We start from the raw sequence: 106,735 nt of genomic DNA, 5'->3' as shown, positions 1-106,735 counted from the left end.
GCCCTTGGCGCCTGATTAAAATATCTAATTCCAGCTGTTGGGGATTTTTCCCCCCCCGCATCCTACTAGTATTTTAACTTTTATTTATGATAAATATCAATACATTTTTATTAATTTCTGAGAGTCCTCTCAGACTCATTTCAATTGGGCATGCATTCGTCCTGAGTTGCCTTTTGTCCCCAGCTCATTGTAAGCCCTCCATAAAGTTTGCTGCTTAGAATGATGATGTAACTTTCGCTAAAAACAACCCCCCGCACCCCAAACCAAATCGTACCACCTCACAGGGGGCTTGGCGGGGAAGGAACTGAGGGTTTTGTTTTTGTTTTCGTTTTTCTCAGGCATTTCGGTAGCTGCCTATTATCCTGGGGGCGGTGCCGCGTGTAGACCCGATGGACCCTGGCGAGGCGGCCATCTTGGAGTCTTCCCGAAGGAGCTTCAACCTCTTCGCGCTGGTGCCGCGGCGGCCTTGTTGGGCAGAATGAATGTGATAGACCACTTGCGAGACATGGCGGCAGCGGGGCTGCACTCCAACGTGCGGCTCCTCAGCAGCTTGTTACTTACAATGAGTAATAACAACCCGTGAGTTGAGGCGGGGAGCGGCCTGGGGCTGAGGAGAAAGCGGCGCCGGTTTGGGAACGTGGGCTGAGGGGACCTGGGGATTGGCGGGAAGGAGCGGCTGCGGGCCCCAGCTGAGGTTCCGAGGTCAGCGAGGGCCTCGTCGGGCGGAGCCGACTTAGGAACGAAGTTGAGTTCTCTGGGTCCCCGCGTTGTGCCGGGCGCTGGGATGCGCTCCCTGCGGGGGATGCGGCGAGCGGCTGCTTCGAGAAACGGAAGGCGGGGGCTCTGAGGACCACCCTGGCTAGGGTTTCCCGAAAGTTGGGAGCAGAGGTTTTCCTAAGGAACTTGTCGCCCGGCATAGCGACTGTCACATCGCTGGGCTGACTCATCCCTTCCCAGCTCCTTCCCGAAGAACGTTTTCTCGCTCAACGAGGCTCAAAGAAGCCCAGTCGCCTGGTTTTAGACCCTTGTCCTGCATTTGAGATTGATTTTTTTCCCTGGGTGTGTCAGTAGGGTTTATTTACTTTCTCGTCCCTGCAAACACCTGAAAACGGGAGACTTCCTTGATGGGTGAGAGTGGCACCTTTTGAAGGACTCGCATTGCCCTTTTCACGTTTCCAAAGCTGCCGCTTATGGAGTCTTATTGCGGATGAAGCACAGGGCTATTTCCAGCCTTGAGTGCATGTCGCCCCTGTGCTTAAATTTCTCCCTTTTGGTTAAATTAAAATTCCTTCCCACGGTCTACAAGACCAAACATCTCTCTCTCACTCTGTCTGTGCTCCAGCTTCCCTGGCTATTCTTTCTGTTAACTTGAACACACCAAGCTCGTTCTCAACTCAGGGGTTTTGCATTTGCGGGTCTGCTTAGAGTCCTCGCCTCAGAGCTGCCTCCTCATTTAGGTTTCAGCTCAGATATCCCTCCTAGAGAACTCTTTTTTAAAAACATTTAATTTCAGTTTTTATACAGCAGATTCTTATTAGTTATCTATATCATACATATTGGTGTATATATGTCAATCCCAATCTCCCAATTCATCCTACACCCCGTCACTTTCCCCCCTTGGCGTCCATACGTTTGTTCTCTACTTCTGTGTCTCACTTTCTGCCCTGCAAACCGGTTCATCTGTACCATTTTTCTAGGTTCCACCTATATGCGTTAATATACGATATTTATCTCTTTCTGACTTACTTCACTCTGTATGACAGTCTCCCTCCTAGAGAACTCTTGTCTGGCCACCAGAATTGTCCCTTACCCTCACCATTCTATCCCTTTGCCCTGTTTTATATTCTACATCACTTTTTTTTTTTTTTAACCAAGATATAATTGACATACTAGTCTCAGGTGTACAACTTAATGATTCGATATTTGTCTGTATTGTGAAATGATCATCATAGTAAGTTTGGCTAACATCTGTCACCTCACATAGTTACAGAAAAATGTTTTTCCTGTGATGGGAACTTTTAAGATCTATGTTCTTCATCACTTAACACCTAATGAAATCAGCACAGTGCCTGTGTGCAGTACGCACTCAAACGTTTATTGAAGGTGCTAAGGAAATACGTGCAACCTCAGGAAGGTGAAATACCGTGTTCAAGTTCACACATCTAGTAAGTGGAAGAGCTGCAGTGTCTGAATTTTGGTCCTTCTGACTCTAAAGTCTCCATTCTGACCCACCACAGTCTACTGCGTCTAAATGGCATTGTAATCTTCTACTGAGGGTGGACCCATTTGCATTTGGCCTGCTCTGGAAGCTGTCTGGGCCACTTAAGGGCGTTGCAGCTGTTCCTACCTATTTCATTTCCATTAGTGCTTTTGGACCTCACTACGGGAGACCCATCATTTTACCACCATCCACTTAGTGTTGACAGTGAGGAGCCCTGGTCTCTGTCGGCCTTCTTTGTTTATTCTGGAGCCTTTCACCTGGTTCTGAGTGATTTGTCAAAGCATACAGTGTCTACCATTGGGAATTTATGCACCAGTTAGTCATTATTCTTGGTTCTTGAAGATGTTACAGGATAGTTAGAAGGAGTTTGGTCCTTTGATTAGACTTGGCCCGTTCTTTATTTTAGGCTAAACTGGCAGTTTCCTTCCTAGCTTCAGGAGGTGTTTAAATTCTGACCTTTATCATTTATATTTTAATATTTCTTAATTGCCAATACACACCATAAAAAAAAATCAAACAGTACTGAAGGGGTATGCAGATAAGTGTCTGACCCTGAGTCTTGACCCTCACTCCACTATTTCCCTTCTCCACAGGCAACAACTTAACAGTTTTTCATGTATCATTTCAGAGATAACTTAGGCATGCATAAGTAGGCATGTATGTTACAATATATAAACATCTGAATCCTTTCTCTGAGTGTAGTATTTCTATCAAATCAACTATTTTCTTTCACATCTTATTTCTCACTAAATATATAGAATCTCAGAGTTGGAAGAGATCTCAGCTATCTGGACTGTACCTTTCAGTCCTTGACTTTCCTTTGTAACTTTATATCCAGTGTTTAGCCTACCTATCCTTTTTTTAAAATTATTTTTTCACTAAGATAAAATTTACATACCATCAGATTCACCCTTTTAAAGAATACATTTCTGTGTTTTTTGTTTTGTTTGGTTTTTTTTGTTTTTGCGGTATGTGGGCCTCTCACTGTTGTGGCCTCTCCCATTGCAGAGCGCAGGCTCAGCGGCCATGGCTCACGGGCCTAGCCGCTCCGCGGCATGTGGGATCTTCCCGGACCGGGGCATGAACCCGTGTCTCCTGCATCGGCAGGCAGACTCTCAACCACTGCACCACCAGGGAAGCCCCCATTTCTGTGGTTTTAAGTACATTCACAGAGTTGTACAACTGTCACCACTGTCTGTTCCAAAGCATTTGCATTACCTCCAAAAGAAACCCCAAATGTATTAGTAGTCACTCACCAATTCCACTTGCCCCAGCCCCTGGCACCTACTAATCTATGGTACCTATTCTTGAGTATCCTTCATTTGCTGAGCAGTTAACTGTCTCCAGAGTTCTTTGACTCTGACTGTTCTTTCATTTTAAGTGGCTGTAGGTTTTCCCTGTCAATGAAAAAATGTAAACTCTAACTGGGGGAAGGATGGGATTGGAGATTAAAAATACGAGTTTCCCATTAAGATTGGTGGCCAGTCCTAGGCACTTATAACACTTGTGAGCAATATTCAAGGTTAAAGAAAAGGTTCTGAAATGTATTGATTCTGTTACGCTGTCCTTAAACCCCTGAGACTCAAGGAAGTAAAAATTCTTGTTAGTGAAGTTTACTTCTGTATGTAAAAAAAAAAAAACCTTTCATCAAATAAGGCTAGTCCTCTCTCATTCTGTTCCACTCTGTCCCACTGGCTTATCCTAGTCTATTCCCATACTTCGGTATTTTAGTATTCCCATTTTCTTCAGTATTTGAAGAGTTTTAAGTACCCTCCGAACCTCTTTTTGTTCAGCACTTAGCTAAAAATGATTCAGAGTGGTGAGTTTCTCTTTTCCAGGTTCTTTAACCCTTCTTTGGTAATATTCAGTAATATTAGTTAAGTCATGATTGCTCTCTTTTGTCTGTATTACCCTAAAAATTGATGTTAATATGAGAGTTATGGATATATATCAGACTCTTCAATTAAGAGGGCTTGGGTTAAAGAAGGGGAGGAAAAGATACACAGTTGACCCTTGAACAACTTTCAGGGGAGGGGAGGGGGTGCCAACCTTCCCCACAGTCAAAAATCCACGTATAAGTTATAGTTGGCCCTTTATATATGCATTTCCTCCATATCTGCAGTTCTGCATACATGGATTCAACCAAGAGTGGTGTAGTACTGTAGTGTGTGCTATTGGAAAAAATCTATACATATAGGTGGACCCTTGTAATTCAAACCTGGTTTGTTCAGGGGTCAACTGTATTACATTTCTCTTTGTATATCTCTGTATTACTGAATTTGATTTAGATGTAATGATTGTTTTTATACTAAAGAGAACAATTTAAGGCAATTTTCTACATGTGTTGACCATATTGACATGAAGTATGACTCTTGCCTCTTTTTGGGGGGAGTAGCACTTAAGGTAAATTTACTTTTTTGTAAACTGTCAACATAAGGTGTATTAGGCTTATGTAGACACTAAGGAGAGCGTTCTTTCTTACATTTCAAAACAACCCATGTAGGGGGTATACTTTCTTTGTTTTCTAGTGAGTTATTCTCCCCATCTCAGAAGTACCAGCTTTTGGTGTATCATGCAGATTCTCTCTTTCACGATAAGGAATATCGGAATGCTGTGAGTAAGTATACTATGGCTTTACAGCAGAAGAAAGCCTTAAGTAAAACTTCAAAAGTGAGACCTTCAACTGGAAATTCTGCATCCACTCCACAAAGTCAGGTAATTGGAAGTAGATGTGTGATGTGGTTTTGGTTGGTTGGGTTGTTTTGAGAGCAAGAGACGCTGAAGGAGTTTGAAAGATTGCTGATTAGATGTAGAAGAAGTAAAATAAAAAGTAATTTTAAAGGGGAGGTGACTGGAGAAACAAAGATGAAAAACCACTTAGATGCAAGAATGCATCCAACCAAGCACTAAGGGCTAGAAGCAAAGTTGACTCTATGGATGAATCTAAAAATAGAATTAAATTTTAAATTAATTAGTTTAAAAATTAAATGGAATTATCTAGGCTCTAACCAAAGCCTTTCATTGTTCCTTCCTTTTATTTTATTATTTATTTATTTTTTGGCTTAGTTTCCCAACCAGGGATTGAACCTGCGCCCCCTGTGTTAGAAGCGCGGAGTCTTAACCACTGGACCGCCAGGGAAGTCCCTGTTCCTCCCTTTTATACAAACAGAACTCAAAATCTAAAGTGTTTTTAATAATTTTAATGAAAGTACACTCTTAAACTGTAACTCAGTTTTTAGGATAGTGAGCACCTGGGGAAATTTATATAAAATAATCTTATGAATTCCTACTAGTTTTGGTTGCTTGATAATTAGTTAAATAAATGAAGGGTAAAAAATTATAATTTCACCATTCGACAGTCATCCCATTGCTAGAAATTAATCCTAATAGTAGATTCACAAAAGGTTTACAAGGGTATATAACTAAGGCTGCTTATTGTAGTATTGTTTATAATGGTAAGAAACTGGAAGCAAAAGTGTTTATCAGTAGGATCTAGTTAAATTATAATATAGCCCTAGGATGGAATATGATGGAAATATTGAAGAAATGAAATATAGAGGTGTATGTGCTGATGTGGAAAATACTGTGTATATTAGTAAAGAAAATAAGGTTTGAAGCAGTGTGTTCACTACTCTTTTTGTTTAAAGGGGATAGTTTATTTATTTTATTTTTATTTTTTGGCCACACCGCACGGCTTGCGGGACCAGGGATTGAACCCGGGCCCTCCCTGGCCCTGGGCAGTGAAAACACGTTGTTCTAACCACTGAACCTCCAGGGAATTCCCTAAAGGGGATAGTTTATAGTTATATAAGTATATCTTGGTGTATGCCTAAAATATATATGGTTAATATACATGAAAAATTTTCTGTGTGCGTGAAGGAAATACATTTAATGGGAAGCTTTAGGGAGAGGGGAACTTTGACTTTTCAGTTTGAATCTGTCTTTAAATTTAAATTACACATGCAACTTATTTAAGAGGAGTGTCAGTAGAATGAACTGGAAGTGAAATTATGAGTTGTGTTCTGTATTTTTCCACATTAAAAAAAGATACAAAGTAACATCATTGCTTTTTTTTTAAAGCCTGTACATCTTCCTCTTGTTTCTTTTTATGTAGAACCTTTGTTTTTGTTTTAAAACGAAGCTTTTTTTTTTTTAAATTTATTTAATTTTTATTTATTTTTGGCAGCGTTGGGTCTTCGTTGCTGTGCGCGGTCTTTCTCTAGTTGCAGTGAGCAGGGGCTACTCTTTGTTGCGGTGCGCGGGCTTCTCCTCGGGCTCCAGGTGCACAGGCTTCAGAAGTTGTGGCTCGCGGGCTCCAGAGCAAAGGCTCAGTAGTTGTGGCGCATGGGCTTAGTTGCTCCACGGCATGTGGGATCTTCCCGGATCAGGGTTCGAATCCGTGTCCCCTGCATTGGCAGGCGGATTCTTAACCACTGGGGCACCAGGGAAGCCCAGAACCTTTGTTTTTGTTATTAAAGAGCTGATTGCCAGGAATTCTGTTTTCTGACACTGAATGGAAGTCATGTGTATTATCCACACAGACTCATTCATAGAAGTAGTTAACTCCTTTTTTAAAATTTATTTATTTATGGCTTTGTTGGGTCTTAGTTGCTGTGCGCAGGCTTTCTCTAGTTGCAGTGAGTGGGGGCTATTCTTTGTTACGGTGAGCAGGCTTCTCATTGTGGTGGCTTCTCTTGTTGCAGAGCACGGGCTCTAGGCACGCGGGCTTCAGTAGTTGTGGCTCGCAGGCTCAGTAGTTGTGGCTCGCGGGCTTAGTTGCTCTGCAGCATGTGGAATCTTCCTGGTCCAGGGCTCGAACCCGTGTCCCCTGTATTGGCAGGCAGATTCTTAACCACCACGCCACCAGGGAAGGCCAGTAGTTAACTGTTTTTGAGCGCTCTGTATGCTTAGCACCATGCTGAACCTTCCATGTGAATCAAATACATTTAATCTTTAAAGAGTCTTTTAAAAAATTGACATACAATTCACAACATAAAATTCATAATTCAGTGGGTTTTAGTGTATTCACAGAATTGTACAACCATCAGTACTGTCTTAATTCCAGAATATTTTCATCACCCTAGAGAAACCTTCTGCCCTTTATCTCCCCAGTCCCTGGGAATCACTGACCTTTCTGCCTCTGTGGGTTTACCTGTTCTGGACATTTTATATGAATGGAATTGTGCAATATGTGGCCTTTTGTGGCTGGCTTCCTTTACTTAGCATAATGGTTTCAAGGGTGATCCATGTTACAGCATGGAATAAAGAATCAGTTCTTTATTCCTTTTTATTGCAGAATAATATTCCATTGTATGGATATGCCATATTTTAACTGTTCATTAGTTGATGGGCATTTGAGTTGCTTCCGCTTTTTAAAATAATTAATTAATTAATTTTTATTTGGCTGTGTTGGGTCTTCCTTGCCGCACGTGGGCTTTCTCTAGTTGCGGTGAGCGGGGGCTACTCTTCGTTGTGGTGTGTGGGCGTCTTGTTGCCGTGGCTTCTCTTCTTGCAGAGCCTGGGCTCTAGGCGCATGGGCTCAGTACTTGTGGCTCGTGGACTCGAGTGCAGGCTCAGTAGTTGTGGCGCACAGGCTTAGTTGCTCTGCAGCATGTGGAATCTTCCTGGTCCAGGGCTCGAACCCCTGTCCCCAGCATTGACAGGTGGATTCTTAACCACTGCGCCACCAGGGAAGCCTTGTTTCCACTTTTTGTCTATTATTAATGCTGCTATGAACACTTGTATACAGGTTTTGTGTGGACATGTTTTCAGTTCTCTTGGCTGTATACATAAAAGCAGAATTGCTAGGTCATATGGTACTTATGTTTAACAATTTGAAGAACTGCTGTACTGTTGAAGTAATATTTTGAAGAGATGTTTTCATTTCCTCTTAAGTGTCTTCCATCTGAAATTGAAGTAAAGTACAAAATGGCTGAATGTTATACAATGCTAAAACAAGATAAAGATGCCATTGCTATTCTTGATGGGATCCCTTCAAGACAAAGAACTCCCAAAGTAAGTTGAATTAACAACTTGTTACATATTTTTCTCTTCCCCAGTCCTTCCAACCCTCTTCTGCCATGTTTTCAGGGATTCCATCTGAACATTTTATCCTTGTCTCTAATTGCCACTTTGTTCACCTGTTCTCCCTGTTTAGAGAGATGGAGGAGTGACTTTCTTATGAGACCGTGAAAATTCAGCTAATGAAAGTGGTAGCTGGAGAATAATATTACATATGTTTATTTTTTGGTGTTTCTTATTGTAGGAAATATGATTTGCAGTATACTTCCAGGTAGCAATAATACTTTTTAGAACCTCATTTTTTGCATTCTATAGGTATACGCATTTGATAGTGTGTGTTCCTTTCATTTTCAGAATTAAGACTACAAGATCCTTTTGTACGTTTGATTTGTCAACATATTATAATGTATAGGACACCTTCAACTGAAATCAAAAGTTCTGGTGTCTTGTCTGAGTTTAGGGCATTCAAGCTGTGTGCAGTGTGAACTTGGCACAAGTTAAAAATCTGGCTTTCCTTTTTTTTTCCTTACTGAGGATAATGGTACTTTCTCTGGTATAAGTTAAGTTCATGTATGTGAGAATACTTTTTAAAAGTACTATTCCATAAGGAGTATTATATTGGGCATCTCTGATTACAGGTTTTTTGAAGTCCAGTTTAGAAAAACAATGAAAATCTTAGCTCTTAGGAGTAAATTCACATCAGTATTTAATATTCTTCATACTCTCATGTCACCTACCGTCCTCATTTCATTGAAAAACTGTTCTGTGCAGTGTGTGCTTAACAATAAGGAATTTTATAGGTATGATGTCTATGTACATCTTCCTGCCCTTAAAAGAAAAGGAATCATAACCAGTAGGGACCTGGTGTATTTAGTTAGTGTTTTTTCACCCAGGTGTTACTGAGTTTTAAAAGTAAATAATCAAACTTTATGAGAACATGTTGAAGCATCTCCTCATGTTGAGGATTTATTTAATATTTTCTGAATTTTCAAAAGTAAGCTATTTCCTCAGTATATTTTATGGTGATAGCTGTTATTAAAAACATTTGTAAGTATATTATAGATTAACTTGTCTAATAGTAAGCTGGGCGCTCTATACTAAATTATGTTCTGGTACGCTATGAAAGTGTTACTCCAAGAATAATTTTTTTGTATATGTAAAGAGTGTCTTCTTTTGGAAAATGCTGTTTTGATTATAAACTTTGCATGGTACCTGTTCCTTATCTTATTGGAAATGTACCGTAATTTCTTCCTTGATGACTTGAGGGAGTTCAGGGACATTTTTTAAAATGAGTAATGGCAAAGAAGCTGAGCTTTGTATCCAGCACTTTGGTGTTTACAGCCGTCATTTCAGGAGAGACCAGAGGAGTCCACATATGTTAGGAGTACATATCTTTCGTTCTTCATTCTGTAGAGCTGTTGTAGCCAGGAGCAAGCAAAGATGTGTGCCTCACACATAAACCTAGAATATTTACAGTTTTTCTTTCTTGTCCGTTAGGGAGTTAACTGGCTTCTCAGTCTGTGTAAAGAACAAGGAAGTGAGTCAAAATAAATGTTTGTTAATGTATGGTAAATACCACCACACATTCTTTCACAATTTTAAAGGAAAATTCCAGTGTGAAATTATTATATCTTGGAAAATCTTCAACTTTTAAGAGAAACATACCAACAAACAATTTCTCACTCAGTTTTTAGAACACGATGACTGCTTGTGTTTATTACTGGTAGAATGTGGCTTTAATGATGCCCACAAGTAAGGATCTGTTTTAAAAAGAATTGACTTTCCTACTAGGTAGTACTCAAAACTCACTCTTTCAAAGTGTCAGGTAGTTTAAAGGGAATTTTAATATTTGTTGAGACAGATGGTCCGTTCGTCGTAGTTTGCTAATAATAAGCAGTCAAGAAAGGATATTAAATTTAATTCTTTTATTTTTTTCAAGTATTGACACCAGTACTGGAGTTTTCCTTTAAGTACCTTTTTTTGCATTTCAACATAGCCTAAAATGGAAAATCTGAGGCCAAATAAAAAATAGTTTTGAGTCACTTTGCACGTTAGTAGCTCGGGCCGTTGTGCCGTGCCATCTTCCCGCCTGTGCCAGGGACCTGCCCGACTCATTGGCCGCCATGGCATCACATGAAGGCAAGCTTTTCGTCGGAGGGCTGAGTTTTGACACCAACGAGCAGTCTCTGGAGCAGGTCTTCTCAAAATATGGACAGATCTCAGAAGTGGTGGTCGTGAAAGACAGGGAGACCCAGCGATTGAGGGGCTTTGGGTTTGTCACCTTTGAGAACATCAACGATGCCAAGGACGCCATGATGGCCATGAACGGGAAGTCTGTGGATGGGGGGCAGATCTGGGTCTACCAGGCTGGCAAGTCGTCTGGTAACCAATCCCGCGGGTACCGAGTTGGCTCTGCTGGGGGCCAGGGCTTTTTCCGCGGGGGCCGAGGCCGGGGCCGTGGGTTCTCCAGAGGAGGAGGGGACCACGGCTACAGGGGGAGCTGGTTCGAGTCCAGGAGTGGGGGCTATGGAGGCTCCAGAGACTACTACAGCAGCTGGAGTCAGGGTGGCAGCTGCGGTGACCGGAGCTCGGGCGGGTCCTACAGAGACAGCTGCAACAGTTATGCTACACACAACGAGTAAAAATCCTTCCTGCTCGAGATCGTCCTTCCAGTGGCCGTATATTTAAAGATTTTGGGAGCTCCGCTGAATCGTTAATGTGTAGTGATCACACGTCCTTGTACCCACTTTTGTAGTCTTACTGGTTCTGATCTTGTCAAACACAGCCTGACTGCTTCTGGCCCCCAGATGGCCTTGTTACTACACTTTGCTTTTTAAGGAAGCGCTTTCCATTTTTAAGAGTCTTAACGTTTTGAAGAGCACTTCCAGTTTTACTTTTACCATTTTACTGTGAGCCAAGAGGTTTTTTTCAGAAAATCACCAGGGGTTGTGAGAGTTTTGTTTTTTGTTTTCGGTTGTGTTGCTTTTTTTCTTTTTCTTTTCATTGGGGTCGGCCCCGTAAAGTTGGGTGCCCCGAGTCACTTCTCTTTGAGATTGAACAGACTCTGAATCTGCTCTTTGTCCGAAGCTGAGCAAGTTGTAGCTTTTTTCCAACTCGGTGTCATGTTTCTGAGTGTAGCGTGGTAGAACCGTGCAGGTGGCAGCAGAGCACCCGGGCTGCCCTGGCCTGGGCGTCCACCTGTCCTGTGGGACCCACAGTAGATTTGCAGACATCCCCGAGAGGTTCTTGAAAATGTGTATTTATATTGTCCTTTTTTGCCGGAAGACGTACACATGTCCCGTCAATGTTGTGTCTGAAGGGGTGAAGGAATTCTTACAAGCAGTTTTCTTTGGCTTCATGAAGCCGATTAAAAGACCATCTGAATGAAAAAAAAAAGTTTTATTTCCAGTATCCATTATTGCATTGTTTGATTCAGTATGGATTAATGGCGTACTAGATTTTTATATACTATGAGTTCATAATTGGAACAGATGTTGATGTTCTTTATCTTCATAGTAATTTTTAGTAAGTGTCTGGCATACCAAGCTACAGATAATTGAGGAGATTGGGGATTGGCTTTTTTTTTCTTTTGTGCCCTCATGTTGACTGCTTCCTTAGGGTAATGATCTGGCAAACAATGTGTTGTATTTAATACCTATTAATTTTAAATTGGAAAATTGTGTTTTTGTCTTTGTACTATTAAGAATATTTATCCCTTCCCTGTAACTTCTATATTCTTTGGAACTTTTAGGTATTCTCAAATTTTCCCTGTTGCATTTTTAGGAAGGGTTTTTCTTTTTCTTTTTCTTTTTCTTTTTTTTTTCCTTAACTAGAGCTTTTCTGAGTTACATATTTGAATTGTGCTAAAAATGCATTCACTAGATTTAAATAGTGTAGCTGATCTCAGGATCATCATCACCTCTAGAGGTCAGTTAGAGTTTGATTTTTGTAGCATTACTTTGATCAATCAGACAGTACCTGTGGGTCAAAGCTTTAAGCATTAGAAAGGCTAGAGTCTAGCTGCTAGACCAATTGTCAGAGAGAAGCGAAGTGTTTTATTCTGTATCTGTCATTTCCTTTTTGGGGAAAATTCATCTGATCTTTTTTAATTAGCTGTGTTAAGAATTCCTCACTTTCTCATGCTGTGATATTAATTGCATTTAGAATATATAAACTTAAAAAATAAAATACGTAAACAAGCATTTTTAGGGTAGTTCATCTTCTGTCTTAAAAATCAAGGTAATTAGAATTCTGTAACATTTCTCAAATGAAGGTTACTTCCATTTCCAGAGGCAGCATCTTTGGTCCAGTATTTTTGGACCTTTTGGCTGGGTAAGTGAGAAGAATTTGGGGGAAAATGGGAGGACATAGGAAAAACAAAGTAGTAGTTTCCTCTTTGGTTTGAAGAATGGGGTTGGGCTTTATTTCCACACAGCTTTGGGTAGATTTTCCAGTAAAAAGTAGAATAGCTGATAATAAAAATCAGGACTTATTGATGGTGAGATTTTGTTTTTAAATATATACTTACCTTATTGTCCTTTCTTTTCATTACAGATAAACATGATGCTGGCAAACCTGTACAAGAAGGCTGGTCAGGAGCGACCTTCAGTCACCAGCTATAAGGAAGTGCTGAGGCAGTGCCCATTAGCCCTTGATGCCATTCTAGGTACAGGTCATTCTCCCTGTTTTCATGGAGTGTTTACTCTCTAAGATAATCTTGGCTGTACATTAGAATAAGTTTATTTTTTTTAAAGTTGACCATGCTTCACCTCCAGAGAGTGAGTCAATAGGTTACTATTGCCGTGTATTCTTTCACTGATCAAGAAATACTGTAGTTGTTCTGTCATGTCCATCTTGCTTAGAATAGGGAAAGGGTTGCCTTATAACCTAGTGAAAGGGTAGCCTATTGCTTTTTGCATTGTAGAAGAAGGATGCTATGCCTCACCTTCTTTCTCCTACTTTTTGTTGGATTAGGTTTGCTGTCCCTTTCTGTAAAAGGTGCAGAGGTGGCATCAATGACGATGAACGTGATCCAGACCTTGCCTAACTTAGATTGGCTTTCTGTGTGGATCAAAGCGTATGCTTTTGTGCACGTTGGTGACAACTCGAGAGCAATCAATACCATCTGGTGAGAGCCACAAAGTTGATTCAGTATTCTTGGGGCCCTTATATGGGGGTTTTATGTATATAAATTAGCAAAACAGAAAAATGGATGCTTATCTGTTGGTATTACAGCCAATTGTCCCTAGGCTTTGCTAGTCTGTTAATGTACTGAATGGTCCCAGATGTAATAGTCTCTGTTAAATGTAAACTTGGACCAAGTTTAGCTCTGTACTTGCAAAAGTAGTAACCCTTGCAAAACAGACGGCCTTAGTGTGTCATACTTGAACCTGGAAGAACATCTTTTCGGATGCCCCAGAAGCATAGATTATTGCAGCATCTGACCTGGGTTGCCTCAGGACTGGGATTTTTCTTTCTAGTCAGGTAAAGTCCAAGGACAAGAGTGGGGTTTGTGTTAGGCAAAGTCATTTGGTTGAATAATAAGTAGCTGTCACTTTGAATGACATTACATTTAACACCGTATAGTATATGTTATCTTCTGAAAAACTGCAACCAGAAAGTTTCTAGGTAATGAGAGAGATTTCTGCTTTATTCTGTGTATTTACTATCCAGTCTTGTATAACTTTAAGTTAAAAGCTCAGAATAAGAAAATCTAGTTACACTTTTTTTTTAGTCTTTCCTTGTGAAAAATCTTGTACATACATAAAAGAAAATAGTGCCCATATACCCATCACCCAGATTCAACAACTAAGAGGATTTACAATAGACTTTAAGGTTCATTGTTTAATATCTTAAAGTTCACTAGAGAAAAAGTCCTTATTGAGAGATAACGTGGACCTACTGGGAAGCTTGGCAGATCTGTACTTCAGAGCTGGAGACAATAAAAACTCTGTCCTCAAGTTTGAACAGGCACAGATGTTGGATCCTTATCTGATAAAAGGTAAGTAATTCTTGGGGCAGGATGGAGGTCTGTAGAGGGGCAAATCAGAAGATAGGGAGAAGATGTAACATGATCTTCTGATACAGTTTTTTGTAAAAAAATATTTTATAAAATTGATTAGAGTAGCCTTTTACCTTTTTTTTTTTTTTTTTTTTTAGGCCTTGACAGTGTCTCTGACACTTGGGTAATTCCATTTTGAGCAGTTGTTTTTGCTTGAATTTAAGTGTCATCACCCCACAGATCATTATTTAGCTTTCTTTGTTTGGGGAGGGATCATAGCCCTTCCTTATGATTTACAGATTTATGATGTGCCTGACTGAGAATTTGGATGGCATCCCCAGGACCGTATATCCTTTTAGGGAATTTAGCTTTACTGTGTCCTTAAATGTAGTTAAAAAGGAGTAAGTGAACAGATGCTAAGAAAGTGATCAGGTGGTTAAAGGAAGTAATTAGAAGTGAACAACAAAAAAATCATTGATTTAAAAGAAGATTGCTGCTGAAGGAGGTAAGCCACAGGGACTTCCAAAGGATGGCTGTTGGGTGAGTGGCAGTGAGTGAAGGGTAATGTGCGCAGGAATAGTAGGAAATAAGGTTGGATAGATAGGCTGAAGTCTGCTTGTAAAGGCCCCAAAAAGGTCATCAGAAAAACATGGCCTTGTGACAATAAACAGTTTTGTAGACTCTTTTTTTTTCTTTTAATAAATTTATTTATTGATTTATTTTTGGTCGCATTGAGTCTTCGTTGCTGTTCACAGGCTTTCTCTAGTTGTGGCGAGCAGGGGCTACTGTTCGTTGTGGTGCACAGGCTTCTCATTGCGGTGGCTTCTCTTTGTGGAGCACGGGCTCTAGGCACGCAGGCTTCAGTAGCTGTGGCACACAGGCTCAGTAGTTGCGGCACATGGGCTTAGTTGCTCCACGGCATGTGGCATCTTCCCGGACCAGGGCTCGAACCTGTGTCCCCTGCATTGGCAGGCGGATTCTTAACCACTGTGCCACCAGGGAAATCCCAGTTTTGTAGAGTTGACAGAGCAGGGAGGGGAACTTCACAAGCATGTAGATGGGGAAACAGATCCAGAAAGATGAATTTGTTTGCCCAAGGTCCCCTCCTGCCCATTGTTATTCCTCTTCTTCAAATTGCCTGTGCCCATGATGAAAATGATGTTTTAGAAGTAGTAGCCCGGCAGTAGAGTCAGAATCTTGGAGTTAGAAGCTCAGACCCGAGTCCAGGGGCCAGCAGGGAGAGCTGCAGTAATCTTGGTTTCAGAGGCATTTTCTTTGGAATCTGAAGGAATATTAAGGAATGGAGGGGAATGGTGGTAAGAGATGGGTGACAGCGAGCTTGGGGCTTTTTTTTAATAGAACATGAGCGAAAATAAGGGGGGGGGGTAGGGCTGGGGGATGATCTTAAATGAACTAGACTCCAGAAGGAACTAGATGCTTTTTCTAGAATAGGCTAACTTTTTCTGAGACCGTCATATTAAGTGTGTACTCCTGACTGTGTCTAGACCTGTTGGAAGAGAGAAGTTAATTTGATGCCTTTTTTGGGCCTTTTCTGGTTATGTGTTAGGATAGCTGTATTATCACACCACAGGATATAGGGACAAATAGTTCCTGAAAATAACAGGCTTTCAAATTGTGAGGTAGGTCCTTCTACTCTTTTTTTTTTTTTTTTTTTTACTTTTGGATGTGTTTTGTCTTTTTTTTTTGCGGTACGCGGGCCTCTCACTGTTGTGGCCTCTCCTGTTGCGGAGCACAGGCTCCGGACGCACAGGCTCAGTGGCCATGGCTCACGGGCCCAGCCGCTCCTCGGCATGTGGGATCTTCTTGGACCAGGGCACGAACCCGTGTCCCCTGCATCGGCAGGCGGACTCTCAACCACTGTGCCACCAGGGAAACCCTGTTTTGTCTTTTTAATAGTCATTCTGTAGGAAACTGGGAATGCTGGTGGGAGGAGCTCATGATGGTGGAGAGGGCTCAGACCTTGCTGGAGCTGGGGCCTCAGTGTGGACTCTGATGAAGGTTACACCTCCTTCAGAAAAGATGCCTGCTGCTTTAATGAGCCTCTTCCTTTGTAGGAATGGATGTATATGGCTACCTCCTGGCACGAGAAGGGCGGCTGGAGGATGTGGAGAACCTTGGCTGCCGCCTTTTCAATATTTCTGATCAACATGCAGAACCCTGGGTGGTCTCTGGGTATGTTTATGCACTCCCTTTTCTCCCCAGTTTTAGTAGATTCTTTAGGAAATTGTGGTTCCTCCTCAATAGAATATAGATTTGAAAGCTTTGGTTTAAGGGATAATCAAGACTTGGATTCAAATCATGGTCTGCCTGTGACTTTGGATACATCATTTACTTCTCTGAGTCTGTTTTCTCATTTGGAAAATGAGGATAATACCCCTGCTTTATGGGGTAGGTGTTTACTGAGATAGTGAATGTATCATGCTCAGCACTGCACCTGAACACGGGCAGCCATCAGTGAGCAGGCCAGGAACTGTGCTGCTGTTATTAACCTGGCTTTACAAATTCTCTGAATGTCTCTGACCTGATAACATACCCAGATTGTCAGGTTCTTTTTTTTTTAAATTTTATTATTATTTGGCTGTGTCGGGTCTTAGTTGCAGCTCATGGGCTCTTCGTTGCAGTGTGTGAGCTTCTCTAGTTGCAGCCTGTGGGCTCAGTAGTTGCGGTGCACGGGCTCTAGAGCATGCAGGCTTAGTTGTCCCGTGGTATGTGGGATCTTAGTTCCCCAACCAGGGATTGAACCCACGTCCCCTGCGTTGGAAGGCTGATTCTTAACCACTGGACCACCAGGGAAGTCCCCATCAGGTTCTTTTTTGTAATTTTTCCCTTCCGTATCAAGATTTCTCCCTTAAAAATAAATATTCAGTAGATTCTTGTTGTTCTGTTTTTTCACTAATATCTTAGGCTAAAGTTGTAAGGGGTTTGTAGTAAGGATCACGTAGAGGGCCTTTTCTCTGATTTTCCTTTTTGAAGAAGTTTCTTTATGGTCTTATCTCAGATAACTTTTGGTTGTTTTTTCCTCCAGGTGTCATAGCTTCTATAGCAAACGCTACTCCCGAGCCCTCTATTTAGGAGCCAAGGCCATTCAGCTGAACAGTAATAGTGTTCAAGCTTTGCTACTTAAGGGAGCAGCACTCAGAAACATGGGCAGAGTCCAAGAAGCAATAATCCACTTTCGGGAAGCTATACGTCTTGCACCTTGTCGCTTAGATTGTTATGAAGGTAAGATAAAAAATATAGATGAATGGTGTGGATCTGTAGATGTGGCGACAGCACTCAGATGGAAGGTTTTGTTGGGCCAGCAGTTTCCGAAGTTTGTTGTACATTGGAGTCCTCTGGGGGAACTTTGAAAAATCCTGATGCTAGGTCACTCCAGTACTGTTTAAGTCAGAATATTTGCTGTTGGGATATAGGCATCAGTACTCTTTTAAGATCACAGGTAATGCCATTGTGCAGACATATTTGGGAACCACTGCATTAGGCATTATAAATTCATTTATGGCCGGACTTTTCACTCCATACTTTAAATCCAGTTTTTTCATTTTTTGTTTCTGATTTTTGGTTAGGGTATAGTTGGGTTGGTTTTTTTTGTCATGTTTTGTTTCTCAAACGTGGCCCACTCATTAACGTGAGTTTCTCTGTGCTGGCACTGTGCTGGATTGCTTGGTACGTCTTTATTGGGTTTTTTTTTCTTCTTTTTTAAAATATTTATTTATGTATTTGGCTGTGCCAGGTCTTAGTTGCCGGGTGTGGGATCTTTATTTAGTTGCAGCATATGTGGGATCTGGTTCCCTGACCAGGGATCGAACCCGGGCCTGCATTGGGAGCGCAGAGTCTTAACCACTGGACCACCAGGGAAGTCCCTGTCTTTATTCTTCTTTACAATTGTCTTACCTTGGGCCAGAAATATTACTCATAGGGTAACTCAGTATCCATATGACAGTGTTGGTTGTGGGAACTGGTCAGTTCATTGTGACCTCTGGAGTAGGCATGATCAGGGTCAAACTTTGTTATGTACTATTTTAAGTTCGTGTGAACTGCCCCTAGGAGTTCAAAGCTATGCCAGCTTCAGCAGCATTTGGTGACTCAGTCGGAGACGTTAAAATAGATCTTACAAGATGCAGTTCCTCCAAAGCATATTTTTATAAGAATTTAAAAATAAACCCAGGAGTCTAGGAGTGATTTGCTCTTAACAGGAAGATGAGTTCAAATTTGAGAAATAAAATTTGGAAGTTGGTGTAAAGAACAAATCTGCTTAGATAGCCAGAGAACTATGCCTGTTGTGGATTTGTTCTTAAGAAACTGCAACAAACCAAGCTTTTGGTTTCAGATTAAATTCTTGATCCTGAAACTGTAGCTTCCCTAGCCTCCCAGCTGCTTTTATCACGCTAACTCCTGTCTGCTGTGTGCCTGTTTCACAAGAGCCTAGGAATGCAGCTAACTGCATTACCACAGTGAGTGGTTGGACACAGGATAGTTAGAGTTGTTCCCCAGTTGGCCAGTGAGGCTTTATGGGATGCCTTCACTCAAGCCACAATTTGGAAATTTGGATCAGGGTGACTTGGTTATGCCTTCTGGTGGTTCTTGCAGCCGCCAACCAAGCTTTCTTTACTGGTGGGGGCCCTGGATCAGTGAAGTGCATTCTTCACATTTCCCTCTGAATTTCCAGTGGGGCTTTAGCAGGAAAGTAAAACTATTCAGTAGGTAGTTACAACCAACCACCATATTCTGAATCCACCACGTTACCCTTAAGAGTTAGGTAATTTCTGGTTAAGTAACCATAGTGTGTGGTAGAATGTGCACATATATTATAAATGCCACTAGGGTGGAGGAGTATACAGAGAAAATCTGCCAGGGAGTGTGTGGGTTTGGGGTTTAAGCTGTTTTTCTGTTTTGATGAGTGCTTTGGACTAAAAAGTACCTCCTCTGTTCTCTTTGATTTCTTGGCATGAACAGTTGAGAGTTGACTGTACTTGAAATGTCCCCGTGGAGCATCTTGCTGTGGGTATGGAAAGAGGCAGGAGCTGCCGATCTCAGTGTATTTGATCCATCTGATTAAGCCCTTTCCATCCAGTTTAGGGAAACCCTCAGCAAATGCTTCTTGAGATAACGTTTATGTTTCAAATGAGAAGGTCTTCCTTTCTCCTGAGGTTGCTCCCTAGGTCCTTTAGTTTTTAGAGCTGGACATTCGCTGTGGACTGTAGGAGCCCTCCCCCTTAAATGTAGGACTAAAGGTGACTGAGCACAGCTGGAAATTAACAGTTTGTTAAGAGGCAGCAAAACCTTGGGTTTTGTTGGAAACCTCCTCTTTCACAGTATGTTAATGTCACATTAGTTAGTGTCACATTCGTTCCTCTGACTTGCAGCTGGGCTGCCTACATGCTTTGGTTTACTTGTGCATGTTTGTTTCCTTCACTAACTGAAGGTGCCTTTGCACTACAGGCTTTTTCCACGTCCGTCAAGTGCTCTGGGGAAGAGCACCTCTTAGCTGTTCCATCAACATACCCTTCAGTCTGATCTCACCATCAGACTTTTCCCTTGGCCTGCCCTTTGTTTTAAACTTTGAAGGTTTGTAATTTGGAAGGCTGTCAGATGGAAGCATGGCTTGGAATGGTAATGTGGTTGAACTTTGTGTTATATTTTTTCAGGTCTCATCGAATGTTACTTAGCCTCCAACAGTATTCGTGAAGCAATGGTAATGGCTAACAATGTTTACAAAACTCTAGGAGCAAATGCACAGACCCTTACCCTTTTAGCCACCGTTTGTCTTGAAGACCCAGTGACACAGGAGAAAGCCAAAACTCTATTAGATAAAGCCCTGACTCAAAGGCCGGACTACATTAAGGCTGTGGTGAAAAAAGCGGAACTGCTTAGTAAGTGTATCTTGTTTACTTCCCTGTTCGTAGTTAATTGTGTAAAACCTGATCTCAGTTGGATTCCCTAGTCCCAGTTGGTTACAGATGACCAAACGGGTGTGTGCTTTTTTTTTTTTTTTTTTGTGGTATGCGGGCCTCTCACTGTTGTGGCCTCTCCCGTTGCGGAGCACAGGCTCTGGACGCGCAGCCTCGGCGGCCATGGCTCACGGGCCCAGCCGCTCCGCGGCATGTGGGATCCTCCCGGACCGGGGCACGAACCCATGTCCCCCGCATCGTCAGGCGGACCCTCAACGACTGCGCCACCAGGGAAGCCCTGGCTGTGTGCTTTTGCACTAGGTCTGAGCCCATGTGAATTGGTTTATATTTAGCACAACCAAATGTAATTGGCTTAGAATGACTTTTGTGGAGTGGCTCAAACCAGGTGTACTTGGTTAGTACCTATTCAGCTCACTTTGTCCTGAACTAATTTGGGCCGAATATACCTGGTTTTAACCAATTTGAACTGTTTTGACCCATCTTATGACTTCCCTTTTAGACTTGGTTTTTTAAGTCCTGATTTATGATGAACTGAGTTTAGGGTAGTTTAGCAAATAAAATCCATTTTGGCTTTTTATATGAACTTTGGTCGTGAGTAAGTTTTTAAAAATCAGAACTCAAACTGCAGAGTTCCTAATGGAATAAGAATTCAAACGACCTTGTTCTCACTTCCTGCCACACCACTGTTCTCTTGACATCTATAAATAGATGTTGGATTGTGATCATTGTTGTGGTTTTGTGTATATGACTTGCGATGGGAATATATTTCGAAATGTTGTGTAAGTAGGAAAATGAGAGTCTTTTTCTTTTCAGGCAGAGAACAGAAATATGAAGATGGAATTGCTTTGCTGCGGAACGCACTAGCTAATCAGAGTGACTGTGTCCTGCATCGGATCCTAGGAGATTTCCTTGTAGCTGTCAATGAGTATCAGGAAGCAATGGACCAGTATAGTATAGCACTAAGGTAGGCACTTAGCCTCCCATGGGGGGAAGGTCATTGAGGGGTAGAGGAAGCAGGGAACAATGTAACAGGAGTTCTGGAAACACACACACTTTGTGCCCATGGTTGAAAACAGTAATAATAGTAATGGTAGAGTTGTTTGTAAATTTATGACTTCTAAAGTCTTTTCCTTAACTGATATTAACATTAAAGAACTGTTTCACTCATAACCAGCCACACCACTATAACATCTGTTTTCATTTGTGTAGATCATCTTCCTGGCCTTGCCAACACATATACGTATTTTTATAGGGTTATACGTAGTATATATTTTATATTCTGCTTTTTCAATCAACGTATTGTAAGTACTTTCCCATGTTTCTACCTACTGTAGTAGTTAAGAACTTAAGCTCTGAAGAATACTACCTTTACCACCTGTTATCTTGGGCAAGTTACTAACAGATTTCCTTGTCTATATCTACCTTATTAGGTATTAAATGATTAAACGAGGATTAAATGATTATTCCGTGTAAAGCTCTTAGCACTGTGCCTGGTATATAGTAAATACTAAATAAATAGTGGTATTCTTACTGCTTAATACAGAAGTGATTTCTTTGAGGGTCGTCTGTGTGTCTATAAAGTTATGGTGGAGGCCTGTCTTTAATCGAGTCTGATCACATCTATTTACTTGTTCAGCAGTTAAGCACCACTCATGTGCCTGGCATCTCAGTAAACACTGGGGATGCTGTGATTCCGGGAGCTCTCAGTCTCAGACGTGCAGACTGATAGATACCATGTGCTAAGTGCTTTCAAAGCAGTCTCTAGAAGGCAGGGTGGGAGTGCAGAGGGTGGGGAGCGCTGCGTGTGGGTGAGAGCTGTATGGAAGGTTTCAGAGAATAGGAGATGTTACAGTCAATCTACAGTTATATAAGTAGGAACAGGATTCCAACATGGGTTTCATTTGCTTTTTGGAAACCCAGAAGCAAATGTGAAAATAAAATATAGAAGCGGAATTTGCTAGAGATTGGACACCGGCTGGCCTCAGTGATGGTCACAAAGGCAAGAGGAGAGATTGCTTAGGAACCAAGTAAATAAATGTTCTGGATCCTCTGAATTTTGAGGGTTTTGGCATGCACAATACTCTTAGCTGCTACAGTCAAATGCTGCCCAGGTTGGGTAGCTTTGGGTCCTGGGGTCTAACCTAGGAGTTGACAAATCTGTTCCATGGTAAGCATGATGATTTTGGTTGACTACTGAAATGCTGATATGTTTAATTATATCATAAGAATATGGAACAGTTTTACTCACAGAAAAATAAGTATTTTTTGTAAACTTGTAACTTAAAAACCTAATACTGTTAAATTATATTTGAATTTTTCTGTTAATGGTTGTTTGCTACTTTTTCATTTGTGTTATCTAGTATCTTCCTCTAGCAGAATGCTAGGGGTATTAAGTGTGAAAAGGTTTAAGAAATAAATGGAGAAAACTCAAATTGAGAATTCTAAAACTTAGGACAAGATGCCTTTTTTCACTTCTAGTGGTGGACTCCCTCGATCTTCCCTATGGAACTGGAGTTGTTTGGAGAGGCCAGGCATTAGCAGTTTCTCTGTGACTGGGTGGTCATTTCACTGCTGTGCCAGGGAGAGATGACGCATCAGCCAGCAAGAAGCAAGGCAGAGATTCAGGCCTCTCCTTTGTTTTGTTGTCCCCTAGTTTGGACCCCAATGACCAGAAGTCTCTAGAGGGGATGCAGAAGATGGAGAAGGAGGAGAGTCCCACGGATGCCACTCAGGAGGAGGATGTGGACGACATGGAAGGGAGTGGGGAAGAAGGGGACCTGGAGGGCAGCGACAGTGAGGCGGCCCAGTGGGCTGACCAGGAGCAGTGGTTCGGCATGCAGTGAGGCAGGCACAGCTCCGTGGCCACACTGGCCTGCCCCGCTCTGAGCACTTCCATGGACTGAAGGAACCTGTAGGAGCCCGCTCTCTGGGAGGACAATGATTCAGCATGTGATTGCAGCAGGGGTCTCTGCCCCTTGCTCCGTATTTCTAGTAGTGACTTCATTTTTAAAAACTGAGCCTGACCAACCTTCCATATATCTCCATCCTCCTCTGCTCCAGTCAGGGAGGACCAAGTGAGCACTCAGAGGCCCGTGGACATGTCGGGGCTTCTGGGACAGAGTGCTTTTTATAGAACTAACTTCTAAATCTGAAAGCTCGAGGAATAGAAAGTCTTTTGTCTGTGATGTTGTGGATGGGTTTAAAGGAGCGACCTGTTCCCCAGAGCAAGAGTGTCATCTCCCAGCAGCAGCATGGACTGGCCCTTTCAGAGAGGGTTTCCTGTCCCAGAAATCATTATCCTGGGTTGTCCAAACTTCCCTAGTAACCTTGCTTCTTTCTGCAATGTTAGTAATGCCTTAAGCTGACAGTTGCTGTTTTGCAGAACAGTTTTCCTATTTGCTAATCTGGTAACTTGCCTATGAGCCTGGGCCGAATCTGAGAAACAAGTGTGACCTAGAGCATGAACAGAGGCACAGTTGGGGTAATTAATAAAACTGTTTTTTGTACAGTAATGATGTTGGGTTGGTCAGAATGGAAGCCCTTTATAGATTCTTTTTTTTGGTCTCTTATTTACAGTGCATTGATTCAGCTCTAGAATTATTTGCCATAAATAGACTCTCTTTTTCCCAGGGAAAGGATTGGGAGGAAAGGGAGCTGGGAGGATTGGGAACCTCAGGTAATACTGAGCTGGTTCATCCATTCGCATTTTTGATTGGTAAATTCCTGGGGAGAGTCTTTGGCCAGATTTTAGACTGAGTCTGCCTATCTCTGTCAGGGGCGCTGAGGTCGGTGTCTGGTTTCAGCATTCTATTGTGGGGTCAGCAGGGGGCTCATTCCCTGGGCTCGGGTGCTGGGAGACTACCCACCCTCTCCCCCTTGTTTAATATGTGATGTTTTTGGAGGTGAAGGTAGTGGGGGGTGTCACAGCTAACCCCAAATTCTCATCAAAATAAAATTAGCCAAAGGTGGTACAAAATGGGAATTTGACATAAATGGAAAGTTCTGTCTTAATGTGTAAAAACATAGAGTGTACAATAGTTTAGGAGCTTAGAACATCTGATAACTGCAATTTAAAGTGGGCAAAAGGTTACTGTTAAAGTATCTTTCAGTATGAGAACCAAAGCTTGGGCAGCATCATTTGAAGGAGCAGTTTTTAAAGAGCCCAGCAGGCAGTTGGAGTCATGCCAGGTGAATGTGTGGCCCAGAGAAGACACTGCTCATTTGTGCTCGCTGCAGGATGCAGGCTCGTGTCCTTCCTCAGCTCGCCTCTGAGCATCCATGATCAGTTAGTGCTTTGGGTGAAAAGGTGAAATCTCTCCTCTGGGGAGGAAGCCCAGCCACACCCTCCTGACCTTGTTTCTGCATGTCAGGCTCATCACCATGAGCCCTGAGATTCTCTCAGGATCAGTCTGTGCCTTGGAACCCACACCTGTGCACCGCCTTCCATCAGCAGCCTCACGTTCCTCCCCTTTCATCTCTGCTGGGAGCCCCTGGATCAGTCTGGCCTGTCCATCCCAGCAACACCCTGCACTGGATTCCTCAGGCCCTCACACCTGCAGCTCCAGTATTTCCATCTTGGCAGTGCTGGGGTGACAACTGGGTTGAAGTGACAACTGAAACTATTTTTAGAGCACCTGACATAGGATTGAAAACACTCTCAGTTTACGTCAAAGAATCAGAGGAGTTTGAGTTGGAGGGTGCTGAAGCGCTTCCCTGCCACTCACTTGCTCTCATAAACAGAAAACCTCATGAGAGTGAGGAGCCCCAGGAAGCAGGGGCACAATCAGGCTGACCAGCTCTGTCGCTGTCCCACTGATCCACTTGCAAGAGACCAAGCAACCTTATAAGGGATGCCCTTCCACATGCCTGCAGTCACCACAGGTACCTTTTGCTGTCTGGATTTTCGCACAGCCAATGTGGAGATGTTTTAATTGATGCTTGTCATTCCTCCTGGCTCCTTCCAGATTGTTTGAAGCATAGGTTTGGAATCAGACTGGGTTGGGTTCTAAAAGTCTCAGCTCACCTGTTAGTGCTGTGGGTCAGGGGCTAGGTGGTTAGCCTCCACGTTCTGGGCTCCCTCATCCTCCTCTGGACTGAAGACTGAGTGATCCTGTGAGGAGTTCAGCATGGTCCCCATTGGGAACATTATCGCCATCACAAGAGTAATGGAGATCCCAGTTCTTTCCTGGGGAACTGGGGACTGGTGGTATCACTCTGAAGACTTCTTGCTCTTCTCTCCTGGAGGTCCCTCTGCTGAGCAGGGAGGCAGGGTCCTAAGGAAGGTGTTCCAGGCCCTCCACCTTGGCCCTTCACCCTTCACTTCTGAACCCATGCTGTGTGCCAGGGACCTGGCAGATGTGACCCCTACAGAGCTTATGTCAGGAGTGCTCCTTGCCAGCCTTAGTTTGGAGGCCACACTCCTGCCTCTGAATTCTTTCCCAGAGAATGAGGCCAGCTTTTGCCTGAATCTGTAATTCTGAAACTTGATTATGCTTCTCAGTGATACAGATCTCTAGGCTGGACACCAAACTTTAATCAAAGTCTGGGCCCTGGGCCCAAGAGTCTGCATTTTTAATCCCATCCCAATTTACTATTCTGATGCAGGTGTTCCCTGGTCCAAATATTGAGAAACCTGGGAGAAGGGTTTGAGGGCCCCAGAAGTTGCAGGCCTGACCTTAGAGGGCCCCTGGGGGCCTCACTCTGTAGTTGCCTGTGGGTGGGGCAACTCCCATGACCAGGCCTCTTGAGCCCATGCCCAGGCCTGCTTGCTGACCCCGAAGCCATGGGCACTGACTGCTGCATTCTCTCTGCTGACAATAGGCAGTGAGGCCTGACTCAAGAACCTCACTTCAGCGTCCAGGGACAGCAGCCATGACCAGGCCTGCCAGGAATCCCTGGCACTGGGAGGGCCTGTTGAGGTAAGTACCTTACTAAGGTTTTCCACTTCCCCCAGGAGCTTCCCTGCCCTGGGGCAGTGGAAGGGGGTACCAGTCATGGGCCACAGAGGGCAGGCTTTTATTGTCTAGACGCTCTGACCTGCCCTGGCTATACCTGGGCCTCCACCATTTGGGGCCAGGGTGTGTGCAAGATGTCAGTTGTTGCCATCACAGAACATGTTACTTATTTCACAAACTACATGGTACCAGCAACACCAGGAAAAGCCGGAAGATCACGTAAGTCTCCTTAGCAGCCGTTAGAAGAAAACAGTTTAAAAATAACCAAGTACCCTCATGCATTGCTGGTGGGAAGATAAAATAATATAGCTGCTGTGGAAAACAGTCTGGCAGTTCTTCAAAAATTTAAACATTTGCCATATGAACCAGCAACTCCACTTCTGGGTATATACCCAAAAGAATTGAAGCAGGGTCTCAGATGCTTGCACACCTGTGTTCATAGCAACACTATTCACAATGGAAATAACCCAAATGTCCATTGTTGGATGAATGGACAAACAAAATATAGTATATCCATACAAAGGAATATTATTCAACCTTAAAAAGGAAGGAAATCCTGCCACATGTTAACAATATGGATAAACCTTAAGGACATTTCGCTAAGTGAAATAAGCCAGTCACTAAAGGACAGTAGAATGATTCTGCTTATGAGACCCCTAGAGGAGTCCGATTCAGAGAGACAAAGTAGAATGGTGGTTACCAGGGCCTGGAAGGAGGGGGAATGGGGAGTTTAATGAGTACAAGTTTGGAATGTTGAAAAAACTGGAGATGGATGGTGGTGATGGTTGCATAACAAACTACTTAAAAATGGTTAAGATGGTTAAAAATGGTTAAGCTGGTTAAAAAATATATATCAAAAAAAATTAAATGGCCTGTAATTCTGCCATTCAGATAACCCTGTCAGCCCATGTGTTTGTAATATATAGGTGTTATATAAACGTACACATGGTTAAAATTAAGAGAGAAAGGTGTAAAATTAAAAATATATCTGCTTCCCAATCTCTACTGAATCCTAGTGTCTCCACAAAATAAATTTTCTGGACTACATTTAGAAAAATAGTCTTGAGCTTTTACCTAATGATAATGGTATGAAAGTTACACTAAATTGGTCATGCTGTACACACAGAAATTCCTTCCAGCGGTATCACTGCTCTTCCTTGCCTTAACAGTTCCACAGAATCCCATTCTGTGGATGGAACCATTTCTATAACCCTTCTGCTGTTGGTAGACCCCCGTTTCCAGCTTTGTATGTAATTATTACAGTGTGAACTACCATGAATATGTTTTGGCATAGTACTCCAAAGATAGGTCAAGTTCCTTGTAGTGAAATTTCTGATCTCAGAGTATGTGCATTTAAAGGCTTTGATGGATGCTGTCAGATTGCTCTCCAACAATAGATGGGAGTGCTTGTTTCCTGAACCTTCAGGAAACACTGGTGTCATCAAGCGTTTTTGTTTTTTACCGGTCGTCAGTGTGATGAAAGCTCTATCATTTTGATTTGCTATTTCTTGAGCACTCGTCTGGCCTGAGCTATAAGGTAAGCCCTGTGCCTGTGTTATCACATTTTAGCCTCACACTCCTGAGGCATCACTGAAATTAGCCGCATTTCACAGATGAGCTAATAGTCTTCAGCTGTCCCAGATTTCTCATCCTAGAGTTTGTGTGTGTTCTTAACTGTGATCTCTGCACAATTTTATAGTCTGTTAAGGAAAAAATGGGCTCTAAGCACCCCTTGCTGTCCATCTTAATCCTCAGTCTCGCTGGATTTAAGGGCTGCCAAACCGTCTGGCAAGGGCAGCATCAGAGCCGGCCACTTAAATCTTCCAGTGTCTGTCTCTTTATAAACAACCCTGTGGTGACCTCCGTTGTGCTCACAGCTTTTTCCTTCTTTGGGTAAATTCCCAGGAGGGGAATTTCAGAGTGAAAGGATATAGTGATCTGTTTTGGAACTTTCAAGGGGGCTGACTAGCTGGTCCTGTTTCTGTGAAGCGAATCTGTAAGCTCAGGCCAGCCCTGTGGCCTCCCTGTTTCTGGTTGGTGTGCCCCAGCTGCCCCAGTCTACCTAGGGAGTCCATCCATTGGCTTCAGGTTAGGGGTGAACCAGGAGATTCCCAGTCTCTGGAACTCCCATCTCACTTTCTCTTGCTGGAGTGGGAGCTTATGGTGGACTCTGGTGAGGTCTGCGGAGGCCTCTACCTTTGCTTTCTCAGGCCTTTGGGATTTGGGGACCTCTTCCCTCATGGGACAGCCCTTGCTGGCTGTGTGTGTGTGTGTGTGTGTGTGTGTGTGTGTCAGTGGTGATTGCGGGCTACTTGTGTCCTCTCTGAGCCTCCATCCTTCTTTCAGTCCCTCCTTGGAGGAATTCCACCCTCCCCACTACGAGGGCTGAGCCTCTCAAAGGGAGGGCCTGTCCCTACCACCAGGTAGAAGGCTCAGGTCAATGGCCTGTCACTGGCTACTTAACCTCTCTGTGCCTCCATCTTCTTTTGGAAGAGAACTTAGGGAGTCGGGACCCCTCTCTGGGTCGTCCAGTGTGTGGGGCTTTGTGGCAGGGCTGTCAGCATTGGAGCCTTTGGGTGGGTCGTGTGGGAGGGGAGTGGCCTCCCAAGGCTAAACCTTGGTCCTTTTGGGGTCAGCATCCTTGTGGACATGAGCCCTGCCCTCTGGCCCCCTTTGGTGCTGGATGAACAGATTTGCCCTGAGCCCCTCTCAGTGCCAGGTTTAGTCCTACATGGGTCTGTGGCCCAGAGAAATTATTTTTAATTTTTGGATCATTTTCCACTTATGACTTCAGTCCACTCTACCCACCGGCCCATCTCCCTTGTCAGGCCCCTGGGGCAGTGGGGATTTTGTCCAGGAATTGAGAGGGAATGGTAGCAAGCAGGAATCTTTTCTGAGAGAGGCCTCTGCCCTCCCGCCTGGGTGGTGCCCAGACTGAAGCCCCATCCTTGATGGGCTGAAACAAGCTGATCTCCAAAGCCCCACAGGCCCCTACGGCTCCCCAGTCCCATGCTGCTGCTTTGCTGAGCTTGATGGTGTTTGACGGGAAGGGACAGAGATGACCCCTATGCACAGTCCCCATCTGGAGCTACTCTAACCAGCCGTGTTGACCAGAAAGACAGCTTCTGTCAGCTTAGGGGAGGCCAGAGGGAGCCACCTCAGAGGACAAGGCCATGTGAAGACCCCTAACCAAATATAGGAGAACCGCCTCCCCTGAAGAATAATTGTGCCAGGGCACTAGGGCCGGAGCCTGCCTAGGGGACAGATAAGTTTTTCCTTTCTTTTTAAATAAAAATGTAAAATTTGTAAAATATAGCATATATATAGAAGTATATGAAAATATGTAGAAACACACATGTACACTTTATCCAGGACAAGAAATAGAACATTTTCACAATCCCAGAAGACCCGTTGTGCTCAAAACTGATAACATCCCATTCCCTCCCTCCTTCTGCCTGCCTTTCCCCACTACCCCAGCCAGAGGTAACCACTATTTTGAATCTTGTTTTTATATACTTCCTTTACTTTCTGACCCTGGAAGTTCAAGTGAACCTTCAACAGATAGCTCATTTTTCTTACCTGTAATATTGTTTTTCCATTTTATTTTCACTTTTACCATGTTTTTATCCTAAATAATACATTTATTTGCTGTTCTTGAACTTAATGTAAATAGAATCATGTTGTCTATATTTTTCCATGATACCCTTACTTAACATTATTTTAAATATTGATTCATATTAATACTCCTATAGCTTCATTTTTAATTGATAGACATTATTTTTAGAACAGTTTTAGATTTAGAGAAAAATCGAGTAGATAGTACAGAGAATACCCATATACCTTGCACACAGTTTTCCCTGCTAACATCTTACATTAGTATGGCATGTTTATTACAATGAATGAAGACTGATACATTATTATTAACAAAAGTCCATAGTTTATTCAAGTTTCCTTTAGTATTTACCTTATGTCCTTTTTTGGTTCCAGGGTTCCATCCAGGGTAGCACATTACATTTAGACATCATCATGTCTCCTTAGGTTCCTCTTGGCTGTGAAAGTTTTTCAGAGTATCCTTTTTTTTTTTTGATAACTTTCCTTGAAAATTTGGTGAGGAGTGGTCAGGCATTTGTAGGATGCTACGTTCATTTTTCATTGCTATATAATATTCCACTGGGTGTATCCAACACCCCCATCTTATTAATTCTGCCAATGACAGACATTTTAGTTTCTAGTTTTTTTCAAACAGTGCTGCTATGTATGTTTTCATATGTGACTTCTGTGCATAAGCACAGGCTTGTGTAGGGTTACACTCAGAGGTGGAACTGATGGGTGTAAGGTATGCACGTGTTCAGTTTTACCAGATATTGTCAAACTGTTTTCCAAAGAAGTTGTACAAATTTACATGCACACCCACACCTGCAGTCCTTTGTCCTATTTCCTCACTGGCATTTGGTATTGTCAAACCTTAATTTTCTCCTGGATGTGGGATGACATAGTGATTTTAATTTACAAGTTTCTGTTTTTGTAACAAGATTGAACATCATTTCATATATCTAGGAATTACTTGTGCTTCCTCTTCTGTGAAAAAAATTTTTGCCCATTTTTCTATTGAGTTATTTATTTTTCTTGTTAATTCACAGAAGTTCTTTATATATTCTGGATGTAATTCAGAATACGAGTTGCAGATACCTTCTTCCAGTTTGTGACTTGCCTTTTCATTCTCTTTTTTAACATTCACCTTTTTGTTTTTTCATCTTTGGAAGTCAGAGCTATGCTATCTCCAGCCTTCTTTATTTATTTTTTGGAAATATTTATTTATTTTTGGCTGTGTTGGGTCTTAGTTGAGGCACACGGGATCTTTTGTTGTGGCGTGCGGGCTTCTGTCTAGTTGCAGCGTGCATGCTCTCTTGTGGTGCGTGGTGCGTAGGCTCTGTAGTTGTGGTATGTGGGCTTAGTTGCCCTGCAGCATGTGGGATCTTAGTTCCCTGACCAGGGATCAAACCTGCATCCCCTGCATTGGAAGGCGGATTCTTAACCACTGGACCACCAGGGAAGTCCCCTTCACTCTCTTTAATAGTATCTTTTTTTTTTTTTTAAGACTTATTTATTTTTTGGCTGCGTTGGGTCTTCATTGCTGTGCACGGGCTTTCTCTAGTTGTGGCGAGTGGGGGCTACTCTTCGTTGCAGTGTGAGGCCTTCTCATTGCAGTGGCTTCTCTTGTTGCGGATCACAGGCTGTAGGCGCGCAGACTTCAGTAGTTGTGGCACATAGGCTTCAGTAGTTGTGGTTTGCAGGCTCTAGAGCACAGGCTCAGTAGTTGTGGCACACGGGCTTAGTTGCTCCGCGGCATGTAGGATCTTCCCAGACCAGGGCTCAAACCTGTGTTTGAGCAGGCAGATTCTTAACCACTGTGCCACCAGGGAAGCCCCAATAGTATCTTTTGATTAACAGAGGGTCTTAATTTTAATGTACTTGAATTTACCAATCTTTTTCTTTATGGTTGTATTTCCTTCATTCCTTCCCTCCTCCCTCCCTCCTTCTTTCCTTCCTTCCTTCCTTTCCTGTTGTTTTTTGGCCACACCGTGTAGCTTGTGGGATCTCAGTTCCCCAACCAGGGATTGAACCTGGGCCACGGCAGTGAAAGCCCAGAATCCTAACCACTGGGCCACCAGGGAATTCCCTATGGTTGTATTTTTTAATTCTTATGAAATCTTTCCTCATCTCAGAGTCAAAAATTTATTCTCTTATATGTACGGTGCGAGGTAGGGATCCAATTTTATTGATTTTTAAAAATTTAGGTTTAAACATGCATAACCACCAGGTATTAAAAAATTACCTGCTTTTTCCACTGATTAATGCCAACTGGGTTACAAATCAGGTGTTCGAAATGAGCTACTCTGTTTCTAAGCTCTCTTTTCCATACCGTTGGTCAGTTTTTCTATCCCAGCACCTATACCTCATTGTCTTAATTTTACTGTAGCTTTATAAAATTTATTGATATTTGGAAGGGCAGGACCCCTTGATCTTATTCTTAGACGTGTTCTGGCTATTCTTAGCTCTTTGCACTTCCATTAAATTGTTAGTATCAGATGGTCTAATATATTTTCTAAAGTTAGATTCACAATTTTCAAAAGGGCATAAGGTGAAACTTCCCCGTCTTCTTTCTTCTCCTAATTCCCTCCTCAGAAGCAATCGTAATTACTAGTTTTGTGTGTAGTTTTTCAGAAATAATTTGAAATTGCATGTTTGTATATATACTATACCACCCCCCGTTTTGTACCTGCACTGTTCATCGGCAGAGTTTATTTAAAAAGTAAACTTTTCGTATTCAGTGAAATCTTTCTTAATAGGTCATGATGTATAAATATCAAAGACATAAAAATGTTAAACTTTGTACACTTTTAGTCCTGAATTAAAACCATTTTGATTTTAAGTAAGTTTAACTTACAAAATGTATTTTATAATTTCTACAAATTTTGACGAAAAAGCAGCCAATTTCAGCTCCTCCAGCACTTCCTAGCTGACTGCTGGACGTGTTTGTATCTCTTCCTGCTGCTGGAATCAAGTAGAAGCACGGATTGCTTTTCAAAATAGAAATATCTGGGTCATGCAGAAATCACTCTCTCAAAAACAGCAACAGGAATAACATATTTAGTATGTTCTTATAATGTTACTATTGATTATATTTGGGGTTGGTTCTATCGTCTTCTATTATCCTTTCTATCCTTCTTATTTTTTTAATCTTTTTAGATTTCTTTCATTTTTGTCCTTCTGTTGATTTGTTAGTCTTGCCTCTATTTCTGTCATTTAGTGTTTACCCTAGGAAGTAGCAACATACTTACCAGTGTATCTATGTCTGGAGCTAGCCAGTGACTTTACCATGCTCCTGGGTGACAGAGGCCTGCATATCACTTAGATTGCTTACCCCTGCCCCCCATCTAGAGTTTCCCTTAGTGTGAGTCTGCTGGTGAAGAATTCTGTTTTTGTTTGTCTGAAAATATTTGACTTTGATTCTTTAATTACTGTATATTTTCTCCAGGTTTAGAATTCTAGGTTGCCAGTAATTTCAGCACATGAAGCTGTCATCTCACTGTTTTCTGGCCTCCACTAACTGTTGTGAAGTCAGCAGTAGGCTGTCACTCTTTAAAGGTAGTGCCTTTTTTTTTTTTTTTTTTGCCCTCTGTTGCTTTTAAGATTTTCTCTGTCTTGGCTTCTCTGCAGGTCACTATACTATTTCTAGGGCCGGATTTCTTGTTATTTACACTTTTTGTGATTTGTTGGGATTCTTGCATCTGTATTGTCATTTCTAGAAAATTCTCAGCCATTACCTCTTCAAATAATACTTCTCTCATACTCTCGTCTTCTGAAACTATGATAAAATGTATATTTGACTTTGTCACCTTTCTCAGTCTATCTTCCAGGTATTTTTACCTTTCTTCTGTATTTTCTAGCTTTTTTTTCCTTTCTCTGCTGCATTCTGCTGTATTTTCTTTTCATCTGTCTTCCACTTCATTTGTTATTTTGCAGTGTCCACTTTGATACCACGTCCATCCATCCATTAAGTTTTTAGTTTTGGTTCTTATACTTTTCATTTCTAGGGTTCCATTTAACTTCCCTCTCTGCTATGTTCCCTTTTTTTTTTTGGCTGCACTGCAGCATGTGGGATCTTAGTTCCCAGACCAGGGATCGAACCTGTGCCCCCTGCAGTGGAAGCATGGAGTCTTAACCACTGGACCGCCAGGAAAGTCCCTATGTTAACTTCTTTTTTCTTTAAAGATTTTTTTTTGATATGGACCATTTTTTAAAGTCTTTATTGAATTTGTTAACAATGTTGCTTCTGTTTTATGTTTTGTTTTTTGGCCGTGAGGCATGTGGGATCTTAGCTCCCCAACCAGGGATCAAACCTGCACCCCCTGCATTGGAAGGTGAAGTCTCAACCACTGGACTGCCAGGGAAGTCCCCCTATGTTCACTTTTAATAATTGCTGTGTCCTGCAGATTTTCATCTATTTTTCTTTAAGCAAAGTAAGCATGAATGTGTTCTTTTTATTTATTTATTTTTAAAAAAGATTTTATTTATTTTTGGCTGTGTTGGGTCTTAGCTGAGGCACGCAGGATCTTTCGTTGCAGTGCACGAGCTTCTAATTGTGATGTGCAGGTTTTCTCTTCTCTAGTTGTGGTGCACAGGCTTAAGGGCATGTGGGCTCTGTAGTTGTGGTGCTCGGATTCCAGAGCCCATGGGCTCTGTAGTTTGCAGCATGCAGGCTCTCTAGTTGAAGTGCGGAAGCTTAGTAGTTGTGGCGTGCAGGCTTAGTTGCCCCGCGGCATGTGGGACCTTAGTTCCCTGACCAGGGATCCAACCTGCGTCCACTGCATTGGAAGGCGGATTCTTTACCACTGGACCACCAAGGAAGTCCCAGTATGAATGTTTTATATCTAATACTTCCCATATGTGAAGTCTGTATGAATCTGTAATGTGTGTTTCTGTAGGCTCTCACTCATGGCACCTTGTTTTATGTACTTGGTTGTCTTCTACTGTGTGCTGCTTTGAAAAATAATTGTGTGGTTCTCCTATGACGTAAAATGAAGGTGCCTTCCCCCCAGACAGGATTTACATTTATTTCTGCTTGGTGCTTAGGAGTACTATCAGTGACTTTAAATTCATGCCTTGAAGTTTCATAGCTTACCACTAGGATAGAGTTTGGGCTGCAGATATTTTCCTGGTTCTGCTCAGCACCAAGGCAATGCTACCTACAGTTCTTTGAGTTTTGGGGAAGGTTTGCTTGTACCCTGAGGTGTTAGCCCTTCAGGGGTCACAGCTTAATGTCCTTTGAGACTTCCCACTTTTGGTGGGCCCTGGATTTGACTTTGCCTTTTTTACTCTGTGAGCCCTCAAAACCCCTGCTTGCTTTCACAGCTTAGTTTATTGGGATAGGTAGATGCCACTAGGAGAGAAGTTGACCTCTCCTAGTGGGTATTCTGATGATCTCTCTTGCTTTCTCTTAGATTTTTGCCTGGAAATTCTGGACCACCTTATAGTTCTTTGATGCTTCTATGAGGATTTTTTAAAAATTTGGTGAGTGGCCGAGATGGTGGAATAAGAAGACCCTGAGCTCATCTCCTTCCATGGGCACACCAGAACTACAACTGTTTATACGCAGCAACTATTGATGAGAATGACATGAAGACTAGCAGAAAAGATCTTCTGCAACTAAAGATAAAATGAAGGAACCATGAGACAAGTAGGAAGGGTGGAGACGCAGTATAGTCAAGACCTATACCCCCAGGTAGGCGAACCACAAATGGAGGATAATTACAATTAGAGAGGTTCTCCCCAAGGAGTAAAGGGGTCTGAGCCCCACATTGGGCTCCCTAGCCCAGGGACATCACACTAGGAAAATGAGTCCCCAAAACATTTGGCTTCAAAGGTCAGTGGGTGCTTTTAAAGGGCACACACAAAATCATGAAAACCAGCTTTACAGTGGAAGAATGGATAAAGGAGATGTGGTATGTATCCATCCATGTTGTTGCAAATGGCAAGATTTCATTCTTTTTTATGGCTCTGAGTCATATATATATATATATATATAGAGAGAGAGAGAGAGAGAGAGAGAGAGAGAGAGAGAGAAAGCTTTTAGACTTATGGAAAAATTAAGCAGATAGTACAGAGGGTTCTTATATACCCCAGACACAGATTCCCCTGTTATTAACATTTTTTAACAATATGGTACATTTTTAATGATACTTATACATTATTATTAACTAAAGTCCATAATTTATTCAGATTTTGTTAGTTTTTTCCTATTTCTATTCCAGGATCCCATTCAGTAGTATTGTATTTAGTCATTATGTGTTCTTAGTCTTCTCTTGGCTGTGAAAGTTTCTCAGACTTTCCTTCTTTTTGATGACCTCAACAGTTTTAAGGACCATTGGTCAGGGATTTTGCAGAATGTCTTTTGGGATTTGTCAGATGTTTTTCCTTTGATTAGACTGAGGTTATGTTTTGAGAGGAAGACCACAGGTAAAATGTCATCTTCACTTCATATCAAAGGTACATGCTCTCAGGATGACATCACTTAGCTGAGGTAGGGTCTGTCAGGTTTCTCTACTCTGAGTCACTTTTCCCCCTGTCTACATTATATGTACTCTTTTTTTGGGGGGGTGGGGGGCTGCATTGGGCCTTTGTTGCTGCACACAGGCTTTCTCTAGTTGTGGTGAGTGGGGGGCTGCTCTCCGTTGCGATGTGCGGGCTTCTCATTGTGGTGGCTTCTCTTGTTGCAGAGCATGGGTTCTAGATGCTTGGGCTTCAGTAGCTGCAACATGTGGGCTCAGTAGTTGTGGCGCACGGGCTTAGTTGCACCGCGGCATGTGGCATCTTCCTGGACCAGGGATCGAACGTGCATCCCCTGCATTTGGCAGGCGGATTTTTAACCACTGCACCACCAGGGACGTCCCCATATGTACTCTTTGGAAGTCACTATGTGATTTAAGCTCAGGCTTAAAGAACTTCACCTCTGTAATGGCAGAGTGCCTATAGAAATTACTTGGATTTCTTCTACAAGGGAGATTTCTGTTTTCTCCCATTTATTTATATCAGTATAAACTCATGGATATTTATTTTATACTTTGGATTATAATTCAATACTACTTTATTTTATTGCTCTAATTGTTCCAGCTTTGGCCATTCAAAGCTTCTTCACTTGGCTCCTGTGTCCCTTTGACATAACTTCATCTCCTTGATCATTGTTTTTGTGTTTGAGCACTTCCTTGCTTTCTGGCACTAGTGTTCTCCAGGCATTTGTACATTTTCTGCCTCAGTCCTAGAATCAGCCATTTCTCTAAGGAGACTTGATTCCTTTAATTGGAGAATGGCATCAGAAACCTAAACTGGGAGCTAAGTGTGCTCATCGCCACTGGAGTGTCTGTCCTTGCTTCTTGGCCCACTCAGTTGACAGTGTAATACATGTATATATACACATAACTAGAAATATTTCTGTATGGAATTTTCTGTATCGATATTAAGCTAAACATAATTTATCCTGGTGTTTCCAACTGTAATTCACTACCACATGGATCATTCTAGCTGTCTTCCCTTGCTTATCTGTAACCTCCTACTCCAACAGTGAGAAAACTGGCTACCACCATCTGCCATCTATATCACAGCATTTTCACTTATTCTCAGCAACCATCATTACTGAAAACTTCCTCTTGTTTTTTAAAAGAAATAGTAGAATATTATTTGGCCTCTACATGTTTGCGTGTTTGCAGGGTATTTTTTGTTTTCTGTTTTTTTTCTTATACTTGATTTCTAGTATCATAGCATTGTGGTCAGAAAAGATGCTTGCTATGATTTCAATTTTCTTAAATTTACCAACCCCGGTTTATGACTCTATCCTGGAGAATGTTCCATATGTACTTGAAAAGAATGTGTATTCTGCTGCTTTTGGATGGGATGTTTTATATATATATTCCATTTGTTCTAATGTGTCATTCAAGGCCAGTGTTTTCTGTCTGGATGATATGTCCATCGATCTAAGTGGTGTGTTAAAGTCCCGTACTAATATTGTGTTACTGTCAGTTTCTCCCTTTATGTCTGTTAATATTTGCTTTATGTATTTAGGTGCTCCTATATTGGGTGAATATATATATACAGCTGTTACGTCTTTGGATTGATCCCTTGATCACTATGTAATGTCCTTTGCCTCCTGTTAAAGTCTTTGTTTCAAAACAAATACTTTGACATAAGTATTGCTACTCCAGCTTTCTTTTCATTTCCCTTTGCATAGAATGCCTTTTTCCATCCTCTCACTTTCAGTATGCCTTTTGATCTGAAATGAGTCTCTTGAAGGCAGCATATATATGGGTCTTCTTTTTGTATCCATTCAGTCACTCTATGTCTTGGAGCATTTAGTCCATTTACATTTAAAGTAATTATTGATAGGTATGTACTTACTGCCATTAAAAAAAATAAATTTATTTATTTATGCAGCCTGATGCAGCCATCAGGTCTTCGTTGTTGTGTGCGGGCTTTCTCTAGTTGCGGTGAGTGGGGGCTACTCTTCATTGTGGCGCGCGGGCTTCTCATTGCGGTGGCTTCTCTTGTTGCAGAGCACAGGCTCTAGGTGCGTGGGCTTCAGTAGTTGTGGCTTGCGGGCTCTAGAGCACAGGCTCAGTAGTTGTGGCGCACTAGCTTAGTTGCTCTGCGGCATGTGGGATCTTCCCAAATCAGGGCTCGAACCTGGGTCCCCTGCATTGGCAGGCGGATTCTTAATCACTGTGCCACCAGGGAAGTCCCACTTATTGCCATTTTGTTAATTGTTTTGGGGGTTGTTTTTGTAGTTACTTTTTCTCCCTTTCTTCTTTTGTTCTCTTCCCTTGTGGGGAATATGCTACTAAACAAGCAGTGGATCACTGAAGAAATCAAAGAAGAAATTTAAAAAATACTTGAAGACAAATAAAAGCAAAAACAGAACGATTCAAAATCTGTGGGATGCAGCAAAAGCAGTTCTAAGAGGGAAATTTATAGTGATCCAAGCCTAGCTCAGGAAACATGCAAAATCTCAAACAACTTAACTTTACATCTAAAAGAACTAGAAAAAGAAGAACAAACAAAACCCGAAGTTAGTAGAAAGAAAGAAATCATAAAGATTAGAGCAGAAATAAAGACTAAGAAAACAATAGGAAGGATCAAAAAAACTAAGAGCTGATTCTTTGAAAAAATAAACAAAATTGATAAACCTTTAGCCAGACTCATCAAGAAAAAGAGAGAGGGTCCAAATCAATAAAATCAGAAATGAAGGGCTTCCCTGGCGGCGCAAGGGTTAAGAATCCACCTACTAATGCAGAGGACTTGGGTTCGAGCCCTGGTCTGGGAAGATCCCACATGCTGTGGAGCAACTAAGCCTGTGCGGCACAACTGCTGAGCCTGTGATCTAAATCCCACAAACCACAACTACTGAGCCCTCGTGCCACAACTACTGAAGCCTGTGCGCCTAGAGCCCGTGCTCCGCAACAAGAGAAGCCACCACAATAAGAAGCACACGCACCGTAACAAAGAGTAGCCCCTGCTCGCCACAACTAGAGAAAGCCTGCCTGCAGCAACGAAGACCCAATGCAGCCAAAAATAAATAAATTAAAAAAAAAAAAAGTCACAACCCACACCCCAGAAATACAAAAGATCATAAGAGACTACTACAAATCACTACATGCCAATAAAATGGACAACCTAGAAGAAATGAACAAAGTCCTAGAAACGTACACTTTCCCAAGACTGAACCAGGAGGAAATAGAAAATACATAAACAGACCAGTTACCATTAATGAAGTTCAATCAGCAATAAAACAACTTCCCTCAAACAAAAGTGTAGGACCAGATGGCTTCACAGATGAATTCTGTACATTTAGAGAAGAATTAACACCTTTCTCAACTATTTCAAGAAATTGCAGAGGAAGGAATGTTTTCAAACTCATTCTACAATGCCAGAAATCACTCTGATACCAAAACCAGACAGAGATAGCACAGAAAAAGAAAATTAGAGGCTAGTATCACTGCTGAACACAGATGCAAATCCTCAAGAAAATATTAGCAAACCAAATTCAACAAGACATAAAAAGGATCATATGCCATGATCAAGTGGGATTTACCTCGGATGCAAGGGTAGTTCAATATCTGCATATGAGTGTTATATACCACACTAACAAACTGAAGAATAAAAGCCAGATGATCATATAAATAGATGGAGAAAAAGCTTTTGACAAGATTCAACATCCATTTATGATAAAAGCTCAACAAAGTACATATAGAGGAACATACTTCAACATAGTACAGGCCATATGCTTGCTGCAACCAGAGAAAGCCCGCGCACAGCAACAAAAACCCAACGCAGCCAAAAATAAAAATAAATTTATTGTTTGCAGGTGACACACAATACATAGAAAATCCACAGGATGCCACCAAAAAATTATTAGAGCTCATCAATGAATTTGGTAATGTTGCAGGATACAAAATTAATATACAGAAACCTGTTGAATTTCTATACACTAACAATGAAGTATCAGAAAAAGAAATTAAGAAAACAATCCCATTTATAATCAGATCAAAAAGAGTAGGGCTTCCCTGGTGGCACAGTGGTTGAGAGTCCGCCTGCCGATGCTAGGGGACGCGGGTTCGTGCCCCGGTCCGGGAAGATCCCACATGCCGCGGAGCGGCTGGGCCCGTGAGCCATGGCCGCTGGGCCTGTGCGTCCGGAGCCTGTGCTCCGCAACGGGAGAGGCCACAACAGTGAGAGGCCTGTGTACAGCAAAAAAAAAAAAAAGTAAAATACCTAGGAATGAATCTAAGGAGGTAAAAGGCCTGTACTCTGAAAACTATAAGACACTCATGAAAGAAGCTGAAGAAGACAGAAACAGAAGAAAGATATATCATACTAATGTAAGAATATTGTTAAAATGACCATACTATCCCAGGCAGATTCAGTGCAATCCCTATCAAAATACCAGTGGCATTTTTCACACATCTAGAGCAAATAACTCTAAAATTTGTATGGAAACACAAAAGACCCTAAATAGCCAAAACAATTTTGAGAAAGAAGAACAAAGCTGAAGTATGGTCCCTGACTTCAAACTATACTAAAAAGCTACAGTCATCAAAATAGCATGGTACTGGCACAAAAAAACCAGACATATAGATCAATGGAAAAAAATAGCCCAAATGAGCCCACGATTATATGTGCAATTAATTATGACCAAGGAGGCAAGAATACACAATGGGGAAAAGACAGTCTCTTCAGTAAATAGTTTTGGGAAAACTGGACAGCTACATGCAAAAGAATCAAACTGGACTACTCTCACACCATGCACAAAAATAAAGTCAAAATGGATTAAAGACTTAAATGTAGGACCTGAAACCATAAAACTTCTAGGAGAAAACATAGGCAGTATGCTCTTTGACATTGGTCTTAGTAATATTTTTTGGATCTGTCTCCTCAAGCAAGGGAAACAAAGCAAAAACAAACAAATGTGACTACATCAAACTAAAAAGCTTTTGCACAGCAAAGGAAACTATCAACAAAATGAAAAGGCCACCTACTAAATGGGAGAAGATATTTGCAAATGATACATATGACAAGGGGTTAATATCCAAAATATACAACTCAGCATCAAAAAACCTGATAAAAAATGGGCATACGATCTGAATACAGTTTTCCAAAGACATACAGATGGCCAACAGGTACGTAAAAAGATGCTCAACATCATGGGGAAATGCAAACCAGAACCACAGTTAGCTGTATTACCTGCACCTGTCAGAATGACTTATCAAAATGACAACAAATCACAAGTGTTGGGGAGGGTGTGGAGAAAAGGGAGCACTCCTGCACTGCTGGTGGGAAAGTAAATTGGCATGGCCACTAAACAGTATGGAGGTTCTTCAAAAAAAAAAAAAGCTACCACGTGATCTAGTAATTCCACTCCTGCGTATTTTAGAAAAGATACATGCACCCCTATGTTCATTGCAGCATTATTTACAATACCCAAGACATGGAAGCAACCCAAGTGCCCATCAGTAGATGAATGGATAAAGATGTGGAACATAGCAATGGAATATTACTCAGCCATGATGAAATTTTGCCCTTTATGACAACATGGATGGACCTGCACTTGAATATTTCACTGGGCAGTAAATGTGTATTGGACGTCATTGCTTGCTGGATCATAGATCTAACCTTGGGTTTTCTGAAGGCTGCATTAATACTCCATGGTAAGAATGTTCTTAGCTTATTTAGCAGCTAGCTTGTTTATTGATGGGCATACAGGTTATTTCCAATCTTTTGCTAACAATAATGCAGCAGGATTACGTTTCGCTTTGTAAACATGTGGGGGGATTTCACCAAAGTTAAGTGCTTGATCAAAGGGGATGGATATTTAAAAATGTCATAGATATTGTCAGATTGCCCTCTAGAGATTGGGCCAATTTACATTTTCACGATCAGCATGAGCTCTTTCCTAATGCCAGCTGCAAAGGAGAGATCATTAAACTTTTATCTTTGCTAGTATGTTTAGAGAATATGCTTTGTTATATGCGTAGCACATCTATTTTACTAACTCCAGAGAGGTATATGGTATTCCAAAAATTTTACGTTTTTATGTAGTCAGTTTATCACTCTCCTGGGATTTTGTGTCATGCTTAGAAAGTCTTCTCAGCTTCCATGTTTTCTCCTGGTACTTTTATGATTTAAAAAAAAAACATCTCAGATTTGCAAAAGGCATAATGAACCCCTACATACATGGCACCCAAGCATTACTTACAGAAGTGAAACTCTGCTCTCCCTCCCTCTTGGAACTAACCACTATCCACCTACTCACTTCCTATCCCTGTGGCTGGTGTCTGTGAACTTGTTATTTATGTTTGCTCCTAGTCCACAGAGGTGAGGAGCTTGCACTGTGAATCCACCACATGGCTGTTTAGTTTAGCTGACTTTCTGTAAGCTGGACTTTCTCATCAAGGAAGCCAGTGCACATGCCTTAGCACAGACAGGCACTGGCCCTAGGGCCAGGTTAAACAGTATGATATGGTCATGGAGTTCCCTGGCCGTCCAGTGGTTGACTCTGCACTTCCACTGCAGGGGGCACACCACAGGTTGGACCCCTGGTCGGGGAACTAGATCCTGCATGCTGTGCAGTGCAGCCAAGAAAAAAAAAAAGGCTATGATATGGTCTTATTTTGGGTATTTTAAACTTGATATACATCGCACTTGGTGGCATCGTGCAGGGAGGTTTATCTGCTGATGCCTGGTTTGTTTATTCATTTTCACTGATGCAGAGTGACTTCAACATGCCTTAAATATACTTACCCATTTTCCTGTTGTTGGTCATTTAGGTTGGTGCTTTTCTTTTGCAAACATCCTGGTATGGCTCTTCCAGCACTTGTGAGGAATCCCTAAGAAGGTAAGGATCTGCCAGGTTGTATGTTAAGAGCATCTGTAAATGTACCAGATGATGATACCCAATTGCTCTACAATGTAAGGATGGCCCATTGTCCACATCCTTGGTATTAGAAGACCCGTTTTTTTGTCAATTGATGGGCATGAAATGGTATCTCATTGTGAATTTAATTTGCTAGTGAGATTGAACATCTTATATTTACAAATTTTGTTTATATCATTTAGCCATTTTTCTTTTGGGGTATAACTTCATTTTTCAAACCTTCTGATCCATTTGCAGTTGATTGGGTGTGAGGGATACAGCCATATTTTTTTTCAGAATAACCAGTGACAATGGATAACCCAACTTTTACCTACTAAGCTAAAATGCCACCTTTCTTAGATAATACATTTAATGACTATAGGTTTTATACCTGAGGTTTGTACCCTTCCTTGCTACTCTTGCATTTTCATTTTTATTAGAATCAGTCTGATTAAAACATTTGGTATTTTCATATATTATTATTATTGTTTTTTGCAGTACGCGGGCCTCTCACTGCTGTGGCCTCTCCCGTTGCGGAGCACAGGCTACAGACATGCAGGCTCAGCGGCCATGGCTCACGGGCCCAGCCGCTCCACGGCAAGTGGGATCTTCCCGGACCGGGGCACGAACCCGTGTCCCCTGCATCGGCAGGTGGACTCCCAACCACTGCGCCACCAGGGAAGCCCCTTCATATATTATTAATAATGTATGATGTGTATCATCATTCATACTAAGATGTTAATCTCCCCTGAATTATTAAACTTTCATAAAAATAAGGTGTTCTTATTGATCCAGTATGACCATTGCTCCTTTCTGTTCACTCCTAGGCATTTTCCCTTCTCTTGTCTGACTACAGTGACTCTCCAGAACAGTGCTAAGTTGTGGGCAACAGTGGATGGTGAGTCTTAATTCTGGAATTCAATACTTCTGGCTTTTCATTATGTCAAAAAATGGGAATTATGGGTACTCAAAAGTTTTTTTTTATCCTTTACAGAATGGATGTTAAAATTTATCAAATATTTTTCCCATGTATATAGATTTCAGTTCCTTTTTGGGGGGGGGAACCTCCTTTCTCTTTTTTTTTTAAATTGGAGTATAGTTGGTTTACTCAGCTCTTTTCTATATCTATTAACAGTGGGATTTACATTTTGCATCTGAGTAGTATTACAAGTATCTCTCCATCACTATAGTCTCCAAGCTGCTGACAACTTTTAAATCATGTTATCTCTGAAAACCCCACTCATGACACACTCTTTTTCTCATACTTAAGGGGAGACAGTGGAACCAGGGCAGGAATATTTTATAGATCTCATGTCACACAACCAGACCTTCTACCACTCTGCTCTCCTATGCAGAAAGTCAACAGGAACTTTCTGTCCCTTTTATCTACCTAAGGGCACAACTGCTCAGGGTGCAGGGCTGGAGGTCCTCAGTGCACATCACCCACCCCTCCTGCAGGAGAACAGTCAACACCACACTGTGAACTTATCATAGAATAGATTTATTTACCTGAAACCATGTCTGTGCAATGCCTGTTGCCAGCACAGAAACAAACTGCTTTCTATTTACAGTCTAAGTCAAACATGCGTTGATAAATTGACGTTTAGCATTTTATTGATATAAATGCATCACAATATTCGTATTGCACCAACATCTGTCTACTGCTTCTGATTTCATTAAATAAGTTACATTTAATACAGTGCAAAATAGCTGCACACTCAAAATATAACCGAAGTTATGAACTGGAAGCCTACATTTTTAACCATTCAACACCTGTAGTGTTTTCAATAAATTTATAAATAAGCAAACTGTACAGGGCCAATTAAAAAGTAGCATGTTTCAATGACACCATAGAGAAATCTGGCTACTTACAACTGAAGGCATGCATTACAACTGAATATTGTACATTTATTTAAGCTATGACATTTTGCACAGAGAAATATGGCAACTTGGCTGATGGCTTCTAAGCTCTTGGATAAGGTTTCAGAACCTCATTCTTCTTGCAGCAAAGAAACCAAATTTCTCTGGAGAGGCTTTCTGATTCATTAAGCTAAACTGTACATTTGTAATTATTTTGATTTAAAAGCTAAAAACCCCACTGGTAATACACGTTTCCTCCACATAACACACAATGAGTTGGGGAGTTTTTTCTAATTTTCTTTTTCCCCCCAACATCAATCATGCAGAGGGCTGGTAGATGTGTTGCTAAAAAACGCACATGCACGCAACTGAACACCCTTAAATTTCTGCAAAATGGTTTAGGAAGCGGTTACTCCAGTATTGCTGAAAAGGAAAGAGAGAGGAAATCAGCTTTATGAAATATGGGGAGGAAATGTTAGAATAACTAATTTAAGATTAATAGTGACAGATGAAAAGGAATATTCGGTTTGATCTTTTAAGATTTTAAGACTAGCATTTCTGATCAACTGTCCCTGAGGGGTTGCCTACACAGGGTAGCATCCAGAAGCACTGGCTCAGCAACACAGGCCCCTCATGTCACCTGGCTACAGAGAATCCAACCAGGCAGACACTTAATCGCTTCAGGTATAACAAAAGTTACGAAGTCCTCAGTTAGCAGTGCAGAGGGTAAGGAAGGCGAAGCAGAGTGAGCAGCGTGGTAATCAGCGCCAAGCCTCTCTCCTTCCTTCCCCGGGGGCCAGCCTCTGGGCTGCATCCAGTCCTAGAAGGGGAATTGCTTTATCACTGTTCCCTTTCAAGAAAAAAGGCTGCAGATTACCCTCACATGCAGGGTGGTGGTTTTGACACAATTTGGTGCCTCCGCCCTGCAGACACAACAGGCTTGGCAGACACTGAGCTAATAACGCTTGTGGTCTTGGATATTCCTGAGGTCTGCCCACCACACGGACATTCAGGGGCCTGAGGCCCCAGTTTGAAGGTAATGTGGCAGCCGCTGCTTGTGAGGGAAGGTGGCAGTTGCCCTGCTTGTCTCTGAGCTCTTGCAGCTCTCCCTACCCAACGTGTCACCTGCACTGTACAGATGCAGAATGAGCTGCTGGCACAGTACCCCACTTAGGAAACGTGTAAGACTGCCATCTCCTGGGCAAAGGGTAAAGCTCTACTAAAGAGGTCAGTCTGGGCATGGGGTGGCAAAAAAACAGAACACTGATGGGATGGGCCTTCAGCCCACTTGCCCGTTGAGAAAGAACCTGGAGCAAGTTTCAGGCAAGAGCTGCCTGAGAGCATGTAACATGATGGGTCTGAGGATGCTGCCGTCCTATCCAGCTACTGATAGCAGCAGAAGCAGAGAGGCCAACGGTGCCTTCCTGCGGGTACTTGGTGAGGATGGGGCTGGGTACCTGCTGCTCCCTATAGGACAGAGCCAGGGATGTGCCCACAGCAGCACCAACTACTGAGGAGGTGCCAATCAGACGTTTTTTGGTGGCGAAGCCTGAAACAGAGCAGACAAAAGGACTCTGCACCACTGGGTCTTTCCCACTCCCAGCTGTCTGAGTTGAGGGAAATGGGTGCCTAAACCACCTCTGTGGGCTGGACAGGCCTGAAGCTGAGAAAGCACAAGGTAATAGCCTTCCATACCATTCAACTTACTTTGCAAGGGCCAATAATAATCAAGGAGCTGAGTCAGGAAAAGTTGACCACTGAATGGCACCCCACCCAACAAGCTCAGACACCCTGGTTTGGTTTGCAGCCGAGACACACTCCTTGCATTTGATCTGCTCAACCTGTTCCTAAACCCCATAACACTAAAACTGGCAAAATGTTATCCCCTACATTCTCTGCCAACCAAACCAGCTCCTCCTCCTCTGAGAGGCCTCCATGAGCCAGGCCAGGACTCTAAATTAAGAATCCGCCTCCATGTGACCTTTCTACCCTCTTACATGGAGACCTCTTAACTTCGCAGCACCTTGTCCTGCTTGATACCTGTTAACCTTTCCCCAGACGCTCAGCATTTACATCATGTCTTCTGGCTGGCCCTGTATCCAGCTAGGGCCCAAGTACCTTCAAGTACCCACAAGAACTCTCGGGGCTTCACGTGCAGTGAGCTACCACCCTGAATACGAGCTGCTGCCTAGGCCCTCCTTCACCCTGGCTAATGATGGGGCTGGTTGTTTGCTAGCTGAGCAGAACTATGGCCAGTATCTTTTCTCTCCAGGGTACATTAAAGCACAGTTAAATCTCAGCTGCAAAGAGTATGACCCAGAAGGTGGAAAAAGGTGGCCTATTTAAAATGAACCAGGGAATTCCCTGGCAGCCCAGTGGCTAGGACTCAGTGCTCTCACTGCCGGGGCCTGAGTTCAGTCCCTGGTCAGGGGACTAAGATCCCACAAGCCGCACAGCGCAGCCATAAAAAGAAAAAAGTCATGCAACAAATGATGCATGATTTTATTGGTTACTTGCTTTCACTCACTTTTTGCTTTTTATTGAACCAGGTAGCAAGATTCTGGGACAAGTCCTTGCAGCTAACAAAGATCAAAGGAACCATGACAAGTTTTTGTGAATCCTCATCTTGGCATTTGTGAAGGCACCTGTCAGTCTGACCAAAGCAGAACTACCTTCTCTTCCCCCAGGCCCTCCCCAACTGACATGTGGCTGTGCTGTTATCCTAGGCAGTGGGTGGCGTCGAGAACAGCTACCCCAGCCCACAGGTGCCACGTAAAGTCATATGCCCGCTGCTCTCAGGGTGCCTGACATAAGGGGCTTACTCATTAGTGTCATATAGCCAGCTCATTTAGTGGCAGTAACCTTTAGGCTAAAGCATCCAAATTTCAGGGAATACTCACGTTAGTTGATGGATGTTGGAAGGCATTGGAGGAAAACACCACAGTTAGGACTGTTAATGACTTACACACTGTTGGTTAAGACTGATCTCGAACATGCGCAAACATTTGTCATAGTAACGATGGTGGTGGTTAGTGCCACATTCAAATAAAAATAGTTCTATACAATATGTTCATTTGGTCATGTGCTATTTACAGATTTTACAAAACACATACACACACATACACACACATACACACTTGCCCTTATGTCCTCTACACCAGGCTAAAACAGGCCAGCAGAAACTTGCATAAAAATGTATCACAGATAACAATTAGTGCCTATACACTAAAAATAAAATTCCTACAACCACCTATGCAGCAGAACAGGATCCTTCTTCCCCTCAAGCACAGTAAAACTAAAAGTAAAACTAAGAACTTAAGAGAAAGTTGGACATCTGTTAGTTCAAACTAAGCCACTTAAGAGTTAAAAACAAGACAGTTATTTTTCTCTGTCCATTTAAAATGTTTTATTTTTCTTTTTAAACTAGATTGTGAAGTGCCACTGAAATAGGCAATGTTGGCAAAACAATGTCTGTTACAATAAAATACATTAGACATTTAAATAAATAACCTTAAAAACTATGTGAGGGGACATGAACCTGGTCGATTGAATCTGGAACAATGTTTTCTGCACAAGCGAGAACAAGCATACCTCTTGTTAAGACTGATGTAAACAGAACCATCAAAACCCTACAGGAGAAGCAGCCGAGCGGGGTGGGGGTGGAGGTGGGGTGGAGGTGAACAAGGGCCAAGGGGTGAAGGGGTGGGGGTGGGGCAAACCAAAAAAAAATACTGACTGAGGTAGCAGTACTCTGCTCAGTGCAGAAAAATTGGCTTATGAATAAAAATTAGACTGTGATCTCAGATTAAATCCAGATGATCATGCAAAAGACACAATACATGCTATTTAGTTTTAGAAAAAAACCACACACATTCATTTCCTAAAATCTGCTGCCAATTAATTTGCTGACAATGTCTGCTGGCTCAACTATTTTTTTATACAAGGATGAGTATTAAACAGAACACTGTACATGCTTTTTCATCTACAAAAAAATATTTGCATAAAATAGTGTTAGTTCTCTGTACATGTCAATGGACACTTTAATTATGTGTATAAAAAAGGAAAATCTTGCCCCACTGGAGTCAGAAAAAGCAAAACAAAATCTAGAGTATGAAACCTCCTTCACCAGCTAGTATGTTCATGTGAAAATTCAGCAGAAATAGACAGTTGCTTTAAACAATAAAAAAATTAATTGATTAAGTTAAACATCACCTTTATGCAAAACTGTCAGTCAAGACCAGAACATATCACTAAAGTTAGTGTCTGTGCTATAGACCCAGATCACCAGGGGCATTATGAGCAGCACAAAGGGCCAGGAGATCCCATCGGTGCATGCTGAGAACGAGCAGGATTTGGTGGCAGGCTGCACACACTCTTTACCAGGTTCTAGGTAGTTGCGGGCCACAAACTTGAGGGTCTCATCCATTAGAATCACAGGCAAGGAGATTTTCAGCACCATCAGCCACTGGGTCAAATTCAGTGGTGTGATCTGGAAGATAAGCTGAAACACAAAGAAACCTCATCAAGCTCCCTGACTTGCTGGACAGGCAGCCAGGCCCCAGCCCAGGCTCCCCCCACCGCTTACTGGCAAGGGTTCCACGTAGAGGATTAAGAAATGGAGTGACATGGACAGGCAGATGGAGCCCACGAGCCAAATGTTCTCCCAAGGGGGCATCCTCAGCAGGGACTGGTTTTCAGACAAGCTGCAGAACAAGGAGAGGTAGGTGGGTGAAATGTGCCTGCTGAAAGGGCAAAGGCATATGCCATCACCGACAGAGACTGTTCAGAACCACACTTCAATAAGGTGACGGCTAACTTGGCACTGCCTATTGCCTACTGACCTAATTCTATTAAGTTTCTACAGTGGCAAAGTTAAGGAAGAATGTTCAGATGTAGGACAGACTTCCAATTTAAATCTAGGCTTCAGCACAGCAATCCCATTTCAGTGTGTTCAAACCTGCTCTCAATTGCCCTTGACACTTAGGCTATTTTGAAATTTCCATTTTTGTCACTGGCTTAATTAGGTGATACTGTTTGTCTCAATGCTGAAGGGCAAGAGCTCCTTCCCTGTGGGCACTGGCACACAGGGGTGCAGAAGTCCCTATTTTTGGCCTCTGCTGTCTCTTGAAGAACATGTGGCTAAGCACTCCCACTACTTCCTGGAGGTGATGATGACTTAAGCTCTTAAAACCGGTGCTGCTTGTTCTTCCTTTTGGGGAGGGCGGAGCTTTCCTGTGATTCTCAATCAACCAGGAAACACACACAATCCCCCAGCACCCTGGCTGTCAGGCTCTTGCCCCAGCATGCTGAGAAGACTCACTGACCTGTTGAGGGCGTTGCACATCTCTATGGTTACTAGAACAGAGAGCGCCATTGTCATTGGGTATGGGGATTCAAAGACGGTACAATCTACTCCTTCAAAGTCCGGGTTGTCCTCTTTACACTGTAGGAAATGGCTCTGCAACAAAAGCCCAATCAAGTTCCTGATCAGCCAAGGACATTTCCAAAGTCCACACACCAATTCCACACCAAACCCAGAACACAGACCCACACAAAATCTCACCGCATTTCCCAGAGAAGCCCTGGTCCTTCAGAATAACCTTAGATGCAACTGCTTATTGTTAAGAGTTTTAAGATTATTTGACTGACATCCAAACCATAGAAAGCTCAAGGACAACTGTTTGTGAAGACTTACACCACCTTGCATCTAAGGTACACAAAGAAAGGTGGCTACGTACCAGCTGGTAGAAGGACACTCTCGGACCACCCTCGGCAGCAATGAACCACCACGCAGCAGCACCCACCGTAGCAGCGCCAACATAACCTGGGAACAAACATCATGACACTAACACACATGGGGTTTACGGCCTGCAGCGTTACTGCAGGTGCTGCCTCGAGGGCCAACCCCTAGGACAGAGATCAAAGACATGGTATGTCAATGAGCCTGTGCTACCACTGGCACCTGCTCACTTGCATCAGATAAAGCAGCTAGGCTGATGGTTTCCGTAACGAGAAGGGTGTCTGTGGTACAGAAGAACCAGGCAGCTTTTCCTCCAGAATTTGTGAGGAAATGCACCTACTAGAATTGGTAGGACCTTCACACTAGCCATGCCCTCTCTAACCAGCGGCCAGTATGTTAAGGCTGCAGGCACGTGTTCTCCATGTAAGGAAGGCCATGCTGTGCTAGAGCACCAGATCACACCCGTCATGACTTTGGCAAACTCACGCTACCAGTTATACACTAATTTATTTGCTCCATCAAGGGCCTGGCAGAACCTTTATATGGAAAGGCCATTAGAGCAGTTAGTGCAGAACGCTGAGCACATGGCAGTGCTTGAAGCCAATTCTGGGACCATCCCTTCCCCCACCCCAACAATTACTTTTGAATTCAGCAAGTTTATTATAAAGAAACAACCAAGGGTAGTGGAGAACACAGGCACTTGAGAATAAGAGACTGTCCCAATGCAGTAGTATCCACTGAAAGGTCCAAGTGCACACCCTCTAACCCAGCAATTCCAACAGAGCAGTAGGCAGGTGGTGCACAGCAATAAGGCAGCTATACTGGTACTGATGTAAAACTACCCATAAAACAGGGAGAAATACAAAAGACAGGGTTCAGCATACAGGTGTATACAGCATACCATCTCGCTTGCGAAAATAAACACCTAAGATGGATCTATTTGCTAAAGTATCCCAAGAAGGCGTGCCGGAGGGGAACCAACTGGTTGAGAGCCTTCCTGCTTTATGCCACTGTGTGTTTTTTGAGTGTTAAATCATGTGAACATATTAAAACAAAACAGTTTCTTATGGGACCCTAAGGAAGTCATTTAACCTCTCTGGGCCTCACTTTCCTAACCTACGAAATGAGGAAGAGAGAAGCAGCATCCTGGGTCAGGACGAGGTCTACAAAGGCCACACATGTGGAAGAACCAACCATTGCTGATGAATGCACAGATCCCTTCTCTCACTCAGGGAAAGGGGGACTTCGTTTTACATTTTGGTGATTTAAGGCCTCAGTCCTCCCTGTATTTCCTTTGCCCATAGATTAAATCTGAGAACCTCATTCACAAAGGCCCAAGGAAGAATGAGGATGCTAAAGTAAAGGAATAACTTTACTGTAAACTGGGTATACACAGCTCATTAAACTGCAAAAGGGCAGTCTCCATATTTTGCTCCCCTAATATGGAAACAGAAAAAAAAGGGGTTTTAAGGGATGCATTTACAAAATTTGGACTCAAACATTCGTTTAAAAATCAATAATATAAAAAACTGTACTCACAGCCAATAGCCAGGTAACGGAAAAAGAGCCACCCACTGATCAGTGGTTCCTTTGGGTTCCGGGGTGGTCTGTTCATAATGTCCAGATCAGGAGGATTGAACCCCAGTGCAGTGGCAGGCAGGCCATCTGTCACCAGATTGACCCAGAGCAGCTGGACAGGAATTAAAGCCTCAGGAAATCCAAGGGCTGCTGTTAGGAAAATACTGTTTCCATCCAAGAAAAGAAGAAAAAGACCCCAAATTATTTTTGGCCACTATTTAAAATAACATCACCACCCCACCTTCCTCCATAAAAATCAGTGGACAGCAATGATTGTTTTAACTTTTTCCCTGGGCAATCATAAAACATTTATTATATCCAATTTCAAATTAAGTTAACTTTTACAAGACCAAGAATTTTATGTTACCTTATATAGTTAATTTAAATTCATTTCTATGTGAAAGTGTATCCTTTGCACACTGGAGCAGCCGTAGACAGCCCTCCTGAGGACCAGAGGAAGTACCTCTACCTTCACAAGGGCCTCCTTCGTCTTGCCCGGCCCTCCCTCTCTCCCGCTGCACTAAGAGCAAAGCTACTGCCACATGAAGAGCAAATCTGGAAAACTGGTCATCACAAGCCAAGGAATATATGTGAGCTGGTCATAGGGACCCACCAAACAACTTCCCCGACATTGGACGAGATGAGGTAGCGGATAAACTGCTTCATGTTGTTGTATATCGCCCGTCCCTCCTCCACGGCAGCCACGATGGTGGAGAAGTTGTCATCAGCCAGGACCATCTCAGAGGCGGTTTTAGCCACCGCGGTGCCAGAGCCCATGGCAATGCCGATTTCAGATTTCTTCAGAGCAGGAGCATCATTCACACCGTCTCCAGTCTGAAAGGGTTAGAAACCCACCACTGGTTTACACCTGCCACCTAACACGCTGCCAACAAACGCTCAGCCATCCTAAAGCCAGGGAATGAATGGAGCTGTTGGGCCTCTGGACAACAGAATTCTCTGGAAAAGTTTTCGTTTTTGTAAGTTGGTGTCATAAAACACATTTCACCTGGGAAATGTAAAATTGCCAAACGAGCTATAATAGGTGACACTTCAGAGGGAAGTGGGACAAAGGGGACTTCAAATTATCTGTATTATTTTTTTACCAAACAAAACACAATATGGCAGTCAAGACAAAATACTTGTATCCACATGGATAAATCTCAAGTAGAATAAAGGCAGACTTCAAAAATATGTAAACTATAATATATAATATATATAAAGACCAAAAAAGGGCAAAAACACTTAAATATTGTCTACAGATACAAAACTATCATTCCCATGTATGTTTTCTATAGTAAACACCCAGTACTGAATTCAGAATGGTGCTTTCCTCTGGGAGAGAGAAGGGAAGGGGGAGGAAAGAGGAAGGGAGGAAGACAACTATAATAACTGGTTTCAATCAACAAAATTAAGTTGTTTTTAAGAGTGTGAAGTTTCACAGATAAGCAGCAGAAAGCAAATATGACACAATGTTAACATGTCTCAGTGAAAAAATCAGATGCGAGGAAGAATATGGGAAATGCTTCATCAACAGGTAGCTCTTAAGAGAACACATCACCAGTACATCTCATCTCAGGTAAGGCTATCCAAAACTGGGTGACAGAGTGTGGATTATGTCCTGAATCAGCTTTTAGAAACGTGAGATACAAACATGTATATTTTAACCACAACAAAGATTAAAAAAGATATCACCAAATATTTCCCCTGTGACTGATTCAGACTTCCAGGTCTTAAACTTCTCCAGAATCTTCCATGCATGCAACATACAGCATGCCAACTACTGGTCAACAGAATCCTTGATAAACAGCCCCAGATCATGACAAAAATAAAGAAGTTCCAAATATGGGAGCTATTACTAAAAATTTAATGGTCAGAATTAGAATCTGCTGTGTCTGTGCAGTCTGTTACCTGTACATGTATAAAGACACTCACCATGGCTGTAATCTCATCAAAAGACTGAAGAAACTCCACAATTTTAGACTTGTGGGAAGGTTCAACTCGAGCAAAACAGCGGGCATTCAAGCAGGCTTCTCTTTGGGCTGAAGGACTGAGCTCATCAAACTCCCGACCCGTGAAGGCCTTTGACGTCACATCCTCGTCCTGCCTGAAGATGCCAATGCGCCGGCAGATGGCCACAGCGGTGCCCTTGTTGTCACCGGTGATCATGATGACCCGGATGCCTGCCTGCCGACACAGCTTCACAGAGGAGGCCACTTCAATTCTTGGAGGGTCCAGCATGCCCACACAGCCAACAAAAGTCAGATTGGTCTAGAGTTAAAGAATCACCTTATGTCAAAACAGGAAATTCTGGTTTTCCCCCCAGTGTGGACAGCAAAGGTTTCTGCATTTTCTTATGATAGAATTCACACCATTGATATAAATCCAATGAAGAACAGTATTAATTCCAATAAGTCAGAAACAATTAAAAATCACTACATTCTTGTTACCAAATTCTTTAGCTTTCATAATAATATTCTGAAATGAGGGAAAAAATATACCGAGGAATAAAAACATTTTGATAGTGGCCAATTAGTTGCCCATACTACCCAAATTTGTTCCCTGTTCAAGGCTTCAGGAAGTCACATACTTGATATGAAAGTATTCCATAAGCAGAAAAGTAGACGGAATCTCTCCACTTGGACAATTTGACCTTTAGTAACTGAGTGTTTTAAAAATAGCCTCAATTTTTAAAATATCTTAAATTTACATGAGAGCTGCAAAATAGGTTTTTAGCCTTGATGATTCTACTTTGAAAGTAACAGGCCTGTATTAAGTTGTTAACTGTGTATGTTTGAAGCAGCAATCTAAATTATAAAGGTAATAAATACATTTGGCCTGAAGAAAAACAAATAACCGCACCCTTTTCTCGGCAAAAGCAAGACTCGTTTGACCTTTTATTGAAGGAGTGCTGTCTGAACACAATGAATGTGCAGGATGTGGGCAAGGAAGCTTTTCATTAGCTAACCTCATATTTAATAAAGTTGGCAGAGTCCTCCAGGTTCATTTCTTCTCTTCTCAGTGGGTTGTCGTGAGTGGCCAGAGCCAGGCATCGCAGTGTGTCGCTGCCGCTGCCCCATTCCCGAATGACAGACATGATCTTCTGTTTGACTCCAGGAGTCATGGGGACTTTAGTACTTCCAACTCGAATGTGGGTACACCTGTCAATGACACCTTCGGGGGCACCCTGGAAATGTTACAGATTTATATCAACAATTTTATTTATTAGCTCACCCAGGATTCCAATCCTGGTAAGAACATCTCAACTGCAATCAGTTGTACTTGCCTTCACAAACATTTTGCTCATCGATGTCCGGCTTGGTTTGTTTGGTGTACAGTAAACCGACATCGATTTTCTATCGCGTGAAAACTCTAGAGTAAATTCTTTTTTCATCAACTGTTTAATGACCTATAAAGAGAACATATGGAATATTATTGGATGGCAATTTCTGCACATTTTTGATTTGTTAAACAAACACTAAGTACCTATTATGTGAAAGGCAATAGGGATACAGCAACAGACAAACCAAGTTCTCACCCTCATAAAACTTACCCTCTAGTTTGGGAAAGACACACTAGAATGTGAAAGTAGATTATAAGTGCTACGGAGAAGAATATTTAAAAATAAGCAGGGAAGAGAGAAAACTATGTATGACTGCGCTTTTACATAAAGTATTGAGAAGGCAGTATTTGAGTAAAAATGTGAAAGATGTGAGTGTGGCAGAGAGAACAGACGTGCAGGCTGACGTGACCTGGCACGTTCAAGGAGCCTCCAGGCCAACATGGCTGGAACAGAGTTTGCAAAAAAGAAGTGAGAGGTTAATGGCAGGAGTGGCAGAAGCAGGTTGTAGGATCTTAAAAGTCAATGTAAGGCATCTGGCTTTTGTAACAGATGAAACAGGAAGACAGTGGAGGGTTTCGAGCTCTGGTAGTTAAGTATTAGCTGAAGCGGGGGCAAGGAACACCACTTAAATATTCTAAATAGCTTTAGATAGCTAGTGGGTACTATATTAGATGTCAGCACATGGACAGTATTTGAAGTCATGAGGTGAGAGGAGTTCAAGGGAGTAACTGCAAACAGAAAAGGCCGAGGACTGGGCCCTGGAACCTCTTCACCTCTGGTGGGATGTGGAAGATGCAGCCAAGGAGATGGCAGGGGACAGGGGGTGGGGGAGGGAGGAGAACGAGTGAAGTGAAGGACTTTCAAGGAGGGAGAGACTGACAGGATAAACTGACAGCTCAGGTAAAACGAAGACTGAGAATTAACCTTCAGATTCAGATTTGGACTATGTATACAATCATGTTACCTACAAAATAAACATACTTTATTCTTCCCAATTTTTATATCTTTGATTTTTCTTGCCTTACTGCATGAACTAGGACTGCCAGTACAACACTGAATAGAAATGTTGAAAGTAGAAATTCTTCTTTTGCCATTAGATATGTTAATTTTGTGTAAATACACCATCAACTTGAAGATAAGTTTGTTGAGTTTTTATCATGAACTGAGATTAAATTTCATCAGATGCCTTTTCTGCATCTATTTAAATGATCTTACGGTTTTTTGCCTTTACTCAATTATGTGGTGAATTACATTGATTTCTCCCTAATTCAGACAAGTATTTAATAATAACTGTAGAAATCCCAAAGAACCTCAGCATCCAATGTAGGCAATTACAAGTGGGCTGAAGCCATCCTCTCAGCAAGAGTTGCCCCAAGCAACAAAAAGACAATCACTATGAATTCTACATTATTTGACTGATACATTACTTATGTATTTAGTTTCCATTAAGCATTTGTACCAATGACTCTAGGAAGACTGAAAGAATGGGTAGTGATTCTGAGTGAGGTGTGGACCTCGGCGCCAGACACATCCTAGGGGGAGAGAAGAACAAAGCCATTGCTTCCAGTATCAGGGCTGTGAAGATCAACAGTCCTATCCAAATGGGCCGCTAGGCCTTAAAAAGCTGGTCCTGCTCTATTCACCTCTGTACTATAAAAGGTTCTTGCTTTCGGGGGCGGGAGGAGCAGGCAAAAGTTCATTTCTGGGAATTTTCAGTGAGTGAGCACCATGACAGTCATTTCTGATCCCTTCACTCAGCTGCTGTGGCAAAAAATGAGGCAAAGGAGGACACAGAGCAAGAAAATACTTAGACCGCAGACTCTTACAGAACAGACACTCCTGCCCTTATTTGCAGTGGTCATTACAATTAACGTACCACTTTTTTAAGTTCCATGCTGCTACTTGTTTCCCTTCGTTGAGCAGTTACAGGTCTAGAATCATATAATTCTAAACCTCAGTCTCTGTGAAGCTGAATCTTCGGGTTGCTTCTCGAGGGTTTAGTCACACCAACTAATAATAGAGCTGTCAGACAATGTGGCTTTGCAAGGATTGGCCCCCTACTTAATGACAATTGGGGTGAATTCCCTATAACAGAAACAAAGGGCCTGGATGTCTGTTTCATGAAAACCATGTAAATCGGGGCAGGATGCCATAGGAGCTGCCCAAGATCCTCATGGCAGTGAGACTGTTAGTTGTGAAGCACAAATAGGGCGACTATACTTCAGCTGAGACATCCTCCATGCCGGTGCGAGTTTTGATTTCTCGGGATAGTATAAAGGAGGCAAAACAATGTAAAGGAAACGGAGTGCCAGAGCAGAAGTCCAGTTCTGCCTCACACTGTCGCCCACCTTAGGCTGCCTGTGCTGTGTGGTGCCACCCTACTCCCCCAAAACACACTGCCTCCTAATCTGCCCTGGATATCCAGGGAAGGATGAAAGAAAGGAAACGTAGTGACAGCTGACCATTTAGTAGAAATGAGTCTTGCTTTGTATAACTAGGAAAGGCTATATTTTTAACTTTCCATTTCTCCTTATTCTATCTACCAGGAAACCCTGACTACAAATCAAAGAAGTGCTGCAAAGAGGAGCCTCAAGCACTAACTGGCAGCCATTTGGAGATGACAGGTACTAAGAGATTATGTGTGGCAGAACCCAATTCCAAAGAAATCTAAGCGCCAAGGCTGGGAGGCAGCAGGTACTGGGAATAGGTCTGGAGGACCCACCGTACGATCTCCTGGCTACACCACCCTGCACTGCACGAAGATGATGTTGTCCCTGGTGCAGAGGGGCAGGTGTGTTTCCAGGGTGGTGGTTTGTGGGGGTGGGCCCAGACGGAGACTCTGGGGCCTGACCTGCTTCCTTCTTAGGTACCTTCTGCTCCTGCTCGGCATCACAGTCCCTTCAACCCGTCTTCTCCGGCTTCTGCAGTTCCCATTTCTGAGCTTCCTTAGCTCGCTTCTTGGCACTATGCTTCTTCTCTTCCTCTTGTTCCACTTGTACGTACCGCTGCCTGTTACTCTGACCTTCGTGTGTTATAACATCTTGTTTGCACACTGCTTACGCTGCTTCTCATCTAAGCAACCATTCACCACTCTGTCTAGGACAAAGGCTGGATCTGTCCTGCAGTAAACTGTCAGTGGATTCTGTGTCCTCGAACACTTGGTACAGCTGGACCTGAGTAAAACCACCTGCAACAGAGGCTGACAGACACTGGCCATCTGGTCAGCCTCCAGCACCTGGGTGTCCTCAACAGACTGGTCCATCCTGCCTGCCACTTTGTTCAGCCCAAGAAACCCAGGCTCTGGGGCTCCGACAGGCAGGGGGAAGGCAGCTGAGGAGCCACAGATTTGTCTAGTGTCTAGGGCAGACACGCCTGCACCCTGCAACACGGCCACCTCACTGAGCTTTGAATGTCAAGCTAGCCTTGTAGTTGTGGTTATTCTGCTCAAATATAACACGTCAAAGTTCCGATATATTACTAGACTCAATCTGCTAATGTTGTGCTGAGAATCTCTACTTCTATTGATATATTAAAAAGAATACTAGCTTGTAACTTCCTTTTCTTGTCGCATCCATGTCAGGTTTTGGTATCAGGGTTATGCTGGCCTCATCAAATGAGGTGATAAGGGTTTCATTTTCTGCACTTTTTTGTTTTTTTGTGGCCATGCTGAACAGCTTGCAGTGAAAGCACCAAGTCCTAACCACTGGACTGCCAGGGAGCTCCCCCAAACTGGCATTTCTTTAGCATTATACAGAACCGGGCCTGAGGAATTTTTGTGGGGTAGATTTTAATTACAGATTCAATTAATGTAACAGACACAGGATTATTCCATTTTTCTGTGTCAGCTTAGAAAGCTGTGTTACTGAAAGGACTTGTTGATTTCTTCTACGCCGTCAAAATTGTTCAGAATAGCTTTCTGATCTTGTCTTTGCTATTTCCCTTCTACTTGTATTTAATTTGCTGGTTTTCTACTTTCTTCAGATGGAAGCTTATTTATCTTTTTGTTATCAATTTCTAGTTTAATTCTTTCACGGTCAGCAACCAGCTGTATTTCAATCCTTTGTAATTTGTTGAGTCTTGCTTCATGGACCAGTAATATGGTCTATTCTGGTGAATGTTCCTTATGCATTTGAAAAGCATATTAGAAGTAGCACGATAGGGACCTTCCCTGGGGGCACAGTGGTTAAGAATCCACTTGCTAAAGCAGGGGACACGGGTTCGAGCCCTGGTCTGGGAAGATCCCACATGCTGTGGAGCAACTAAGCCCATGCGCCACAACTACTGAGCCCGCATGCCTAGAGCCTGTGAGCCACAACTACTGAGCCCACATGCCTAGAGCCCATGCTCTGCAACAAGTGAAGCCACCTCAATGAGAAGCCCACGCACCACAACAAAGAACAGCCCCCACGTGCAGCAACGAAGACCCAACACAGCTAAAAATAGATAAATAAATAAAAATAAATTAAAAAAAAAAGTAGCACAATAGAAATAAGTGTTGGATTGAGTATATTTACAGTGTCTTTCCACATCCTGATTTTTCAACTGCTTGTTCTGTCAATTTTTGAGATAGATGTGTTAAAATCTCCAACTCACTGTGAGTTCATCTACTTTCCCTTTTATTTCTGTCAACTTTTGCTTCGTGTACTTTTTTTTTTTTGCAGTACGCAGGCCTCTCACTGCTGCGGCCTCTCCCGTTGCGGAGCACAGGCTCTGGACGCACAGGCTCAGTGGCCACAGTCCACGGGCCCAGCTGCTCCGTGGCACATAGGATCTTCCCAAACCGGGGCACAAACCCGTGTCCCCTGCATCGGCAGGCAGACTCCCAACGACTGCGCCACAAGGGAAGCCCTCTTCGTGTACTTTTTTAATTTATCTTTGACTGTGTTGGGTCTTTGTTGCTGTGCGTGGGCTTTCTCTAGTTGTGGCGAGCTCTTCATTGTGGTGCATGGGTTTCTCACTGTGGTGGCTTCTCTAGTTGCGGAGCAAGGGCTTTAGGCACACGGGCTTTAAGCACACGGGCTTCAGTAGTTGTGCATGGGCTTAGTTGCTCCACAGCATGTGGGATCTTCCTGGGCCAGGGCTCAAACCCATGTCCCCTGAACTGGCAGGAGGATTCTTAACCACCGCGCCACCAGGGAAGTCCTTGCTCCGTGTACTTTAAATGTGTTAGTAGTACACATGCATAAACAATTGGACCATTTAGCACAAGGTCATGGGCAACTTGGACAAGAGGTTTTGATAGACTAGAAGGAGGCAAAAGCTTGACTGGAGTGGATTCAAGAAAATGGGAAGAATGAAACAATACATAAAAATAGCTCTTTTGAGAAATTTCACTGTGAAGGAAAAGAAGCAGGGTGCTTAAGGCAAAAGAAAGTTTTTAGATAAAAAACATACTATTATTTCTCTAATGAAGATCCAGTAGAGATGGGAGATTGATAAGCAGGAAAGATGTTGGGGCTCACTAGACAAGGAGCAGCTGGGTTTTGCTGGGAGCAAGAAGAGTCCATTTCACAGCACTGGGGGAGACAGCAGACCTTATGGGCACAGAGGCTGCATGTGGAAATTATCCATTGATTACTTTTATTTTCGTGGTCAAATGGCCAGACCATTTTACCTTATAGTGAGTATGGGGAAGGAGATATTGCAAGTTTGAGGAAATAAGGTATACACTAAGTTATCTAAGAGAGTAAGAGAGTGAGCAGACTAAGAATATATGGTCTGAGTGATGGGCAGCATGAATAAAACACTAAGCTCAAATACTGACCGAGTTGCAGGCATTTGCTCGTTCTATTTTAGAAAGACCCTTCAATTCAGTATCAAATACATTCATCTTCTCTACCAGGCAAGTGAGAGCAGTCTCTGTAGCTTCTCCAACTTTTTCATACACACCCTTCGCCTGTAGTAGTTAAAAGCATACAAATTACAAAAAGGGAAAAGTAGTAAATTTTCTTTAATAAAGACTTTTTCCATAGGTGCATAATCTCTTGCCCATTGTACCATTATTCTTTGGGCCATTTTTATCCTATTCTGGAGCATATGATCCAGATAATTAAAAATAAACTCAAAGCATAGGTGTGCATTTTATCTTTTTCTAATAATTAGATCTTTCATTTCCCTTAACCATAAGAAGCCAATATTCACAGTATTAATTCAAACATAGGGAGCTTTCAAACAGTATTTGTAATTCCTTGTCATTATTTATCATTCTACAGAGTTTACATTCTGTTTCCGTTGGGGACTGGCTTGCCTTTAGAAACCAAAGAATTTATCTCACTGTTTAAAATTAAAAAGGGAGGAAAAAAAGGTTTTCTGTTGGTTAAATTTTATATTATATCATCATCATCATCATCATCATCAAAACAACCTTCTAAGCCTCAGCCTGTCCTCTAGGACATAATGTTACCCATCTTAAAAAGCAAGATCAATACCCTATACTTTCAGGAAAAAGTATCCTGGTTTTAATCATTTATAGTAACTAAGCTATACACAGAAGAGAACATCATGTACGCTACAATTCCTAGTTAAGTAACTGCAATGCTCAGTCACAGAGAATATATGAAAGGCTTCCAGCTTCCTTTGGGTAGGTCATGCTGGCTCTGATAGAGATAGGCTCTTAATGGAAAGGGAAAATAAAACCAGGAACCCATACTTTCAAAAAGGGAGGAAGGAAGGCTGGATTTTCATTCCACCCACCGCACCCTTGAACTAGGAACAGCCAGGTCTAGTTTCTCATTTGTGAGGAGGCTTACCTCATTGTAATCCAAAGCAGAGTCATTACAGAGAGCGCAAATTGTTGCCAATTCCACAAGACCATCATACTGATGACAATTCACTGGTTTATCATCTTTATGTCTGTCAAAAGAAAAAGTAACTCTTAGAACACACTGTGGTCATCTCTGTTGATTTTTATTTAATTATTTACTAATAAATAGAATTTTGTGGACAACAGACTGGCAAGCATTCAAAAGAAATCTGATGCTGGAGACAGAATATGTCTCTGGTATCAGCAGTCAATCAGTAAAGACCAGGAATTCTTAGTTAATGAAATTCCTCCACCACTGGTATCAATGAAAAACAAACAGGAATTCCCTGGTGGTCCAGTGGTTAGGACTCGGTGCTCTCACTGCCAGGGCCCTGGGTCCAATTCCTGGTCAGGGAACTAAGATCCCGCAAGCCGTGCAGGGTGACCAAAAAAATCAAATCAAAACCAAAACCAAAACCAAACCAAAGCAAACCAGAAACCCCACTTGAAAATTTAGGCTTCAAAAGATGAAAAAGGGTCACTGGCTTATACAACCTGTAATGTCAATTTCAATTTCCAAAGTATGTATTATCAATTTTGTTTTTAAAGAAAATGAACTACTCTGATAAACATGAGCCACATTAGGAAAACTGTCTGAACATTTTAGAGACACTGCAAGTCTATACAAGCACCAAACTACCAGAGTGGAGCCTTTAAAAGACAAGGAGGGATTACTCACATTTCTCCGATAGGTGCATATGTTGATCCAGTTATGGTAAACTCATTAAGGGAACAAGTATCACTGTCAACTTTGTCCAGAATGAACATCTACAGAAAAAAAAAGCCTAAGTGTTGAAAAGGTATAAAAAATATGCTAGAAAAAACATGTAACATTTGCTAAGACAAAAGGCCTTTCTCACTTAAGTATAAATGTTAATGAAAGTGATTAATTGAAGCTCAGCATGAGGAATATTGTCCCTTATTCCTGCTGGACACTATTAAGACTGCCTCCCCCATCCACCTAACAGTCTGAGAAACAGCATCACTGAGGAGCTGAATAAATAATAAGCAGCAACAGCACCAGACACAGAAGAGAACCCACGTGAAATCTGAGTTATGAGGACTCTGGGTCAGTCAATTCCAAGACTCAGCAGTACTCTTTAGAATGCTCAGAATTCCACATTTCAAATGGCTGGCTGAGGAAGTGACACAGGTATTCCTGCCTTAGAGCTAACAGTAAAAGCCTAGGAAGAATAAACTCACGTTTCAGAGTTGCATAAAAACTCCCCAAGTAAAATAAGACAAACTGCTTCTCTACTTCTTCCTACTTATTTTTATTGTGGCAATAGCTCATTTTCTATGAAGCTGCACAACTACGTGTATACAGTAAGGAGCCCGCAGAGCTGAATGAACTGATGCTACCAAGACAATACAGATGGAAGCAGGCTTAGGAAAGAATTCTTAATTTTACAGAATAATAAAGTGACATAAGCTAGTTTCTTAAAGATGGCTTTTTTTTCTTGGTTTGTTTTCCAATTATAATTCAGAAGTCCAGTTTGGAATGATCAAACCATTCTACAATAAGGAATTTTTAAAATGTTAAACTAAAGTAAAAAAGGGCCATGTAATGCTTTAAAAACATCTTTTCAGAGCATTCTGACTCATATTCAGTAAGAAAATCTGCTCATTTTTATTTTAAAATAACTTCTTTTGCCTCATAAGATTTGCTTATTATATAGCACATACTTTTTTTCCCCACATCTTTATTGGAGTATAAATGCTTTACAATGTTGTGTCAGTTTCTGTACAACAAAGTGAATTGGCTATATGCACACATATATCCCCATATCCCCTCCCTCTTGAGCCTCCTTCCCACCCTCCCTTATCTCATCCCTCTAGGTCGTCACAAAGCAAGGAGTTGATCTCCTTGTGCTATGCAGCAGCTTCCCACTAGCCATCCATTTTACATTTGATAGTGTATATACGTCAATTATAGCACATACTTTTAAATTCCAAAAGCTTCATTTCAAAAGTACACTCAGAACTAAATCAACCTTGGAACTGAACTAAAGCTATGAGTAAGACAAAACGATTTTTTAAAAAATTAAAATATACAAGTAAAACTGTGATGACTCCTGATAAAAGGTGTTAGTTCAAACACATATAACTGGTTTGTCAAATGAGGAAAAGATTCATGTCCAAGGTCACATGCAGCAAGATCACCTATCCCTACAACTTCTAACAGATACAACATCTAAAAAAGGAAGCTTGGCACAAAGCTCTTTCCAAAGATGTCTGACATTTACAGAAGAGGAAACAAAGGACTAGAGAGGTTAAAAGATGTGCTCACAGTTACACAATTATTAAGTGGAAGAGAGAGAACCAGGTTTACCAATGTTTCCCATCAGAAAATTCAACTTTACCTTTCTATTAAAAGTTGTGCGACCCTCGGACATGTCACAACTTCTCAGAGCCTAAGTTTTCTAACCTCTTGAGCAGGATTACCATACAATTCAAATAAAGTCACATGTGAAAAATTAACTGCACTAAGCCTTACCAAAGCAAGTTGGCATTATTATTACTATACACCATGCCATTTCTTTAATGACACTGTTTATAAAAGTGAAACTCTTTGGGTCTATACCAGAGTTCAAAATATTCTAAGACATTCAGAATTCTAACACACACCAACTAAATCTGAATGCACATGGGCATTTTAGACTGCAAGCCAGTAAACCATTTAGAAACTGCATGATGAAAGTATCCCGAAGTCAAGGGCAGTTATGCAATCCACTGCAAGAAACCTCCTGTAGAATACTGATTAGCATCAGCTTTCTGTCGCCAAATGTAGAACAGAACAAAGAGCCAAGCTATTTCTTTAATAGAAAATTTTAAATCAAATCATTTAAGGGAAAATGTAAGAACAAAAACATTTTTATCATGGATTGTGTTTTAGTCTTAGTTTGAAGTCTGAAGCTGCCACAATCTTACCATTTTTTAAAGATTACAATTTCACACACTGCTTTACCTTCATGGATATAAGGACTATTCTGAGGAATTAAAGCTTACAGTCTAAGTTTAAACAATTTCCTGGGGGAAACCAAACAGATAAAATGAAATTCCCTTTCTCTCCCCCAATCAATCAGCTTTTAGCGGACAACTAGCTTTTAGCAGATTCGTCCAACCTTTTTTGATTCCAAGGAAAGAAAACTTAGGTAGCTCAGTTACACCCTGCATCTACTCAAGAAACTCAAGACAAGCTAGAAGGTTACCACTTGAGAGAACACCCCAGTGTGTTTTAAACACCTGTCCATTCACTCTAAATCTGGGTTTTGGACAACACAAAAAGTTGAGGGTGGATGTATCAAAAAAATACCATGACTATAAATTTGGCAAGAAAAAGATTCAGAGGGTTCAACTGTATTAAAACAAGAACAATTTCCAGTGCTAAAAAAACATTAACTAAAACCTGGAGATAAGGCCAAGGGGAGGATGGCATGTCCTTTCAATGTCATTCAGAAGCATTACTTAACAAGCACACTCAAAGATTTAGTGTTTTGGAAAAATTTAACATTCTTTCACTGTGCTATTATTAAGGGCTCATGTTTTATGAAGTTGTGGCTTTTTCTCCTGTATAAAAGATAACCTTAGTTTTACTGCCCTATAGGATATTAACCAGTTTTTGTAATCTAACACACATCAATTCTATTCTAATATTGAGCACACTTCCTCACATGATCCTGTAACCAGTTTTACCATCTTACTGATTCTCCCTCATTGAATTAATGAGCCAAATAGAATCTCTGACATGTGTCCACTCAATATTTGTATGAGCTGTGTACCTTTTGGAAAATTACTTTGACTTGTACATAGTAGTAGTAGTTTTTTTGTGCGCGTGTGTCAATTTTATATTTAATTTATCCTTCCAGTTTTACTGAGATATAAGTGACATACAGCACTGTATAAGCTTAAGGTATACAGCACAATGATCTGACTTATGATCATCATGAAATGATTATCACAATAAGTTTAATGAACATCATCTAATATATACAAAATAAGAAAGTTTTCTCCTTGTGATGAGAACTCTTAAGATTTACTCTCTTGACAACTTTCATATATAACGTACAGCAGTGCTAATTATATTTATCATGTTGTACCATTACATTCCCTAAGACTTATTTATCCTATAACTTTGTACCTTTTGATCACCTTCATCCAATTCCTCCCCCTCCCACCCACACCTCCGCCTCTGATAATCACAAATTTGATCTCTTTTCCTATGTTTGTTTTTGAAGTGTAATTGACCTAAAACTTCCTGGTGCATGGGATAGTGATGCGATACTTCTATACATTTCAAAATGATCATCATGATAAGTCTAATTCTCATCTGTCACCATACAAAGATATTACATTATTATTGACTGTGTTCCCTGCACTCTACATTTCATACCCATGACACACTTATTCTGTAACTGGAAGTTTGTACCTCAATTTCCCTCATCTATTTCTCTCATACCCCACCTCAAAGTTGTTTCAACAAAACCTAGGGAAATTGAATTACATGAAAGAACTTCATTCAGCTGTACCATTACATTATTTCTTTAGTTCTTATTTTGCTAAGGGAAGGTTTAAAGTTTTTAATTTTATCCCCAAGTGATGGTCAAAACAACCTAAGAAAGGAAGGATGAACACAGAGAATGAAGCAAGTTAAAGGCAATTATTTACTTTTCAAGAAGAAAACATGTCTCATTCAATGTGTTAAGGAAGTACCAATTAGAATTTTATGTAGGCAGGTAACTAGCTGGTTTATAGAACTCTTCCTTTGAAGCTCGTGTTAACATACATACACTTAGAGAAGAACAGGGAAATAAAGTAAGCACAGTCACCTAACACATTTACAAACTGCTTACAGTTATTTCCCCAGTACAAATATATCAGCCATGTAGGTAACCTTTATTTCATGACATAATTTTGGGAATTAAATGATTAATTCCCCTGGAGTATAAGAAATTACCCTTGGGCTCAAGCTACACATACAACCCAATTTGCTTAAAGCACATAAAAAGGTATCAAATTATAAATCAAAGGTTTTAAGATCCAGCAATCCCACTCCTGGGCATATATCCAGAAATGATGAAAAGATATATGCACCCCAGTGTTCATAGCAGCACTATTTACAATAGTCAAGACACAGAGGGGGACTTCCCTGGTGGCGCAGTGGTTAAGAATCTGCCTGCCAATGCAGGGGACACGGGTTTGAACCCTGGTCTGGGAAGATCCCACATGCCGTGGAGCAACTAAGCCCGTGTGCCACAGCTACTGAGCCTGCGGGCCACAACTACTGAGCCTGCATGCTGCAACTACTGAAGCCTGTGCACCTAGAACCCGTGCTCCGCAACAAGAGAAACCACCGCAATAAGAAGCCTGCGCACTGCAACAAAGAGTAGTCCCTGCTCACTGCAACTAGAGAAAGCCCGTGCGCAGCAATGAAGACCCAACGCAGCCAAAAAAAAAAAGAAAAAAGAAAAAAGAAAAAAGACATAGAGGGACTTCCCTGGTGGTCCAGGGGGTAGGTGGTCCAGTGGGTAGGACTCCACGCTCCCAATGCAGGGGGCCCAGGTTCAATCCCTGGTTGGGGAGCTGGATCCAGCACGCATGCCACAACTAAGAGTTCGCATGCCGCAACTAAGAGCCCACATACAAAGAAGTCTGCATGCTGCAACTAAAAAAAGATCCTGCATGCTGCAGCTGAGGTCCAGCACAACAAAGAAAGGAAGAGGGGTAGGGAGGCAGGGAGGGAGGGAGGAAGACATGGGAAGAAACCTAAGTATCTGTCCATCGATAGATGAATGGATAAGGAGATGTGGTATATAGATATACAATGGAATATTACTCAGCCATAAAAAAGAATAAAAATAATGCCACTTGTTATATGTGGAATCTAAAAAAAAGGGTATAAATGAACTTATTTACAAAACAGAAGTAGAGTTATGGATGTAGAAAACAAACTTATAGTTACCAGCGGATAAGCAGTGGGGGGGATAACATGGAAGACTGGGATTGACATACACACACTTCTATATATAAAATAGATCACTAATAAGAACCTGCTGTATTAACACAGGGAACTCTATTCAATACTCTGTAATGGCCTATATGGGAAAAGAATCTAAAAAAAAAAGCAGGTGTATGTATATGCGTAACTGATTCACTTTGCTATACACCTGAAACTAACACATTGTAAATCGACTATACTCCAATAAAAATTTTTTAAAAAAAGGAAAAAATAATGCCACTTGCAGCAACATGGATGGACCTAGAGATTATCATACTAAGTGAAGTAAGTCAGAGAAAGACAAATATAGTATCGCTTGTATGTGGAATCTTAAAAAAAAAAAGACACAAATGAACTTATTTACAAAACAGAAATAGACCCACAGACATAGAAAACAAACTTATGGTTACCGGAGGGGGAGGGGGAGGGGGAGGGGAAGGGGGAGGAGGGATAAATTAGGAGTTTGGGATTAACATATACCTGCTACTATATATAAAACAGATAACCAACAAGGACTTACTGTATAGCACAGGGAACTATACTCAGTATTTTCTAATAACCTCTAAGGGGAAAGAATCTAAAAATTATATATATATATATATATGAATGAATCACTTTGCTGTATACCCAAAACTAACACAACACTGTAAACCAACAGTACTTCAATAAAAATAAAATAAAAAAATAAATCACACAGGGAGCTCTACTTCACTTCGCTGTACAGTAGAAACTAACAATATCGTGAAACAACTATACACTGATAAAAAAACATAGTAATTAAAAAAATAATAAATCAAAGGTTTTGATGGCACGAAGGCATATTCTTAGGATGAATCAACAACCATAACCTGCAAAGATTGTGAAACTACTCCCACTTACCCTGCAGACTGACATCTGGTTCGTTGTCAGTGTACCAGTCTTGTCTGAGCAGATAACAGAAGTACAACCAAGGGTTTCCACGGAAGGGAGACTTCGAACAATGGCATTTTTCTTTGCCATTCTGCGAGTTCCAAGAGCCAGACAGGTGGTGATGACAGCAGGCAGACCTTCAGGAATGGCTGCTACAGCCAGGGCCACAGCAATTTTAAAGTAGTAAATAGCACCTCTGATCCAGGAGCCTCCATGAACTGGGTCATTGAAGTGTCCAATGTTTATGATCCAGACCGCAATGCATATAAGGGAGATGACTTTGGACAGCTGTTCCCCAAACTCATCTAGTTTCTGCTGGAGGGGTGTTCTCTCCTGTTCCGTGGCCACCATTTCATCCCGGATCTTGCCAATTTCAGTGTTCACTCCAGTTGCCACCACCACTCCCATGGCTTTGCCGGCAGCAATGTTTGTACCCTAGGACAGAAGTAGAAAAATGGTTACAAGACTAACACCACACCCAATTTAAATACTGACTAGTAAACTCAGACTTGTGTGGATTTTCAAGAGGGCAACAAGATTCTCTCACCACATTTTACTGGGCCTTCCAGTGGCAACCAGCCATCTAACTTTGATGATGAGCAATACCTCATGCAGGCAGTGTGGTCCATCTCTCTCTGATTTGATTCTCCATGAAATCAGAATGGTACCTACTTGCCCCAGAGCCCTCTACACCGGCCACCTTGAATCTCTATTCACAATACTGAGCCTGGCTTGCAGACTAGCTTTGGCCTGGGACAGCGCTTAACCCCTCTGTGTTCCTGACTTTTCATACTTCATACAGCTCTCAACCCTAAGCATTCTCCACCTCTGGCTCCAACAACTCAACCCCTCCTACTTTTATCACCCATAATAAGAAGGGCAACCAGGACCATGGGCTGTCCTTGAGGACCTCCACTTAAGCACTAGTATTCAAAGATCAATACAATCAAGTGTAAGGTTCCCCCCAACCCATTTTAATTCCTAAATGTTGGGAGAACAGGGCTTCATTATTTTCATTGTAGCTCTACTTTTTTTACTTACTATGGGGTGGTTAGATTCCCATGCTAACCCACAAAAGCCCACTACTTGAAATACCACTTTAAGTTCTAAACAAACGAAAACTATAAATTTCCCAACTTTCTATTTCAAAAAAATTTAACAGAAAAATTGAAGTAGTACAATGAACATCCATTCCATTTTCATCCAGACTCACCAATTATTAATGGTTTGCCGCATTTGCTTTCTCTCTAAACACAGGTTGTGAACTACACACAGTTATCATCCACATCATTTTGAAAACATCCCTTTATAGGCTAAGTCTTTTCCAAACAAAGTACTCACAGAAAAGAGCATGTTCTTCTTATCTTGATTGACGGCCCGTGGGTCAGGGACGGGATCAGTGTGCTTGATGACAGAGACAGATTCACCTAAGCAGGTTGTGATACAGAAGGTTTGTTTAGATCTGTGCAGTGTGCACCTAGAACCTTGGTACCCTCATCCGCTCATGCCACTACCACTCTCAGGAAAAAGAAAAAAAGGCCCAATTCATTCAAAAGAACATAAACTAGTAAAATTCAGTAATAGAAACTAATTTCAAAGAAAAAAAATCAAAATAAAGGAATTTAATTTTGAAGTAAAATCCCAGTCAATTACCTTTATTTTCTTGAATAACTATACAAATTTAGTTCATTTTCAGGTATCATTTTATACTCTAATATTATGAATGTAGATTTGTCGTATATTTATATACACATACACTCTGATACTTAAGGTGAAAGTATATTTACTTTTAACAAAATAAACAAACTGTAGGTACAGTATATGAATACTGAGGATCATCCACTGGAAAGCCTGTTTTTGTTTTTGTTCAATAATGCCAAAGATGAGAAATGAAAACATTGTTCTAGAAATATCTGCATGCAGTAATCAGACCATTCTATTTCAATAAACCAAAATGAAAAACAGCAAGAGACTAAGAAGTAAGTCTACTAAGAAGTAAGTAGAAGTCTCTAAGAAGTAAGAGACTACTTCTTAGAACTTTCACAATGTCTGAATCTGGTTTCAACTTAACATCACTTATGAAATGCAGTTGATCCTTGAAAACCGCAGGAGTTAGGGGCACCAACCCTCTGCACAGTCATAAATCTGCACAGAACTCATGGTTGGCCCTCCGTATATGCAATTCCTCTATATTTGCGGTTCTGCATCTGAGGATTCAACCAACTAGTATAGTAAGTACTGTAGTATTTACTATTGAAAAAAATCCGCAGATAAGTGAACCCACACAATTCAAACCCATGTTATTCAAGGGTTAACTGTATATAATGAGGGTGAAATATGGCCCTAGTTGTTAGGTCAAATTCCAGGTAGGAAATTTCACTCTCAAAATTTAACAAAAGAATCTGGTTCTTCAATCTAGCCTAAAACTAGAGTATGACTTTTAAACAAAAAAACAACATTCAAGAAACTCTATGGAAAGTTTTAAAATGGAAATTATTTTTGTAGGCACAATATGAGAATTTCATACATTCAACCCCATCAATTCCCTACCATTTTATGGCTTAATCAGCTTCCAGGTTGTTGCTGCTAATGGGAGTTTTAGTAGATAAGCTATTCATAAAGAAACAATAAAAAACAGAGCCCAGGTTACTCACATCCCTACTTCTATGACATGAGTTGCTTTTCAAAACTAATAATCAGATAAATCTTTGAATTTTATATTTACTCTCTATTTAATTCAGGTTAGCATTGTGTTTAATCTTCTGACCACCTTACTTCCATCCAGTTAATATGAACCCTCCACCCTAGACTGTGCCTGTATCAAACAAAAACGGGAAAATGTTCCAAACAATCCCAAATCTAAGTGTGCAAACTTTAGGTAGTAAACATTCACCATTTTAGAGGGTGCTAACTTTTGTTAATTGTACATCTGATTCCTGCAAAGTATGTCAGATGTGAGATTAGCATTCCTGGAGTCTGTATCCTGCTTGGAAAAAGAACACTAAGTAATTAATGCACTTTCCACAAAACAGAGAGACAACAACACTACTTCAACCTTAAGAATATTACCTCTGCTACTGAAGGAATTTGTAACCCTTTAAAAAATTTTTAAAAGTTAAGTTTAAATCAAAACTAATTTTTAATAAAATTTAAAGATAAATAGGCCTTATGAGATGAAAGCCAATTGTTTTTAAATCATAGCTTTACCTCATGTATTGGCAAAAAGCCTAACTGATAAAGCATTAAGAAATAAATATCCTGGAGAGGATTAAGAGACAGCGGGGGGGCTTCCCTGGTGGCACAGTGGTTGAGAGTCTGCCTGCCGATGCAGGGGACACGGGTTCGTGCCCCGGTCTGGGAAGATCCCACATGCCGCGGAGCAGCTAGGCCCGTGAGCCATGGCCGCTGAGCCTGCGCATCCCGAGCCTGTGCTCCGCAATGGGAGAGGCCACAGCAGTGAGAGGCCCGCATAGCGCAAAAAAAAAAAAAAAAAAGAGAGACAGTGGGGCAAGAAGTCAACTCAATTATTAGCATGGAATCTGAGGGAGCCTTCAGAAATTCAACAACGTTCCAATACATAATATTTACCTGTGAGAATTGACTGGTCAACTCTTAGAGTAGTAGATCTGATGGAAGTTAATCTTATATCAGCAGGAACTTTGTCACCAACTAATTGGGGAAGAAAAAAAGCTAAAATAAGCAACTTTTGCAATCATGTTACATAAAGAAAAATCTGTCTCCAAATCAAACACAATTTTTAAAGGAAATAAATAGCCTGTATACAGCACAAATATATAAAAATCTGCTATAGGGAATTCCCTGGCAGTCCAGTGGTTAGGACTCCGAGCTCCCACTGCAGGGGGCACGGGTTTGATCCTGGGGAACTAAGATCCTGCAGGCCACATGGCATGGCAGGGAGGGGAAAAAAAAAAAATCTGCTACAATAAGCAATATAATCAACTTATTCTCAGGGTCATAAAAACTCTTCCTGGATAGATACAAGATTTGAAGTACACAAGAAGAGAATAATGATACTCGGGCAAACAGCTCTAAGTACACATTATTTGCACACCTACACACACACACAGCATGGTGAAGGGGACTGAATTGTACAAGCCATGATTTATTCCACTAAGAAAGCCAAATTACCATGAACAGGAAACATGCCTCTATAAAAAGATGCTCAATTAATATCACTCATAAAAGAAAGGCAAGATAAAACTACACAGAGAGACCACTTTTAAACTATCAAATTGACAAAGGAGTTGAGAAAAATGCACCAAGTTTGAAAGGATGTATAGAAACGGCTTCTTATACAGGGTGACTGTAAGATGTGGCAAGTTTAGTTTTAATAAGCAAAAAAACAAACCAAAACAAAACCAGAGGCACAAATCATTTAGAGGCAAGTGCATGAGCAGATATTAATGAAAACTCGGTGTTAGTGCACTAACAAGGATAAACTGAATATGTCACTAAACATACCATGTAATGTTAGTAACCCATTTAGTATTCTTAATTCAACTACGCGTCCAGACTTTGTGACGACCCTATATACACTGCTGAGTACGAAGAAAAAAACTTACAAAATCTCTGGAGGGCAAACTGGCAATACATATCAAAATTGCAAAGCACAGGAGTTCCCTGGTGGTCCAGTGGTTGGGACTCCACGCTTTGCTTTCACTGCTGAGGGCGTGGGTTCGATTCCTGGTCGGGGACCTGGGATCCCCGCAAGCCGCACGGCGCGGCCAAAAAAAAAAAAAAAATGCAAAACAAAGCACAATCTTTTTATCCCATAAATTCCACTACAAAGAATTTATTCTACAGATATGCTTGCTGTATGTGGTTAGTTTTTTTTTAATCAGCAGTAGAAAAAAGAGACAACTGTATTCATACTAAAGTAAAAACTTCCTCTAAGACATACTGTACATTAAGTGGGGAAAACACAAGTGTGAAGCATCATGTATATGGAGCTCCACTGGTATGAGAACATACCTCTGGGAAGGTGTAACAGACTTGTACCACTAGGGAGCAGGGCATGAGTGGCAGGAGACTTTTCACCTTGTACCCTTTGGTACCTTTTGAAGTCTGAATTATCAGATAAATGAATAAACCTCTTGCAAAACCTCTAGAAGATCTTTAAGTCAACTGAGTTTTCTTTTCTGGGCCAAACAGTCCCTTTAACAGCTCTTAAACAGACCATGTCTTAGCCCCTTTCCTTGACGTATTTGAAGTAAATGCCACAACACAGACCCAGGAACAGATAAAGCCAATATTTCACCTGCACCTTGAGAACAATGCCCAGTGTACTGTAGGTGTTCAAATATTACTGGATGAGTTCGCATCAGTACCAAAGCAACTGGAGAGTAAAAAATAAGTATACAACAGCTTTCCCTGGCTTTCTGAAAGGTACTACAGTGGTTTTAGAAGTCTTATGGAAGGACAGCTAAAAGTCAAAACAATAAGCACAGTCCCCCCCCCACAACTGCATATGGTATTTCTAAGTTAAATCTTAATTTTCAAGACTTACCCTACTATACTGAACTGTAACTGTCACTGGTTATACATAAACTGGCAAAACAGCCATTCTGTCCAAGAAGTAGATTTATTTCATTTGTTAAACCTTTAGTTTAGTTCTAATTTTTCTGTATCTCAGAGCTTTTAAATTCAGGGAGAGTATGGTGTGCTTTCTGAGCTCTAGTTCATGAAACAACCCTATAACCTAAGTAGGAAATGTGGTCACAAGGTGGCACAGAAAGAGATTGCCAATATATAATCTCAAGAGGCAAAGATCATCCCTGCATTTGACTGCAGGGATACATTAAGTTAAGGTGAAATTCCTGCTGGAAATGCTTATGCAACAAACAGCAATATTCAGACTGAAGAAATTAGAACCTTTCATTTTAATATAATTCTGCTCATACTACAATAAAGTAACCATACCCTAAACTTTAGTGACCTTCAACACCTAAAATACCCCATGAAGATAAAACTTTAAAATCAATTTAGGGAATTCCCTGGGAGTCCAGTTGTTAGGACTACACATTCACCGCCAAGGGCGCGGGTTCGATCCCTGGTTGGGGAACTAAGATCCTGCAAGCTGAACAGCATGGCCAAAAAATAAAATAAAATAAAAAGAAAAACAAAACTTTTTCCGGGCTTCCCTGGTGGCGCAGGAGAGTCCACCTGCCGATGTAGGGGACACGGGTTCGTGCCCCGGTCCGGGAAGATCCCACGTGCCGTGGAGCGGCTAGGCCCATGAGCCACGGCCACTGAGCCTGCGTGTCCAGAGCCTGTGCTCTGCAACAGGAGAGGCCACAGAAGTGAGAGGCCCGCGTACCGCAAAAAAAAAAAAAAAAAAAAAAAAAAAAATTTTCCTGTATTAGTTCTGTTTGTCATAATTAATTTTACCCCACATGACCCTGAACATGAAAAGAATGCAAGTTCAATGATGAGCATATGACCCTAAATGGAAAAATTACCTGAAAATGTTCCTTTAAGGTCTGAAGCAATTTATGTCATGATCCTACAGGAGTGAAAAACTTCTAACATGGTATAGAGGTCGCCACAATCTATATAAGTATGTCTGCACTGTAACAACTGAACATAAACCAGCAATCTAAAAGCACAATGCCGGGAATTTCCTGGCGACCCAGTGGCTAGGACTCCTCACTTCCACTGCAGGGGGCACAGGGTTCGATCCCTGGTTGGGGAACTAAGATCCCGCATGCCAAGTGGTGCAGCCAAAAAAGAAAAAAAAAAGGGAGGGGGGGAAGCAGAAGGCATCATTTTATACTGAAAGTTGAATCTCTTACTTCTTTTTAAACAATTTCATATATTAGCCCTAGCTCATACTCTCATATACCTGGCCACAATTTAATTAAGGCCAACAAATCTAATATTCAAATTGAGGACCCAAAAGTTTTATCTTGCCATTTACTTTGCTGTTTCAGTGGAAGCTCAGAGGATTAAAAATGAATGAAAAATGTGTTTTTGAGGCAAGAAATACCAAGATTAAATTTCTTTCCTGGGTAGCACAGTCAACATATAAGTTACTAGTTTAAGGTGGAATTGATACTATATATGCAGCATTTAAAATTATATTTAAACTGGCACTACAAAGAAACCAGCTATTTTTCCCCCTATATGTTTTAAATATATGAAGGCTGTCTCTTTGTTGCACAAAAATTGTATTCATATACATTTAATTATTGGTTAAATATTCAAGAATGAGTCAAATGTAAAATGCTAATGGAGGGACTTCCCTGGTGGCGCAGTGGTTAAGAATCCGCCTGCCAATGCAGGGGACATGGGTTCTAGCCCTGGTCCGGGAAGATACCACATGCCGCAGAGCAACTAAGCCTGTGTGCCACAACTACTGAGCCTGTTCTCTAGAGCCTGTGAGCCACAACTACTGAGCCTGCGTGCCACAACTACTAACGCCTGTGCGCTAGAGCCCGTGCTCCGCAACATGAGAAGCCACCGCAATGAGAAGCCCGTGCACCTCAGCGAAGAGTAGCCCCCGCTCACCACAACTAGAGAAAGCCCATGCACAGCAACAAAGACCCAACGCAGCCAAAAATAAATAAGTTTAAAATGCTGGTGGAACAAGTGACTGGGAAGTCCTTAAAAACTGATCTCAAGGGCTTCCCTGGTGGCACAGTGGATGAGAGTCCGCCTGCCGATGGAGGGGATGCAGGTTTGTGCCCCCGTCCGGGAAGCTCCCACATGCCGCAGAGCGGCTGGGCCCGTGAGCCATGGCCGCTGAGCCTGCGCGTCCGGAGCCTGTGCTCCGCAACGGGAGAGGCCACAACAGTGAGAGGCCCACGTACCGCAAAAAAAAAAAAAAAAAAAAAAAAAAAAAACTGACCTCAAGTTCTTCTTCACTTTTCTTCCATCCTGTAACAGCCATTCTAAAATTAAGAGATGACCTGGGGGCCTTTTATAAACTACAGAATCTCAGGACCTGCTCTTCAAGAGTCTGGGGTCCAGGAATTCATATTTTAAAGAAATTCTCCAAGCACACTAAAAAATTAATATAAGAAAAAAGAAAAGGCTTAGTACCTGGTGTCACAGATCCTGTGAAGGGCCTGTTTAGAATAGCCTTTACTATGTGCTGTTTCTCATGTGCCACGTATGCCACAGCTCTAGGCCAAGAAGACCCTAAATCCCCCAACACTTGGGAAATGTACTACCTTAAAGTTTCACATTTAATTTGTTTCCATTATAAACCGATCTCTTTGTGGAAAGGTACTAAATAGCATAAATCCAAACTGGTTTTAAAAACCTGCCAAATTCTAGTATTCTCCTAGCTAGACAGACCCCCTCCCTCACATCATCTTGACCAACCCAACTCAAGTCCTCATTTTAGACAGGAAAAACTAAAGGCAGTAAGTAAAAGGAGTCTTACCTAAGGAACCTCAATTAATGAAAGACTTCCTTTATATTACTGTGTGACTCTGTGCTTTTTGTTTGTAGGAGTCAATTTAGGATTAAATCTGTTAGGAAGCTGGTTGTCTAAGGAAGTAAAAAATCCATGAAAGCAAAGATTCAATGAATACTTTTCCACTAAGAAATAATTTTGCTTTGTCTGCAGGCTTCTGTGAATTCCAGACAGTTTTGTGCATGAGGAGTAGGCAGCCTGTTCTGATGATCACATCCAGTGATATTTCCCCGATGGGGAATGTCAGTGCCCTTAGGGCAAGTGGTAGTGGAAAATTCTTACTCTTGCCAAGGGGATGCTCTGCAATATTTTCCTCTGAAATTTTTTTTGTCTCTTGAGTTCAGGCAGTGTAATAAAATAATAAACTCTGTTATAAACTACCTTCTATTTGTTTAACATCTGACACTTCAAATTCAGCTCTTGGCTCCTTAAGTCTGTAGCTCTTTAAAACCTGCTATCACAGATTTCCACTCTGAACAAATTCTTCAATGTATACTTTATGCTAGGTTACCAAGAAGGCGAGTAAAAGTCATTTAAAGGAAATTATTACTTGGCCACATTTTAGAATCGAATGAACACAAGCTTTCTTTACCTTAAAACCTAGGAAGGAGTTTTATAAAGCCAGGATACTTTAACATTGTTTATATCATTACGTCAAAAAGACTGATGGTTAAAATCAGCACTACTTAGAAAAAGTCTTTTTTGAATTGATTATATATAAGGAAAAAAATCTAGTTTATTGTGGCAAATTCTACCAGTTATTCAAATCTTTTTTTAAGAGAAAACTATACATAAGATCAGAAATTATCTCCTAAATACCACTACTGTTTCTGAGTTTAGATGGCTGAGGAAAAATGACCCACAATAGAATGAATTAACCTAAATTACTTAAACATTTAACTATGACTCAAATACTTTCACTCTTTGCAATTTGGTTCATAAATTTTGTAGTCAGGAAGAATGAATGAAATTCTTCACTTGAGAAGCCCTACTTGCCTACTTAAAACTACTTCTAGGCCTCAGGGTGAGCATGGAAGGAACATTACAAACTGCCATACTTTATACCATATTTGTTCCCAGTCTGGTTTTTTGGATGTATTATCTATGATGAAATGAAACTCATCTTTTAAAAATGCAGATATATAATTCTTTTCTTTAAAACCTTTGAACAGCTTCTTCCTACTAGACTCTAAATAAAGTTTAGTATCTTAACCATGGTTTTTAACACCCTCCACGACCCAATTGCTCTTACTTTTTATGACTCTCCCCTTCCCTCTAAGCTTCAAACAATGCTCTTCAGTTCCTCAAAGTTCTGAGTCTTCACAAAAAGCAAGGCTTTCCTTGAACTTCCAAGATTAAGGGATACCAACCTAACAGAGAGCTGTCCTTTCCTAACACTCACCACATTATATATTTGATGTGTCTTCCTCACTAGGCTCAAAACCTCCAAGAAGGCAGTCACTTAGTCACCACTGATTTCCCAGGTTCTGGTATTATGCTGGCACATAGTGGCTACCAAATAAAATATTTGTTAAGGAATGAAGTACCTGCACACACATTATTTTCTTTAAAAAACAAGCACCAGAAACTTATGATAATTATCAAGTTGAAGAATGTCACAAAGCTTGGAACAACGAAAAAATCAGGATCCAAACAGACCTAAGACTTGGTTGAGCTGAATGAGGTTTAACAGTGATTGCTGCTTAAAATTTAGACTAAAAACAAAATACATGTATGCTAGTAGAGGACTAGATGTAGTGGGGAAAGAGAAGCATGAAAAAGACTCATGGGTTTTAGCTGGTAGGGCAATTAAGATTGCTAAAGAAATGTCCTTATGTGTAAGAGTGGAGGATAAGGTCTAGAATATCAACCAGACTCCACTTACATTAACTGCATTCAAGTCTGGGCACCAAAAAAAGCCATCAAGATGGTAAAGGGTTTAAAAATAATTACAGGAACAACAGAAAGAGCCAAGACTAACCTGAAAATAAAAATTTTAGGATATACCACACCATTAACACTCGAGACTCCCAGTTCTACCATAAACTGCCACACGCTTTTGGACAAGTTGCACGCTCTCAGAGTTTTAGTTGAGGTCTCCCCCCAGCTCTAAAAGGGAGACGAATTTACCTTCAACTACGTAACAGGCCACCATAGGAAGAGGAATCAGACTTCTATGTGCTCCAAAGCAAAAAACTAACGTATAAAACAGACAAGTATATTTTAGCTCCTTATAAAGGAACATTTTATAATAAAACTGGTGTAATATATAACTACCAATAAAAATGGCATGGCGGTTCCTAGACAGGCAAGTTTCCAGCTACTAGAATGGAAGATAGCCGGCTCATTAGATGCTGTGGAGGCGGCCCATCATTAGGCAAATTTAGAGTATACAATATCTGGGATACCAACATAAATTCCTCTTTATTACAAAAGTAAAGTATGCTTTTTACGAGGTGATAACCCATCCCTCGCTCCCTTCATCCAAATATCTCGCTGTTAACAGTATTTATCAGATACCTTTCTCTATGGCTAACACTTATTAAAACTTCATTAAAATAAAAATCACAAATCTCCTTTTACATTAGTATATACTTATCTGTCTCATTCTTTTTTAATGGCTACATAATAATAATACCTAAAGCTAAAGCAATAATCTCTAAAGCTAAACTTTGGAGAATGCTTATTCTATACCAAGCACTACTACAAGAGCTTTATGAGTTACTAACTCTTAATCTTCACAATTCTAGGGAAGGTCTGATTATCTTCATTCCCGGTTTACAGATGAGGAAAATGAGTCACAAAAGGCTAACTTGCTCAAGGTCACAGGTATTTGATAGCCATACTGTGGATGGACTAAATTAATCAGTCACCATTTTCATAGCCATCTAGGTGTTTCCAATTTTCCTATTACAATGTTATATAGAGAACATCTTTGTGCACTTAGATTACTTCTGGAGAAAAGATTCACAGAAACAGAATTTTCCTACAGATGTATACTTCCACCAAAATTTATTTTCTTGCCATTTCCCCATACTCTCAATCCTGTATTTTTCTGACCACTGTTAACACCAAACACTTTATTTTTTTAAATTCTTTTATCATCTTCAAAACAAAAGTTGTTTTATATTTTTACATAGTCAAATCTGGTGATCTTGGTGGTTTTGTGTCACACTTAGGAAATGTGCCCCCTATACCATGTCTTTCTTCTAATTTTCCCCAAATCTTAATCACACTGATAAGGATTGGAAAGGTTGGCACTTATTGGTACTGTGACTATCACTGAGTCAGAGGGAGAGGGGAGAAGGGGAGGAGATGATTATAGGAAATGAGGAAATGCCAGCTCCATGAAATTCAGGTCAGCCTTCAAGATCAACTGGTCCATCATGATCTGATGATTGGGGAGATCTTTCCAAGTTCTTCATTTCTCATTGTTCTTAACGTCTTAGCTACTCTCACAGTGATGAATAAAGGGCTCTAGGTCTCAAAACCCTCTGCTTCTAATACATCCATGCTGATTTCTTTCGTTTTTCCCACACTGATTTCTGTTTTAGACTATTTGCTGTTCTGCTTATATACAAGTTCTTAAGAGTAAGAACTTATATCTCTACACAAAGAGATATAACTTACGGGAACAACTAAAATAATGATTTCTACTGTTATTTGGTTACAGATGGCTTAGATCTACATCTCTAACTAGCCTTGTTCTCCCATCCTTCTTGTTGTGAAACAACTGCATATGGGGGAAAAGGCAAAAGACAACAAACCTTATTTGGTCATGTATCTTTGCTTCTATTTCTCTGAGCTGTGTTTAATCATTCTAGGAACAGGTGAAAACTGTTTATTCTAACAATATTCCAACACTATGTAAATTGCTTCATCAGACAATATTTTACTAACTAGACTGTTTAACTGTAATCGACTTCTCCCATTTTACTGAGATATAAACCAGCTGTAACACTGTAAGTTTAGGGTGTAAAACATCTGATATATACATACAATGTGAAATTACTACAATCAGTTAATATCCATCACCTCACAGTTACAATTTTTTCCTTATGATGAGAACTTAAGATCTATTCTTAGCAACTTTCATATATGCACTACAGTTCTGTTACCTATAGTCATCATGCTGTACATTACATCCCAGAACACATTTGTCTTAAAACTGGAATTTGTACCTTCTGACCACCTTCACCCAATTCCCCCACTCCCCGCCCCTGGCAACCACCAATCTGATATACGTTTCTATGAGTTTGCTTTTTAAAAGATTTACATGTAAGTGAGATTACACAGTACTTGCCTTTCTCTGACTTATTTCACTTAAGATCCATCCATGTTGTTGCAAACAGCAGGATTTCCTTCATTTTTATGGCTGAATAATATTCTAGAGAGTGTGTGTGTACACACACCATTTTCTTTATCCATTTATCCACTGATGGATACTTAGGTTTTTACCATGTTTTTCCTATTATACACAAATGCTACAATGAACATAAGGGTGCAGACCTCTTAAGGAGAGCGATTTCATGTCTTTTGAATATATACTCCAGAAGTGGAATTGCTGGATTATATAGTATATAGCCATACCTTGCAGACACTGTGGGTTCAATTCCAGACAACCACAAAAGCAAATACTACAATAAAGAGAGCCACATGGAAGATTTTACACTATACTGTACTCTATTAAGTGTGCAATAGCATTGTCTAAAAAAAAATGTACATATGTTAATTTAAAAAGACTTAATCACTTAAAAAAAGCTAATCACCTGAGCCCTCAGTAAGTCAATCTTTTTGCAATAGTAACATCAAAGATCACAGATCATAAAAATATAATAATAAAAAGTTGAAATATTTGCAAAAAATGCAGTATCTGCAAAGCACAATAAAGAGAAGCACAGTAAAACTGGGTATGCTTGTAACTTCATTTTTTAAAACCAAACAGCTAGAATCTTGGGGTGGATTTCTAGGGAGAAGGGCAAAAGAATCCCCTGAAATTGCATACAAGATTTTGAATACATGTATTTGGGGAAAGAGTCCATAGATTTCATTAATTTTTAGAGGACGTGTGATCTAGAAATGATTAAGAACTACTGCTGTAGACTTCCCTGGTGGCACAGTGGTTAAGAATCTGCCTGCCAATGCAGGCAACACAGGTTCAAGCCCTGGTCCAGGAAGATCCCACATACCGCAGAGCAACTAAGCCCGTGCGCCACAACTACTGAGCCTGTGCACCAAAACTACTGAAGCCCATGAGCCCCAGAGCCTGTGCTCTGCAACAAGAGAAATCACCACAATGAGAAGCCCACGCACCGCAACAAAGGGTAGACCCCGCTCACCACAACTAGAGAAAAGCTCACGCCCAGCAACAAAGACACAACGCAGGCCAAAAAAAAAAAAAAAACAACAAACACACTAAAAACAGCCCTTGAAGGACTTCCCTGGTGGCAGAGTGGTAAGACTCCGCGCTCCCAATGCAGGGGGCCTGGGTCTGATCCCTACTCAGGGAACTAGATCCCACATGCATGCCACAACTAAGAGTTTGCATACCACAACCAAGGAACCCACCTGCTGCAACTAAGACCTGGCACAACCTAAGTAAATGACAAAAAAAAAAATAAAAATAAATATAAAAACAGCCCTTGAGCCAAGGATGATTTTCATTTTTAAAGTCTTATTTAAAAAAAAATCCCCCCCCCCCTACAGAGACTGTTTGGGACCACACAAGCCAAAATATTTACTAGGTAGCTCCGTTAAAAAAAGTTTGCCAAACCCTCTGCTCTACAGCACAGAATTAACTTTTCTGATATTTGTGTTAGGGAGCTCAACAGGTATGGATTAAGTGTTTGCTGACTGTTCAGTCAGGCTTCTCCTATCCTTCTTTCTAAAAGCAAAAGAAAAAAAGGCTCATGGCCCCAGCTAAATGAATAAGGCTACATTATCTGAATCATACATCTTTTGAGCCAGAAAGCTCCTTAAGAGGCTACTCCAATTACCCAGTTTTGTAGAGATTAGGTTAATTTACTTTGTCCTGTGTCATATGGAATTAGGATAATAACACAGGTTCTTACATGAATCAGTCATCTTTCTATTTTACAACTTTATCTTTTCTTTACCTCAAATGCTTGGAAATGCCACTTCATACATGTTACTAAATTTCATTACTGCAAGCTATCAAAAGTGAAACTTTTCTTCCCTTAAATAATTACCAAGTTTAAGAATTATTCTTTTCATTTAAAAAATCCTGAAATTGCTGGCACTACTGCTGAATATTTATTCTTCATTTTAGGAAATATAAAATCAACTTCTCCAGAACCTAAATAAAGCAAATGCAGTTTTATGTTGAGACTCATTTCTATCACCTACATAATCTTAAAATATGATTTATTCCAGAGTATACTACAGGACAGAAGTCATCTGAGGATATTTATGTCCTTGTGCTATTTATCAACTCTGGATTACCAAGATACAAGAAGTTTGTTTTAAACAACTCTGAAGGGACTTCCCTGGTGGCACAGCGGTTAAGCATCCGCCTGTCAATGCAGGAGACATGGGTTCGAGCCCTTGTCCGGTAAGATCCCACATGCCGCGAAGCAACTAAGCCCATGCGCCACAGCTACTGCCTGCACTCTAGAGCCCACAAGCCACAATTACTGAAGCCTGTGCTCCTAGAGCCCATGCTCTGCAACAAGAGAAGCCACCGCAATGAGAAGCCCACGCACTGCAACGAATAGTAACCCCTGCTCACTGCAACTAGAGAAAGCCCGCGCACAGCAACGAAGACCCAACACACCCAAAAATAAATTAAAAAAAAAAAAAAGCTGAGAAGTCAGTAATACCCCTCCCATGCAAATACTGAAACCTCCCCAAATTCTAAAGTTAAAGAGTTTCATGACTATCATAGCTCGATTGACCTTGATAATATTGGCAGATAATACAGAACGCTTAAACACTGATGTTCATTTCTCATAAAATTATACCTGATTTTATTACTTTTTTTTTTTTTTTGCGGTACACGGGCCTCTCTCACTGTTGTGGCCTCTCCCGTTGTGGAGCACAGACCCCGGACGCGCAGGCTCAGTGGCCATGGCTCACGGGCCCAGCCGCTCCACGGCATGTGGGATCTTCCCGGACCGGGGCACGAACCCATGTCCCCTGCATCGGCAGGCAGACTCGCAACCACTGCACCACCAGGGAAGCCCCTGATTTTATTACTTTTGGTTTCCATCCGTCAGAGAAATATTTTCCTGGCATTAAGATAAAACAAAATTATTGTGGCTTCAGAAGATGAACACATGGGTAACTGTCTCCATATTTATACTTGCCAAATCAATTTTATTTGGTTCCTGTATTCTAGATAGTTATAAGTATACGTATGGTTTTGCTATGCACGCTTACACAATGTCTTCCTGGAAAGGTTATTAGTTGGTATAGCAACATCTAAAATATAATTCCCTTAAACCCCCTCCATCTCCCCCTCAAAAAGCCACTCAGTCTTCAGAAAGTTCAGCAGAACCATCCTATCAGATGTCTTCCAGAAGCTAGCAAAAAGAAGTTTATCATCTGAAGTTAGGAGATGATTCTTACACCCAAACAATGACTACAAAAAGGTCTCTTTCTTTCGGCAAATATCAAAAAAGCAACTCCATGCTCACTTTCATCTTCAAAACAGTTCACAGTATTCTCCAGTTTTTCAATTCACCAGAAAGAACCCTCACACTCAATTTCATAATTTAAGTAATAGTATAAAAGTTACCATGTCTAAAAGCACAATTCATGCCATTTATCCCTTCAGGCCATGCAAGACTTTGACAAGAAATAATTTAGATCTACATTTAGAATTGAAGTTCATTTCTACAGTTTTACAGAACTGAATTATTGGGCTAAATGCCAAATTGCAGGGTCAACTACATTACTAATCCTAATAAAAGCAGAAGTTAAAAAGCCTCAACGTGTATAGAATTAAAAGTCTGAATAAAATAAATACCTATTTATCTGGCCCAGGTCAAGCAGTCACAATATGTTTTCCCAAAATGTTCCATATAATTCACTTAAATGCCTTAGGATTACATCTTTCCCAGTTCAGTGACCCACTGGTCCTAGTAATCTAGCAAAACTAACCATTTCTAATTTGATCTAAATACATAACCACCATGAAAAGTCACCAGAACAAACCAAACAAGAGTATACTGACAACCTAAAAATTAAAATTGTGATCAGGCATCCTCGACATGATAAAGGGCATCTATAAAACCCACAGCTAACATCATACTTCATGGTAAAAGACTGAATGCTTTTCCCCTAAGACCAGGAACAAGACAAGGATTTCTACTCTTGCCACTTCTTTTCAACATTCTACTGGAGAGTCTAGCCAGGGTAATTAGACAAGAAAAAGAAAAGGCACCCAGGCTGAAAAGACAAAAATATTTGTTTTCAGATGACATGGTCTTATATAGAGAAAATCTTAAGGAACCCCTGAAAAACTATTAGAATAAAAGAGTCTACCAAGATTGCAAGGTACAATATCAGTACACAAAAATCAACTGTGTTTCTATACACTAGCAAAGAACAATCTGAAAATGAAATTAAGAAAACTATTCCAATTACAAATAGCTCCCCTGCAAAAAACGAACAAAAAACGATAAAATACTTAGGAATAAACTTAACAAAAGTAGTACAAGACTTGAATGCTGAAAACAGAGTGTTAAAAGAAACGAGACCTAAATAAACATAAAGACACCCCATGGTCATGGATCAGAAGATTTAATATTACTGTGATGTATATATTCCCCAAACTGAGCTACAGAGTCAACATTATTCTTATCAAAATCTATGCAGGGTTTTGGGGCAGAAATTAACAAGCTAAACTTAAAATGTATATGGAAATGCAAGGGACTCAGAACACCCCAAATAACCTAGAAAAACAACAAAGCCAGGGGACTCAAATTTAGTGATTTCAAAACTTACTACAAAGCTACAGTAATCAAGACAGTGTGGTACTGGCATGAGGAAAGACATACAGATCAATGGAATAATAGTCAATTTGCAGTGGAAAATGAAGTCAATTGATTTTTGACGAGTGTCAGGACAATTCAATGAAGAAGTCTTTTCAACAAATGGTGCTGATACTACTGGATATCCAAATGCAAAAAAATCAAGTTGGACACCTACCTCACACCATATACAAAATCTTGGTGACATGAGATCACAGAATAGCTTCTTAGATATGACACCAAAAGCACAAGCAATGAAAGAAAAAAAAAGACAAATAGGACTCTATCAAATTAAAAACTTTTATGCTACAAAGGACACTGTCAAGTAAAAAAGACACCTACAGAACGGGAAAAAAAATTTTCAAACCCTATCTGATAAGCCAGGATATGTAAAGAACTCTTACAACTCAACATTAAAAAGACAGCCCAACTAAACCCAATGGATTTAGACAGTTCTCAAAGATGACATACTAATTGAAAATAAGCACATGAAAAGATGCTCAATATCATTAGGAAATTAGGGAAGTACAAATTAAAATCACAATGAGATAACACTTCAAGGCTAAAATTTAAAAAAAGACAAGTGTTGATGAGGATGTGGAGAAACTGGAACCTATATACATCGCTGATGGAATGTAAAATGATGCAATCACTTTGGAAAACAGTTGGGAAGTTCCTCAAAATGTTAAACTTTGAGTCACCGTAAGCTCCAGCAATTCCATGTCTAGGTATATATCTAAGAGAGTGAAAGCATATGTTCACACAAAAATTGTACTTGAATGTTCACAGTAGCGTAATAGCCAGAAAGGAGAAAGCCACTCAAACACTCATGAACTGATGAATGAATAAACAAAATGTGGCATACCTAAACAATGGAATATTATTGAGCCATAAAGAATACAGTATACACATGAATGAACTATATGATACATGCTACAACATAAATGAATCCTGAGAACAATATACTAAGTGAAAGAAGCCAGTCTAAAAAGGGCATTTATTGTATGATTCCATTTATATACAATATCCAGAATAAGCAAATCCCTAAAAAAAAATTGTGGTTGCCAGGGACTGGGGAAAGAAGGGCAGAGGAAGTGATTGCTAATGGATATAGGGTTTTCTTTTTGGAGGAAGATGTTCTGAAATTAGACAGTGGTTATGACTGTAGAACTCTGAATATACTAAAAAACACTTAATTACACACTTTAAAGGAGTGAATATTAATTATGGCATGTGAATTATATCTCAATAAAGCTGTTTTTAAAAGATTATAAACTAGGCCTCCAACAAATTGATATATGAAATATGTACACATTCACTAAGGATACTGTATATTCTCTAGCAAATTAACTACAGTTGAAGATAGAAGCAATAAACCACAAAGACTCAGTTTCAATTGTAAAATATGACTAACAGTATGCACCCCATAGAGTGGTTGATGGTTAAAAACCAAGCACTAGCAAGTTTATCACTATATCTGGCACACACTTCAAGCTTTGTTATTACTGAACTTAAGCACAGAGACTTCAAATTATCTATTCTGCACAGAAGCTGCACAATAAGCAGGTTTACATTAGCTAAACCTACTCCATACTTCCGATTTCAAGTTTCATTTATTACTCACTGAGCGCTTGTTACATGCTCAGCAAGATTACAATGATCAGTGTGACACACGTCTGCTCGTTGCCTAGTAGTATGACAACAGTGTTTAATAAAATGTTCATATCTATCTAAAACTAGTTGCTCATATCTATCTAAAACTAGTTACCACCTCTGTTCAGCATTCCTCAGAATGGTCAAAATTCAAAAAATAATACTATACAAGAGCCCAATGTCCAAGCATTGCATATGCTTTTAGCAATTAGTATACAGTGGGGGAAGAGTCGGAGGAAAAAAGTGTTAACTATCAGGACCTGTTAGACTCCTCACAAAGGATTCAAAAACAGGTGAAATCGGAATAGGGTTGAGAATGTGTACTGCTTAGAACAATTACTATTGGTAATAAGTAGATTCACCTAAGATGAGGAATTTAAACTCATGTTTTAATATTTTTTTTGAATATTAAAAGAAAGGCAGTGGGGCTTCCCTGGTGGTGCAGTGGTTGGGAATCTGCCTGCCAATGCAGGTGACACGGGTTCGAGCCCTGGTCCGAGAAGATCCCACGAGCCACAGAGCAACTAAGCCTGTGCACCACAACTACTGAGCCTGCACTCTAGAGCCCACGCACCACAACCACTGAAGCCTGAGCACCTAGAGCCTGTGCTCTGCAATGAGAAGCCCGCACACTGCAATGAAGAGTAACCCCTGCTAGCCACAACTAGAGAAAGCCCGAGCGCAGCAACAAAGACCCAACTCAGCCAAAAAAAAAAAAAAGAGTCCTGCATGGCTAGAGCATAGGGAGTTGCATAAGATGAAATCACAGAAGCAAGCAGGAGCTATACAATGCAAGGTCATTTAGGGTCAAAGAAAAAAATTTATATTTCTGGTGCAAGAGAGAAGCCACTTAAGTGTTTTAGCAAGTGAATAAACATGACCTTTAGGAAACTGGCTTCTGTGTGGAAAGAAAACAGTAAAGGAAGGCAGAGGCTCGTTAGGACACAATGACAATGTCAGTGTGAGGTGATGGTGGGACTGGTGTGGTGACTGAGGAAAAAGTAGTAAACAAATTTGGGTGTTTTGGAGACAGAATCAACTGGTCTTAGAGACAGAATAAAAGAGGAAAGAATCAAGATGATTCCCAAGTTTCTCTCAGTTAACTAGTTGGTAAGAGTGACTTACTGAGACAGGAAAGACTGGAGAGAACCAGAATTCAGAGAAAAGAGAAACCAAAACCACCTCCATTGAAGAGAAGCTGGTCTTAGTTTATTCCTTCAAAAGGGAAGATGATGCTTTGAGGATCAAGGTTACAGTTTCCTCTGACGCTGTAAACCACTGCCATCTACTGATGCAAACCAAGGATAAACACTTTGGGGGTGATTTCTCTAAGTTTTCAGATACATTGAATATACTGAAATAGCTTAAGTAGCACAAAAAATTCTTACAATATCTTAATTTGACAGGCTGAAAGTATATTACCAGACTAAGCTGGAGAACTGGAAAACATACAAAGTCAAAAAGAATCTTGTGCAATATTTAGGTGACCTGCAAGTGCACTGACCACATATATATTTGTGGAAAGACAAACTATCTTCCTCTAATGTTTCCTTCCTCAGTTACTAGCACCATCACCACCCGGGCACCTAAACTAGATATCCTGCCAGTATCTTTGATGCCACACCCTACTTCACATCCACCCCAATATCTATTAAGTTATCAAAACCTGTTGCTTGGCACCTAAACCTGAGGCTCACTTTTCAAACTATACATGGCTGTAATTCCTTGCCCAAGGGAGATTCAGAGTTAATACTTTGGGTTGAGACCTGGTAAAAACTTTTAAGGAGGGTCCCCAGATAATTCTGATGTGCACCCTTGCTTTAAAACTCCTACTTATAAACTCAAAATCTTCCCCTCATTATTCTTAATGCTACAGCCTTCGTTATTGTTTGCTCTCATTAACCCTTACCTATCTCCAGCCTTCCCATTCTGACCTACTTCCTACATCACCACCAGAATTCCCTAAGTCATATTTTTGCTGTAAAATCCATGGTGACAAAATGGTTAAATCTAAATAAGGTCTACAGATTAAAAAAACTGATACAATACTGTTATCTACTTTCAGTAGTTAACTAGAATCATATTAAAAGAATGCTCTAAATTTTATAAAATAATCACTCAAGTATTTAGGAGTAAAGAGGCATCATTTCTGCAACTTACTCTCAAACAGTTCAGACAAAAATGTGTGAATGTATAGATACAGACTGAAAGAGGATAATGCACATGTGATAACAAACATTTGGAGAATCTGGGTAAAAGCTAAATGGGAACTCTTACTAGTCTTGCAACTTTTAAGTCTGAAATTGTGTCAAAATTAAGTTTAAAAAATCCACTGGCCAAAACACTTCATTCTGAGTTGTACTTTTGTTAACACTATTAAGCAAGCTGTTAGGTCATTTATACAAATTTTGCTGTCCTAAGTAATCAACGTGTGGGTACACAGGCAACACTATTCTTTTACTGGAAGACCTATGACAAGGTAATTTACTTTTGTTTTTCTTCTGTTTTTCGGCTGCGCCAGGCAGCATGCGGGATCTAGTTTCCCTAACCAGGGATCAAACCCGGGCCCCCTGCATTGGGAGGGCAGAGTCTTAACCACTGGACCACCAGGGAAGTCCCGGTAATTTACTTTCAAAGACCAAAACTGCAGAGCACAGGCCAGGAGACTCAGCACTGAATTCTCATTACAATGAGTAAGACAAAGCACAATTTCCCCACAAGTCAGTGTAAAGGTGTTACTATGAGACAATTCACAAAAAGAAAACAAGTATTCTGAGCTCAGGAGGGTGTGAAAAACCACAATGATTTGAATAACCCAATGTAATAATTCCCCAGCAAAAAGATTACACAGTTCTGATTGGCTCCAGGGGCATTTGGGTTGCCTGAAAACACGGCATTGACCTATAGGAAAGAGGACCTTTTTGAGATCTGTGTAGAGCTCTGGCATTGCAGTGGATTCACTAACTCTTTAAAGCCCAAACCTAGATCCCCGGCTCAGTGTTATGTCAAAGTATTCTTAAGTAGAGCTTTTAAAGTCATGAGATTACCCTTAGCCATCAACTAGGTTTGATGGTTCCAAGATTGACCTATTTGTGCCAAGAACCAAAACAGGAAAAACTATGTAGCCATTAACTAGTTTTCTACAAACTGCTCACTACAACTAACTGTCAAATCAAGATTAAGTTCATTATCTCACCTGCACTAGTGTTCCACAATGTACTAAAAGTAATAAGCACAATAATTCAAAACACCTTGTTTAAAAAAAAAAGATAAACACATCAACATGAAGGGAGGTGCCAAAACACTTTGAAAATTTTACAGAAAACCTGATTTGTTTGGATAGCACTAAAAATCTGTTAACGTAATTGATACACGAGCCTAACTTTTAAAACTCTTAAGTATGAGCCTTCAGAAAAGGACTGTATTCAGATATACAACCTAAAATAAAAATGACAAACTGAACTCACCAGCAATTTCTACAATATCACCAGGAACTATGTCTTTAGCTTTAATCCGCTGTACACTCTTCCTGTCTTGTCGATACACTTTGCCCATTTCAGGCTCATACTCCTTAAGGGCTTCGATTGCATTTTCAGCATTTCTTTCCTGTAAAAAAGAAAACAAAAGATAACAGTAGTAAATACAGCCTGCCACTGCCAAGTGTTTCTGGCCCTAGGAATCAAATTTTAGAGTTGTAAACTAAACTTAAAAAGAAAAAACAAAGGAGATGCATATTAATGACATTTGTAATAAATGATTCACATCTTAAGGTAATAACATTAGGCCCTTATGATTTTGTATTAAAAATGAAAAAATAAGCACCCGAAGAAGGGTAAGGAGATAAAAATCAATGGAAAGAAGCAGTTATTAGAACCTGCTGTCCCTATGCACACTGGGCAACATGGCCCTCACCTTCAGCTTCACACACTCACATCATTAAATAAATCATGACCCCCATGAAAGGTGATGGTCTGGGGTTGGACTGCCCAGGCTCAACACAGGCTTTTGCACTCAAAAGCTATGTGACTGTGGATAATATGACACACAGCTTTATGGCCTACAAAACCAGGACACTAACAGTACCCACCCTCAAGGGTTGTGAGGATTTACAAGCTATGTGTAAAATGCTTAGATTGTGTTTTGGCACATAGTGAATGCTTTGAGTGATGAATTAAGAAAATCCAGTTACGTCTCACAAATTCTAAATCTCTCACCAGTACTAAAGACCAATAAGTGGCCGGAAGCACTGCCAGTCACATACCATATTTACCATAATATTATATATAAACATGTCAAGACTTAGTCACACACAATTTTTTTTTTTTTTTGCAGTACGTGGGCCTCTCACTGTTGTGGCCTCTCCCGTTGCGGAGCACAGGCTCTGGACGCGCAGGCTCAGCGGCCATGGCTCACGGGTCCAGCCACTCTGTGGCATGTGGGATCTTTCCTGACCGGGGCACGAACACGTGTCCCCTGCATCGGCAGGCGGACTCTCAACCACTGCGCCACCAGGGAAGCCCGACACACAATTTTTATTTCCTAATTTCAAGATGAAAGATGCAGAATTAAAATGAGCCATGTTGAAAAAAAAAAAAAGCTAAGGGAAAGTTCCTTTGTGGGGCGGTGGGGGAGTATGTGTGAAATTTGCCTTTTCTCCTTTTAGAAAATAAGCAATTAGGACTTCCCTGGTGGCACAGTGGTTAAGAATCCGCTTGACAATGCAGGGGACACAGATTTGAGCCCTGGTCCGGAAAGATCCCACATGCCGTGGAGCAACTAAGCCCATGCGCCACAACTACTGAGCCTGCACTCTACAGCCTGCAAGCCACAACTACTGAGCCCGTGTGCCACAACTATTGAAGCCCTCGTGCCTAGAGCCAGTGCTCTGCAACAAGAGGAGCCACTGCAATGAGAACCCACACTCCACAACGAAGAGTGCTCACTGCAACTAGAGAAAGTCCCCACACAGCAACGAAGACCCAACGCAGCCAAAAATAAATATAAAATTAATTAATTAAAAAAAAAAGAAAATAAGCCATTAGAAGGAGCAAATCTACAAAGCACATGCCCAGTTGAGGTTACTCAGTGGACAAAGGAAATAATTCTTTCATTTCTCTCACATCTTTGCTCTCCAACCTAAAGCTCTTCAGTTTAACATTTGGATAAAATTTATGCTCGATAACATGCAATCTAATTTTTCACACTGTGGAAAAATTAAGTCCCCAAACCTGCTTAAAGAGAATTTAGATGACACAAAACTGAAAGCTAATGGCATGTGTCTAACTTTTTATGTATGCATTCCTGAGAAAGTACAGGAAACCTTAAATTTGGAAAGTTCATGATAAGAATAATTTAAATCCCAATCAGATCTGCTTGAAGAATGAGTCTATCTGTATCACCTTATAATTAACAGAAATACCAGCATATCTAACTCAAATTAATGTCACTGGCTAAAAGGTCCTTCAGGTTAAGTTCAAATGTTACTGATACTGTAGAAAGAATAAATTCTGAGCATTGTTGCTATTCAATTATTCAACTTTGAAACTACTTTTTCCTCAGGATTTTCCCCCCTGAATTTATGAACTGTGGCAGTTTTATTTCTCCTTCCTCGAGGTCATGTCAGGTAGAGTTTAATTAGACTGACCAAAATTAAGATGTCCAGGAGCACTGTACTTTGCTTCTATTAAAAATCAGGGAGGGACTTCCCTGGTGGTCCAATGGTTAAGTCTTTGCTTTCCAATGCAGGGGGTGCAGGTTCGATCCCTGGTCAGGGAGCTAAGATCCCACATGCCTTGTGGCCAAAAAACCAAAACATAGAACAGAAGCAATACTGTAACAAATTCAATAAAGACTTTAAAAAAAATGTTCCACATTAAAAATCAGGGGGACTTCCCTGGTGGCTCAGTGGTTAAGCATCTGCCTGCCAATGCAGGGGACACAGGTTCTAGCCCTGGTCCAGGAAGATCCCACATACCACAGAGCAACTAAGCCCGTGCACCACAACTACTGGGCCTGCACTCTAGAGCCTGTGAGCCACAACTACTGAGCCCACCCGCCTAGAGCCCGTGCTCTGCAACAAGAGAAGCCACCGCACCTCAACAAAGAGTAGCCCCCACTCACCGCAACTAGAGAAAACCCGCGTGAAGCAACAGAGACCCAACACAGCCAAACATAAACAAATTTATTTAAAAAAAACAAAAACAAACAAACAACAAAAAACAGGTCAGCTTGGGGAAAAACAAATATACCTAACTTACTATGAACAAAAACTTAGAAGACCTTCTAAGGTTTCCTTTGTTCTAAAAGTTACAACTCCTACCTCCTCCAGTCAAACCTAAATAGGTCTAAGTGTCATTCCTCAAACACACTTTGTACCTCTCTGCTCATGCCACCCCCTCTCTGGAATATTCTCCCCAGCTTCCACCCACAAAAGTCCTATTTCTTTATAGTTCCCCCAATTGCTTGTCAGCCTTCCTTGATGACACTGATCAGAAATACATGCCCCACCCCTCCCAAATACTACCTTACACTATAATTATAACTTTCATTACTTCCAGAAAAGCAAGAACCCTATAGTATTTATTGCTCATACCCTTCTGTATATTATGTAATAGGATATCCATCAAAAATATTACTGTTTTCTTTAAGCTAAGACATATCTAAAAGTCCTGTGAAAATTGCTGTAAAATTTTACTTTGGAGTTCAGATCAGCCTGACCCTGGATATAAATCCCAGATACTCTATGTATGTACTATCTGTATGGCCTTTGATAAGTCAATCACTCTGAACTTCTATGTCACATCTGTCCAATGGGAATATCATCTGCCTTACAAAATCACTCTAAGCATGAAATGGGAATATGTATGAGTTATCTACTATGTAACTGACATAAATTAATTTAAAAATGCATATTACTAACTTGAGAAGGACAATCTAATGCTATATATTGTTTCTTTTGCCTAAATTATTCACAAAAAGATCGTTTCTATTTAAATAAAAGCAATTTAAAAAAATCAAATGTAGCACAATTAAAAATTTCTTCTAAGTAGGCTTCCTTCTAAATGAGCTCACCACATAAAGGCTTTCATGTTTATTAATAAGATCAGAAGTTTACAATTCCAATAGGATTAAATATGTTTATAAGATGCTTCCACTTTAAGAATAACAGATACACTCTATTTTAGTCCTGAAAGAGGTGACTATATCTATCAAACATCTAAAAGATCAATACTTAAAAGATGAATGAGAGGGACTTCCCCGGTGGCACAGTGATTAAGAATCTGCCTGCCAATGCAGGGGACACGGATTCGATCCCTGGTCCAGGAAGATCCCACATGCCACGGAGTAACTAAGCCAGTGCGCCACAACTACTGAGCCTGCACTCTATAGCCCCCGAGCCACAACTACGGAAGCCTGCGCTCCGCAACAAGAGAAGCCACCGCACTGCAATGAAGAGTAGCCCCCGCTCACCGCAACTAGACAAAGCCTGCACACAGCAAAGACGACCCAACACAGCCACAAATAAAAAGATGAATGTGAAATATTAGTCTGGGTTTGTTAAAATATATCAAAAACAAAAACCTAAAAGATCCATAGTCTTAAAAAAGTTAAATTCTCAAACTAGCTATCTGCAGAAGACCAATCATGCAAATATGGGGCACACGTGTGATCCCGTTATGTTTCTGTAGTAAAATCAGCTTCCATTCTGTGAATAAGAAAGGCCTGGGTACTGGGCAGTTAAGGGAAAATAGCCAGGAATATGCTCTGAAGGTAAAATTATTTAGGATTTAAACAATTTTTATAGCTAAATACACACACACACACACACCACCCCCACCCCCCACCCCCGGAGAATAGAAGTTTTTCATAGGAAGCAGCTAGAAAATATAAAGAGAATACTGGTCGTCAAATTTTCTGGTTTTCCTTAAGTAGCTTCTTTATCCACTGTTCTTAATTCCATGCTACCATGAAGGATGAGCAATTTTAACAGCAAAGTATATATGCATGAGGTCTAAAATTTTGCCATTAAATAAATTAATAGATAAAAAACACATGTAGTTCCACAGATTGTTTTAACAGTTTAAATCACTTACGTAAATTACCAAAATTTTGCAATACAGGAATTTTTGCTTACCTGCCATACACCCACAATTGCATTGGCTACTAATATAAGTAAAATCACAAAGGGTTCTACAAAAGCTGTAATTGTTTCTTCACCTTCTTCAAACCAAGCCAAAACCTAAAAGAGAAATGGCACGCGTTAGAACTGTAATGTGTTCTTACAACAAAAGTGGCTGGCATTAAAGGAATTATTATGATACATAAAATCTCTTTTCTTACCATCCTTAGAAACAAAAGGTAGCAAAATGTAATGACATAAACAACAAGCTTATATCTTGTTCCCAATAATTCTTAAGACTCAAAACTATAAACTTCTTAATAATACCCTTAAGAACTAATTTATTTTTTCATGTAATAATTGGTTTAAAATCCAAAACAAATACTTTTGGGGAACTAAATTCCATTCATTTTCTGTGTATATTTTTCAAAAGAAATAAAACAAATTCCTGATTTTGTTAAAGCAAAAGGCAATCATGAAACTTTGTTAATTTGGTTAATATTCACATCAAATAATACCTATGTGGCACAAATTCATAGTAAAAACAACTTAATCATTGACTCAAAATTAGAGTATATAAACTGCTAATGTCCCACGTATTTTCAGTGGTGTTGCTGAAGGTCATTACTGCAAGGTTGTTCTGCGATCAGGAATGTATTTTGAAGGTTATCCTCCATAGGATATCTAGTACAGGAACACAGCTCTTCAGAGATGACATAAATCCAAAAATGTTATACCTGGGCACAGAACACTGTCCCAAGAAAAATGAGCAGAGAATTAACTTCTAGCTCACACAAGCCACACTATACTTTCTAACTGAGCAACCCTAAGAAGAGAGAATGCAACACAATGAATCTTAAACAACATAGTAAAAGAGGCATCTAAATGGTTAAAAATTTAACAACCAATTTTTGTGGAAAACTGCCAATCCAAAAAGGATGTTAAAGGTATCTTATGATACAGTCTGGGAGGTAAGATTTGCCTTTGCCTTTTAACACTGCTTAAAATGTTTGTATATTCCACAATGAAATCTTTTCTTTAAAAGATCTATTCAGTAAACAATGAAAGCACTGTTTCTGATACTTTTTAATATTGTCAGATATGAGGTATGGCAATAATGAAGCCATCTGACGACTACATTTGTACCTAGTGGAATACTATAAAATGAGCTTTGACACAAACAGCAAACAACCAGAAAGATGATTAAGGTAAGACCCAACATGAATTTTGCAAGTAAATGAGGGTAATGATGAATTAACAACAAATATCAATTTGTTAGGCAGCTTTGCTCACCACTATACCACCAACAAAAGAAATATCATTATCAATTTGAGCAGGAAAAAAAACAGGAGACCCAAGGCCAGGTCCTGAAAGACGCCAATCACCACTGACAGCCAATGAACCAGGGCAAGCAGAACACCAGAATGAATATAAATTGTTCCTGCAAGCTTTCAGCTGGGCATTCCTGGTGTTAAGGCCAGGCCTAATGGCAGGATGAAAACTTCTCTAGGAAGTTATAAATTTTGATAGATGCAAGATCACAGCTGCTTTGATGCTAGCCTTTCAAACATTTGCCAAGGAGAGCTATCAGAAATAAGAAACTTAATTAGCTCTTGGGGGAGAAAAATTGCTCAACGTGAAGAGTAACTAGGACCTTTAGAAAAGGTCAGTGAGGCATTAGCAACTGTAAGATAAGCTTCACACCTTGTTAAATCGGGTATGAATTTCCCTCTTGGCAGCTAGGCGGGAGGAACAAACTTAAAGCAATATCCACATAAGCTGGAACAAAGGAAAAGACTAAAGAAAGCAAGCAGTGACAGGACTATCAAAGCAAACCTCTACTTTTCAAGAAATGTGTGGTTCCTTTGCACAAGTGGTATTTATCCATAATGCAATAACCCTCATCTGTATTATGAAGTAGCATTTTCTTCCACTATGTGACTTTAAATGTTTATGTGTAAGAAACACAGGCATTCATAGTTATTTGAGGGTTCTGGACAATGTATAATTACTGCCTGATGAGAAACTAGTGGGCAAATCTCTTAGTGTGGAAGGGCAGTGCTGAACCTATTTAACACTGACAACTACCAATTTTCTAATATTTAAAAAAATATTTTGAAACCCACAAATAACCCAAAGAATTAAGTGCTACAACTCAAAATAAAGATGAATCGTATTTCATTTACTGCTAAGAATCAATCCAGTCAATCATGTTCAAACCACATGGTGCAGTCCTTCATGGTTTTGTTCTATTGAAAAGAAAACCTCTCTTGCGTAAATGGGAAGATGATGCTGACCGATGGAAGATCCCATGAGATGGGGAAGAGGGTAGTGAAGAGGGAAACTGGATGAGTGACAAATTACTATGTCTTATTAGCATTATAGTACAGTCAGTTCATAATTATGGTTACCAGAAGTTATACAAAATATACAGGGGGCAGAGAGAATGTTTCTAAAAAATCTTTATTGAGAACAGGTTGAATATAAAGGATTATCTGTTTGTATTTCCTTTTGTTGATTATTCTACCCCCAGGGGTCTAGAAGAGTCTCTGGTACATAGTTGATGCTCACTATATATTTACTGAATAAATGCATGAATAAACAAAACAAAATCTCATACAACGTCTAAGGTACAAGTCCCTACCTGGCAGTCTATGAACTTAAACATTAAGAGAGCAAAAAGGTAACCAACCTCATTAACAATATCAAAGGGAAGTGGAAGGAAAAGCTACTGCAGTATAATTTTAGGCATAGTGTTTCTTCTTCCTTTGCTTTGCACTATTAATACAGGAACAGTACTTCTGGGGCTTACAGTATCCAGCTACGGCAAGTTCAAAAGTTTCAAACTTGTCAATCCTATTCAAAGTAAACACTTGCTAGGTTACTTTATTTATTTTACTTTATTTATTTAATTCCCTGACCAGGGATCGAACCTGGGTCCTGGCAGTGAAAGCACAGAGTCCTAACCACTGGGAATTCCCTTGCTAGGTTACTTTAGACAGGGTAGGGTATCTTCTAATTGTTATATGGAAGACTGATCTCTGTATATCACCATAACTTCTGAGAGTACAGCCGAAAGATGCCAGAGAGTGGGGTTTAATGAATTAAGCAAATTTTAATCCAAAGTAAAAAGGGATGTTCTGGTATAAACTAGGAGACAGTCACGGTACCATGACTCAGTTATCTACACGTTAGGATAATGTGCAGAGCTCTTAACAAGAACTTAAGAAGAAAATGAGAGATCATAAGCACATTCTTAAAACTGAGGGTCTTAAAACATGTATCAGGTCTGCATTCCTCCTTGTATCCTTAGAAATTTTCAATGCCTTAGGGCACTCAAACATTTGTTCAATGAAGGAAAAAATTTACATCAAGAAATTTAAAAAGAGGAAACAAATAAGAAAGTATCACCAATAAGTGTTATAGCAATTTTCTGAAGTGAGAAACAAAAATTCTTTCAGCCATTATAAAAAGAATAGTATGAATTAGACTATAGATTCTCTTGTGAACCAGACATAAAGCTTATGTGAAAACACTCTTCAATATTTTCAGATTTGAAAATACAATCTTATTTAAAAGAAAACAAAAAACCCCATACACATTCACCTTTCAAACCATATTTTAAAGACAGGCTCTAAATAAATTACTTAAACCAATCAGTAAACTGCCCATTTTGTCCTTCAAAATAATTAAAAGAAAACACAGGAAAAATTTAAAATCACTACATTATCAAATACTTCTTGAATATATCTTACTGAGAAAACAAGAGTAAACAAATTTCATGTATTTTGAAAATGCTACAACACAAACTCATCCAAATATTTGTTAACTCAAAAGCACTAACCTGGGACACTTCTCTAGTGGCGCAGTGCTTAAGAATCCGCCTACCAATGCAGGGGACACAGGTTCGAGCCCTGGTCCGGGAAGATCCCACATGCCGTGGAGCAACTAAGCCCGTGAGCCACAGCTACTGAGCCTGCACTCTAGAGCCCACGAGCCACAACTGCTGAGCCTGCGTGCTGCAACTATTGAAGCCCACACGCCTAGAGCCCGTGCTCTGCAACAAGAGAAGCCACCGTAATGGGAAGCCTGCGCACCACAACGAAGAGTAGCCCCCCGCTCGCTGCAACTAGAGAAAGCCCGCGCGCGCAGCAACGAAGACCCAACACAGCCAAAAATAAATAAATAAATAACAAATTAATTAAGTAAGTAAAGAAAAGCAGCACTAACCTAGGTTCTAAAAGGAATTAAGAATCCCTTCAAAGGTTCCAGTAGGAAGAAAAGGCAAATTATTCAAATGTAAATCAAAGTTGAGAAATGCCCTGGTCTAAGAAAGTTTTATTAGCATTTTAGGGTCAATCTAAGTAACTGAGATAGGGAAATGGGGGTGAAGGGTAGAGAAGCTTATGCAAATTGTGTTACCAGAGAGGACTTTATGATTCTGACAGATGAGACAAATATGGTCCTCAAGCTCACTTCCTTCAGGTTAACTGTCACCTTAGACACCTCTCCTGACCGCCCTATTTGAAAACTGCACTCCTTCCACAGGCTCCCCTATTCCGCCACCAACAACCATGTTATTTTTTCCCACAGCACTATCTCCAATCCAACAGTTTATTATATATTTTACTTTTATCTGTCTCCACTAGAACGTCAGCTCCAGGTAAGAGACAGTGTATTTCGTTCCATGCTGTATTCCCAGTGTTTGTGCCATGTACCTAAGGTGCTCAATTCCTAACAAAGCAGGGAAGAGAGAAAAGAACAGGCATTCCAATTAAGCAACCATATGATGTGTTATATGAAGGGCAAAGCTGGTGAACAAGGGGAATGGAAAGAAAAAGTGAAAAGGATAGGAAGGTACTGAATGTCAAGTTAAGGAATTTCTAATGTTACTTCACATACAATGGGAGATATATAGCTCACTTCTTCCAACCCAAGTGACAAGTTAATTAAACTTTATCCCTACAGGTCACAAGTATAAAACATTAATGCTGTTTCTACTTTCTGCCAACGCAAAATATTAACTATGGTTAACAGTTTACTACTTAGATATTTGAAATATATCACTAAAGCCTAGTATTTCTTAACTTGAGCAGAACCTGATGATGTATCATATATAGATTATAAAAACTGCCTATCTGCTTCTCCATAAGAGCATGTATATTTTACCATTTTTCCTTTTAAACGAATAGGAATGAACTGACTACCACAAAAAACTCAGTGCTCTTTTCAAAGGTAAAGAAATGTGGAATGAAAAGGGTCAAGCATAATGTAGCAGTAGTGCTAATCCCACATGAAGAAAATCAACAAATTTTATATCTGCAATTTCTTGATCAAACAAAACAAAGCAAATTAAGTTACAGTACTTCCTAAACAATAAATGTTTAAACTTTTCTGTTTAGTAACCCATAAAATAAAAATGTAACATAGTTCATTTCCTAAGCAATAACTCCATGTAGTTACCAAAAAGGTAACTCAAATTTCAACTCCAAAATATAGCTCTAAAAAGCTATAAAAAGCCAACATCCTACCTTACAACAAAATTAAAGCTTTTATTTAAAAACCCATTTGAGGGAATTCCCTGGCACTCCAGTGGTTAGGAATCGGGGCTTTCACTGCTGCGGCCGGGTTCATTCCCTGATCAGGGAACTACAGATACTGCAAGCTGTGCAGCACAGCCAAAAAATAAAATAATAATAATAATTTTAAAAAAACATTTGAAAATGCCCAGAAGATTTAAGCTCCTTACTTCAAAGTAAAACTCACATCATTATTTCAAAATATTAATATAAAGTCACTCAAACTGGCCACTCAAGAGATCCTATACAACCCAAATAGTCAATAGCTTGTCTACTGGAAATAAGGCCACCGATGTTACAACACTGCCTTAAATTACACACACAAAATAACGCAATAAAAATTTATTTTATCTCTTCTTGTATATAGCAGCTGATTAACTTCTAAGAGATCCCCGATGACCTTACTGAAGCCCAGTATTAAAACTACCAAGCTTGAGACTATTTTAAAATTATGTAGCCAGCTTAAACATAAACATTATACTACCTCAAACACATTATTTGTTTTGTTCCACGACAATGTATTGAAACTAATTAATCAAACAGCTCTATTCCTTTATCTGAATTGGTAAAGCAGCAGCCACTTACTGAAGAGGAATTTTTTTTAACCAAGAAAAACAGACACGTATAAGGTATGGAGTGACTAATTCAGGATGCTTAATGATTTGCTATGATACTCTCTTAATTTTATTCAATGAAAACCGTAGAAAACATTCGTGAGGAATTAATTATTAACAGCTACACATCACTTGGCTAACATGGCATGACATATTAAAGTCTCATGGCAGAATCTGCGTACAGAAACTCCAAAAAAGTTCACCTCTTGCCAAGTTTTTCCCTTCACCGAAAGTAAAGAAATGCCCACTGCTTCATGTATTTAGTTCTCAAAATAGCCCTCTAGGGTAAGGTTGTCAATAAAGACAGAGGTAGATCCCTGAGGCCTGCATGCTTACAAACACACAAAAATGAAATCTTGAAGCTGTGTCAAGTCTGCAAAGCCTGAAACAAGTTATCGCACTGAGTGAATTTCACTTCCCATCTTGGTTTTTATAAGAACAGGATACTGTACTTTAAGAACAAAAGGCATCTCATGCTGTTAGGATTAGGAACATCTGTGTCCTATTCATGACCATTTTTAGGAAAACTTCGAAGTCCAATGCCCAAGAAAAAAAATGCAATAAAAAAATCAATATTGAACACAAAAAAAATGTTAATAATAACCTAGAATTATCCTTTCCAACCCCCATCACCTTTCTTCTGCTGTTCTTTGCATTTCACCAGTTTCTTAGCAACCATACAGGACTCAAGCTGGTAAGCACATACAGAACATGAAAAGTTTTTTTTTTTTTCTTTTAAGATCTAGAACCAATTGTACTAAACCTTGTTCTCTCAACCTAGGAGCCACTCAAAACAGGGGTCCAATTTAGATAAATTTACCACCCTAAAGGTCAGTGACCAAATTTGGTCAACAGTGGTGCCATCACTGCCGTCATCATTCTTGTCACTGTCAGAAACAACTGTCACCTTGCCATTACCAGGAAGGGAGAGCAACTGGAATATTCCTTTTGTAAGTTCTATTTACAGACTACAAAGAGCCCAACATCATCTTAGAATGATCTTACACAACGGAAGAACCCAAAACAGAAAAGGCCTTCCAATAAAGAACTTTTTGATATTAAAAGCTGATAAACCACAAGAATTTATAAGACCCTGCCTGCCGCATTTGGGAACAATCTCTAACTGCACTGCCAATGTCAGACATCCATTTATTTTCTGTACGCGAATGGCTTCAAATGTTTTACTTATAAATTTAAAATACCTAGGGAATCAAAAAAAAAAAAACCCAAAAACCCCACACAAAACATGAAGAAACAGCTTAAATCTCCAAATATAATGTTCTCACTCAACAGACATTTGTTTCCTGGTTTTTCATCTACGGTATAGTCTCAACTTTTGGAAAGTAAATTTCTTTATACTTACAAAAGATATACATGCTGCCAACAATAAAATTCTAACTAGTAAGTCTTCAAACTGCTCAATCACAAGTTCCAGCAAGGTTTTTCCTGTTAGAAAGAAACATATCTGTTGTAAATGTCATCTTAAGATCAGCACACAAAGTGGGGGAAGAAACGTGTTAAGATTACTCACCTTCTTCAGCCGGTAACTCTGTAGAATGTAGAAATTCACCAGGCAACGTGTCAAGAGAGGGGAAAAAAAAACATTTTAGCACTCTGTCTTTACAAAAATTACTAAATTATCACTGCCTTTGAAAGACGCACCTAGATATATGAACATTCAACCATATTTAACAGAAACCATACCAAAATGGTACCTCAAGAAATTATGCAGTATTTGTTGTATTGATCTACTCCGAAACGTGAAATCTCATCACCACCTAAGTAAGTCTCCTGAAACAAGGAGTCATTTCAGCCCTGTCATCACTTCTGCCAGATGTGTAACTCTGGGTAGCACAAGAACGGTCAGAGGCATTCTCAACTACAACGCCTCATAAACCGGGTAGGGACGAGAAAATGTCTCGCAGGGCTCAACCCAGATGCAAGAGGCTCATCCCTCCCTCCGCCGGGGCCGGCTGCTGCTGGTGAGAAGCCGCGGAGCTAGCTGCGTGCGGGGAAGGTCAAGGGCTGGAGCCGCGAGGAAGTCGAGAGGAGGCGCAGACCCGACGCCGGAGCCCCCAGCCTGCAACCCCTCTCCCGCAGGGCCGGCGCACGGGCTCAACCCGCCGCCTGCAGCCCTAGTCAGGCGCGGAGCCGAAACCCACGAGGTGGAGCTCAGTCAGCCATCTTTCCTGGCTCTCGGGCCCGCGCCTAGCCGCGCGGCGCCGCTGCAGTCCCGGCGCCGGGCACCTACCGTTGGAGCCCCATCTCTCCTTGAGCTTCTTGACCTGCTCCAGGCTCAGCCCTGTGCTCTCGTTGACGCCGAAGTGACCCAGCACTTCCTCTACCGTCTTTGTGTGCGCGTTCTCCATGGCTGCGGGGGCCCGGCCGGCCTCGCCTCCAGTCCCCGCGGCCTCCTCGCCTCCGCCTCGCACTCGGGCCGCGGGCTCGTGCCACCCCGGGCGCCCAGGCGCGGACTGGTCTCTCCCCCCTCCTTCTCCTACTCCGGCCGCTTCCGCCTCGCCGGGCGCTAAATCACCCCGCACCCCCTCCCCCAGCAACCGCCCCTCTCGCAGCCCGGCCCTCGCCGGCGCCCGCCCCGGGCACAGCTGGACGGTGGGGGGGGGGCCTCCCGACCCTCCCTCCCCTCGTCAGAAGGGAGGGCCTCCTTCACCCTCAACCGCCCGCCGGGAGTGCAGGCCGCGGCCCCTAGGCCCCCTCCCCGTGCTCCTGAGGTGATTCTCGGCCCCGCCCGGGCCGGTAGAGGGGGCGCTCGGTCGACCCCTGACAGCGGAACGGAGCAACGGAGGAGAGCCGGCGGGGTGATGCGCGGCGCGCTCGCCCTGTCCCCTCAGCTCTGCACCCCCGGCAGCAGTAGAGGAAACCGCAGCGGAGGGGAAGGAGGTGGCGTCGGGGACGGCTCCGCGGCGGCTGCTCTAATAGCATTTATCCGCCGCTGCCTCCCCTCTCGCCGCCGCCGCGGCATGTGGACGCCGCTCATTGGCCGAGAGGGCCCAGCGCGGCGCGGGAGGCGCGGCCCCGCCCCCTCCCTCAGGCTCCCTCCCTCCCGCGCGACTTGCGCCCACGCGGCCGCGCAAGCCCCGCCTCCTCCCTCGAACCGCCCCCAGGAACCCGGATCGAAGCCGGCGTGCCCGCGCCCTGCGCGCTCTGATCGGCTGTTCGGCGGAGAGCTCTCCGCCTCTCTTTGGCTAATGCGGATCTCGATTCCCGCCCGGTTCAATCACCTGTAGACGTAGAACCCAGGGAGGTGGAGGGCTCGCGTGGGCTCCCTGCACTCGCTGCCCCAAGGGAACTGCCTACCCTTAAGAGTCGGCCTCGGGTTGGGGTGGGTGATTGGAAAGGCGAGGCCGAGGAACCTTACGAACTCGGTCGGCGCAGAGCTTCACCGAAGCGCGCTGGGGTTGGTGTCCTTGGCTCGTCCCCTTGCCCTCCACCCCTCAGGGCCGCACTGTGCAACCCAATCTGTGTACTTCAGAGCCCCTCTTAGGAACCGAGGGGAGGAATTCCGCAGTTCACTTCCCACACGGCCAAAATCCCTCATCTGTCGCTTCAGGAACACCGCATCCCATATTGTTTTTAATATCACACACAGCCTTTGATAACATGTCTGCATGGAAGTCACAGATTACGCTACTGTAACTGCTAAATAAGCGAGAGTTGTGCTAGAAGGTGCCTCGCTTGGGCATTGATTAAGGCTATTTTCTAGACTGCCCCTTTCCCCAATAGGGGAAAAAAGGACTTTAATCCAAAAATCTATTCTTAAACCACAGATAATTTGCTCTTGAGGTCTGTAGAAAACCTACCTCAACAAGGACCTACAGTATAGCACAAGGAACTCTTCTCAATATTCTGTAATAACCTAAATGGGAAAAGAATCTGAGAAAAAACATATATATAACTAAATCACTTAGCTGTACACCTGAAACTAACACAACATTGTAAATCAACTATAATATAAAATAAAAAGTAAATTAAAAAAAGAAAACCTATGTAACAGCAAGA

General features: G+C 41.1%; 3 protein-coding genes across 5 annotated transcripts; 2 read left to right on the top strand and 1 right to left on the bottom strand.

Annotated features, from left to right (window-relative positions):
- Positions 1–418: 418 nt before the first annotated feature.
- ANAPC7 (anaphase promoting complex subunit 7) lies at positions 419–23,954 on the top strand. The gene is made up of 11 exons (XM_082667682.1): positions 419–579; positions 4,750–4,936; positions 8,117–8,236; positions 12,797–12,908; positions 13,217–13,370; positions 14,101–14,243; positions 16,319–16,436; positions 17,290–17,486; positions 19,913–20,137; positions 20,990–21,140; positions 22,830–23,954. Exons 1-11 carry the CDS (start codon positions 479–481, stop codon positions 23,017–23,019), a joined length of 1,698 nt encoding a protein of 565 aa, XP_082523808.1. The 5' UTR covers positions 419–478; the 3' UTR covers positions 23,020–23,954.
- LOC309830598 (cold-inducible RNA-binding protein-like) lies at positions 10,306–11,059 on the top strand. Its single transcript, XM_082667216.1, has one exon. The coding sequence runs from the start codon at positions 10,366–10,368 to the stop codon at positions 10,882–10,884; it is 519 nt and encodes a 172-aa protein (XP_082523342.1). The 5' UTR covers positions 10,306–10,365; the 3' UTR covers positions 10,885–11,059.
- Positions 23,955–44,682: 20,728 nt separating the features above from the next.
- ATP2A2 (ATPase sarcoplasmic/endoplasmic reticulum Ca2+ transporting 2) lies at positions 44,683–105,663 on the bottom strand. Of its 3 annotated transcripts, XM_082668496.1 has the most exons (21): positions 104,967–105,660; positions 104,247–104,264; positions 104,079–104,161; positions 96,538–96,642; positions 91,871–92,009; positions 72,906–72,986; positions 70,659–70,744; positions 69,288–69,752; positions 63,090–63,178; positions 62,358–62,460; positions 61,373–61,504; positions 55,552–55,674; positions 55,234–55,452; positions 54,201–54,536; positions 52,882–53,102; positions 52,230–52,432; positions 50,689–50,774; positions 50,275–50,408; positions 49,536–49,653; positions 49,331–49,451; positions 44,683–45,373 (listed from the first exon to the last, which is right to left on the bottom strand). In XM_082668496.1, exons 1-21 carry the CDS (start codon positions 105,082–105,084, stop codon positions 45,360–45,362), a joined length of 2,994 nt encoding a protein of 997 aa, XP_082524622.1. In that variant the 5' UTR covers positions 105,085–105,660; the 3' UTR covers positions 44,683–45,359. The 3 variants fall into 3 exon arrangements, with proteins under 3 accessions (XP_082524622.1, XP_082524621.1, XP_082524623.1); XM_082668495.1 differs by lacking the exon at positions 44,683–45,373 and having other exon boundaries at positions 45,387–49,451; positions 104,967–105,663; XM_082668497.1 differs by lacking the exons at positions 44,683–45,373; positions 104,079–104,161; positions 104,247–104,264; positions 104,967–105,660 and adding an exon at positions 103,349–103,487 and having other exon boundaries at positions 45,387–49,451.
- Positions 105,664–106,735: the final 1,072 nt, after the last annotated feature.

The sequence above is a fragment of the Grampus griseus genome (genome assembly GCF_964374135.1).
Source record: "Grampus griseus genome assembly, chromosome: 12".
NCBI classification, from domain to species: domain Eukaryota; kingdom Metazoa; phylum Chordata; class Mammalia; order Artiodactyla; family Delphinidae; genus Grampus; species Grampus griseus.
The sequence above is the reverse complement of the archived record's forward strand: the minus strand, read 5'-3'. Positions and strand labels throughout refer to the sequence as shown.

Coding starts and splice junctions, on each gene's coding strand:
- ANAPC7 (XM_082667682.1), top strand. CDS start 479: ATGAATGTGATAGACCACTTGCGAGACATGGCGGCAGCGGGGCTGCAC. Junction 13,371..14,100: donor AGAGCAATCAATACCATCTG/GTGAGAGCCACA, acceptor AATATCTTAAAG/TTCACTAGAGAAAAAGTCCT. Junction 21,141..22,829: donor CAGTATAGTATAGCACTAAG/GTAGGCACTTAG, acceptor GTTGTCCCCTAG/TTTGGACCCCAATGACCAGA.
- LOC309830598 (XM_082667216.1), top strand. CDS start 10,366: ATGGCATCACATGAAGGCAAGCTTTTCGTCGGAGGGCTGAGTTTTGAC.
- ATP2A2 (XM_082668495.1), bottom strand. CDS start 105,084: ATGGAGAACGCGCACACAAAGACGGTAGAGGAAGTGCTGGGTCACTTC. Junction 61,505..62,357: donor CTGCTTTGGATTACAATGAG/GTAAGCCTCCTC, acceptor TAACTACTACAG/GCGAAGGGTGTGTATGAAAA. Junction 55,453..55,551: donor TGAGCAAAATGTTTGTGAAG/GCAAGTACAACT, acceptor TAACATTTCCAG/GGTGCCCCCGAAGGTGTCAT.